Here is a 121,896-nt window from a genome sequence, read left to right on the forward strand (position 1 = left end):
GTAAAATTTTTGTCTAAGTGTAAAAGGCATCTTCGATACAAGATTATAGAACGGTGAATAAGCAATAACAGACACTTCTAAAAAGCACCACCTCTTAAGATAATTAAAACGGTCAAATTTTTACGTGCTCATCCGTTTTTATATTTATTTCCATTATGCCAACTGATGGTACTCCACTATTCTTTTACTGCTGCCTTCACTGCTAGAGACATCTTTTAATTTGCATGGTTTTTTTCGTTATGAGCATCCTCGTCATATTTTATTGACCTATGTCACCTTCTCCCAAATATATTTTCTTTGAAGATTGAATATCGCAACGTAGAAGGAGAGAAGAATAATGTATTTAGACAGAATGAGTTAGTCTAAGTGTGCATTACTGTTGTAATGGTGAAGTTTTTACTTGCTATATTATCCTGAACTTTCAGATATATTTCATGAAAACGATGGCCAACTTACATTTTTCAGTAAATTGGGTTAAAATTGGAATTGGTCGAAATTACTATAAGGGCTTCTATATTTTATGTGTTTCGTGCATGTCCTTTGGTATGTCTATTTTGAAGGAATAATAGCACCTGTTTCTAGTTGGAAAAAATCCATTTATCTCTTTACCAGGCCAACTAACTCACCAGAAGTTGAAACTCCAAGATTCTTCTTGTCCCAGAAAAGTTTCAAAAACAGTTTAGAAATGTATGTAACAAGTTTTCTCGCTTGGAAAAAAGAGAATTATACTCGACAAAAATTATATTCTTGTCTTTACCCGCTACCTAAACATGAACAAACAGAAGGTGTAGATGAAGAAATTTCTTGATTAAGCTACTTGTATATGAAGGTAGATGATTTCGCATCAAGTGCCTTCCTATCGCATAATGCATACATCCTTTCGAACATCTATATTGTCATGTGTTATAGGATAAGTCACTGCCTAAACTAGCTTTGACCGTTACAAAGATCTGTTATCAGTGGTAGCTAGATCTATGGAAATACTTCTCGTAATGCATAGCAATATATACGTGTTCGAAAAGATATATTCTGTGCATTATAGGCAATTTGGTGTGAAGTTAAATGCCTCCGTAGAAGAAGTAGCCTAGCAGTGAAATCCCTTCACATACTAACCTTTATTTGTTCATGCTTGAGATAAAGAACAATTCACTTTCCTGTCAAGTATAATTTATTTAAGTTCGAATTAAATTTTTCATTTATTATGGAATTATACATTAAATTTTCGAAATTTTCTGTAAAATATATTGCTAAATAGCGCCGTTTCGTACTAAATGGCACATATCCAACTAGAATCTAAAAGTTGCTTCAAATGCTTCACTTTAGAAGAATGCTGCACAGCTTAAAAAAAATAATTATGTTTCTTTGTTTGATGATGATGACGATATCGACCAGTTGCCTCCCGCTGTCGGGCAAAGGCCAGTTCCAAGAGTTTCCACTCCTCTCACCGGCCATCTTTACCTAGCTAATTTTTTTCTGCTATTCCTATGATCTCATCTCTCCACCACATTCTCCTCCGTCTTCCTCTGAATCTATTGCTCTCTCTCTCTCTCTCTCTCTCTCTCTCTCTCTCTCTCTCTCTGAAAATCGAAATTGTAGTATCGGTACTCTTCTCGCCTGTTTTGGGAGTCGAAACTTCGAGCTTCTTTGAGGGAAAACCTTTCTACATCAGCATCAGACCAGCTAACTGACCTTCATTTAAAAAGCCTGCTAAAGTTTCTTCATGGCTTTCATGGGATTCGAAACTTGCTCTTTCCAACCAAAAGGCTTTGTCAATACCGACTGAACTACGAAAGTTGTTGATAGTGATCTTACTAAAATATATTTTAAAAATACGTAATGTACATACCTTCATTCTGTTTTTCGGACGCTTGTTAATGTCACTCGCAGTAACACATAAACATTCACCGTTGGCCCCAAATGAAACGATAAAGTGAAATGTGATATGTATCAGCAGTATGGTCACATTTTCTATGTCTAGACCCATCACTGAGCCTCGTGGCAGTGCGAATTAGCTGAAAACAAAGTGAGACACAATATTTTTAAATAAAATATATCGTTTCTCACTTTGTTTTCTTTTTTCTCTCTGTTGAATAAGCAAGTAAAATTTTGGATGCGAATATCGTCAAAGCACCTCAAAAGCTTTTTAGTGGATTAATCGTAATTAACGGAGACAGCTAATTTATGTTATTTTATTTTGTTTTCTGGGAACTACTCCAATTTCTTTTTACACAATTTTCATTGTAATTTTCCATTAATAAAATTATTAATAATTATAATTACTAGCATTAATAAAAACTAAACTGTAAATTAATATAATTTAATGTTCTGTTCAGTAAAACTTCTCTATTGGATACTTGGCAAGAGTTGATCACTCTGTAACAGAAGATTTTTGAAGAGAAAGTTATGAGGATTAATTCAGTGGATTGTGAACATCTTCTAGCGATATATATCTTGAAAGCGAGAAATCGAATCTTAAATCAGGACAATGCTATCCAGTCATGCGTCGGAATTCAATGATTGCATTCTGTGAATCAGTCTTGAAGTCATCCTGGACCAAAAAAAAAAAAACGTCACTGTCACTCAGGTCGTAAAATTCTGCAATCAGCCTGAAATGGAAAGACAATGTTCGTTAGGGCTAAAAAAATCTTATATGGATTAGTAAGAATTTTCATTCTTCAATTTGATTTTCATCAATTTTCATTCTTCAATCGATGATGATGAGGAGGAGGAGGAATTCGGAATTGGTGGAATGTGCAGTCCCCATTGAGATGATTTCTTCTATGATCATTAAGTTATAAAACTGCCCACTATTGTTGATTGCTTTAATAACGAAACTAAATACGCTTTTACTGAGGATACCCACCCAGTAAGAAGCGTTTCTTAATTCATATTATAGCTGGGCAGCCCTAGCACGTCCCACATTCCTTGGCTATTCATAATTAGCCAGAATTCAGAAAAGTGCAGATAGGGGATGAACCCCCCCCCCCGTATTAGACCGGTCACTCAACCTTGACTAAAATATATGTTTTCTTATAAAAATAAGAGAGAAAATCCTCAAATTACCGACGAGTACTGAACTTAAGTCGTTTCTAATAAAAGGAGGTAGGTTGTATCATCTCCAAGTAGCTAGAGACATTAAAAGAAAAATTTGTTTTATTTTTGGATTAATAAAGCCTGAATTGCATTACTTACAAATTTTCTTTTGTATGATAGCAAGCGAAAAAATATGTAAAACAAACAAAAAAAAAAAAGTTGAGATATTCGACATAGAGCAGAAACAATGTTTGTGAATCAACGGAAACATTTAAATTAGATGTATATAAAACAATAATTTTAAGAAATAAAGTGAGAAACGATTAGTTGTGTGTGCTATTTCCTTTCAACAAATTAAGAATACTATTTATTTTATATACTTCATAAACACTTAAACTGTAAACCTCGATTTCGCTGCTGTGAGCATTTCTCGGCAAACAAATTAAGCAAAAACAAATTAATGAAAAGAAAAGAAAAGCGTAGTGAGCCATTAACTTAAAAATAAAAGCCAATAAAAACACGAAAATAAAAGAATTTAAACATTATGATTAATCGTTCGACAACTTACTAACAAACATCATTTAAAGCCATTGTAAAGCAGAATCAGTGGAATCAAAGCTAGTTTTTTCTTTTTATTGGAAACCACAGGTTATGTCATTTGTAAAAATAAAAGAAGACATTTTAAAATTTTAATTGGATAGATTGGTTTTTTTCAGAAAGTTTTTTGAAAAAACTTTCTCTAAGTCCAGTTTCCAAGCGTATAGTACTTTGGAAACTGGACACTTGATATGGAAAGCCAGTTCTTTGAATCCAGGGAAAATGTTTCAAAGGATTCAAGAATGACGCGATAAACGAATACACAATCGTAGTTGAATGAGTGGCTCGTATTATAAGCTATTTTGATGATCCAAGATATCAAAACATAGGAATGTGGCATAATTCTAAAGACTGTGATTCTCTCAATCATCATTCAGTACTACCGTATAAATGGCAATGTGCTGGCCTGGTTGACCGAATCTTTAGAATATCTGCTCTCCAATCAACAGGCTGCAGTTTAAATCCCACGGTGAACATGGATGTTTGTGATTGCCTTTAAGTGAGAAATGAATTTTATTGTCTATTGTGACAATACTTTCTCCCCTACTGGAGGCCTCAAGTGGCTTAAAAAAAAGTGTCCATATTTGGTCTAGATTTACGTAGCCTGCCTATGGTACTGATGTACAATAGGTTCACAACCTTTTCTGGAGGCAGATACATAAAAAAAGTCATCAAAAAATTAAATCTAATTATGCTTCTTGTTATCACACGATGTCTTCAGGTCTACTTTGATAGGACCAGACACTGAGGTTAGCGATAGGCAACAGAACTGAGTGACAAGACATGTAGCAAAGTCTCTCAATAACCTAAGACTAAATTCTTCCTGAGATGACATTACTCCTACAAAATGACGTCATGCAGACTAAATAAACAAATGGCATCATGTATCAGTGACGTCATTTGTTCAATACAATTTTTTTCTTTCATTCAGTTGCACAGAATCCGTTCCCATTTCGATACTGTTGTACAACATTTCCCTTAACCATTTTAGCTAAAATTACATACACCGAATTTCAAAACTTCTCCAGTCAAATATAGCTCTGACGCATGCCAAAAAAAAGCAACACTAACTTGTGAAATGCACTAAACACTTATTCATCTTTTTCGCCAACCGGTATTAGTATGTGAATCTCTTGAATAAGTCATATTCACCAAGTCAAGAATTTTCACAGACCGTTCTCTTAGCATACTCTTTCCAAAATTGGTTATTTTAAACGGTCTAGATTTAAAATAACCGTAATTTCGTTTTGAGGGTTTTATGTGTGAAGATTTATGGCTTTAGCTCAGTTTTTATCAATGAATGTTCAGAAATATTTTAAGAATATCATTTACTTTAATACTAATCTGGAGATTGTTTTGTGTTATGATTACCAGTATGGCAGTAAGCGATTTATTCTGTTGTCCACACACACACACAGATACAAAGAAAAACCCTTAGAGAACATACACGATTATCACTTACAATACATTAGCCTAATTAACTACAAAACAAAAACCCAACTAAGGCTGCATACCATTCACTCAAACGAAATATCAGATATGTTTCCTTTGATTTTTTACTTGACGTAAGAGGATTTTATATCCGTATTAATTTACGTGTGATTATTAATAAGTTTTTTTGGCAATTTTTCGATAATAACAATTCACAAGTCATTGTTTTTATTGAGGATGGGCTTATTTCTTCCAGGTGATATTTCTTTATTTTGGTGCTGGGAACACTTCTGTTGTCCTTTATAAAAGTCATTCATCCAACTATTTCAAGACAAAAAAAAAATTTAAGTATGTTTAAAGTAAAGGTTTTTATGTGCTCCCAGCTCTTTAAAGAACCGATAATCAGTTTTTTTTTCTATTAACGATATCAAAAGGAAAAAAAAAGAAAATAAAGAAAGAAAAAAAAAATTAATTTTTTCAAGAGGTAAGGAAAAAAGAAACTGTCTTTTATCTTTTCGAGGAACAGCAAAAAATCCGTAGGAAATATCTAAAACACGTAATTAATTTATGATGAACCTCGATTTAAAAATACAGTATGCTGTTTGACGGCAGAAAAGAGAGAATCTTAAAGGAACGTGGACGTTTTGAGTACTATATGTGTATATTATAACATAGTCTAAAATTAATTGCCTAATAGAAACTCTATGTGAGAAATAAAGAGCTGGATTAATAGCTGTTTGTAACTTTTGGCTTTCTCTCACAAAAATAAAGGACTTGGAATGATAAAAATTCTGTTTTATACCACACCTTAAAGTCCTTAAAAGGACTGGCTTAAAGGGGCGAAGCAAGAATGCTTTTAATATTCCCCGTTATCTGTAGATCTGTAGAAGACAGTGTAAGGATAAGGTGTTATTGAACTATGAGCTCTGATCATGGCAGGAGGGTAACGGCAATAGCCGAGTCTCAGTTAGAACTTCATTGACTACAGCATTGCCATTCATTACCCTTCCAGGATCCCAGGATTTTTCCCACTCTGGCTCTTATACCATACCAATCCAAACGTCAGACATTTTCAATTAATTATAACTGATCTTTTGTTAGGTGCATAATCAAATACTAAAATATAAAGCAAAAACAATTATTTGGCAAAAAATTATTCAATTATTTTCAAGTATATTATGGATTTATCTATATTTCATAACGAAATAGAGATTTTTTTTTAATTTACGAAAGCCTTTCTTCTCTATACTTTAGTATTCAAGAATTGCATATTTATATATAAATAGTTCTTAGCTATATCGATTCATACGATAAATAGCTCTGCTTCATACCAGGCTACATAGGCGCATTTGATTTAAAAGATTTAATAGCTGATCACCTTTTTCGACGTATAATCCAAAGCCAAAAACTTATGGTCATGTTATTTTTTCATTCTTATTTTTGCATATTTTTGTTATGTTACATTTTCATTACTCATACAAAGTCTGTTTGTTATCTTTCTATATTACATATCTGTGTGCATATAAGAAAATTATTTCTGATATGAATAATAGAAAGAAGAAACCAGAGTAATATTGATATGACCAGTAATAATTACCTCTTTCGCTCATTGGACTTTTCTAGGACGCCTTTGACCGGAACCACTTCCACTCCAAAAATTAGGACAAGGACACAGAACAATAGTGAACAACGCCCCCTTTAAACGGATAACATCCTACTTTGGAAAAAAAAAAGGTGTATTTCCAAACAATCCTATTTGCATTTAAATTATAATGAGACAATTTAACTTCTAGGCAATTCTTCATCGGAAAAAGAGTACTAAATGATTTATGTTGAGATGGTTGATTTTTTTGCTTTTCGCTGATCATTGTTGACCAACGGCTACGTCTCAGGTGCACACCTACAAGATTTGTTTTCTTAATTTAGAATCCAATGGAATACTCATTACATGATGTACTCAATTGCTAACCACATTTGTTTTGTTATAGTATTGTTGGAGTACTAAAAACCGAATATTTTTTATTTATGTTAGTTTTGTTAGATGAAGTGTCGTAAACTGCATATTTTTATTATGTGACAAATCTAAATACGAATATTTAATTCTCAATTCTGTAAATAAGTTTTTGGAGTACAAGGATTCGTTTCATGTATCTTAGATTCTGTTTGTATTATATACAGTTGCTAGTAAATATATTTCAACTGCATGTGAGCTCTAAAACCTCTCGGTTCAATACTTCCAATCCCTTTTAATGAACATCAATGTGCTTTTAATTAAAATTCTCTGATGACTATCATATATTTCTTTTCTTTCATAAAAAGAAAGCTTAGTAAGATGTATCGTTGATGCTAACTAAATCCTTCTGGAATTCGTATCGTGTTTAATTACCCTATTGGCTACAGTTAAAAAAAGAAAGAAAGAAAGAAAGAAAGTCGAATAGACCCTGTTGACATAAATCTATTTAACTGATAAGGAGACTACACCTAATTGAGTTTTTTTCAACTTTATATAAATTTCTTTTTGCAATCGCAAGTAAATAAGAATGTCTTGAATATCTTTAAGATAATTAACTTATATATTCTCTAGAAAGATGTAAAAACTATTTCAATTCGCTTCTCATTATAAAGAAATTGAAATAGAAAAGTGGAGAAAACCAAAAATTTTAAACAATATATCAGAAATTTAAAAGTGAAAAAGACTTGTTACTTTTTTTAATTTTTTTAGGAATAAATGCGCTTGGGGGCGCTACTCAACTAACAGTTAAACACTTGCTGTTGACAGTTACGAGATGGTGTGTGTTGGCTCTTGTTGATCACTTTTGGCATACGCCCAACCACAAAATGAGGGCTTGGCAAAGGACCAGAGAAGGTTAAAAGCTTTTAGTATAAACTACTGAGGTGAACTGGTGATGTTCGAAACATTAATTAGTTTGATGGCTGAAAAGCACGATAGGTTTGAAAGTAATTTTCGAATCGCAACTAAACGTTGACTCTCAACTATGTTGGGATTGTGGATAACACAAATCAGACATTTAGTTGATGATTGTGAAGCGTGCAAACTAGGACGATAATAACCTCCAGTTTTAAATAAGCTTCGGTTAGTTATGGTTGTTTAAACGGATCTAGTTAGTTATCAAAGGAAGTATATATATCGGACAACGATTTTGGCTCAACATTTTTGGGATAACATTGTTTACGGGTGCCAATATCGTTCCTCTTTGTGACGTCGCCGCATCTGTGTTCAGCAGGCGACATGCAATTATGATAGGGAACAGCTAGTCATCCACTTCACATCGGCAGCTGGCTCTTTTCTTGAGATCGTTCGGAGTGATAGCCTCGACCGCGAATATCTTATAATAAAACAAATACTTCGTATAAGTATTGAGTTTGTGTCAGGAAAATAACATTTTTGCCGACAAGTAAGGTCAGATAAAGGAGATGAAACTGTTGGATTTGAGAACGTAAATGATTAACGGTCTGTATAGATTTCCTATGGCGAGGATGCCCCTTGGAAATGTTGTCATTACCTGTGAAAATATATATCCATGCTTATTTTAAGGATTCGCAATTTACCAATGGAAACCTAGGTGATCAACACGCTATTATCGATTGGAAGAAATGGTAATGTCGGAATATATCATTTTGAAACAAACAAAAAAAATCAGAGAAATTGTGTAGCTTCGAAGAGGGAAGGAGGATTTGCTAAAATGAAATAAAGGAAAATCAGTAGGCGCTTCAGAATCTCTCTCTCTCTCACACACACACACTTAATCCCTGTCGTACACACGATGTCCGTAGAATATAATAACTTGTTTCAATCAAAACGTATTTTGTTACTGTTCGTTATTTCATCGTACAATATGTTCCTGAGTTTGTTTGTTTTTTCCATATGATGGCTATGCCTAATTAAAGTATTTAAAAAGAGTTGACAAACTGGATATTTTATTTATAGTTAAGAGTTAAAATAATAAATTTTACTTAATACTATTTTTAAATAATTCATAACCCCTTTACATTATTCCTAAAAATAAAAACTGTTGTAAATAAAAATATTGAAAGATTAAGATACAGTAGCAACAATATTGGAAATAACAGTAGAGTATTGAGGGCAAAGATTTTTTACTACGTTTAGGATCATGACGATCAACGTAAATTCCATGCAGATGATCGAATATCTAACTGATTTTGTACTACACTGTTCTTAGAATAATTCACATCCTCTCTGACTTTAAGTTTTAACTCTCATCGGGAAGATACTTTTGATATATACACTTTATATAATCAATAAAAAAAAAAACAATTTACGAATGGCTGGATTCATTGAATAAGTCATTTTCTACCCGAACACATATTCAGAACAAGCACATCCAAGGTTCTTGGGAGTCGGATGAGCACGCATGCATACAAACTCTTGGTAAGAGGAGGGTGATCTTGGGTTAGGAGATTATGAGCAATTTGGTTAAAAAAAAATCTTTGGATTTAAAATACCAACATTTTTGCGAAAACTGTGTTCATAAATGTAAAATTTATGAACTTTATGTAAAATTCATGTAAAAAAAAGTTTTTGCATACAACCTAATCTTAAATTCACTCTGTACCCAGTTTATAGCACACGATTATATTTCCTTTGGCACAAATTGTAGCAGTTCAGTCGGTTGCGATAATGTGCTTCAGTTGGAAAAACCTATTTCAAATTAGTTCGCATCTTGTCTAGGGCGAGAAGAATCTTTATCAAGGCTTTTCAAATGAAGATGAGTTAGTAGGTCTAATGCGAAGGTGTATAGGATTTTTTTCTCCCGACTCGGCTTTTTTCATCCCGCATATAGGTCAGGATTGCATACGCAATTTAGATAATGTCATTAGGAAGAGAAAATTCCCAGTTTGAGAGTGTCTTGGCATAAGTCGAACGCTGAACACATGGAAGTAGCAGCAATCATCTTACAAGTTGACTACTAAAAGTGAAAACATCGTTGTCATAGAAACATTACGTTATCTTTATCTGATTTCAAACAAATTTTTATTATATATACGAAAAAGAGTATTCAATATCTATTTTTTATAATTCTAAAATATTTTCCTTTAAAAAATGAAAGCGAAGCAGCAATATTGTCGCTCCATATCTTCGCAGTCGGTGGAAATGTGTTCAAATTTTCCAGCACAAACACATTACCAATATCTTTTATTGAGAAACTGTATACTAGTGCCGTCAAACACGAAAATACTGCTCTTTTTTACCCTTATGATGCCATCCTTATATGCCATCGATCATCTTGCTAATATCCCAACTGTAATGGGATCGCATCATGTTTAAAAATGGTACACTTGGGTGCGTCAATTTTAAAGCCATTAGAGCTAGCTGAAAACTTGAATAATATTGTTACAACAACATATCATCTACAACCGCGAGTGAGTTGAAGGATAAGGGAAAATATATTCGACAATAGCAAACAATCATTAAAAATGGAGGTAATATGATATGAGCTAGGGTTGGCATGTATCCAAATGGGAAAATCGTGTATGCGTCAAGGATATGCCAGTTTCTCAGAATCACATTTTATAACTAATTTTTATATTTCGGTTTTAACACCGTTAAAATTAAAAACTGGTTAATCTTGCATTACTACTATGCCTGTAGGTCAACCGTCTGTTTTTTTTTTAACTTAATTAAAATGTATTACGCCTCATACTTTGCTGTACACCAAATCTTGTATTATATTTTATTCTATCAGATAAACACAAATAAAAGCATCGTTTATTTAAAACGAAAATGAGTGCTTACCTGGTTCGGTTTGCCTTAAATAAAAAAATGAAAAAGAAAGGTATTTATCTCTTAATAGGATTATGTTTTCCTAGATAATCACTTAAGCGTATATTTAGTTAACATAGTGTATTTTTGCATCACTTAAATGTAGATTTAAAACCACATTAATTCAATTACAAATTATTCTTTCCGAATATTTTTAAAAGATAATTATGTTGACGATTCCAAGCCTCATCCTCTAATAATCTACAATAACATAGCTTCATCACATACGCGCAACATTCCTTGTTTGTTCAGCAGATGTATACACATTGCATGCGTACTCCAGGTATCAAGAAAGCTACACTTACACAAACAAGGGCATTCCATATGTTTGTAGTATGACCTTGCTTAGAATGCAAGCTTAAATACTAATTTAAACTATTTTGGGTAATCCTATTTTGTGGATAATCGAAGATACTAAGTTTGTTTGTTAATTATTTTAGGATAATGTTTAAATTAAGTGCTCATCTGTTTCGGATTTTTAGACACGATAATTATTCTACATTTAATTTACGTAAGCGATATGAGTAGTAAATTTCTTTAAAATTATTTCATTAAATAAAAACCTTTCGAAATGATTTCAATATCTTTATTTTATAATTCTAATATTTTGTTATGTTATAAGCAAATGACAACTCATCGATATTTTTTTCTATATTTATTTGATGATCAGCTTTGTTGGGTCACGATTTAAAAAAAAAATAGTATAAAATTTATTTATATAAATTAACACGAAATGTTATTACGATTTATGGAGAAACAAATACCTTTCCTCTTCAACTGATTGTTCTGAATTGAAGATATTATGTTTATCTAAAAATGCTCCCATAATGTTTCTGTTTATTTATTTACAGAGAGAGAGAAAGACAACAAAATATTCGTATATTTGTTTCCATGATTATGTTTATTCTTTTCATATGCATTTCGAGTCCATTAAGTTATACCATACATTAAGTTATATACCATATATAATATGGTACAATATATATTGTACTTAAAACAAAAATATGAGTACATACAGAAAAACATTCAGATCAGGTAATAACCAGTGTCTCAGTATCTCAAAATCAATGCAAGATTAAATCTAATTTATTTATGAATATGTAATTAAACTCTGTTTCATAAAAAAAAAAGGTTCGGCAATATTTTATATGAAATTTAAAAAATAAATCTGTGAAATGATTAAGAAGCAAAAATATATATAATTTTATAAAGAAATCAATAATATCTAGAAAAAGAATTAGCCACATACTGAGATACTGCGCAAAATCTCAAAATATTTCAAACCACTTAACTTCCCGTAATAATTTTCATAATGGAATCCCATCGAGAATATGTAGTAGCTAAATAACTGCTGCATAAATAATGTTGCTGCATGGTAAAAGTGCGCATGCCCAGCACTCAGTATCCCAGGGTAATATGCGAGAAGATCATAATATAATTCAGATGGAATAATTATATCGCATGCAGCGGAAAGAAAGTGCACATTTTCAAAGATTTTTTCCTCATTTATCAGTTTGAAAATACAAAGAAGAAATTTACTGATATTCAGTATCGGATTAGGAATAGCGGAGAAAAATATTTACAGTGTTGTTGGTTGAAATGACTTAAATATGAGTTCTTTTTAAGAAAATTATTTAAGTCATTATTTTAAGTTCAGTTTTTCTTTGTGAGTTTGTGGATAATGTAATCGAAGGAATTCTGAATGTCAATACTTTTGTGACTTTAGTCTGATTTTTAGAATCAGATCGAAAAAGAATATGCATATTACAGAAATCCTCTATAAATAAAAGTTATCTACTTATCACCTAAAATAAATAGAAATAAACTAAATTTATATGAATGATAAAAAAAAAATCTATTTAAAGGATGAAAGGAATTATTAGTACTCTTTATATGTTTAAAAGCTTAATTCTGACTTGAAATACGAAAATAAAGATTCTCCAATTTCTGAATTACTAAGGTAAGTGAAAAGAACAATTTTCCCTTCATTTGATTCGTTAATTCTAAGCATTGTTAACTAGAGAACAGCGTTTAATCATTAACGGTATAGACTTATATAACTTTTAGGAACGGTAAATCAACACTTAAAAGTTGGTCTGTTTTAACAAACGTTCATTATAATATTCCTCAGAATTAACTTTAATTCTGAGGAATAATTCTAAATCAGTTCTGTATACGAAAGAGTAGAACAAATAAATTCTTTTACTTTTAAGTAGCTATTATATAGTATGCAAATTACTGCTTCTATCTACGTTTTAAGATTAGATTAAAAAAAAATAAAAAATTAAACGCTTTGATGATCTGAAATCAGAATTTTTTTTCCCTGATTAGCTTGCATATCTTTTAATACCCCATTCTGTATGTTTGCCGTCTACTTTCCCTATAACATTCTAGCGTTATTATAATCAGATTGTTTCAATACTGCGCTAGTGTTTAAAATGGTGGTTTAACTCGAGAAATCGAAATTTCTAGCGAAATTAAAATTAAACATGTGAATGTCATTCTAGCCATTGAAGTTGTTTTATGGATTGGGGTTTCTTAAGTGATTTATGCATTAAAAAAAGAAAGCTGCATTTCTTTCTTGAAAATAATTTTAGTTAGAACCTTCTCCGTCTTCTTCATACATTTTCGATTTATTGAGAAGGGTCCACAGGACTTTTTTTCCCCAAAACGGAACCATAATTACCTGCTGAAAAATACCATCTGATCGCACAGACCAGTAATTTAAAAATCAAACGATTGACTATTATAGCATAAATAATGCTTAGCGCTGAATTCATTACTTAGGTCATTTTATCTGTCCAATCGAAAATGAAAATATTTGTGGCAATTTCCTTATTCTTCAATTTTTTTTTCTTTTCTCCTCAATTTTTACTTCTTAACAAGAAAGTACTCAAAGATCCGTAGATTGCATTGGCGGAAACAATTCAGACTATTGCCACTAATGCCATTCGATATTATGTAAAATGTAATTTAAAAAAAAAAGCCTGTGAAATGGATAGGTCGTGATACGTGATATATGCATTAATTTTAAGGTACTTATCGGTTACAACAAGTACACCGTTTAAAGTTCATTGACATTAATCGATGAATATCAGATTTATTAATAGGCGATTGTTTATGCTAACAGCTACGGCACTGTTTTAACAAAGTGGTTGGTAGATGGTGAATTACGTAATCTACAATGGATTCAGGGATGAGTCCTCTGATTAATCATGTACTACTACTACTACTACTACTAATAATAATAATAATAATAATGATAATAATAATAGTTCTAAAATGTATTAATTTAATAAAAATATTAATGTCACTCAAAAATCTTTCTGACTGGATAAGGCAGCTTCATAAATTTTATATTAATTTTATGTTAATTAAAAGTATGTCTGGCATCGTAATAATAGCATTATCATTAGTAACATTTATCCGATATATTAATTACGTTATTATTATTATTATTATTATTATTATTATTATTATTATTATTATTATTATTATTATTATTATTATATTCATTTACTTATTATTAGTTTTATACTTTCTCTGTCTTCCAGTTTCATAATAATATTCGTAATTCAATTAAGCATCTATATCATTTATTTTGAGGACGATTAGGAATCCTGGTTTTTGTTATGCAAAAACTAGGATTTTTATTTTAGCAGTATAATACAAAATGATAATGGAAAAAAAATCACTAAGTTAAAAACCTCTTGGCATATATTTTCTAACTGAGTTTATTTAATATTTGTTTATGTTAACGGCACGTTAATGCAAGAGATAATCTATATTTATAATATAGTAGGTGTTACGTATTCAAATGTATATTGTTTTATGTAGTAAGTATTATGTATTTAAATATATATTCAGTGAAACACTCAGAAAATTTGTATTCTTCGTATAATAAACTACTGTAATTCATTTTTTTAGATTTCTTAAATAACAATAACTTTAATATTTTAAGAAATTCTAGCAGAATTTTTTACAAAATTATGCAAACCATTCTATTTCTTTCATAATAAAAGAGTAATATAAGTGAAGTATTTATTTTAATCGACAAATTGTATGGTTGTTATTTGTTGTTAATTGATAGACAGATTTGCTTCGTTACATGGGATAAAAATATATATATGTGTATGTATAAATAATTTATTGATTACGGTTTCTTTTGAAATAGAGAGTTAATACCGATAAATACGTTAAATTAAACTACTGAAATCAATCTTTTCCAACAATGATGATTTTTACATGAATTATTAAACATTGCCTGCCTGGTTGACGAAGTGTACCTACTAGCTAATCAACAGGCTGCGGGTTCGAATGCCGCTGTGGACATGGTTGTTTTTGAATGTCGTTAAGTGGGAGATGAATTTCATCGCCCTCTATGAGACCACTGATCCACTTATTGGAGGCCAGAAGCGATATGAAAAAGTTCCATGTTTGGTCTCTAGAGCAAGATTTAAGGATCTGGTAAAAAAAATAAAGAAAAATATCCATATAAAAAATTCCTAAACCCATCTACGGTATGAGTGTACTATAAGTTCGCAAATAAACACTTCGTGGTTGGGAGCCGCATAAAAAAGAAATGTCTAAATATATTTACCTATACAATGCATGGATGGCTTCAGATGTAATTACTTATTTTGAAAATGATAATAAATAAATAAATAATATATAATATTTGGAGGTTTATAATAACAATAATTTTATATCAAATAGATAATATTACTTTATTTAGTATAATTGGTTTGATCTGTGCACAGAATGACCAAAAATACATTTTACTGGGAAATTAGCATCTGAGAATACTTCATTCATTCATCAAAGCAAGAAGCCTAACCCCTGGAAGTTGTGCATTTTCATTTCCTTTGAGAGGAATCATTAACATATTTTTTTCACTTCTTTTTTACAGCAATGAAACATGCAGGTTTAATTTCTAGGAAGTGACTATAGAAAAACGAGCTGTATTTAGTTAGCCGATCAATTTTCTGAAGTATAACTTGCAAGTGTTTCGTTTTCTTTGTGTTTATTGTTGTTTCTTTATCGAACTTATATATTCCTCTCTCCCCCCTTTTTTTTTTATTTCGTTACCGTTTTAGACTAAGGACATCATTAAACTGTTGATCGTAAAAAGATCTAAACATATTAACTTTAAATACAATTTTACGACAAATTTCACTAAAAGCTAGTGAAGATCTAGTCTAGTCTAGATCTAGACTAATAGATGAGTCGCGAAGCAATAATCATTCGTCTAATAATATTTTTAATCCATTCTCAAACAGACTAGATTGCTTATTGCCCCTTTCACAATTCATGTCTCATGATGATATTTAGGATGTGAGAAATGTTTTCTAAAAAAAGAATTTTATGTTAGGTAACACACACACATTTCTTCCTAGCGTTAACTAATTTATGGAAAATCAGTAGTCGTTTATTTATTGAGATTCGATATTTCATCGAAACCGTTTTCCTTGTAAAAAGTTCAAGCAATCACTTGAACCAAAGCACATTTAGTTGCCACTGTTTTATATACGATCCATTCTAACCCAAACGGCTGTTCCTGCCTCTCCCCAGTATTTCACCACCACCTTGAACACTGCTTCTCTACACTGTCGTTTATTTGTTCTATGATAGTGTAGGAAATAAAAAAACCCAGTTTATTTATGGTCTAGGCTAATGAAGCAGATGTAATTCAAAACTTCTTTAGCAAGGCAAGGTTGAAATTGCACGCTGACATAGCTGTTGTTTGTGTACACTTTCTTAAAGTTTGATACAGTGTCCTAATATGCTGCATAAAATCTATCACCGCTATAAAGGAGAGAGGTGCAGTTAACTTGATCGCTTATTTAAGATTCTGGGAGCTCAGGTTTCATAATCGTGCTAATCTGATCAGTTTACAAGAATATCTAGCAACATTTTTAATATTTAATATTTTTAACCTAATGCTTCATAATATCAGTTATCATGATCATCACTCTCAATTTATTTATAAACTTTCTAATTTGTATCGGTTAAATGAATGTCGTTAGTGTTAAAGAGAGTGATAAATAATTAACATTATAAGCCATAAAATAGCAAAGAATTTCAGTCCAAATAATGATTTTCTTTTCATATTAAGGGATGAGTTAAAAAAGTTAAAAATAAATTATTTTTTAAAAAGTAATTTATTGGAAAATAAATAAATAATTGCGTAATGTTTGTAAGAAAGCTAGATAAGATTAGCTTTGCAGCTAAGCTTAATAAAACTTATTTCCTATTAGGATTATCTGCTGGAAAATAATGAATTTTAAGAAACAAGGTTATATAGCGATGCGAAGTAACACTGAGTTCATTTAATAGACTTTGCACTTAGGCGTGAAATTTTACAGTTCTAATACTGGAGGTCTCTGAATTCTAATTAGCGAAATTGAAACAGCGTGAAGATATGATATCAGTGCTGATGGTGTGTGTGTGTGTGTGTGACAACTGTGTTTGTGCCTACAGAATACTTGCCCTCGAATTAATTTCGGTGATAGAAAGCTACTGGGTTTGCTTTTGATTCGGAAGCATGAGATTTGTATAGAATAGTATCACAGACATTCTCCATACTGAAAGAAGTCCCCATCAACTGTACACGCTGTTTACAAAGTTATGCTCACTTATTTTTGAGACGTAGCGTATTTGGAATTCAAGCTCTCTAGATTGCAACCTGATGTTGAACAAAAACTGAAAGTACAGATTACAAGTTATATAGATTTCAATACTTGTTAGAAGGAAAGAATTAGCTTTTCTTTATCTTCCTTTCTCCTTTTGAAAAGCACTAGATATTTTCTTTCAGCATGACAGTAAACCTAATGCAATTCATCGTTTTTCTTTTTCACTGTCTTGAAAAGAGATCTCTATCTTTACCTGAAACAAAGAACATATGCGAGGACATCACTTAGTGTCACATGGTGAAGTAAAGACAACACTGAACCTACAGTTCTTTCAACAAAAATACTCAGATCCATCGTCATGATGAACTCATGAAAACTATCTGAATGTTGTTGAAGTGTGTGTTAATTGGAGAAATTAGTGAACTTCAAAAATAGTTGACTTAAAGTTGAAGAACAAAATTTTAAAAGTTTCTCTTTTTTTGTTTCAATGTACAGTCGCAAATATCACGAAATTTAAGTTTGGTTGAAAAGGCCTGTGTTTGACTTTTGCCGGACTTTCAGGAACCTTTATAAGGGCATTTTCAACCAAAAGGTACATGGTTTTTTTTTCCTGCAATCCAGTCCGAGAACACGGGAACACACGCCACAGATATAATACGCTAACCTCTTAGTCTTAAGTTGCTTCCATAGTAATAAAAATCGATTTTATCACGCTCTTCTTTTAGATAACTTCTTAAAACCACTTTTTATTTTTAATAATAGAAATGTTTTTCTATTTCATTATTCATTTTTGAGAAAGTACAAAGCTTAGAGGATTTAATTCAACCGTCAAAATTATTCATTTTCTTCAGGCAGTTCATTATTTTTTATTAAAAAATAAAATAACATTTCATCCAAATTATTATTTACAAAGAACATAATCTCAGTGGATATGAAGGATGATAAAGGATGGATACCGATTTCACGCTTAAAATGCACTTTAAAAATAAACGATAAATATTATTTTTTATGTATACTTGAGCTAGGAAATATTACATTTTTCAATAGTTCCAGATAGTATAGTGATGTAAAGAAGATTAATATCAGTTAAATAAAATATCATTTAAACATTTTTAATATATATATTGCATATGGATTTATAGTTTCATAATTTATCGTATCTGATCAAAAATATCCGGACGCCTGCTCATCCCAGATCTCACTCTAATGTGAAAGATTACTATAGAATTGGTCCACCCATTCTTCTTATTACAACCTTCAGTCTTCTGGTAAGGTTTCCATAGATTTTGGTTATGCTTCTGCGGTAATTGTCGTCCAGAGGAACATTGGTTAGATCGGTCACTGGTGTCTCAGCCTGGCTTGCAATCGGAATTCCGCTTCACTCCACAGCTGTTCAAAGGAATTGAGATCAGAGCTCTACGCAGGCAAGAGTCGTTCTCCAACCACCTCATCAAACCATTCCTACACAGACTTCACTTTGTGGACAAAGGCATTGTCGTGTTGACACAGGAAATGACGTTCGCCGAACTGTTGCCATAAAATTAGAAGCACAAAATTGTTTAGATTGTCATTATAGGCCGCCATGCTAAGATTCCTCGTCTGGCTAGAGGGTCTAGCCAGAACAATGAACAAAGATGCATCCTACCAAGACCATGATGCTTCTTCCTCGAATGTGTTGCGCAATACATTCTCGCAGATGGCGTTCTTTTGAAGTTTCCCTTGCTGATGTTAATCTTATGTGCGGTTGCGCCACCATGAAATCCATGTTCTTCAGCTTCCGAATAACAGTTGTGGTGCTGAAGTTGCTTACAGAAGCATTTCGGAAGTCGATAGTGAGTGTTTCAACTAACGATAGGCGATTTTTTTTTTTTTTGCGCCTTCAGAACTAGGTGGTCCCGCTCACTGATTTTATGTATCCTACCAGGTCGCCATTGTGTTGTGTTGCTCCTAAGAGTTTTCGCATCACAATAACATTACTTACAATTGATTTGGGTAACTGCAGCAGAACAGAAATTCCTCAAACTGAGTTGATGCAAGGGTGGCAACCTGTGATAGTGCATTGTCAAAACGTGTGTTGAGCTCTTCAGTACGATCCATCTTTCTGCTAATGTTTGTCTATGAAGATTTCGAGATAGCGTACTTCCTTTTATACATATTATGAGCCATGATATACACTCACTAATTTTGATTAGCAAGTGTATATCATTGTTCAAATAATCATTTAAAACTGTTACGGTTTATAAGAGTAACAAAACAAATAAAAACTAGAGATATATCTTATTACTATTTTGAGTTGAAATTTGCTGAAAGAGGATATTGCTTTATCTGAGAAGATTGGAGGATCATCGACCCCAAAATGAAAGCGATTGAAAATTCTAGTTTGAATTCATAAATATGTCTTTTCAGAGAATTGTGTTACTTTTACAATCCCTATTTTCAAATAAATGTTTATCAGATTGAGGATTTCAGAATTATAATGTACACATCATTGGTAGATAGGTTGAATAATAATAGCAAATATCATGAGAATAATTTTTAAAAAAATTTATACTCATACAGATAGATGGTTACAAATTAATATATAGGACATGTATCTCATGCTTTGAACTTTGTGTTGTTTTATTATTCTTTCAAATGTAAATTAATTCTTTTGCAAACTATAATGTTAAAATGGCATTGCGTTTCTTGCACGAAATTAAAACATTAATACTAAACCATCACATAAAAACATTACATTTCGTGCCACTGAGCTTATCTAAAATTACTAATTCAAAAGTGTTCCAAGTATCACTTTCTGACCATCTCTGAGTCAAAAGGACTTTTTGAACATACGAAACTTGTTTTTCAAAGCGAGGTATGTGCATCTGAAAATATGCACGTGAAAGTCAAACTGCCATTATCTCTATTTGTTTGTTTTATTAACGTCTAAAACATGTTTTTATTTAAAATAATAACGCATATTATTCTAATTCTTATGTGGATTGATAAGAATAATATTGGATATAATGAAACTGTCTTGAAACGTATGTAAAGAGATATAAATACAAATCTAAAAAAGGAAAATATGACTCGAAAAAAAATAATAAAAAACAATCAACTGTGATTACCATTTATTTCGGTAAAAGACAAAATACAACTGTGGAAATTTATATTTTTTTTGTTTTTATTATAAATTTTAATATTTTTGTCTTTCAACTGAATATCAAGAATGTTACATAAGCATTGTAATAATTACCTAAACGATAATCAGAACAGAGAGTATACGATATTTAAGTAAAGAGAAATACTGAAAAAAGATAAAGATATACAAATACCAAGGATACGAAGAAATAATGAACAAAATTAGATATGCAGTTCAGATGCGACGCCATATACATACAAGGTATGTGTATAGGGTCGCATGCCTATTTCGGTTGGGTGTGTTGTCGTGTGGCTTATACAACCCGCGCTACAAAATTCAAGTCAATTTGACAGCATGATTGCATTTTTATCGCTGTGGGAAAGTTTTAAAGTGCATAGCAATCAGCGCTTGTCTTAATTGGCGTCCAATACAATTAATTGTATGATAACTTTGAATAGTTTTATCATTTAACTGTAACCAAATTTATCAATTTATCAATTGTTCATTTATCAATTAATTGTAACTAAATCTGCGTAGAGTGTAGGACAATCTTTTTGTTTTAAGATATATTAAAATACTCAAAGGTGAAAATATAATAGTAGATTAGGAAGAGGAGGGCTGAGACTTACCTCCTTCGACTACAATCATACAATCCGCGAAAGCTCTGGTAGGAAAACGGGACATTGAGTAGATCGTCAACACTGTTTCCTATTGTAAATATGGGGGGGGGGGAGTTATAAATTATTTATAAAAAATTATATATTTAAACCTTGCCTATATCGATCCTAAACACGTCAATTCACACTTCACACACACAAAACAGATGCTTTCAGAAAACAAAAACAGCAAATTATGACAAATGACAACGTTCAAATGGATTGGTTGACACAATAACCAATCACAGCCGCTGATTTCTGGGAGCTATTGTCTAAGCGCACACCATGCCTCGCTTTCTGGGTAGTTTAGAACCGCTGGAACACTAAGAATTTGATCCGCTGCCCTATCTATACATCTGCTCAAGGGACTCGAAGTTCTCTGTATTTGTGACTAGTAGACAAAACAGTAAAGATTAACAGAGGTGACAACTATTATGCAGTTATAGAATAGTCTGATGTTATTTTAAAAATATTTCTAATTGTTCAGAACGTTGTGTGTTTTGACGTTCACGAGAACGTGTTTGGATAATGAAGGCTAGAATGCACTCAGAAAGTTGATACTTGGATTAATATTTAGATGTTTAGAATATAATAATATTTCTGAAGATCAAGAATATATATTTAAATATAGAAATATTGTATTCAAATTCAAATATATTTAAATAGAGAACCACAGTATCCAAATGCATATCATTGTAGCATATGGAACGAAACAGACGCAGAACGTTATTGGTTTGATGGGTGAATCATTAAATGCTTTTCATATTCCCCATTGTAGTCTGAAGGTTTGCTTGATCAGTGGGTTTGTGTGATTGCTTGTCTTGGTGAAGAACTTTTCTGCTAGATCATAAAGGAGGGATGCGATGTAGGGAATGTTGACTTCTCTGTGAATCTCTGAGTTTCTAATGAACCATGGAACGTCCAGAATCATTCTCAGGTATTTATTCTGTATCCTCTGCAGTTTTTGAATGTTTGTATCCGAGGTATGGCTCCACGCAGGAGATGTGTAAGTGATGACTGGGCGTATTACCATCCTATATATGAGTAGTTTGTTCCGAGTATCTAGTTTGCTTCTTCTGTTAATCATAGGGTAGAGTTGCGTGATTACTTTGGGCATCTTCGAGCTTATGTGTTTTATATGACTGGTGATTTGGAGTTTTTTGTCCAGCACCACGTTGAGATATTTGACTTCAGTCTGCAATGGAATCTTGATTCCTAGCAGGTGTATTTCCTCCTTAGTCTGGACCTTCTTTTTGGAGAACAGTATGGCTGAACTCTTCTGGGGGTTTGCTTGGATCCTCTAGTCCATCAGCCACTTCTCCAGTATATGAATACTGCTTTGGAGTCTCCTGATAGCCAGTTTGGGGCTGAGAGATCTTGCCATTAAAGGAGTATCATATAACTGAATATAACGCAGTGATTGCTGAACTTGGGTTTTGAGGGATATTCTATGTAGATAGAATATCCCTGCTGGATCTTGCGTCTGGTTGATACAGTTTCATTTATTTTGACCTGCATGTATCTGTCTTTGAGGTATGTGTCAACTATTTTTATTGGATTACTTGGTATATTGAATTTGATGAGTGTGTAGAGAAGACCCTGATGCCACACCTTATCAAAAGCCTTCGCAGCATCTATAAAGACCGCAGCTGTGTGGAGATTCCAGTTGAAACCTTTCGTGATATATTCGACCAGTCGGTGTATTTGTTGTACAGTGCTATGTTTTTTTCCGAATCTGAACTGCTCATTTGGAATAATATCTAATTTATCCGTTGCTGATTGAAGCCTTGTATGGACGACTTTTTCCACAACCTTTCCAAGGCTGGATAGAAAACTGATAGGTCTGTAGCTTTCGGGGAATTGAGAGTTCTTTCCAATCTTTTTGATTGGCGTGATATATGCCATTTTCCAAGTTATTGGAAAATGTTTGAATCTGAGGATGGCATTAATAATGTTGACTAGATGTGCAATGGCTTTTCTAGGGAGTAGTTTGATTATTCTGTTTGTGATTTCATCTGGACCTGGAGCCTTGTTGTTCGGATGCGTTATGATATTTGTAACTTCTGCTGGAGAAGTGGATGTGGTAGTTTCTGAGTTATCCTTTTGTTGTCTTAAGACCTGCTTGATTCGGCGGTGAATTTTGTAGATAAAATTGATGTTCAGATTTTCATAAGAGAGGTTACATTGTTTTTACAAGCTGTCAATTGGAGCCTCGGCTTTTTCTTTATCTGTGTGAGCAATTCCTTTCTTGTCTGTATTAGGGGTATACGTTGGCATTTAGTGCAGAGGGTTCTCAAAAATTTCCAGATGGAGTTGTCCTCTGGGTTTGGATTAGTCAGTTTGGTTTCCCATCTTGGTTTCGATGTTTTTCAGAGCTTCACGGACTTGTCTATTTAAATTATTCAGAGATGTTTTACTTGTGGGGCTCTTGTATTATGGTACCTCTTTCTGGATTTGTTTTTTAATCTAATTAGGTCCATGATTTCCTTGGGGATCCGACCTCTATGGTGAAAGATTGTGGTTTGTGTAACTGATACTATTGCTTTTTTAATTTGGCTGGTAAGGTTGTTTACGGCTATGTCTATTTCCTCTTTTTTGTGGATAATAGGTAGTGGGCCGATGTAATCTGAGATAGTTCTGGAGAGCTTGTCTCAAGATATACAGGAGTGTGGAGGAGAGAATTGCTCTTGTGTACCGAGCTTAAGCAGAATTGGGTTGCGATCAGAAGATAACTTGTTTAACGTTTCCAGTCGATATTGGTATCCGATGTTTCTGAGAATCGCGATGTCGAGTACATCTTAGCTTCCAACTGGGCTGTGATGGGTGGGCTCTGTGGGTCCGGCTATAGCAATACAGTTTTGCGTTGAGTAATGATTTAGAATACGACCTTTGTCACTGATTGTGGAGCTGAACCAAGTTGTATGCTTGGCATTCAAGTCTCCAGCCATGATGATGGAGCCTGTGGAGCCGAGAAGTCAGATACCGGTAATGGAATGCTGGGTGGATTGTATACAGCATAGATTCTGATACTGCCAGCATTGTTTGTATGAACTTCAATACCTGCTATGTCTAGGTCCTTGGTGTGCGGATTAGTCAAAACGTTGTGGCTTAGATAGTTTTTAATGTATACTGCTGTATCACCTCCACTAGTGGTGAGTCTGTCTGTTTTGTACAATATGTAGCTCCGTAATTTAGGGTTATTAACTGGCCTGAGATGTGTTTCATTTACTAAGATTATATCAGGATTGTATCTGTGAGTGAACTCTTGCAGTTCCAGGATTTTGTTGCTCAGTCAATTTGCGTTCCACGCAGTTATGATAAGGGAGTTAGGCTTATATTTCCTTTCATTCATGATTGAGGGCTGTCAGAATTGAATGAGTACCTTGCAGGTATTTCTTCGGGGAGGATGGCGTAGGATTTGTTTTGCTAAACTCCTGAAGCATGGTAGCTAGTGAGGCAGTTAGTACTGATGTTAGGATGGAGCTTATGAGTTCATTGGAGGAAGAATACTTGGCTCGTACAGCCTTGGCGTATGTTTTGGTCCTGGTTTCAGGTTGTTTTCCTTCCTGAGTTGTCAAAGTGGAGGTTGTTTGGACTGGATGGAATGGCCATCTGCACAATTGCTCGGAGTGTCACTACTGGGGGTGGATGGGCGACTTTTGCTGACCCGCAATTCTTTGAGTGTGCCACGCACCCCTTATAGTTGGCTGGATGGGGACATCCGCAGTTTGCGCACTTAGCCGGCGTAGATCTTGGCTTGGTTCATGTGATGGTCTGGTGGTCTTCGCAGCATTTTAAGCACCTGAAGTTGGCCCGGCATAGTTTTTGGGCGTGCCCAAACCACTGACATCTGTGGCACTGTCCTGTTGACGCGCTCTTTCTTAGAGGTTCTGTAGTAATTCTGAGGCCGCATATAGTATTCAGTTCATATATCTTCTTCTGAGTGTTATCAATCTCTACAAGTACTAAAGGCATTGGCCTTTTATGAGACCTGAGCATCCTGCTCACTTTGATTGGGGTCAGGCTCTGGTTATTTGGATCAGCGGAGATTTCTTCGGGGTGATTCCTTCTGTGACACCGCGTATCACCACCTTTAGGGTCTTTTCGTTTGGTAAAGCGAAGGTATGGTAGGAAAGATTTTTGTTGGACATTAGCTTGCCATCTGCCTGTAGTCAGTGAGAGTAGCTGGTTGGATTTTAACTCCCTCATTTCAGTTTTTACCCCAGGAGTATGTGATGTGCTCCCTGAGGGCTGATGTGATAGAAGTCCATTTCTTCTAATACCGTAATATGACTGGGGACCTTCTCCGTGTTTTTGGGATCCTCCTGTGTGGTGTCCTCCTCCATAAAATCTTCTATTGTTCTTCGCCGTTTGTTTGAATGATTCCCTTGAGTTGTTATGGCAGGGGGGGGTTAGGTTGCTGAACAGTAATGAATTCCCCTCGAGATTCCTCATCCTCTCCTTCTGGATCGTTTGTTTGGACGTATCAGTTTAAATAACCGGGCCAGTCATTCTCAATCTTTGTCATGATGAACTTTAGCACTTCTAGTGACTCCTCCTTGTTTAGAATCCGGATCTGTTCCTTGATGCCCTCCATGCCAATGGGTTATTTGAGGGCTGTGAAAGACTTGGTAATAAAGTAGGACGGTGAGCCTACGATTATATTCCCACAGGCCTAAGGATCTGCCAACACAATCCTGTTGGCTGAAACAGTCAACTAGCAATGATCGAGAAGCGGTGTTGTGTTGTAGTGTTATGGGAATAGTGCGTGAAACTGCTTGGCTCAGCTCGGATTTCCTACCTCCCTAAAACCATACATCCACCACTGGTCATCAATTGCGGGTGGTGCCTACGCGGCCATTGACCTCATACACATATTTCGTGTATAGAGGGAGATACAGTAGTAGGAATTCGGGAAGGGTTAGAGCCAGTGCAATGCAATGGAACGCAAGATTCACGGAATACCTCTGTAAATTGTGTAGTACAGACTAAAAGAGTGCGGTTTTCAAGCACAGTAAGTAAAACCCGTCTATTCGCATCAACGAAATAGACCCCTCATTTTTTTTGGCTAGATGGGTGAAGCAAGAATGCTTTTCATATTCCCCGCTATCTGTAAAGAAACTGTATGAGTAGGGTAATATAGTGCTATAAGCTCTGATCATAACAGGAGGGTAACAGTAATCATCAAGTCTCAGTTTAAACCATTGGCTACAGCAATGCCATCCATTACCCTCCCCTGGGTACCCATTATAGTCGCCTCGTACGACATGCATGGGCTACAGTGGGGTTATTCTTATCCCGGCCATCACACGGGGTATCGAAATAGACAATTTAAAGTGATTTTCTTAAGATGAAAGATAGATGGTCTGAGAACATCGCCAAAGTTATTGAAGGTCTTAATTGGATTGAAAAAGTTTTATGATTGGTTTGTATAGAAGAGTTTCTGGATTATGTAAAAATTAGATAAAAATAATATATATATAGAAAAAATCCTTGGCTCAAAAAATAATTAAAAATTGTATTGTATTTTATAAAAAATACAATTGTCTTGATAATTATCAAGATAATTATCTTGACAATTGTCAAGACAATTTTTTCAAAAATATTTGCAAAACAAACTGCTAATCTATCGACATTTTTTCTCTGAATCAAATTCTTTGAGTAATTTAAAGAATATAGCTGGTTAATGTTTAATAATTTAAGAATTTTGTGATTTTTTTTATTTCTTATTTCCAAATTCAGAACATCCTTCTCATGTTATGTTCTGATCTCCCCGCAAAGGTGGCACTGTTCGCTGTTCCTAAACACTAAATATTTTATGAAAAATATTCCGTAGGCAATATATATATATATATATACGTGACAGGAGACTCTTCTATAGAAAATTTCATCGTTATTTAATCTATGTCTATTAATGATTGCAAGTGCCTTGACTTCGAATCAGTGCATTCTTCCAGCTATCATGTATATTATAAAAGGGAATATTCAACTAAGTTGACTCTCAAACAAATCAGTCAAAAGTCAGTATGCATCTAGCTGTTCAGTAGATGCATACTGACTGCCTACCATAATGGTCATTGCTCCACAACCCGAACCCTGATTATTAGATACCACCCCTCTATTATGGATACTGTATAGATGTGTTTGTCTTCTTATTGATAAGATTGCATATTGCACGGTATATTAAAACAATTTCGTGCGTTTGTGGTCAACTAAGACAGTTATTACCAGTCATGCTTTTATGAATTACACAATTAAATGAAACATGTAAGTAAGTTGCGTAATCTGGAGGCTATGGAATTTTCTCAACAACCTATTCAACTTTTTTTCTTAATAATGTATGAAATTTTGTGATAATTTGTTTAATGTGTGCTGAAGGTTAAGTTTGAGGACAATATGTTGAAGAAATTCACTCCAAAATACCCCCAAACACTCTTAATTTCTATTCTCTGTCAGCTCCTCGACAGTATTTAAGTGATGTTGTGAACGAGGAGAGTAATAGGTGTTTTTAAACAACTCTAATTTCCTACAACAAGCAGCAAAACCGAGCGTGTTTCAACCATCATGTCACACTACCAAGTATAGCTGAGGTTACGTAGAGGAAGCCCGTGCTTCGAAGAATTGATTGGTCTTATCTTTTTTCGGACTTCGTAGAGATAACTGACAGGAATATTTGGAAGAGACAAGCTTCAGGAAACAAGTCATTTTTCATGGGACAGCAGTTCAACCCGGACATATGATCTGACGGTGGTAATTCGCTGCCACTTGTTCTCAGTGTGTTATTCTAAATGACTGAAGGCAAAATTCGCCAGTCCGTTATCAGTAACCAGAAAAAAAAAATCGTAGCAAACAACATTATTTATATTAATGTATAAGTAGATTGCTTTATTTTGTTTGGTCTGCGAATAGCTAAGCAGAGGAATTGATTCATTCTTTGTAGGTTGTCCTCCGATTTCACAGGTCGGAAAACAGAATATATTGAGCGTTACCAGAGAATATAGTAAAGCTAAAGGCTAGTACTGCGAATAATAGTAAAAAAAATCCACTATTAATTCACAAAAAATTTTAAACACACACACACACACTAATAAATTGGCAATGTAAATTTATTACCACATAGTTTTAGCACCTTTTTTTCTATTTCATTTTTGTATTAGAGACGGTAGATGTCAGACTCAATGAATATTGCAGTTCTTTCCAAGAGTATTCAGGGTGTATCCCCCACTCTCTTAAAGGATCCGATAGCTCGAAATTTGTACAAGTAGTAGGACTTGTAACTTGATCCCTGGTTTGAAATGATTAGAAAGAGAAGAGATCCACCAAGAACAAAAATTAAGGTTTTAATTTTGTTGTTGGATCCGGAATCGAACAGATACAGAGAGAAACTAATGGAATTATAGAAATGCCCATTAATCTGAACGATGTTTATGAAAAGAAATATACGCTTTTATTTAAATTTAATCAACCCATCTGAAAAGGAAACTTAAGCTTATGGCTCCAAATATTGAACAGTTTTCTATAATAAGAGACTGTGGGATTTAAGATACAGTCAATAAGAAGTTAGGCCTGAATTAGTAGTGCTTTGTATTCTGAGGTAGATATAAAATACAATATTTTTAGGACAACAAACGCTGTTGTTTAAACCTTTTTCAAGAAGTGTTATTCTTCGAAAGATAATAAATGCAATTGTTCACTTTACGCAACACTTCATAAAATCATTTTATTCACTGATTTAAGTAAGAGAAGATGATTTCATACTAAGACAAAAAAAGACTACTATGCGAGCGTAGATTTACTATAGGTTTAGTTCAGTTTGCTCCTACTGTAAAAAACAATATACAGGGTGTTCGGGATAAATTTGACATATTTATAATTAATTATATTTTTCCGTAAGTTACATGTATTAACACACACTTCTCTTCATTTAAAAGTTTGGACCCTTCTTCATTCATATACAAGATGTCAGAAAGGATGGATAGCTGGAACCCACCTGAATCATGGAAGAGAATAACTTGTATCATGATGATTCGTGCCCGCCATCAAAATAAGGATATTACGACTGCTGCCCAATGCTCCTTGAATACAGTAAAAACAATCAGGCATGAACTAGAGACTTGCAATGGTGACTACGAGGATGTAGCAAGAAGAAAGATCCCTAGCAGACGATCTGATTGCGTTCGTACAGCAGAATTCCTCGCAAATCTGCAGGAACAGGTGTTGAAGAACCCTGGCATTGGAATTCGGGCTTTGTTCGTGGAGTTGCTAACTGTAGTCAAGCCCTGGATAACAAGGGTAGCCAATGGTAGGCCGTATGTATGGCAGCAGGATTCGGCCCCTTGCCACACCTCTGGGAAAAGTCAAAAATGGTTGTCTGAAAATTTCTACGACTTCACCAGTCCAAATGTTTGGCCTCCAAACTCCCCAGACCTTAACCCCATGGATTATTTTGTATGGGGCGCAGTTGAAAAAGACACCAATCGCACTTCCAGTAATACAAAAGCCCAGTTAATGGATAAAATTAAAACAGTTTTTGCGGCCCTTCCCAGGGAGACTGTAGCATCAGCTTGTTCGAGGTTCCGAAGCAGAATTGAAGCTGTGATCGATGCTAATGGTGGTTATTTTGAGTAAATCTTGTTGATAGTATTGTAATTAACTCTGCCTGTAATGTTTTTTTGTCAATTCATTAAATTTAATAGATACAAAGAAGATTTTCTTTTTCCTTACGAAACTGTCAAATTTATCCCGAACACCCTGTATATATATATATATATATATACAGGGTGTTCGGAGACTGTAGCATCAGCTTGTTCGAGGTTCCGAAGCAGAATTGAAGCTGTGATTTAATTTAATGAATTGACAAAAAAACATTACAGGCAGAGTTAATTACAATACTATCAACAAGATTTACTCAAAATAACCACCATTAGCATCGATCACAGCTTCAATTCTGCTTCGGAACCTCGAACAAGCTGATGCTACAGTCTCCCTGGGAAGGGCCGCAAAAACTGTTTTAATTTTATCCATTAACTGGGCTTTTGTATTACTGGAAGTGCGATTGGTGTCTTTTTCAACTGCGCCCCATACAAAATAATCCATGGGGTTAAGGTCTGGGGAGTTTGGAGGCCAAACATTTGGACTGGTGAAGTCGTAGAAATTTTCAGACAACCATTTTTGACTTTTCCCAGAGGTGTGGCAAGGGGCCGAATCCTGCTGCCATACATACGGCCTACCATTGGCTACCCTTGTTATCCAGGGCTTGACTACAGTTAGCAACTCCACGAACAAAGCCCGAATTCCAATGCCAGGGTTCTTCAACACCTGTTCCTGCAGATTTGCGAGGAATTCTGCTGTACGAACGCAATCAGATCGTCTGCTAGGGATCTTTCTTCTTGCTACATCCTCGTAGTCACCATTGCAAGTCTCTAGTTCATGCCTGATTGTTTTTACTGTATTCAGGGAGCATTGGGCAGCAGTCGTAATATCCTTATTTTGATGGCGGGCACGAATCATCATGATACAAGTTATTCTCTTCCATGATTCAGGTGGGTTCCAGCTATCCATCCTTTCTGACATCTTGTATATGAATGAAGAAGGGTCCAAACTTTTAAATGAAGAGAAGTGTGTGTTAATACATGTAACTTACGGAAAAATATAATTAATTATAAATATGTCAAATTTATCCCGAACACCCTGTATATGGATATTGAGTGATAAAGCCAATTTGAGTACAAGTAACGTGGCTATTTACTTATTGTTAAGATATAATTGGCATCTCTAAAATATAATTAACATCTTTGGAATAATATTTTTTCCTTTTCTCCATACCACAATATTCCATTATCATCCTCCTCATCACCGTAGTTTATTTATAACTTGCAGATAAGTGAAATATGCATAGATATATGGATAAGGCAACAACTCTTAGCGAAAAAGTCTATTAACCAAAGGTAAGCCAAATTACACCATCCTGTGCAAAATGGTAAATGTTGATGTATCGGTCTCATCTTCAAAAAAGAACTTTGCTTATGTATTATCAAAATTGCTTTCCTACCTCGATCTTCTTCCTCTTTTCAATTTGTTAGTCAGCGAGAACACTGAATGTTGGTGAAGGTATATGTATAGTGGTGTCCTAAACATCCTACTTCAATGAATTGCTTCTATTAGCGGTCTTTTCTGACTTTCTTCATAGATGACAATATTGGGGATACGATCTTGGTACATATATATACTGATGGAAGCTATGCATGCTGTCCCAAGCAACTGATGATATAACTACACCTTGAGTAGTGATGTTCCATGTCTGAAGACCATAGTGATATCCAAACTTATCATTATGATGAGTTTGATGAAATTGAAGATTTTTTTTCCACGAAGGATTAAGAAATTAAAAGTCTTCTAGATGTTCAAAAATGCTATCATTTAACTTGTTGTTTTCTTCTGTTTAGTTTTCTTAAAACTGTTTTTATTGCTGTTGAATATTAACTCAATTAACGCTGAGCTGTTGCAGAGATTATGTAGGTGGGTTTAGAAAATCTGAATAGTTGAATCGATTAACTGTTTGTATGACTGTGAAGAAAGCTGTTTATATGGATTTGTCTGGCCATTTATGTAGGAAATTAATAACTATTGAATCTTCGAGAGTTATTCACACGAAAGGATGAAAGAAGTTAAACATACGAAAAGATGACAATGGAGAATCTCCCTGAAGAACATCAGAGAAAGCGAGAAATCTTTCAATGCTGTCTAAATTTTTAATTACCCTTGAGCGGTAGTTAGACGAATCTGCTATAGCCTTATTGTCTAACTGCCATAATAGATAACCTCTTTTGTCTATTGTGGAAAATTCCTTTGGAGATTTATGAAATTAAAGTTTTACGAAAGATTTTTATCTTTTGCTTCTTCTTGACACTCTTTAGGCAGTGAATGTATTTGTTAGTATTCTTTTGTACAGAGAAACCTTGATATTTGGAAGAGGTTCAATTCGATATGTGGTTCGATTCAATTCGATTCAAAAACATTATGATAAATGATTTTCATTACAGTTGAAAGTAATGCAATTTTTATGTTGTTTTGGGATATATTTCGCTATAATCTCGATTAATTATCCAGGTTCCTTAGAGATTTCAGCCTTTAGTGATCAAAACTGTTTATAATAATAATAACAATAATAATAATAATAATAATTGTTGTTGTTGTTGTTATTGTTATTGTTTTCAACAATTTACTCCTCCCATTTGAAAATGGTCTGGTGGTTCGCATTTAAAATGTTTTCTTAAATTCCTTTCTGATATCCTACATGTTAATGTTATATGCAAACATTTTTATATTTAAATCAGTGGTTTTTTTTTTAGAATAAGGGAAGGATGTTTCATTTAATTCTTATTTGATTATACCTGTGTCATATCCATCCTTTCACATCCTTTAAACCACTGTTCCGATTGTTCAGTGAATTTAACTCTCTCTCTCTCTCTCTCTCTCTCTCTATCATTTAAAGTGGGGTGTTCGTGTCGTGTTAAGGATAGAAAGACACAATTATCGAAAATAAACTATCCAGATCCCACTAGATAGAACTGATTATGCAGAAATGGAATACATGAAATGAATTTATCGACGCTTTGCTGTGCCGTGCACTTGTGCATAATCCTTGGAGTTTCCGCGATGAACCTATTGGCTTACCTAAGCCTAACGAACATCCCTTTGCTCTAGCAGAACCTCACAATGCTTCTAACGCACAGTTAGATTGCAATTCATTGGTTAAGTCTGCATATTTCGCTTAATTCGCATCAGATTATATTTAAACTAAAAGCTAGGATTGCCTTTTAATAGATAATTAACAACGAGCCTAATTCAAAACTATTTGAGAATAACTGCACGACCAAAGTACTGTACTACTAAGATACATTTCAGTCTTAGTGATAGTCATTATTCATGACGTGCCACAAGTATCGTTGTGATACTGGTAGTATGTCATGAATTTAGAATTAAAACAATTCGCTAGCGATTGATTATACATATTTTAAAAGGAGATTAACCAAAATTTTCATTAATAATGAAACATTTCCCTTTTTATTTCAATATAAGTCCAAATTTTTAATTTTTAAATTTGAAATTTATAGCTGTCATGAGAAATGAATATCAAAAGGAATTAGAGTTTTAATTAGTATTAAAGTTAAAGTCACATAAAATTAAATAAAATTATATTTTTTAATTTATATATACACAATGAAGATGCAAAGTTTTCATACACCATATTTTTAAATAAATCTTGCTCGTTAACAGTGGGATGCAATGCGTCGTTAACAACCAGGAATGTTTATTTTAGTTCATATGTTATTATTATTATTATTATTATTATTATTATTATTATTATTATTATTATTATTATTATTATTATTATTAGCAGTAGTAGTAGTAGTAGCAACAGTTTACGTATTAGATTAGAGTAATCTTTCGATTAATGCGCCTCCGATTAGTGCTCATTTTTATTCTATACCCAAATTCGATTAGTGCGGCTGTATACTCGTACATCTTAAAAATAAATGTTACAGATTTTAAAATTTTTCTATCTATACACTTTTGTGGCTAACTGTTTTAAAAAATTACTCGCCAGGATGAAATAATTTAGTTACCGATTTAAAACATTTTACAAAGTTATTTTTAATGGCATACAATACTACAGTATTTTCATGTACCTATGTTCCAAATTTATCTCCAAAATTTATGTAGTTCTGGTGATTACATAGCATTTTGATGATCATATCTCGTGCCTCCTTTGCAAATGTTTTTTATTGTTTTTTTTTTCGTTTTTTTTTTCATTTTAAAATATTTTCCCAATCTTTAATCATGAGTAAAAGAATTAGTGAGCAAAAAAGTGGAAATGTGAAAATGATTAGAAAAGTGATCTCATTGGAAGAAAAACTTGAAATAATAAAGAAAAATGAACTCGGCGAATCCATAGGAAAAGAACACAAAAATTGGTGAATCAACTATAAGACTAATTTTAAGCAAAGTTGCTAACTACAAAGAGAAAGATAAGGCTGCTTCAAGTTCATCATGCATGCACTAGAAATCAAAGTATTATAATGAGTGAATTAAAGAGACTTCTTTCTACATGGATCGAATATCGTAACCAAAAACGGATCCCGCTAAGCACTATCCTTATTAAATAAAAAGCATTAAGCAACCTTGAAAGAAAGGGCTATGAATGACGGAAAAGAAGAAGAATTCCACGCTAGTGCTGGGTGGTTGGATCATTTCAAAAAGAGCAATAGCCTACATAATGTTCTAATCACAGGCGAAGCTGCAAGTGCAGATAAGTAGGTGGCCGCAAATTATCCAGATATTTTGAAGAAAATTGTGGAAGAAGGGCGCTGTTGTGACAATGACCAACAAATATTTAATATCGAAAAAACCGACCTTTCTTGGAAGCGAATGCCTTCCAAAACTTTTCTGGCCAAATCAGAAAACTCTCAGCCTGGTTATAAAGTCGCAGTATGAAATTACTGCTAGCAATAAGCGAGCCGTTTGGAAGCACATTGTGCAAATGATTTTAGAGGCTTTTCAAATTAATCTAAGTTAATTCAATCTCATTCTGAGAAATTGAGCGATTCCGACCTGCTAAATTTAGATGCACAGCGCGAATATCCTGAAGAATATGAATAAAATTTAATCACTGACAAGCCCAAAGAGATTCCACAGAAACAGTTTTTGAAAATATTTTTTGTACAATCAGAGTTTTTAATCAGCAATGCTTAGAGGCTGACCCTGATGAAGAGAAAAGCAGTAAAATTTGCAGAAGTAGTAGAAGAGCCAATAAGGTCATACCGTCAGTTGTATGAAAAAACAGAAACAGAATGCCCGCCAAACTACGTTAGCTCAATTCTTTGTTAAGAAGTAGAATAATAAATTTATATTCTGAATATGTTTTATTGTCTTTCAGCTTCATGGTTTTCCTTTAACTAGGTCCCGAGATACACCCTAATTATTTTATTTAAAAAAAATTAGGGATCAAAAAAGAAATTTGAGGGATTGCTGTTTATGTATACATATTATTATAATTTTTTTTATATTTTTGTTATATGTTTATTTTATATTTTATATAAAATTTCAAATATATCCGAATCAATTGTCTAATGGTGAGATGCGTAGGAACTTAAATGACTGCGTGCAATATTCACTTTTTTGGAAGAGCGCAGACTGTAGTTAGAAGTGAATAGAAGCAATGGCCATTGTTATGGCACTTCTTGAATCCCGAAACATCAACTTTTGTCCAATGCTCTACCTATTATTAACATTTCTATTCAATGAAGATAACCATTGCCCATCCATAAAATATTTCAAGCAATATCTTGTTCCCCCCCCACCCCACCCTCACTTTCCGTGTAAGCAACTCCAATACGTGTATCACTACATTTGTGACATTACGAGCGGATCTTTATTTGGAAAGACCCCCACTTTATCTCCAAAACTAACGAATACTACATCGTTATCAATGTAAGATTCAGCGAATATATCTGTTAGTTGTAAGGGTATGGACATTTATTTCCGTATTCGCCATCGGGATTCAGTACAACGTCTGTCATTCTAACAAGCAAACATTAAAGTAACATCATACAGCGGGCTATCAATATATTCCTGAATATGCAACTTCCTATTCAAAACCGCTCTACATTGCCTTTAAGATATTGCGGATCTCATGGAACAATTTATTTCTCCGTCCGTGCAAACATACTTACCGAAGAAATGCTGCCAGGAAAATAATTTTCTGAGGTGAATATTTCTACGCAACGTACCAACAGATATCTCAACTTTCTTAGTATGTTTTTATCATGGCAGAAATTGAAGTATTAACATATTGTATTAATTATTTAAACGATATTGATAGCTCGCTCTTGCAATGGATACATAACTATTTGCTAAAATAAATATAAATAAAAATGAAATTAAAAACAAAATAAAAACTAAATAAAAACGAATGAGTAAACAAAAACTCTTTAATTAAAAATTCCTGATAAACTTTTTCAAGTCCTAGACTGGATTCAAACCTAGGACTTTCAAATCGGCTGAGCTACAGAGGCTCTGCATTATTCTTAATATTCTTCTTTATTGTAATTAAGAGAAAATCTTTCAACCATGAATATCACTGCAATATTACTTATAAATCTGTAGTTTTGATTCTTTATATGCTTGATGAAATATGCCAATGAGTTTTGATGTAATTCTTTTATCATTATATACTTCTGTCTCCTGACAAACAGTACTCCTGAATGAATTATTATTCAGATATGCTGCTTGTTTCTCTTTTTTAGCTTTTTCAATTTTTTATTCTTTTCCGAATTTAAACCATTCTTCTTGATGTTTGATTTTTCGTTGATAAAGTCATTAGTAGCTGCTTCAGTAGATGTTTTGTTAACAACGTTGTTTTTTTTTTCGTATTTTTCCTTTATCTTGAAAAGTATGTTTATTAGTTATCTCGACTATATTTTTTTTTCATCTCATAGTAATAATCCAGTGACTAGATGAAATATGTATACTAATTTTGTATACTTGTGCGTATTCACATAAATGTACAAAAAAATAACTCGTTTTCTGTAGTGTTTTGGTGTTAATTTCTTTCATCTTGTCCATGTTTTTTTCTTTAAAGTCTACTCATCTTAGCAGAGATGAGTATAAGAAATACCTGAAAGTGTGTGTCCTCCAAACACAATTAAATACATATCCTAACATATTTCTTTCTAAAATAAATTCCAATAAAACTGTATTTGAAAATATCGGTCTCTGCGAGAGAGAATTACAAGCATTACGTAATTAAAATTTAACTGTATAATTTAACAACATCAGTAAGATAATAAATTTGCAAGAAAACTGGATAAATGAACATCGCTAAAAGCCAGACATCTATTTAACCAACTTTGAAAAGAAATGCACGCATAATTAAGAATAGGAGACGCGTCGTTTATTACCAGCACCCTTTTTGTTACCTAGTTTCCTTGTAGCAATCGATGTGGGGGGGTCGAAAATGTATTTCCATTGTGATAAGAAAAACCCAAAGAATAAAGAGAATTATTGTCTAGAAATTTTCCATCATATCCGGTCAGCCCTTACAACAACACATTTAATAAAATGTCTTAATAATACAGAGCAAAATAATTACATACTTACCAGACACTGGATGCGAAAACACAATATATCAATTAGTAACTTACCTCATACAAGATCAAGGAATAAAAGATTAAAAGAAATGCACGTCTAATTTAAAAACGTATCCGTTGTAATGGAAAAGACAGATTGAATATTAATAATGTGGGAGGAAATAAAAAAAGAGTCAGCGCAATAAAGTAAGAGCAATAGTATCATATTATACTACTTTAATTGAGAAAACTCGTTATATTATTACAACTGTGGCGAATTTTCTTCGTTAATATCTTTTATTTTTCCTCAATTTTGTCTGATACTTTAAAAAAAGTCTTATTCGTCAAAGTACAATTCTTACGTGTTGCAAAACATTCTGAGATATATATTTTCCGGAAAAGATAATGTTTTTCATTGTGGGATGGGGCATAGGGGATTTCTTAATCTTCAGATATCAGATGTGGAAGTACGTGATTCTGTTACCTTTAATGATAACTGAATATCAGTATAACTCGCATGTTTCTAAGATGCGAAAAACAAAGTAACGCAACTCCCGCACGCGAGTACATCAAAATAACAACAACAGTATGCTATAGCAAATGAGCATCTAAATGAACTGATTAATATTTACCTTATTCGTTTTCTAAAATAACAAACACTACTGTGAGCGTTTTTGTAAAAATATTAACTATAAATATTAATAGTAAACAATTCCAAATCAGAATGATACTAAAATAATTAGGAGCTAATTTAACGAAACTATATGCTAATTCAGTGAATAAGACGAATTAGTGGTTCGATGCAATTTCGAGGTGGGTGAGTTCGTTTCTTGTGTTCTTAATGTAAGGAGCATATTCATGACAGTGTGAAGCCTTAGCATGTTATTTTTGTTAAGGTAAACGTATTATTATTATTAAGCAGAGAGTAAAAGAGCTTTCTAAATTACATTATATTTTTACATTGTTTGTCTCATTATTAGTTGAATAATAATTATGTTAAATTAACTATTATTATTTTAGAAAATGGCTTCAACTCTCTCTCTCTCTCTCTCTCTCTCTCTCTGTACATGTACATCACACAAGGCGGCCATGTTCTGTCCCCTAAAATGCCAATGTGAATCCTGCTGTGTCATTCACATTAAGTAACACAATATTCCGGACCATATTTTCGATTCCTGTGGATTGCTGGGACAATATATATCGACTGTCCTATAATACAGTGGTAACCAATGTTTATTTTATAGTATTACTTTGACACGCAATCAATCAGCGCTGCAAATAAACAAAATTATCATATTAATTATATAAGAAACCATACAAGAATATCTAACGCTGTTAACAAAAAAATAAAAACGATTATTTGTTACACAACATTTTGATAACTCGAATGAGAAAAAAATTCATAAATTACAACCAAAATAACTTTTGATACAGCAAAAAAAAAAAAAACACTGTGAGTATACGCAGAACATTTCTGCCTATAAGGGTGAAGCATAATGCTTTTATAAGCCCTGCTATCTGATATGGTTACTGTGTTGGGAAAGTTTATGAGCTAAGTGCTCTGCCGGAGTAGGTGCAAGTTATATGTCGTTGGATGGCCTTTGTTCTCCTATATTTAAAGAAATCCGATTCATCGTAGCTTGCTGCTTGTTGAACTAGTTCATTAATGTGAAAACGATGTTGAGAAGAATTTTACTGCTAAAAATTGCAGGATAGAGTATATATATATATATATATATATATATATATATATATGGGATATTTGTGTCTAGATGAAGTTGAACACCTCTGATATACCTGGCTCATTTAGAATCATGAGTAAGCATTTGTTTTGCATTTGCTATAGTTTAAGGATATTTGTGCTTGAAGTGTGGCTCCAGCGGGAGACGGATAAGTAATAATAGGACGAATCATCAACTGGTAGAGAAGCAATTTGATTTTAGTACCTAGTTTACTATTCCGATTGATAAGAGGGTAGAGCTGTGCGATGAATTTGATGCCTTTTCACATGAGGCTTTTGTATGTGGGCTGAAGGTTAGTTTTCTGTCCAGCAGTACCCCAAGATATTTGACTTCTGCTTTCTAGGAATTTTTGATAATAAACAGGAAGATGTCTTATTTAGGAGATATTGAATTTTTAGTGAAAAGCATGGCAGTGCTCTTTTGAGGGTTTACTTGCAATCTCCACTTGGAGAACCAGTGCTCTAATTTAAGCAGGTTTTCTTGCAGTTTCTTGGTGACAAGATGTCGTTTAAGAGATCTATCTAGTATTGCTGTGTCGTCAGCGTAGAGGGCTATGACAATGACAGTGGATTGTGCTGGATGGCCGCCATGTAAATAGAGAAAAGTATCGGTGCCAGGAGGGACCCCTAAAGGCACTCCTGCCAAGATCCGTCGCTGGGTAGATAATGCGCCCTTTAATTTGACTTGCATTCATCTGCCACAAAGAAATGACTTTATAAGGTGGACCAGATCCAATGGAATGCCGGCTAAAATCAGCTTGTATAGTAGTCCAAAGTGCCATAGTTTGTCGAATGCCTTTTCTAAGTCAAGAAAACCTGCTCCAGTGTATTGATGCCAATTGTAGCTGGTGGTAATAAACCCGATCAGTCTATGGATTTGTTGAGTAGTGCTATGAAACTGACGAAAGCCAAACTGTTCTTTTGGAAGGATATTTGACTTGTTTACAGAGACTTAAATTCTGGAAAGGATAACGTTTTCTGCAATTTTTCCCAAATTAGAAATCAGACTGATGGGACGATAACTTTGAGGTATTTGTGGATCCTTTCCAGGCTTATAAATATGGACCATGTCTGTCAACTTCCATGGGGAGGGAAAGTATTTGAATCTGAACATGGCATTTATTATTGTAGTAAGATGAACGCTAGTCTTTCGGGGCAGCAGGGTAATAACTTTATCAGATATGCCCTCAGGCCCAGGAGTTTTTTTATTCTTTAAATTATGTATAATGTCATAAATTTCAACTGGAGAAGTAGGTTTGAGTTGGCTGGTACATGTATCACACCATTGTAACACGTATCTGACGTGGCGGGAAATTTTATAAATATGATTGAAGTTTAGGTTATCATATGAAGGGCTGCACTGCTTTTCTTAATTTTTACTATAGTTTCGGCTTTTTAAGCATCTGAATGAACAATACCTAGATCAGATTTGAGGGGGGGGGGGATATTTTTGCTTTTGATATTTCTTAACAGTTTCCAGGTGGTTTGGTCACCGGGTGATATGGACGTTAATTTGTCTTCCCATAATTTGTTTCTGTGGATTTTAAGTGCATCTCTCACTGCACTATTCAGTTTGTTCAGTAACCTTTTGTCTTGGGGTGCCCTTGTGTTATGGTATCGTTTTCTTGCCTTATTTTTTCCCTGATTAAGTTCATGATATCATCTGGTAGTCGGCTTGGCTTAGAAGGTTGTATTTGAGGTGATAGATGATAAGGCTGTGTTGATTTGTTGAGTAAGTTTATTGACTGCAGATTCGACGTCTTCCTTGGAGTAATTATGAGGAACAGGGCCAATGCGGTCTGGAAGCATTTTGGATAATTTTTCCCAAAGTATGAAGGTGTGAAGCGGAGGGGGAAGTCCCTTCTGAATACCCAGTTGGAGCAGAATAGGGTTGTGATCAGAGGTTAAGTCATTTAGTGTTTCCAGGCTGTACTGAAATTTAATATTCTAGAGGACAACTATATCCAGGACGTCGGAGGAGCCAATCGGACTGTGATGAGTTGGTACTGAGGGGCCAGCCACAGCTGCACAGTAGTTAAACAGGATGCAGCCATTCTTGTTAATAGATTTACTGCTCCAGGCAGGATGTTTTGCATTTAAGTCTCCCGCAATAATGACCGGCCCTTTAAATCCTAGGATTTCATCCAAAGCTGAGGTTAGCAATGTTTTTGATGGCGATTCTAGGCTGTGTAGATTTTCAGGTTTCCGACTGAGTTTGTGATGACATTAATTCCTGTGATTTCGAGGTTAGCTACAGAATGATGGTTGATGTAGTTTTTGATAAGGATGGCTGTACCACCACCACCTCTATATTCAAGTCTGTCATTTCTGTAAATCTGGTACCCTCTGATTTTGGGGTTGTCAGCAGCCCTCAAGTGCGTTTCATTAATTAATAATATATCTGGGTTATATCTATCATTGAATTCTTGGATTTCTAGTATTTTGTTTTTGAGCGTTTGCGTTCCAAGCAACAATCTTTAGAGAATCTGAGGTGAGTTTTTTCCTATACATCAGAGAGTGCAGATAAAATGGACCGGGTTTTCTGTAAAAATCTTTTCAGAACAACAACAACAACAACAAAAAGTACTTTGTGATAGATTTGAGTTGCTGAAATCCTACAGCATATTTGCAAGAGAAGAGGTCATGATAGCTGTATATTTGAATGTGGATTAGGCAGATTCTGTGGACCACGTCAGCATATATCCTTGTTTGATGTTGAAGGTTCATCTTCTTCAGGGCTCAGTTAATGGTAGGTGAGCACCTGTCGCCCTGTTCGAACTAGTGGGGAACAGAGGAGCTTGAGTTTCAGGAGCTCTCGTTTTAGATAACGAGGTAGATTGACTGTTCGGTCTCAGTCCGTCTGTTTTTTGGGGATGGTAAATACACCCTCTGTAGTTAGCAGGTGAGGGCCGCCGCAGTTATCACACTTAACCGGGGTGGGTTTTGGCTTGGTACAAATATTTGTGGGGTAGATCTCGCCACATTTTAAGCAACTGTGCTGAGTTTTGCACAACTTCTGGACATGGCGAAACTTTTGGGCACCTGTGGCACTGCCCAGAAGGAGCTCTTTTCCTCAGGGGTTCTGGCGTGATTTTAAGCCCACAGATCGACTTTAAATTGTATATGTTTTTATAAATATTATGGATCTCCACAAGAACTAGCGGCATGTGGGTCTTGTTTGATCTATACATTGTGCTGACCTTTATAGGAGGTTTATAAAGATTTTATTCGCTTAGTATTGGTGTATTTAATTATATTTTGTTGTTGCTGTTTTTTTCAAAAACTGTCTATTTTTCTTTAATTAATTTTAAATACATCTACGTTATTAAGAGTATATATTTTAGCTTAAAACATTATTTATGTTATACCTAATATATTGCTTAGATATAAATGAATAGTTGCTTGCAAGTATTTAAAATTCGAGGTCAGATGCTGAACAACGCATAAAATCTCAGCGGAACTTAGCAAATAATGCCAAAAGGACATTCTACGAAAAATCGAAGTTTGTGGCATATCATTACGTTAATATCTTCCATTGTTGGCTACCAGTCCATTTAGTGACGCACCTCACGTCCTAAAAATTTGGGTCATTTTCCGTATGTTACTGTGTCACAAGTACGTAATGGGTTTGGCGCGTTGCCATGTATGTGAAGGATCATCCGGTTGTCGATTTTTTCTTATTTTTCGTAGCATTGTCATTTAGCGCAACTTCTTTGCGAACAGTTTCTCAAGGACAAAGGAATGCTAATAATAAGGGGGGAAAAAAGCTGGAATTCAAGTTAAAATTCCGTTCTCTCTCTCTCTCTCTCTCTCTCTCTCTTTTTTTGAGTATATTAGAAAATTCACCAAAGAGCTTTTTGATTGCGATCTTTGTTCGCCAAGTCCATCAATACTCGTTTAACTCTAGAGTAGGTGCTGTAAATCTGCTTTATATCCGCTACTAGACTCTTCTCAACCAGTGAAGAAAACTCGAACTTTTAATAATGTATTTTCTTGCTTATGTTAATATGTAATGTAATTTGAAATATGTACACAGGTTGTCAAAAGAATTATTCCCTTTAATTTATATAACGGTGAAAGATTAAATTGATAAACAAGGGTTTATACGAGCTAACATGCACGCGCTCACGCGCAGGCACGCACACACACACACACACACACACACACACACACACACACACACACACACACACACACACACACACACACACACACACACACACACACACACACCGAGGTTATTGTGTTAATAGGCTCAAAGATTGCCATTTTCAATAATTATTCAGCCCAATATTTTCCACTAGGTGATATAGTGGTCTGTCTGTTTATAAATCATAGCGAAGGACCTGTAACACGGAGAATTGCTGTAAGAATATTGCATATTAGATGCATACAAAACAATCATTAGAGCAGGGCTATGCCTAAATTTGAAAGAGTTAAATGTAGAAAACTCGCCTCTATGCAATAGTATTTGGGGCTCCTGGTCATTTGCAAAAGCTGCCAGGGGAAATTTCTGTCCATCTCTGCTTCCGCCTGTCCGTAATCCACATGGTACAATTGCAACAACACCTAAAGAAAAAGTTGATTTTATATATATTTCTTGGAGAAGGTTAAGGGGAACATGAGTCCCAATGCTCCGGGTAGAGATGGAGATGATTTTCCTTGTTCGTATATGTACGAGGCGGATGAGAATAATGATTCCTTGCATACATCACCCACATCTGGACATGGAAATGTTTGGAGAAACGTGTGCTGTTGTAATCGACATTTCCAAGGATTGATAGCGAGGGCTTCTCAGCAAATTATCATCTTATTGTCAGCCTTCCTCCCTTTGTAACAGAATTCTCAGTCTTGAGAGAGCAATAGACTGTTGCTCTCTCAAGTCATTCACTGCAATAGTGGAGGGAGTTCACTCTTCAGATTTCTGTATTAATGAAGATGTTCTACAGGGCTCTGTTATTTTGTCCACCTTCTTCCTCATTTATATATACGCCCTTCGCTCATTGACATCAAATCCTAGGTACAGTTTTTCTTTTCACGATAACACTCTCCATTACTTCTATTTATACGACAAACTCTGTGACACTCAAACATGTCGAACTTTAAGATCATCTGCAATCCGTCCGTTAAACTTTCTGATCTTTATATATTCTTAAATGGAGATGATGACAATTTAGTTACTTTCTATGCTTCCAAAACACAGTTTTGTCTTTTTCTCACAAACGACCTTATTTCTTTTCCCGCTTACTTATGATAATACTCAGATTAAAAATACAGACTTCTTTTCTCTATACACCCATTAACGCTATAGAAATTTGAAATCTTCACAAACCCTCCAAAAATTCTTCCTGCGGTCCAGAAGACAGCATGTTAATTAGGTATTTCGTCTAATTAACAACTCCTTCCCTCTCTCTATCTCTCTCTCTTTCACATACACACACAAACTCCCTCCGGCCACTGTCTCACAGATGGTCACTTTCCACAATACGACTCTTTCTATAAATATTTCTATAGGCACTGTTGTGTAGAACAGTGCCTACAGAAAAACTAACGTCTAGCATGTCCCCTATTTCTATCAAATCTAAATAACACCAAACATCCTTTTATAGTTAAACTGCTGACTCACCATGCCTGTTACTCTCATTCATCTTTCATTTCATCTATCTCACTTGTGTAGAATAGTCTTTTCCTGGAAATACTCATCCAAGACCACAACCTCCAGCTCTTCAAGTGAAATATCAACAGACTGCTGCTCTCTTGATCCCATCCCAATCCACACACGCCATTGATTTGCTATAAGCTTTGTGCCCTCTCGTGTGTGGGAATGATAAATTGATATCATATAAATACCTCACGCCATCAAATAATGTTAAGTAAAATCACATAAAAATGCTATCCGGTAGATTTTAATTATAAATGCACAGCAGTATGAAACTATAAACACTAAAACTCATATTGCTACTCGAAAGTATAAGCCATTGCCATAAAGTATGATTTTGCTCGGCTCTCCTCAGCCTGCAGTAGAAAGCATGATCTCTCAAATAAAAAAGTCAAATACCTGATAGGTTGAAATATGTGTTAACAGGTTTAGTGAAGCTTCTGGTGTACATAAAAAATCGATAGTACGACATAGAGCTTATTTATGAGTAGTTTAGATCATTGCTATGTATAGGGATTTAAACCTAGAGGATTTGTAAGTGTAGAAATGAATCACTACAGGGTGCATCTCACTATAGCAATATTCCGTTCTTCTTTGTTTTTCCTTTTTAATGTAAAATTATATTAAGAAGAGTTTTCCATTTTAATTATTATCAAAATGCAAATGCAAACATATAATCTGATTATATAAACCACTGTATTTTTTTTTTAAATTCAGGGATTAAAAATGCCTGTAATGATAATTTGGATTTTCAAACTTTATTTTAAAGAAAACATATTATATCAGTTAAATGGTTCAAAATATAGTCGTTTGATGAATGCTGTTAAATACTGTTAGCAGCAATGCAAAATGGTTTCTATTCTCTTTGACATAAGTCTCCTTCTCTTGACCTAATTGTAATAGTACATTTCTCTAATTAATCGATTTCTCTAATTTCTCTAATTAATCGATTCAGTTGTCATTAAAAATTAGATAACAAAATAAAGTAGTTGAATAAGTGGAACTGGGAATAGTCAGCTGCTGAAATTTTCTGTATTCTAATTTATCTGTGCACAAAACAATAATAATAATTTTAATAATAATATTTTTATTAAGAGTATGATTACATATTGTGATTGCATATTTAAATTACATGTGATACATACATACATACATTTCATTACATTTGATTACAATAAATGCATACATTACATTTCATGCATTTGAATCCATATGATATATGAAATCAAATGCATGAAATACGTTGATTACATTTTTTAATTCAATCCTTTTTTATTATTAAAATTATGATTACATATTTACAACTGGTTTAATTCTTTTTTTTAGTAACATTGAAATTCGTACAGATTTTCTTCTTTTTAAGTATAATTTATTGATAATAGTTACTGTAGTTGGTAATTTATTGTCTCTGCAGTTGAATAATATTGCTTTTTTACAGCATTTATACACTTAACAATGAGTTATGTGTATTTACAGTTTTCATTTTAATATATTTAAGCGCTGGAACTATAGCACTTAAATGTGATATATGGATTTTTTCCCTTTTTTTTTGATGATCTTGGTTAAGATGTAATTTCTCAGCTTTCATCCCCGAAGCTTATTTGTTAAGCTTATCTGAGAATGACACCTGTTAGTTATTATTTATTGTTTTGTTCGCTGTGTTGGGAAGTAGGCTAATGTTTGATTAGGTCTGATTTCCACCACAGCCGTAGGTTGAGAAATACACACACACACACATACTCACACGGTAATTTGGAATGTCTTGACGCGTCGCTGAACTGGAAAGCCTGAACTAATATATTGTGTTTCATTAAGAAGTTTGTATGATATTTAGGGTGCGTATTTCTTGTTCATAGTATGTCCATAAGGCTCTTTTTAGGCTACTGTAGTTTGTAAGGTTCTTATATTCAAAAGCTAATTTATTTAGCATGTCTGGGATGTAGACGCTTCGTGTGGCCTATCCGTAGTGATTGCTGTATTTATATGTGATATAATTAGTTGTCTGAGGTCTTGTTATATGGTATGTATTTCTGACTGTCCTGTAGTTGGCATCGAAATAACGTTTTAACAAAGCTGCATAGTGACATAAGTGTTTTGCTGTCAATATTTTGTGTTCTGACACTGCAGTGTATATAAAGTCGCTATAGTCACTTTGTTCCCAAAAGGTCAGTTTCATCATTTTATACGGTAACAATATATTAAAAAGCTTATATTCAAAAGAATCTATTTAGTTTGTAGGGTGCACAGAAAGCATACGTTGTTATAGTGTATCTTAGTATATTTTGGCACAGTGCTTTGTATATTAGTGTTTTTAGGCGTATGGGAACTATGTCTTTTGACCTGTAGAGTTTACGAGTTATTGTTCAGAGTTTGTTGTGTAGATGGTTTATGTGGCTATTCCAATTCATATCTGCATCGAAGTAAATTCCAAGGTATAGTATTGTTTCAACCTGAGTGATTGTAGTAGTTTTACTGTTCTCTGTGGTTTTTTTTTATGTTGGAAAGTGGATGTTGGATGGTTATATATTTGTCATCAACTGGTCGAGTCAGTGGATTTCTGATTATCATTAATTTTGTCTTTTTTGAGTTTAGGTGTATGGAGTTTTTCGTGAGCCAGTCTGTGATCAGATTTATGTCATGTTGCGTATTTGTTTGGGCTATGCTATTGCTATGGATGGATATTATAGGTGTGTCATCTGCATATTGGAAGATCTTGCCTTTGAGAGGCAGCTGATTAATATCGTGCATATAAATGTTGAATAGAGTTGGAGAGAGTACAGCACTCTGTAGCACTCCACGGGTTAATGGTAGCTCTCTACTTCGGTTTGACTCGATACGTGTGATATACTTTCTATTTTGGAGGTAGTTTGTAAACCACCTGTGCAGAGAGCCGTCTATTACAACATGTTTCAGCTTTTCTAATAAGGTTTGATGTGTGAGTCAAATGCTTTAGTTAAGTCGATAAAGACTACCATGGCAATTTTGTACTTGTGTAAGGCGGTATTAATTACGTCCGAAAAATCTTCGTAAATAATAATAATAATACGTTCATTGAAATATATCCATGCTTAATTAATAATTATCAAATGTTTATTTAACTACCTAACTAAAATCAGAGGGTTGTAATCCATATATTTCGAAGGACCGATTGATCAAATGAAAATGCTCACGATTCCACAGGCCACGAAACCTTGTTGCTGTTGGGCACGAAAATCGAGCGCCTTGGTATCACTGTGAGAAGGAACTTTTATAAGTCCTTTCAGATGAAGAAGAGTTAACTAATCTCACGAAAATGGAAGGGCTGTTTCCCCAGGAAACTTCGTCATCTCGCAAAAAATAGGCAAACTGTTGGGTAAATGCACTAGATCTAATTGATTTGTTAATAATTACAGGTAAACAAAATTTAACACCCGTAGTTAACTCCTAAACATAACATTCTCACTATACTTATGGGTAGTTTTACAGGAAATAGGTTTTTAACATTGCTGATATTTCGATTGTTTCATTACTATCAAGTTTTTATTATAAATGAATAAATACCAAGCATTTAAAAAAAAATCCATAAAGTGAGAATTAGTTCATTTCTAAATATGCAAATATAAAAATAGAAGTTTTTCCCTCCATACCTCACAATTTAAAAAAAAAAACAAAAAATACAGAATTTCTGGTAATACTAGCTCAGTTCTAGTATTGAATTGTTTCTATCATTTTATGCAATGAAAATTTCGTGTTTATATATTAAGTGGCAATTTATTGAATTAAGTTCTCAAACTACATGCATTATTTCTAAATGTTTTGATGAAAAATCCACAGCGATTTTTCGTCTAAAAATTTCTCCCATTAAGATTTGTTTATTTATCTGTTATTTGAATTAACTTTACATCAAAACATTAAAAACTATATATAATCAGATAAATTAGATGGAATCTTTTTTCTAACAGTTGAAAAGTGATGGCAATACACCATTTTGTTTTTTGCATATGATAACTAAAAATGACATTACTAGTATTTTGTTGTGTTATCCTATCGTGTTTAGTTACATTATTTCTTATTTAATATATTTAATATAAATATATATATTTATTAGTATATATTTAATATATAATATATATTAATATATATATTTATTATTATATTATATATTTAAAATATATAAAATATATATATATTTATTTATATATTTTATATTTAATATATATATATATTTATTATTATATTTACTATATATATTTATATATTTATTATTAATATTTAATATATATATATATTTATTATTATATTATATATTTAAAATATATATATATTTATTTATATATTTTATATTTAATATATATATTTATTATTATATTTACTATATATATTTATATATTTATTATTAATATTTAATATATATATATTTATTATTAATATATATATATATATTCATGCATATTATTCATTTAAAAACATATTAAAATCACGTTATTTATATTTATATAAGAAAGAAAATTTGTTTACTAAATAAATGCTTGTTAGCGTTAAATAAATGATTATACTCGAAGGTATTTCTTCAGAAGTCTCTATTGGTGCTAATAAAGAATAAATAACTAGTCTTACACCATATAGGTAAGAGTAATCTATATCCACGTGCGAAACAAACATTGCAACAACAGGTCATATGCTAATATTGCCACTTTGTATCTTCGAAAGATTGTCACTTCATCGCCTTCACTGTCTCTTAGGTATACTCATGAACCACGGCATCGCGTAACAGCAACAGTTTCCAATCTTCGGGTTGAGTTAGATGAATATTTCGAAACTCTGCGCTGAATAATTCATAATTCTACTGGCATAAACAAGGCACAAGAACGTGGCATGAAAATGTATTATTGATTTCAATTTGCGTAATGAAGGCAGCAGATCTATGAGAAGTCAGGCACGGTGCTTATTTGCCGGTGATAATTTATTTAAGCCCGAATGCGAAAGGAACAAGGAAAAATTTTCTAACTATGTACTTAGGCACGTTCGCTGCGGAACGTTTTAGCAGACGCTGAATACCCCTTTCACTTTGTGGGAAGAGAGAGAGAGAGATAGAGTAGATTTTAATTCGGAACGACAGCATGACATCAGGTCGACTGCTGCTGACGAGAGACCTACGGAACACCCACTCATTGAGATTTGTGCTGCAAGATTATAAACAATTTCAGACATAAAAACTAGCAGTTTGAGCTTAACAAAATAAGTCTTTGTTCTTAAATGTAAACTTGGTTCTTGTAGATATTTGTCAACGAATATGGCTTGATGTAAGTATTGCTATTGGTATTTATGAAATAGGATTAGTTAAGACTTCAAGTTTACAAATTTACAGTTAAACAAGGATATCGTTGTGTATAATCTTGAATTAGACAGTAATGCTGAGTACCTAGTATAAGTTTTTCTTTGAGTATTACTTGATAATATATCGTAGATAATATTAGAACTGATCTCTCTTTCTTTAGGTTTTTTATGTATACTAAGAAAAAGTTAATACGATCTCTAAAATTTGATGTATATTTCTGTTATCAAAGTTAAATATTGCTAAAATATTCATACTGAACTCAGATAGTACAGTAGTCTTTATCTTTTCAATATTATTATCATCATCATACTTTACAAGGATTTAGGCCTAGTGTGGCCTGCCTTAGAAGTCATTGTTGAATCTCTTTAGAGAATGTCCTGGTTTTCTTTTTCCTGAGGGTTTGTAATTTAAGGCCTGTTTTGGTAATCTTTCTGTTTTCATTCTTTCAACGTGTTCCATCCATTTATGTTTATATTTTTTAATTTTTTCTATTACTGATTTCTTACTGAATCTTTGCAATAAACCTCTACTTATACAGTATACTTGGATGGAATTTAGTATGTTAAACTAGCTGGAACTACGGAATCCTACATATTTGATTTTCGGAGACCCCACTATGAAAGTTTTCATAAAAAAATATAGGAAAAGAAATTATGACAAGAAACGTTTTTTACGTGCAGAATATTTTAATCAAGAAAATATATGATATATAATATTACATTTGTAATATTACATTACTAAATATAATATCACTAAATAAATGCACAAATTGCAATGAGGAATATGAGCTTATATCTAATGACAAATTTTCTTTGTCTGTTAGAGAGAGTCTTAAAGTAGGCATTGAATTCAATCTATTTCGATGTTTCATTAAGGCTGCAGTGACTGTTGAGGATTCGCTTTCTCTTAAATACAATGAAGAAAAACGAAGAAAGATCCTAAATACTGTTTCCCTTAAAGACCTGTATTCTCTATGAATTCTTACCCAAATTTTATCAAGTGATCACTGCTTAAATATCACAATGTTTTATCTGAGGATCTACCAGCATATTTTATTCATTCTTAGAACATTTGTTGTACTACTGATCCTGGACCGATCCAAAACCGCTGAATACTTTCTCTTTTCGTCCTAGCTTCAAGGAAAAACAGTCCTTATATCTAATAACAGTATTTTCAAATAACAGTATTTGTATCATTATACTATATATAGAGAGCATGCAAGGCACATCTAAATCTTCTTCCATGGTTTTATATATATATATATAACTTAAACTATTTATTCTTACTGATTAATAAATAAAGAATTTATTAGCTGTTTTAGCGATCAATGCTATGATTCTTACATTACTCGCCATTAATAAAAAATGTAATTAATTAATTATATTACCGAATAAACAACAACCATTTGTCCCAGACATTGTTAGCAACTAGTGATTTGGTGACATAACTTAATTGGATATATTTTTTCAATCATTTCGTAGGCAGTAAAATCCTATAATAATTTGTCAAGCAGCTTCTAATTAGAACAGTACAAGGTGCATGCTACCATTAACAATGTATTCCTGTTTGAAAAATGAAAACATAACTACAATAGATTATAAATAGATGTTTTTTTATTAAATTTTATACTAAAACATTGATATTTATAAATTACATTCTAATTTGATTTTTTATTTTGTTATTTAAATAAATAGGATTTATATATTGTGAAGTTATTTTACACCAAATTTATAAAAATATATTCGAAATATTAAATAAAATCCTTTTTAACATATATAATAATGAATACCTGCAATGTTATTCGAGCTAACAAAAGTAAAGTTTTATTATCCGCATACGTTTTATCAAGCCAGGTAAACTTCAAAAATCTAATTATTAAAAATTAATTTGATAATGTCTATCCTAGAATGAGTTGTGCTCGTTCATACTATCAACACTTATCAAGAAAACGAATAATCGAGAGCGTCTCTAGTCAATATCTTTTGTGTGATTCGAACTCCATTTATACACCACCTAACAATTATATAATGTTGCTTCGGCTACGCTATCGGTTCTTCAATAATAGAAAAAGCGACGAATTTTGGTTTATCCAGCTTTTGTAATCGGCGAACTTTAGTGACTTAATCCCTGTTGGGATTCAACCACTTATTTCGAGATTCGCCAGACTGGTCTCAATCGATTTGGCAGGACACAATTCAGTTTGGAACGAAGTTTCTCGATTTATCGCTATTAATTGATGATTTTTTCCTTCATTCTCTCTTTTTCTGAGCAAGAAGTCTTGGGGGAAAAAGTGAACTGATAAAGCACTCAAAGACTGAAACAAGTGACAGTTGATTATTTTTGCTTTATGGGTGATTTCAGATCCACGTGATAATTGAAGAACTACTTCATCTTATTTATAACTTGATATGCTTTGAATATTGTATCTAATGCTTGATTCTGTGCAGTAGTTGGTAGATTAATAATAATAATAATAATAATCTGCGCTACTTAACAGACCTGCAACTTTCCCAGATTGGCTTTAGAGACCATGCTGACCCTACGTGTATTCTTTTGGCCTGTTTGGAGATGAAGACCCTGAATTTCTGGGAAGGAAACCCTTTCACTTCCTTGATGAGACTATGTTTTTTTTTTCGTTTTAGACGGGATTCGACTGACTTGGGAGGAGAGGCTGTGGCTCTGTAGTTAGTACGTTGTAATTATTTCAAGAACTTAAACGAATTAAATAACTTAAAAATGTTCGAAGAATTTCTTAGTGCTCCAAGTATTTGAATACTTATTACTATCCTGAATAATATACATCATATATATCCCAATTATTGATTTGTCTGGATATTGAAAAGTATTTTCTCAGAAGATTAAGATTAAGAAGATTACGACTCCTTAATCTTCTCTTAACGGATATTGAGATAGTAATATTTTCTTACTGTATATTATAGAATATAATTTATAGACATAAAATAAATAAGATGGCATTATTTTATCAGTTTTCAAAATTATGCATTTATATACTGTCTTAAATAGGGTTTTAATCTCTAAGGAATCAAATAACTATAATTTCATGGTTCTAAAATATGATCAAGGTCCGAATATTTGTTGGGAAATATTATCTCCAGACGCTGTACTATGTATTGACAGATCTAAGAAGTAATAAATAAATAAACAATATAATGCAACAGTATCTACAAAATACATGTACTTATTTCATTTAATGTTTTATAAAATGAGTAGTTTAATATGTTTATTAATATATTCATTGTTTTGCTTCTGAATAACTGAACTTTTTATACAGTTATCATTAATCACGTAATTATTCAAATTAAACATTAAGAATGAAATGCAGTAAAAAATTAACCTCTCCGAAATGCAAATCAGCTTTGTACAGGCATGTTGTGAATTTTGCTTCACTTTATCACGTGATCTTTCTCCAGGTGAAGCGCCATCTCGTAATCAGTTGATGAACTTTCTTAACGGATTTTCCTTTTTAATAAATATTGCCCAACACATATAAATATAATTAAGTATCCTTGCCACCTTGTACTTAATTATATTTTAAAAAAACGCGAAACTGTAGTCTCACAAATCAGAGTAGACGCAGTTTTCATACAATTCATTTGTCATACTCTCGAACTTTCAGCTTTAAAAGTTCGAGACGTTTAGAATTTAAAAGTTCAATAAAGTATCGTAGACAGAGACAGCATTTGTTACCAAAATGCTTAGTCTCTGTCTACGATACTTTATAAAATATACAGGCAAATCGGCGAAGAGAACACAATGTACAAACAAAAATGCTATTGGCGGGCGGTAGATGGCACTACGTGTAGATGGTGGATAGTGCTAACGTGTGTAGATAGAGGATTAAGTGGTGGAAGCCGTGTGGTTTGTGCAGAGTGTGGAGTACCCTCCCACGATGAGTCCTTAGAATCCTTGGAGGAGTGTCATATAATAATAATAATAATAATAATAATAATAATAATAATAATAATAATAATGTAGCAAATTAATATAGTTTCATTATAATTGGTATCTTTTAATGTGTCTATGGTGTTGCTTTTGAGGTAAATATTATGATAATAAAATAAATTATTATTACTATTACTATTTCTCTAACCAGTCAGATGTGTTTCATATGTACACTGTTCATGAAATTGTTATGAGTGGTAGATTTAAGCAGTTTACATATAGACTCAGTGATGGCATAAAGATCTTTATTTGAAAAAAAAAATTAGTCTGAATGTTCACAGTTTTTAAATATTTCTTGATTATCAGAACATAATCTTTGCTTTTCAACTTTAGATATACTTGATATTTTAGTTGTTTAATTTAAGTATTTCCTAGCTGTTATTGAATATGAAATAACCGATAAAAGAAGACACGCAATAAGACATCTAAAGAGAGAATACTTTATATCAGGAAATATTCCGACACACAACCTCGTAGTTTTGATGATAAATTCGTACTCTGCGATTCCCAGTTTCTCACTTACTGATTACAAGAAAACCGTTCATACTTCAAAGTAGGTTACAAAACTTTCATCTGATTCTGAGTAAGGTCTCATTATTAGGACCGTACACAACTGTGTGCTTCTCGGATATGGGGCATCTTCAGTCATCTACACGCTCGACCAGAGAATGGACCCATTGAATGGATCTCCAGACGGATATAATGTATTTTCCAATAATATCTGCTTTCGCATTTCTGGAATTCCATTTGGCGTACATTATCGAATATATCACTTAGTGTTTGATAAATATCTTAAGGCGTGACCTGATTCCAACTTCAAAAATTCTCTTCCTAATACATGATGCAGTGCACACTTTTTTTCTTCTGTAAAAAAAACAACAACAACAAGTCTTTGGACTTGCGTTTTGCCGATTGTGTCGAAATTCCACAAAATTTTCCTGCTCCTATTGTTGAGTTTCGTTTGCATTCATCAGAATTATACATCAGAGAACATTACGCTGTTCCAAGAGATTGAAAATCTTCAATTATTCATCCTATAACGAGGAGACTTGCAGATATTTAAATAATTTTATCTGCATCTTTGAATTGGTTTTAATCGTCTTATTAAATAAAATACAGGCAAACAGATTAGATTCACGCGGAAAGCAAACCGGCCAGGGAAGCACGGACGCACACACCCATATACACAGTGTAAATTTTCTTCTCCTGAGTAAAGATAATGTGCCATTAATTAATAATAATTAATTGTAATTAAAAATAAATAAATATATATATATATATAACATTAAATCTTATAAACTCCACTCAACAAGCTGTGGATTCGTATCTTGCTGTTGTCCCATGGATATTTGTGAATTTCATTTTGTTGCTGATGATTTTCATCGTCCGATACGAAACCGCCGTCCTACTTACCGGAGGCCAGAAATGTAACCCTTAGCCCACTAACGCTACTGAAGAACTGGCACCTGCTTCTCTTCGCACATGGTATTGATTAAAACTGGCATTCCTGTCAGCAGTCCGTTTTTATTGATATTGAATAAGTCAAATCACTTTAAAAGAAACCTCATCAATACTAGAGGAAAACCTTTCCCGCAGAGTTGTTCTTTTAGCTTAGTGAACAGATCAAAGTCTGGAACACTGATCTCTGGACTGTACGGAGGGGAGGGTTGGCGTGAAGAAGTGCTTGCCCTTCATGCTTTTTCATAGGATATAATTTTTACAAAGCATATGACTTCGCATTATCATGCAAAATAAGGACTCCTGCTCCATCAGGATATTGTTGCAATTTAATTTTCCAGCACTTCACCATCACTACATTCTCATTGTAAATCATGATCATCATAAAAAGTCCACTCCGATAATTGTTTTTTCAATTCTAGTTCAAAGTTCCCATACTCATATTTCATTTACTGCAATCAAGACTACTGAATACAGAAAAAATAAAAAATAAAATAAAATAAAATAAAATAAAAAAATATATATATCAAGTTTTTCTTTTCGCAAGTTCGAAAACTCCAGAGACGATATTACAAATCAGTAAATAGCCAATCTCTATGAAAAGGATAAAAACAAAGCGGCAAACCATCATCAAAGGTCCTTGGAAAAGATGGCGGAAGGAAATGATAGAAGAAATACAAAAAATAAGAACTGTTAAAGAAGTCTAAAGGAGGAAAAACTAAATGGAAAGCGTATTTCAAAGTAATCGCATTAAAAATAAAATGCGAAAGGTATAAACACGATAAACAGACTACAGTGAGGCATCGTGTATAGAATTAGGAAAAGGATACAGAGGAGAGAGAGAGAGAGAGATTCTCGTTATTCTAATACACTTTACTATGAAGGAAAATATTTCGATAGACATAATAGTAATGATAACTCACTTACAAGACTGTAATTGCGGTGCTGCGATCACAGTTGTAACTTAAATCTCTTAGCAGAATTAAGAAAAAAAACTTAGCTGAATATAAATATAGAAAGAAGACAGATTTATGTACCAAACTAATATTTCCTTTTGATTTACTTATAAATTTCTTTCCTTAATCCTCCTCTATGTTTGTAAGTATATATATATTCCTCCTTGCAGCGTTGCTATGGTAAAATATGTATGATATAATATTTTAATGTGCATATTATGTATTTATAAAATAGAGTTTAAATTAAAAGAGTGGAAGAATAACAAAACAATTTAATTAAAGGCTTTGAGAATAATTACGTTAATACTGAACGATACACATTTACAAGACAGAAAATCGGTTTGGGGAAAAGATATTGAGACGCAGTGTAATCCACTCGACTACCAGATCGTCAGTTAGTCATATAAATTAATTGATGATTTATTAGTAATTATGATTTCTTCTTTTATTTGATAAATGGAATCTATATTTGAGATCTGTTGTCATTTAGTATTACGACAGGAATATCAGAAACTAAGGCTTCAAGGGTAGTATGTTATGTCTATATAGTTGACTGTATTGTTTGAATGATTGAATGGCAGTTCCGAATGAAAACTGCGAGCCTTAAAAATCATTTTTGAAAGATCCTTTGTAACCAGCATAGAAATAATTAAGCCTCTTTTCAAACAGAGACCATTGTCGTTACCAGTTTTGAAGCATGTCAACTGCACCGTTGGCATGCTTCAAAAATTTACATTCTTCATTTAGTTTTATTTTTCAATAATTTATCGTTGATCACATTGGAGATATTCGGCTCGTTATTTCGATGATGTTCTCTACAGATAGATGGATAAGAATACAAATGTAATTTCACGTACAATGTTGATATATTTTTCGATTAAGTATATAAAATACGAACCTTCCACTGATAAAGAATTCAGTTAGAGAATGATCAGATGTCATTTGGCTTTTTTTATTTTATGTTATTTTTCCTTCCAAAATTATATAATTTCATCTAGACTTGGTAAATAATTTTGAATTTAAATTTTGAATTTAAATATTGATGGAGTGGATAACAATATTGTAAAAGTTCGGAAAAATTGAATTTATACTAAACTAGATATTACAAAATGATAATTAAAAAAGATTTAATTCTGTGAATAATAAAAAAGACGTTATTTTTCTAAGGGATGAATACCATTACTCAGTATTACGCTATTTATATACAGCATAAGTTAACAAAATGTTTAATTTATAAATTTAAATATTGTTATTATGGTTTATTATATCTTAAATATTAAAAAAAAAAAAAAAAAAAAAAAAACAGCCAAAGAAATATAAACACTCACCGTGGAGATTGATCCCCACAGACTGCTTGCGGAATAATTAGTGTTTACGACAATTAATTTATTAGTGTATAAAACTTAAAATATTATTTTTTCGGGCATAACTGGTTAATATTTATATAACTGATTTAGTTGTATTTGTGTAAAAACAGTCTAAATCTCATGTTTACACTTAATTTTAAAGATGAGTTTGTCAACCAATTTCATATTTGTGTAGGCATTTTTCATCCCGGTTTGTTATCCCGCATACAGATCGGCCAGAAAATACTATCATTCATCAGAAAACATCCTATTAGTGGGCTGTAGACAGTAGATGACGTTGTGTATAGATAGTGGCCTAATGTCAAGAGGGAGGATTAAGTAATGTAGAAGGTGAATGCTGTGGTGTAGGATGCTCTCCCGCTAAGAGGCCTTGGACTCCTTCAAGGTGTCACGTAATAAGAAATAATTTTAGTGCAATTATTCTGTAAAAACACACAAAAACAAAACAGTATGATTACAGAGTCTGTGTTCTATAGATACTCTCAGAAAATCAACTCATTTATTTCTCGGGTCAGTGCGATTTGATAAATTGCCACTGCAACGACTTCAAATCTTTACCTAGTTTGGTTATTTATCAGAGCAGTAAACAATAAAATAAACGGTTATCTTACACGTATATCTTACCTTGGAGAAGTCTTTCTGTCTGTTAGATTCTGATGTAGAAATCGTAAATTTAAATCATGCATTCAGTTCAAAATATGACGTAAAGAAATTTCAACTTTAAATATTAAACCATAAAATGATTAAATTTTTAGCCATTTGGAAGAGAATGGCATATGGGAAAATTTTAGGCCGTTTGAATACGAACATTCTTTTATACTCATTCTCTGCAATTTTTTTAAAATATTGATATCATATATGTATATAAATATATTGCCCGCCGGTAGTTTTATGAGTTGCACATGCTATTTCGTAGCTAGCACGCAAGAGGGAGAATGTAATCGGCTTCAAGCATGCTTGTAGCTAAATGCTAAAAGTACCATCCCAAACGTTGCTGAACAAAGCAGTAGTAATTTATTTATGAAAACGTCACGGTGAACAGGAAAAATATTTCCTTTTCTCGCAATTTCCGGGCAAAATCTCATCTCCGTGATTTCCTGTAGGGAACTGTAGCAAACACGTTAATTAGAACCGAGGGTACGTCTATACAGTTTATTCTCTATTCGTTTGCACTGCATACCTGGCTAACAAATGTTATAAATCTTTGACGAGTTTTCGTCAGTAAAAGCAATGGAAAGAACAGGAACATTATTATACCTCGTCAAAAATCTTTGCCGTGTAGCTGAAATAAAATTAACGAAATTTAAAACCAAATCATGATCTTATCTTTGATAAACAACTTATAATTTCGACTACCATATCTGCATTTTTTATTTATAAATACAAATTCAGTATTCCAGCGCCCTCTAACGGCAGCAGCACTATGAAATAATGCATAACTTTTATTATTCTATACGCTTTATTTATGTTTAATTATTGGTGTCTTATAGAATGAAGAGAAACTAAACCTCATAATTATTAATGACTGTAGAAAAGGAGATAAGATCGGGTAAAAACCCTGGAGAACATCACCGTCTTTCTTCTGTTACACTCAATTCTCTAGAAGTAAGGTGCTGAATCCAATTATTACTAAATTCAAAAGAAACTACGTTCTGAAGATTGTCGCTAGAGGAATGAGCTGAAAACGAATTCAGTTTAAGATCAATTAATTACAAATTAGCTGTATTAATATATTTTATTTATTTTATTATTCAGTAAACTAATTTAAATAAAATAATATTATTTAACAATTTTATTTAATATATTTTAAATACTCTACTAAAATCTCGCAAACCAGTTATTAATAAATATAAATATCATATGTAAATCTGAACCCAGTTAACTTTATATTCAGGGGGGTAAGGGGGGGGGGGAGAAAAGGTAGTTGAATCGACCGTGAGATGCGGTGATTAATACCCTTGGAGGGTAATGGATGCAATGCTGTAGCCAATGAAATTCTAACTGAGGCTCGGATATTGCTGTTATCCTCCTGCCATGATCAGAGCTTTAATAGCTCAATAACACCTTATCCCTACACTGGCCTCTACAGATAACGGGGAAAATGAAAAGCATTCTTGTTTCGCCCCTTTGAGCCAGTCCTTATAAGGACTTTATATTCAGATATTCTTGTTAAGCTACTGATGTTAAATTAAACATTTTTTTCATCAATAATTACATTTCTTTATGGTATATGGTATAGTAAGGTATATATAGCTGATGTTGGATTGTGTTCCACGATCGATCGTAGAATAATATTATGTTATTTAAGACTTTTTTTTTTTTTAATTTTGTAAATTCAATAATGTTTTTATCCCGGAATATAATATTATTTTATTTAAGACTTTTGTTTTTAATTCTTTAAATTCAATAATGTTTTTATCCCGGAATACTCTGATGTTTAATCTTCAAACCCTCTCAGGGCGAGCAATTGGCTCATAAATTTTTCCACTCAACGTTTCCCTATCAGATAGCGGGGAATATGAAAAGCATCTTGCTTCACCCTTTATATCAGAAATGTTAGTCTTTATATTCATCCCTGTGTGGTGGCCGGGATAAGAATAACACTGCAGTCCATGCATGTCGTACGAGGCGACTAAAATGGGTACCCAGGGGGGGGGGGGGGTAATGGATGGCAATGCTGTAGCCAGTGAAGTTCTAATTGAGGCTCGGCTATTGCTGTTATCCCCTGCCATGATCAGAGCTCATAGCTCAGTAACACCCTATCCTTACATTGTCCTCTACAGATAACGGGGAATATGAAAAGCATTCTTGCTTCGCCCATCTACCAAAAAAAATCTTTATGTTCATATCCCGTGTAGTAACCGGGATAAGAATAGCCTCACTGTAGCTCATGTCGTACGAGGCGACTAAAATGGGTACCCATGGAGGGTAATGGATGGCAATGCTGTAGCTAATGAAGTTTTAACTGAGGCTCGGCTATTGCTGTTACCCTCTTGCCATGATCAGAGCTTATAGCCCTATATTACCCCATCCATACGTTTTCTTCTATAGATAACTGGGAATATGAAAAGCATTCTTGCTTCACCTACCTAGCCAAAAAAAAAAACTTTATATTCATGGTACAATACCCGGATGTACAATATTATTAACAATAAAATTTATGGTTCTTCCGTTCGAAGAGTATATATATATATATATATATATATATATATATATAGAAACTACAGTTACGTGTGGTGAATAGTAACTCATGATCATTGTTGAAAAATATGTAAATAAAAGTGTTTGACCATTGCACTCCGTCAACTACAGCAATAGTATTGAATTATGAGTGGCATTAACTATGAAGGCCATTTGCTCTGCATTTGATCCTGAAAAAAAATACTTTTCCCAGAGTTGTTGTTTTCAAGATAAATACTCTCATGGTTAAAGAAGCTCGTCTTACTGCATTATTCACAAGAAAATCCTAAGAAGTAAACTTATAGTTAGAAAGAGTAATTTTTGATGCATATCAATCAGGTCGCTTTGTATGAATTTTTCAATGTGCTTTAAATATTTATGAAGTTTGTATCAATATATCAATTTCTCTCTCTCTCTCTCTCTCTCTCTCTCTCTCTCTCTTGTTATGGGAGTGAGTTACTTCTTTGTTGTCAGACTGGGTGATATACCAATCGGATAGAACTCAGTTATTTAAAAAAAAAGAAAAGAAGAAGAAAATACAGTGCTAAGACACAAAAGAAAAGATTGCGATGAAACAAAAAGTATGACGACATAAAAGAACTGGCGATTGATATCTTCTTCACACAGCGTAAAGCAAAAGTAAATATTTAGAATAATCAATTTTGCTCTTATTTCTTACTGTTCTTTTATAGCTAAACAATGCTATTGGTGGTAATTTTTACATGAAAGCAGGAATAAAACTGCCAGCCTGCCGAGATTAATTTTTATCTGTCATTCCAACGTTAATTTCTTTACAAGATTTCATTTTGTTTGTTTGTTTTTTTCTCAAAAATTTCCTAGCTGCTACATTGCATGTGTTCTGTTTCTTTTCCGCCGTGTATTATCGATTAAATAAGATTTTAGTCCAAGATTAAGTGCAGTAATCAGTTAACTGTCTTTGAGACATTTAACTGATTACACGATTTTTGCTTATCCTTACTTATCACGATTATAACCTAGGCATTTACCAAGTTTTGTATCCTTTAATTTGCTTATCAGAAAAAGGAGATTATTAACAATCAGATGGCATTCTTTTTCTTTAGTATGCATTTCATCTCTCCATTATTTCTCAATTTTGACTTCGAAAATAAAATCGCAAAAATAGAAATGGCGCATTTTTAGTCCGGCTGTATTTACCATTATGTTACAAGAAACAGTTCATCTCCTAGAAAGTTTGAAATGAAAATAGCCAGAAGGGATAGAAAATTTTTAAAAAACAATAATAAATAAATAATAAAGATACTGCGTAATTATTCTTGAATAAACAGATATTGTGGTTTTGCTGTTTATTATTCCGAATATTTAATTGATATTTATTTCATGTTTTATCATACCAAACATCATTGTTATGTTCCGCCCTAGTGTTGTTTGGTAATTATTATTTTATAATAAATTTTCTATATATATATTATAAATAATTATGTAGCTGAAATTTATTTCTGCTTTGATAAGAAAAAATGTTAATTTTCAAATTATTTTTATCTTTTAGTTAACACACCTGATAGATATTCAAATAAGCTTTTTATAAAATTTATTGAGTTCGTATGTTCGTAACAAATGGCAATGCTGTAGCCAATGAAGCTTTAACTGAGGCTCGGCTATTGCCGTTACCCAGCCATGACTAGAGCTTTTAGCTTATTAGCACCCCATCCACACAGATTTTCTTCATTCAGATGACGGGATAAAGAGTCAAGGACTGAGTCCATCGCCCAGTTCTTTTAAGAACTTAAGATGCTTGTTAGGGAGGGCAATGCTGAAGCCAATGAAGTTCAAACTGAGGCTCGGCTATTGCTGTTTCCCTCTTGCCATGATCAGAGCTTTAATAGCTCAATAACACCTTATCCCTACACTTCCTCTACAGATTTAATAGCTCAATAACACCTTATCCCTACACTGTCCTCTACAGATAACAGGGAAGATGAAAAGCATTCTTGCTTCGCCCCTTAAGCCAGTCCTTATAATCTTGGATGCCCTTGCATCCAAGAGAAAAAAAAAACAATAATATATCAGTTATGGTTTAAGGGTACGATATGTCGGCATTTGTTAGCTGTACTGTCGCACAGATATCCCAAAATCGTCGGTAGTCCCAAACAGCTACTGTCGACATCTAAGGAAGAAAACCGGCTCCTTTCGCATTTCTGAAAACTTAGAACAAAAAGAGTTCTTCTATCTCCCTTTTTGGGAATAAAAAGCGTCAGTGCGCTTAATTATTTTATAGTTTAGTATGTAATATTTACTTTAATATGATACATGATTTAATTAATTATAATACTTCACCAAAAGTAATTTTTAGTAATTTAATTTTAAAAAAAGTATAATTAATTAACCCTAGTGTGATTCATGGCCGGTGTGAGACCACCGCCTTGCATATTAGAGGCCTGAAGTGTCTTTCGGACTATGTAAAAAATAAATAAAAATATAAAAAAGTAATAACAAACAGAATAAAAATCCTTAGACCTTATAATTTAAGATTTTCGTAAAGAATATCTAATCACGTTATATACTAAAGACATTTTCTTGCTGATTAACAAAAGTAGCAAGGGAAAAAAAACGAAAGCATATTTTTAATACCAATATGACTTTGAAATAAATATAAATTAAAAATTATTATATCACAATATGATATTGTGATATTATTATATCATAATATTATTTTAAATATTAAATATCAATATTAAATATTATTAAAATAATAAAGAAATCAATATTGATATAATATGATGTTATCTATATCATATATTAAGTTATAAGCCTAAAATAATGTTATGACAGTTTTCAGGATAATTAAGCAGTAAAATATTTATAGGACCGGAAGTACTGACCTCGAGCATATCCGATAGTTTATTTATATTTACGATACCTGTAAAAGGATAAATTTTAGTAATTCTTGAGTTTATTCCGAAAGAAGTAGATAATAATAATAATAATAATAATAATAATAATAATAATAATAATAATAATAATAATAATAATACACTTGTAGTCTTCAGAAGAGGATATTAAACTAATTAAACTCAGAGCCTGATTTTGCGTTATTTGTAGCCATTCTCTCTATTTTCACTAGAATTTTTCTGCTATTTATGATTCGGCAGTTGAAATTTCAATTAGATAATTACAAAGGTAGACGATTGTTAGTTTGAGCTGGAGGATGTCTGCTTGAGGAGGAAGATAAATATTTTAAGCTCTGTAGATTTCTCTTGCTGCTTTTAGCTTATAAATTATTTACTGGTTTATTGACATTTAATCCCTCTACACTAAATTTTGGTTTCTTTTAAACCTGCTTTTGAAAATTCCAGAAAATATTTTAGAGTAAAAAGGATTAACTCACCGGAAAATATTGTGGACAAAATAGGCTTACCTCATTCTTTGTAAACCGATATTTTTCTATCTTCCTATTTATAAACATCAGACGAAATTCGCAAAGTATATTTCAATTTACTCAAACATTTCATGTAAATATTTTTAAATGGCATTGGATTCTATCGAAATTTCATTTGAAAGAAAGTTTAATGATTAGTATCCGTCCGTTGTTTTTCTTGTATGATTAGGTCTGTAAAATTTCCGACGCAAGTGCTTACTTATATCAAATGTTTCACTAGAACGCTTAAAATGAGCACGTAAATGCCACATCCTTTTACTTTAAAGGCACGCACGCAGAACCACGAAGAGAAGCTTACAAAATGATATCGACTCGAGGTGGATCTACCGATATTACGGACCTCACACAGGGAGAAGCTTATAAAAGCAATAGTGAAGTAGGGAAGCTGAATGGTAAGGTGGATTTCTACTCCCATGTTATACACGAACGAAAGTCAAAAAAAGGGGAAATAAAACTTAAAGGAAGAGGTGAACTTCATGCCTCGAGAATTATTCAGAAGGTTGCACAAAGACTTAAACTTAAGGGATCCTCCAAGAGGTTTTATGGTGCTGCTTTTTATGTTTTTATATTTTACGAAATAGATCTCTATTGGTTTTCGACTTAGAAAGTAGACAGTAAAATATTGAAAACTTTACGAAGTACAAACACAGTAGTGGAATAAAGATTCGGGTCCAAGATCCAAATTTCAGCTTGATGGGATGAAAAAAGAAATAGGGAACACACTCTCTCTCTCTCTCTCTCTGAAGACGTTCTTAACGTGCTTCTCAATTTCGGTAAGTCTCTCCAATATCTATAATAACCTAACAACCTGGATACTCATAAACAGGATTGAAACTAAACTCTTTTCGTACGTTGGCTATTTTTCCATTCTGAATGGCGGTTGTTTGGGAGTCTTAAATTTTTGATTAGCGAATTCCTCAGGACTTATATTTCAATATCCCGAAATAAATACTTGATTTAAAATAAAGAAGTACTAGGGAATGTATTATGTATGTCTTTGTTTCAGTCTCCAACCGCCAATCCATTTCTTGTAGGCAGAGAGGATAAGAGGATAGCGGTCCATCTAATCTCCCCCCCCCCTTTTTTTTTATTTCTAGACTATTTCAAGTAGTGGAGATCTTATTATGAATTTGGCTTCTAACTAACCATGATACTAATGAACTTCTATCCTAACTTTGTGCTTATTCTTTCACTATAGGAAGAATTATTGGACTCTTCTTATTGGATCGGAGTTTTCAAGAAACAAGACCATTGCAGTAATTCCGCTTATTTTATTTCGTTATTCCCATCGTTACCAGCGTAATCTTCAATTCTTCAAGAAAACAGAGACCATGGCTTTTTTGAAGATTGACCACTGCGTGTGCTGAAGGAGATTTGTACCGATTCATGGCTAGGTTTACTCCAAACTACTTTGAGTCGGTACGAATCATCTTCACCACGTCTTCCATCGTTGGATAGCATGACTGATCAAAGGTCCAAGAAGGTGTCAAATTTGACTTGTTTTATCCTTTCGCATACATATTCGAATTTTTTTTTTTCGTTTAAGAGTTTCTTCTCTATTATTTAAAAATTTGTGGAATATCAAGAGTATTATATAGTTCAGAAAGTTGGATAGAGAGAGAGAAGATGAAAATAGAATGCAACAAGCAACTGAAATAAAATTTCTTAGAGCAGCTAAAGGATGTAAACCACTGGATAGAATAAATGATTTAAAAAATAAGAATTGGAAAGAACGTACACAACAACTGGAAGAGCGATGACGACCAAAGGAAGTGATTAAATATGAACCTGAATGTAAAAGCGAATGAAGAGATACTGAAACAGCTTAGATTTTCGATAAGCAAGACGAAGAAGAAAAAGAAGAAGAAGAAATTTTCGTCTCAAGAAACAGATCAGAGTCCATTTAGGAAAAAAAAATAAATATGTATAAATACTAGTGATTGATATGGACACTTTGTTGATCATAGGTATCATGAATTATTATACTGCGGATAAAATATTCTAACATAACACTAGTATTATTATAGATTTGGTTTAAAATATCACAGTTAACCAAATTTAAATTTAAAAAATGCATAATTTATTTAAATAAAAATTTTTAATTTAATAAATGGTGTATATATTTCCTTGTAGATAATTCACTGTAATTGTTTTAAAAAAATTAAAATATTTTAAACTATGAAATTTACATTTCATGTTGCTAATAATCCTTCTAATCAGTTTACATTATACTTAGATTATATTTGGTTATTGATTTCCTAAAACATGTTATTAACGCTTGTGTATAAGGAGGTTCAAGTGATGGTCTGCTACTGCACGTGCAGTTCGTAGCACGATTTCATTCAGTTTTCGATTAGGGAATCGACGGTACAAGCCCTTCAATCAGTAAATGCAGCCACTTTCCCCAATTAATAATTACCAACTTAGTTGAAACACTGTTAATATTTATCGGGTTCATAATAAGCGCGGATGTAAAAGAATATATATTTCTATTAGGTGGTTATTTTACTAACATAAAAATGCATTGTTTAATACTTGGAGGGGAAGGGAGTGACAAAAAAATATAATAAATTGCCACTGGGTTTAAAAAGATTCCCATTTAAATTAAGAATATTTGTTTAAAATTCATTTTGTGTGTATGTGTATGTGTAACCATTTGTAATACATCCTTCGGTTTATTAAAAGTAATTTTTATAATTACTTTTAATAAAGTAAACTGCATATAATAAAATATTATAGTTTACTTAGAATCCAAGGTACTGCTTAACTTCATTTAATCTGTAACTGGATTTCTATTTTAATAGCTTGGTTGCAGGCTTTGTGAAATGTTTCCATTGACATTTACAAAATTGATATTTCATTTTCATTATCATGCATCGCTCCTGTTACAAATCTTAAGTCTTTGAATAATTCTTATTTAACTTTATTTTGTATTATACCAGTCAGGTTCAATTTTAATGAATGAAGTAAATCTGAAAACTTGTATATTTCTAACTGTGCCACGTGGACTTTGGAACACTCGGCCAACAGGCGGTTTTATTTATTTATTTCTTTTTCAAAGTATTTCGGGCCTCTAGTAAGAGGCGTTAGTCTCCCATCGGGAGAAGCGACGCAAATCGTCTACCGTTTTAGATGTGGACGAAATTTCATACGTTCTGATATATATACAAAACCGTAACCCGTAACATAGTGACACTCGAACCCACAGCCTGTTTGTTAACGGAAGTACTATGCTCTCGGCTAACCAGGCGTGCAAATATAAAAGTGACTACCCCCATCTTGGGGTGGGGGGAAATAATCTCGTCTGTTTTTAATGACCGTACGTTTCAACAGATACCACATATACGGAGTGCATAGGTTATTAGAAATACCTCCCTAATATCGTACTGAAGTCTTCAGAATAGTCTCAAAATACAAAGGCATCAACTGTACACATTCTGGAAAAAATTCCGAGACCAACGAGGCTGATCTCTTGAAGATGAACTTCTGCACTTTATTCACATAAAGGTAAGATAGACCCTGTGACGAACCTTTCATTTTACCTCATTCCAATGGTTGCTCAATACAATTAAGATCCAGGAAATGATTGGGACAATATATTAAGGTTATTGGAAAGGGTCTTTACTGTCACTTGGTAATGACCTTTTAACTGGCGAGTTTTCCTATTAAAAGAGTTCATCACTTGTAAGGTGACTACTTATTACAAACGAATGTATTTGATCCGAAATAATGTTCATATAAGCCGTTCTATTCAATCCTTGTTTTACCTAGATCAAGGAATACATGGGATGCCAAGAAAATATTCCCCTGACTACCCTCCGCATTGTAGTAACCAAATTTGTCATTGTAACCAAACACGATCCTGATGTTATCGCAAAAGAAATTTTTTCTGTCATCAGGTAACAAAAACTATCCGGGAGTTATCACCCCATTTAATTTCTTTCTTTCTTTCTATTTGTGTCCAATACTGATGTTGCATACCTTGTATGAATGCACCATGCATTGGACAATGCATGCACCATGCATTGGACAATGCATGGTGCATTAAAATTACATACTTTACAATCTCTAGTACTGTCCCGACCACAGAAACGAGAGCCGTCGTTGGCAGATTGCCAAGAAGAGTCAATTCATGTCGAAGGAGAGAAAGAAATAAAGCGATGTACGAATTCGTTACCAACACGCGAAATCACGTGTTGAAAATTTTCCAACTGTTGTACAAGCAAAATAGTTACCACTTTAAAAACTAGAATTTTCACAAGAGAAAAGCTAATTTTCCGACCCATAATAATAAACACTCGTCCCACAAAATGTATTCATTACTCTATTATCAGAATGGATTCGCTTTCTTCTGCCATGCGTAGAAGTGTCGAGGGGGGTCTCGCATCTGTGGTCGCACAATATGCATGCACAAATATGACCAATTGTAGTAGAACTCTCTCTTTCTCTCTCTCTCTCTCTCTCTCTCTGCTATGTGTCTCTGTCCGGTACAAGATTCGAATTCAGACCTTTTCAACGAATGGGCACATCGCTGCTATCTACATTAAAGACCTATGCTTCTTTTGTGAATAATTAATAATTTTTCACTGTAAATTAATTCAGAATAATTAAATCATATAACGCTTCTTTAATTTCATTACTATTGTTGTTTTTTTTATTAAAATTGAGCATAACTGTCAACCACCAATGGACCCAACTGGTGTTTTCTTTCCTTTGGCGCATTTGTTGTTGCTTCTTTTATGGTCCTTCGGCCCTAAGATAAGAACTATTATCTAATATATTAATATTCAGACCTATTTACGCCTGATAATTAATTAATTAAATAGCTAATAAAAAACTAATTGAATAAATAATTAATTAATCACTGATATAAATCATTTAGAATGTTAGAATTATACAAATAATTACTTATTTTTCACTTTAAATACAGAAATTAGTGTAGCAATTTTATTAAACTTTAGAATTTTAAATTAATAAGGAAGTTCTTTAATTAAAGCATGTCAATGTTAATGATGATTTAATACTGGCTTAATTATAACCCTATTCTAATCTGGTGGATTCTTATATTAAGATGTGTACCGAATAGTATATATGCTAAGGTGTTTACTAATTTCTGCAATTTAAAACAGTGTATGCATATGTCGACTGTACCTTCATTACAAGATTTCTCTCGAATCTAAATAAGAATAAACATATAACACTAGAGCAATTATATTCTGTGCATTCAACCGAATAGCTGTCAACAGTTGTTGGGTTGATAATCTATCAAATATGTGCTTTGCCAGACGGAAATGAGAAGGTATGAAAATTAGTTTGGTTAGATTTCGTGTTACAGAAGCCTATATGTAAATAAGGGAAATTTGTAGTGGATTTTGAAGCCAAAGTCAAGCAGCTCGACAAGGGAAACTTGAAATATGTGTATACGATACAAATGTAACAAAACATTTAATTGCATTCACAGAAAATCGCATTGCTGTCCTATATAATGTTTTTTATTGCATCACAGAAAACAACATAAAAATAACAAAAAAATAGAATAGCAATTTTAGTATTAGTACAATTCAACGAAGTAATCTAAGATTATTTTGTTAGCGCTTATAACCTATTTCTTTTAGTGTCGGTGCTTATTTTTATACTTATTTAAAAGTAATCTGGACTTGTAAATAATTTTTAAATATTATTGTTTTTAATAAAATATTTTATTTAATTTTATTAATAATTGTATCACTATTTGTGTATATCATCATCATCATCATCATCATCATCATACGTATCAAGGATTTAGGCGTAGCATGGCCTGTTCCGGCCTTAGAAGTCATCGTTGAATCGTTTAAGAGGACATCCTGGTTTTCTTTTTCCTAATGGTTTGTACTTTAAGGCTTGTTTTGGTAATCTTTCTGTTTCATTCTTTGAACGTGTTCCATCCATTTATGTTTATATTTTTTAATTTTTTCTATTACTGGTTCTTGGTTTAATTCTTTCATAATATCTTCGTTTCTTTTGTGATCAAATAGGGTATACTTTGCAGTTTTTCTCATAAATTTCATTTCTGCTGTTGTTAATCTTTGTCTTTTTGTTTTATTGTCCAGATTTCGCTTCCATACATTAAGACCGATAAGGCTAATGTATTGTATACTTTTAGCCTGGTTTGTTTTTGAACTAGGTTTGGTTTAAATATAGAGTTAATTACACCTGTTATTTTTAAATATTTTGCAATTTTTACGTTTATATCTTTTTCATTTTCATATGTGATCATACATCCTAGGTAATTAAATGAATTCACCTGTTCTAAGATCTTGTTATCTATTACTATTTTAGTTCTTGCTGGATCTTGTCCTTTAAAGGCCATAGTTTTTGATTTTTCAGTTGATATTATCATACCATAATCTTTGGATATCTCATTTAGATCTAAAATAGCTTTCTGTAAGTTATCTTCAGAATTTGTAATTATTATTTGGTCGTCTGCAAAGAGGAGAGTGTTTAAGTTAACTGTAGGTGAAAGTTTAATTCCTTGGTGTAAATTTTTACTCCATTTTATTATTATTTCATTTAAGTAGATATTAAAAAGAGTTGCTGAGAGGGGACATCCCTGTCGGACCCCTTGGTTTATCTCTCTTGTATATGATAGCTCGTGATTTAATCTTATTTGTATTTGATGATTTTCATATATACTTGTGATAGCTTTTAGGATATTATTTGGTATTTGTCTTTCTTTTAATATGTTAAATAATATGTGTATATTTATTCTACATTTTCTATTACTAGTTCTATAAGAGAACGAATGAAATTTATAAAATCTTAAAGGGGGAGGGGGGGAGCAAAGTATAAAAGTTTAGACTGAGTAAAGATGAGTTTGTTTACCATACTGTATTCAATCTAATGTTATAAGGGAAATTCCTATGAATAGTTGATGTTTTGCGTTAGTAAAACCTTACAACAAGAACAGAGCATTTTGTTTTACGGTTGCCATCTAAGATGATTGGATCGGTTCAGAAAATCTGTTTATTATTTTTTACTGCTATTTAGAGGTGTTTCGCTTCATTTCATATCATTCTCAAACAAACACGTGATCATTACTTATTCCATTTCGATAGTGCCACAGTCATAAACAGTGACAGTATATCCATCCAAACGGCTGAAAAATTACTTGTAATCCCTCTCACTCTTTCTTTTACTTCTCTTTTAATAATCCTGGATCGTTGGCGTCGCTTGCTAATCCTATACAACCCAGTTTCGTTGAGTTTTATGGAACGAAAAGTAAAGAAAAAAAAAGAAATTTGAAAATTGCCTTCTGTAGCATCTTTTCAAGAATAATTAAAATTTATAGAGAGACTTGATTATTTAAGAAAATCCTTTAATCTCTCATGCACGAACTTCTCGATGGAGTATGTAACTAGATACATAAATTCTCATATTTTAATTGTCTATTTACTTCGAGTGTAATCACGGTGAGACTAGTATTACTTTCACTGGTTTAATGGATAGAAAACACTATGAAATATTCTTTAGAATGAAATCCTGGCTCTACTAAATCCATTTTCCTCAATCTTGTGTCGAATGGAGAATGAGAAATTATTTTATCATAAAATATTACTAAACTTTTTAATCACGTATGAAAAAACAAAAGAAAAGTATGCAATAAAATACTAGAGTCAAAAGGCATTAAACAATAAATCAATGTATATGAGCTGGTGGATTTTTAAAAAAAAATGACTGTATTATGAACTCATTAAAAAAGAAATGACAGCTTCAAGCTTCGCATTTAATAATAATAATAATAATAATAATAATAATAATAATAATAATAATAATAAAAAGAAGATTTTCTTGTGTTTCACTCTTTACCTAAATGTTAATTTCGTCAGTTATTTACATAAATTAGTGAAAGCTTATCAGATTTTTCTCATTTCTTTCTTAAAGTAAAAGTTAAATTGCTTTTTTTTGTTGTTTTTGATTAAGTGAATATTTGGAAAGATGAAAGTGATATACATTCTCCCTGCCATCCACCCACCCGCCTTCTGCCATTATCATACTACTTCATTTTGGTGAAGTAGAGGGGAGAAAGGTTGGAGGAGGAATCAAACTGGTTGCTATGGATATTAGAGATCGCAAAAACTACATATAAATAAAAAATAAACTGAATATTCAAAGATTTTGTCATATGAGTTAGTATTTAAGAAACCTTCTTGTACCAAGTCTAGGAGAAATAATACACTTTTTAGCTGGAAGAACTGGAATCAAATCCCATCAAAGAAGCAAAGACAATTTTCTAATTCCTTTAAAAAAAAAAAAAAAAAAAAAAGAATAGTATTTATAAACTCGAGGAACTATACAAACTCCTCCAAAGCGTGCTTTTGCAAACACCTTGGTGATGCGAGAGCAAATATGCCATCCACTCTGCCAATCTGCGATAAAACGCACTCATCTCGCTTCCTTAGTTGCCTACACATTAACTCGCCCAAACCAATCTATCGATCTTTTCTTGAAAGTTTTGGCCAGAGTTTAAGTGCTATGACATCTTCGAGAAATGTCTCAAATCGCTGCTAGTTATTCGAAATTCGCATCAATCCATAGATTTCAGTTATCTAATCATATTCAATTATGATGTCCTCATGTGTTCTTTTAAACGATAAGCGAGATAAATACATTTTATAAATATTAACTGGATTAATGTTCTAGTTGTTTTCATGATGACGAGACGTTTGCGCCCTCTTTGTTAAACATACAGAGAGGGCGCAAACGATTCTTCTAAACTAGTAAACCATTTGATCTACCCACAATAAATACAATGAAATTGGATAAACTTAAGTTAATAAAACAAAAGAAACTATATAAAGTTTTTAAAAAATAAGAATTAAGGAACATTATCTAAAATATTTGAAAAAAAAAAATTCTATTTAATTCACACCCATTTTTTACTAATTTGAGCTTATCATTAATTTTATTCCAGTTATTATTTCATTATGGTGAAAATTTTGAGATTGGAAATTTACCATCTTTATTCTAGCAATTAGACATTCGCATTTATCTAAAGAACAATTTTTGCATTTGTTGAGAAAAAAAAAGACGAATGGATTTATACCAAATGTTGCGGTTAGATTAAAAACTTATTACTTAACTAGCAAAATCTGTGTTCTGCAGATGAAAAATCTCTTTTTATTCAGATGTATTTCTGTACTCATTAATCAGCAAATAATGGTAGGCCAGGCTCGGTTTTCACGTTCTTCTAGCACGTAATTAAGTTAGGTGTAATGAGAAATCGGCTGAAGCAATTAACGCCTTAATGAATATATATTATCCAAAAATAACTTTCTGCTATTACAGGAGAACTGTTTTGCGTTATCTGACTATAAACATTACAACTTGCACAAACAGCGACTCCAAACGGTCACTATGTGAACGAAGTTAGATAAAAGTGTCTATAACCAAACATCATTACTGTCTCTTTCGATGACCATCAAGTAAAACAATTGTTTCCTGTTTGTAGCACATCGCACGACTTTCCATACTTCAACGGGTTCTGTTAATGTATTACCTCATCCAATCTTAACAACGGCTACTGACTAGCGTATTCGGCAAACTACTTGATTTTGTTGCTTTGTCTGGCAGAGTACATACCATTCAGCGTACTCACAGCCTACTAATGTCCTTCACTTGGATATCTATTGCAGTCAAACAACTATTTGTTTTTCTTTCTACTTCTCCCCTTTATTTGATCACTATCTGTACCACTATGTCACGCGCCTCTAAACGACACTATAAACTGCTCCTACTTCTGCTAATTCTATCTTCTAAGCGATATATTGTACGGAAACAGTTCCATGGCATTTTTGTGAGCAACTTTAAAGTTGTGTTTAGCTATTCGGAGGTTTCGTATGTTGGTTCGTTTGTATAAATACGCAGTTTCAGTCTCGTTACTAAAACTTTTGTTATCTTTGTTGAATATCACGTTAAAGATATTTTACCAATTCCGTTTTCTATGTCGATAAGTGCTCTATAAATTGTATTACTTCTTTGGGATTATGCTGAATGTTGAAATAGCGATATTCTTCAATCCAACAACTTTTTTTTTGGGGGGGGGATGTTTAACCTTTTTCAATCTTCACTTGAGCTTCTTGCTGTTTTGTTTTATTTATCCAGTTATGTTGGAGTATCAGGTATGCATGAATATTGAGAAAGCATTTCACTACGATCCACAAGAAGTCGATAAATTTTCAATAGAAAATTCCCAGCTGTACGTTTTCTCACGGTATTCTTCCAAACAACTACGTGTATAGAAAATTACGATCTTTTATTTGACAATTCTCCAAAGGAAATCATTCTTTTTTATGAAACATTCCAATAAAATGGCTTACGTTGCATTTATTTGTGTTATCTAGCGGGTTTTTAAAATAGCTTCCTATTTATTATAAGAAAAAAAAAAGTTTTCTTCGTAACAATTCCATTCACAGTTTAATGCGTATAGGTTCTTAGTAGTTGAATTCCATTTTTTTTGTAGTTTTCTACAATAAAATAACTTACACAAAACTAATATGTCCAACAGACAATAGTATGCGCCTGTTTTTTGCGACACGTAAGGTAATGTAAGGTAATGTAAACAATATTTCTCAAGAAATTTGTTTCTGAGAAAAAACAATGTATAAATTAAAATAAATTTATCGCTCCTGAGAGACCTCTATCTTTTTCTTTCTCACGAATTTCTATATGACACAAGCATCATATTTCTTAGATGTAAACTAATTTAATAATTAAAACAAGTAAAAGATTTATTAAAAACGTTTTGCTATTAAAAGTCAATTTCAAAATTTTAATTTATCTTAATTTTTTAAATAATTTTTTAATAAAAAGTAAAATTCTTAGTACACCTTTTATTATTTCACTTGAATAAAATATACATAGATAACTTGAAGATTTTTTATTATAAATGAGGGATCAATCGACCGTGAGATGCAGTGATTGATTCAATCAATCCAAAATCCAATACCCTTGGAGGGTAATGGATGGCAATGCTGTAGCTAATGAAGTTCTAACTGAGGCTTGGCTATTGCTGTTACCCTCCTGCCATGATCAGAGCTTTAATTTAATAGCTCAATAACACCTTATCCCTACACTGTCCTATACAGATAACGGGGAAGATGAAAAGCATTCTTGCTTCGCCCCTTTAAGCCAGTCCTTATAAGGACTTTTATTATAAATTTTTACTTGGAGATAGAAGTTTCATTTGCAGTCTTAAAAACGGCTTCATTCTTGACCATATTAATAATATAATATTAATAATATACGATGTTAGGAGACATTAATTAAGAAAAATCATAACATAATAAGCTATTTTTATTCTGTTTTAAAGGATTTTAACATGACTTTCTACGACCAGTACTAAGGATCTTTAAAATATGGTGAGAATTATAAATCACATTACATTAGTCTAAGGCCTGATTTGTCTTATGATCTGAAACGAATGCTGCTATGTATAAATTTTAACACTGCTATATGCTTATTAAGGAAACGTCGATTATTTTCAAATATCATTGGCTAAATGCATCATTAATCCCAAAAATAGTACTTTATTATTATTATTATTATATGAGACACTTCCAGAGAATCACGGACTCATCGAGGGAGAGCCCCTTTAAGATGTAATTCCTGGGTAACCTATCCTATCTCTCCTTGAAAACATTCACCGAAGACGAAAGCATAATATCCACTGGTAGCTTACCTAATTCACTCACATTTCACGCTACGAAAACACCCTTGACCACCATCCTATTGTAAAATGTGAGTAGATGGGTAAAACAAGATCGACATCGAAGAAAATTGTGTTATCCTCTGTAAAAGAGGACCAGCCTTTCGAGTACCTGCATAGTAATCCAGAAACTCAGACTGATGTGTAATTAGCTCCATCTGTTCTAGCTAATTCCTTTTATAAATCAGATCATTGATCAACCAGATTAAGAGCATAACTTATTCTCTAGAGCATTTACAATCACATTGACATCGTAGAAAATTCAGATTTAGTTCAATCTGTTAATGCTGTTCGTTCCTGTAAACCAATATTAAACATCGCAGCCGATTTTAGTGTTACAGTTAAAGAATTTTATTAAATATTTACGTGTGTTTCACTTGCATGAAACAAATGTCACTTAATAGCAAATTACATCAGATAGCATTTCTTATTATATTTCTAATCTTTTTATACGACTAATATTTGTTTCTAATAGTTTATTTATATTTAATAAAATATTAGAAACTAAATAAACTAATATTTTGTACGACTAATTTAAAGAAATTTAATGACTAAAAAATAAAATGGGCGTTCAAATAATAATTAGTTTTCCTATTTTGTTATTCCTCGGCTTTTATTAATTCAATTATATAATAATGAAATGTCTTAAAAAAATTGAAAATGTGACAGTGTCAGTGTAGCATTGCAAAAAAACATTTTAAAATTCCAGTTTTGAAAATTTACTCATTTTGGGTCCATGTGATATTTACATTAATTCGTTAAAATAACTTTAGTACAAATGTTAACACTGCTTTATTGCAAGAAAACATATATTTATGTTTTCAAAATCAAATTTTGTGATTTACGTTATCTCCTGCTTAATACAAAACTCATAAACAATGGCTATCTCTACATTGGTCATGATATAATTTTTCATAATTGCAAATTATGAAAATATAATTGTAGCAGTCCGGATCAGTTGTTGTTTAAAAATAAAAATAAATAAATAAATAAAAATAAATTTAAAAAAAATATATATATATATATATGTGTTATCAAAATTATTATTTATAACTGAAATATTTCAAATTTTCAAAAATTGTTTTGAATTATGGGAATACACCTTTTAGTAATTTAACCATCTTAACTATTTTAATAGAGGTTTAGTCACATTTCTTTGTTTACATTTTGGCAAACTTTACATATTTCTTTGTTTACCGTATAAGTTGATATTGGACATCAGACGTCTAACACGGTAGTTTTGACATTTTTGGTTGTTTTTTTTTATTATGTACTGGCAGAGGTAAGGTAGTACTAGTTTCTCTTGTACGCTATTTTTTTTTTAACTTTTGCTAGTAGACCTTTCGGTCTGCAGTATTTTTTTCTGGTAAGTCTTCGGACATACGGGATTTTGCTAGTAGCCGTTCGGGTCTACAGGATTATTGGTTCCTAGGGGATACAGTATAGTGGTTTTTAACCATTTTATTTACTTTATACCTCTTTTTTCTTTCTCTTATAACAGATTAAAATTAGTTATGGCTTCGCTCTTGTCTAGGGTAAGAACATTGGGGTTTGAAACAGACTCTAAGATAAAAAAACGAGTAGTATGCCAAGTTTTATGCGAGGCAGCAGGATCTAACAATAGTTATGGCTTCACCCCATATGGTGGAGGAAGATTTCAGATAGTAGTCAAGAATGTAAAAACGAGAGACAAGTTACTGCAAGGGTTTTAAATGCGCTGGGACCAAAGTAACTCCGGTTACGATCGAAAGCCTGCTTAGAACAATCAAAATACGCAGATTTCCTTTAGAAGACATCAAGAAAGGTATCGACAACGATAAACCAGAGTGGAAATCTGGCGAGATTAGTTTACTATGGAAATGAAGTGTCCTGTTCTCAATTTCGTACTAATTAGTTCTGCGAGGGTTATGGTTAGTTACCTGGGTGTCAGGAGGCAGTGCTTTAGGTGTGGCTCCAATGACCATCTTATAAGAACCAAATGTCGTAATTATAACGAATCTGGACACACCCTAGCGCACCGTAATAGCCCTTGCAGAAAATGCCAGCAACAAGATCAACACGTGTCCGTATCGAACAGCCGCAGAATGGCTAGGGGGGGGTGCTATCGAGCTACCCACAACTCCCCCATCGGTTAATTCAGATAGCACGGACACGTCAGAGCACGCAAACAGAGCTCCTAAATTTCCATCGCGACATTTGGTTTAGAGGAGGTGAAACGGGCAGAATTTATGAAGACGTCGCTTGAAAAACCAAGAAGAAAAAGCAAAACCGTAAAATTGAATCCGAGACTTCCTTCACAAGAACTGACACAGCAGTTGAAGAACCGGCAACATTATCAACATCATCTGCCCAATGAAGATGATCAAGAAGAAGAAAATATAAAATCAAAACAACATCCAGCCAAGAAAGAATCTACCTGCAAGGAAGAGCTGTCTCCCTCTTCCGCAGTTTTACATCGTCGGTCGAAGAAAAGTGTGATAATTTACAAAATCCGTCAATCCCCTCCAATGCAGCAAAAGAAAGAAACATCCCTTTAGCTCCGAGTACAATCAAGAAGGGAAGCAATCATAATCCGCTCCTTCCGGGGAACATCTGGTGCAACGGAAAGGCTCCTTGCAGCAATCAACAGGTTCAGTGAACTAGTATTTTAAATATTCGACAGTGAAGGTTCGGTGGACCCCTTTGTCAACTTGGAATGGTCCATTCCCTCCGTAACCAATATATTAACTGTTTCATCAGACTCATTTAAGAACTGTATCTCAGCTTTAAACACGGGTCTTCATGAAGAGGATATAACAAACTTACATGAGATATCAATTGAAATAGTAAAATTGGGAGGTTTTACAATACCAAAATTTATTAACATGACTAACAATTCTCCTTTTCGCGTTGCCACTCTTCATTGGTTTGCGTTCCATCTCCGCACATTGCTCTGTTTGCAGACTGTTTTTACTTCATCAGGTTCATGTACCATTTCTGCAGGTGACGCACTTTTATCAGTTCTGAGATATTGAAAACTTTACCAGAAGCTCCTTTTACAAAGCTTTGGGTGTTTTGGAGAGCGTTTCGCGAGGACGGTAGAAATTCTTGTTCGTCAGTCTATTCTAGGTGCGTTTGTACAAAAAGATGTTGCAGGAGACTGAAAGTTTGGGGTTAGAATCATCCGCTTCCTCACTGTCTATGATCCTAATAATACCCACCAGTGACGTAGGTTCTTTATGTCCCTAAACCCTATTTTTACGAGGTTAAGTATATCATCGTGGGAGGGGGGAGGTATCGCAGACACACGATATGACAAAGGAGGTAACAACAATTTTGGTACCCGTGGTTCTAGGGAACTGCAAATCCTTCTTCTTTCACTACGCGTTATTCCCCCTTCCCATGCAGGGTCTGCGTGTTACTTAGATGCGACTTCTTGTTAGTACTACTCCCAACCGACCTGTTGCCTAGTCTGCCGCTGAGGTGGGGGGGGGGGATATTTTTGACTGTAGCGCGTATGATCACGGGGGTGGTTTGTCTGCTGGCGAGATGAAAAACGCCAGATAAACTGGCGGAAAAAACCGTACTGCCCGTGTCCAAGACTGGCTAACTTGGCTATGCCTGAGGAAGATCCTCAAATTTCCCACGTCTACGACGGGAATCGAACCTGGGACACTCCTTCCCCAGGCATATGGTTGCGAAGCGCAAAGCCACTAGGCTAACCGCGCGGACTCTAGGGAACTGCAACTCTGTTGTGATAATGTCGCTCTCATTGACATCTAGAGGGAGGATAATCCAGGTAGTGTTGGTACCACATGGTCGCGAGAAGGATTTTCAACGAGACTCGACAGCGTTTACATTTCCAGCAATCAGAGCCACATGGCGGTTGGCAGTTCCGTGACTGACCATAAAATGGTTCTGTTAACTATCGAACTATCCAAGGTCGTGGACAAATCCAAAGGACCTTCGAAACTTCTTTCAGCCTTCACGAAAATGTACAGCGGGTATTTAGAACTATTATACGACAAATGGAAGAACATTCACTGGGACGCATGCGCCACCTTTAAAAACGAGGTAAAAACAGCTCTTCCAGAATTGCCGCGAGAAAGGTCTTATGTGTAAAGGAAAACGATGAGAGATCTGTACAGAGAATTAGGATGGTACCGTGCGAACCAGAGAAACGGTATTCCCAGTGATTCCCTTATTAAAGACTTGAAATCGAGCTAGAGGCATATCGACGAAAAAAAGTCGCCGAGTCCGATTTCCGTGCCCGGTTGTTCCTCCGTTATGCGGAAACACCTTCGACCGTGTTTTACAATCGGCAGCGCATACCAGCCTATGACGATAAAACAATTCGAAAAATCCAACTCAACGGTTAAACTTTCAAGACCACGGGAGGATAGGCGACTCTAATGCCTGGAACAAGTATGTCTGAACACCTGTGTGCACTTCCAGGTAGACCGATAACATCGGAAGAGGTTACTCAGGCTTACAAAGAAGTAAAACTCGGGAAAATTCTCGACTAAAGGTGAGTTAGCCGGTCTCATACGGTGGTGGTGGAGTTTTTTCACCCGGAAACTCTGGATTTTCCTACCCCAGAATAGCCAATCCGGTCCAATGAACACATGCACTTGCAGACATAGGACACACCTGAAGACATTGGGCTAATCATCTTATCCTCGAGGAGGTCCCGATTTCGAATCATAATAGTCCATGGCTAATACGAATGTAACGGGTCCCTAGGCCTAATTTACGTATAAGGAGGAGGAGATGAACTAGGTGTCGAGTTTTATGGGTCTGTCTGGAATTTCATCATGAACCGGAAACGCGCCTGCTGACTTTGCTAGGGAGTACATGATTTTTATCTCCAGAAATGGGAGTGACCTGAATAGCGTGGGTAGCTGGAGACCCATTTCCTTGACCAATACGGATTACAAACTATTCACAAAAGTGGTGTGCAATCGTCTTAAATTGCGTATGGGAAATGTGCTTACCAACACTCAAGAGTTCCGGGTTAAGTCGATGGGACTCAGCCTATTTCTGATATGAGCTCTTACTCGCCTCGTGACGAGCAAAGAACTGCCACTTGTGTCAATGGATTCGGAAAAATAAAGCTTTCGATGGTGCAAAGCATGTCCTAGAGAAAGTGGGTGAGGCTTTTTTGCATAAAGGAAATTATTTAAAACATCTACAATAGAACAACATATATCGCAATAAATAGGTTCCGGGGTTCTGCAAAGCTGGTCCCTTCTTTTTCTCTCTAGTACTAGAACCTTTTTTTTTTTAATAAAATTGACGACTCTCACGCAGTGAGAGGAATAGCGCTGCCCATTGGCTCTAAACGGAGCAAGACTGTCGTGTATGCTGATGATATTGTTTGAACTCTTCGGGATTCCAATTCTATTTACAGTTTCTTCGGCATACTATGGTATAGTTGCATTGCGCAAACCCAGACAAAACCAAATTAAAACCTTTGGAGAATTCGGCCCTGCCAATCTTCCGTGTGATTTGGCACCATTAACCGGACCAGTAACAATATTAGGAATTCCCTTCCTTGCGAGTCCTGTGTTACCAATACAAAAACTGCTCATTTCCTATCATGACAAACTCGCTCCCTTTTAAACCAAATTATTTCTCTTTCAATGGTAAAGCAACAGTCATCAAAACTATCATAATACCAATGCTGTTGCATACAATCAACTTAACAAACATCACAGAAGCACGAAGTAATTTACAAACAGCTCATCGACTTATTCCGGAGCCTCAGGAAATACAAAGGTACGCAGAGCTTTTATCCATCCCCCCCTTACGCAAGGAGGGGTTTGCCCTGCGATCTTGAAATATTCCTATTTCACTGACACTGTTAGAATCACACGGAAAGCAGTGGCATCAAATCACCCATCTGGCAATCTGATTAAATAATTTATTGGATATTTGCTATCCTGTTTTGGAACCCTGGCCATTCTGAACTATGTGCGGAGATGGATTGTAAAGTGCCAGAGTGGTACTATACAATAATATGTAAAACACCAAAAAGATTTGTTACCGATGGGATTCGTGTACTTCAGCTTAGTCCAAAGCAACTGTACTGCAAAAGTTTCGATTTCTTTGGTTTCGAGGCGCCTGATCTACGCACGAAACGAAGAGATGCTCTTTACCAATATCAAACACAGCGGGGGACAACCTTTTCACCCGGGATTTGTCTGGGAGAATCGCTTACGGCCGACTCCCGGTGAAATCATCGCATCGTCTCCCACCATGTGACCCTCTTTTGCAAAGTATGCCATGCAATTGAAACTGTAGGCTTTTGAAACTTCTACCAGTCTTCTTCTACCTTTGGCTGAAGTGCTTAGGATCCCGTTGCCCACTTTCTCTGAGGTGGTACGGTACTATTAGATTTTATTAATTTTATCATTTTAGTTTAATTTCTTTTCATTCGAAAAGGGAGAGTTGGCCCAGGATTCGAAGGCCATCATCGAGGTGGTCTTGAGCCCTTTTAGGGCGGGATCTCCGGGACAGGTCTCTTCAATTTCTTCACTTGTTTTTATCCGTTTATTAGGCTTTACAGTCTTTTGTACTTCGTGTACTGGATTTTATAGTATTTTAATGTTATTTTTACCTGTTTGCTCTTGATGGGTTTTTAGTGTATTTATATTTCCTTTTGGAGATTTTTCATTTAAGGAGTGAAAAGTTTCTTCAAAACGACTAATCATTCGTCGCAGAGCACATGGAGATGATGGGTCTCGTCGACATTTGTTCGAGTGACGAAATTTGTGGAGTGTAGCAACAGCATGCAATTGTTTAGGTAGTACAGTTTCACTAACAAAGCACGTTGAGGCAAGGACAACCAGAATGAAGGGGGGGGGGGGGAAATCCCATGTCAATGTTTTTAAACACTCCCAGCATCTTCTGAGTTGCGTGATATGCAAATTCCTTGCATTCGATGTTTACAATACCCCTAGTGGGGAATTTTGGAAATGTCGAAGTTCTGCTTTTAAAGATATTTCTAAAAATCCTCAATCATATCCATGTTAATACTAATCTTAGCTATAACCTATCTGATTGTCACTCCTTCAGCTATCCAGCTTTGACTTTCAAGATCATGACCGCGTCAACGTGCCCCACAATAGTATGATTTCCAGAACGCCTTCAAATGCCAATAATACATTTGCAATTTAATTTATAGCTGTTGTTTCTTTTGTAATGTATATTTTTGAATTTATCTTTTCATGTTATGCACCCGATAAAGTCTTCTAAGATGAAACCCGTTTTGCGATCAATTAATAAATAGTTTTTTTTATATATTTTGTTATCTCTTGGCTTCCAGTCATTAAAGTGCATGAATTATGTCACTTTAGCCGAGTGGCTACGTGTTTCGCAACCATATGCCTGGGAAAGGAGTGTCCTGGGTTCGATTCTCGTCGCCGAGGTGAGGAGCTTAAGGATCTTTCTCAGACATAGCCAAGTTAGCCTGTCTTGGACGCGGACGGTAGGGTTTTTCTCCCTAGTTTATCTGGGGTTTTTTCGTCCCGAGAACGGGCAAACTGACCCCATGAACACACACGGATTACAGTCAGGAATACTTAAGTCACAGCCATAGGCCTGATTCGTCAGCTATGCCGGTCCCGAGCCCGGATAAAATTTGGGGGATTGGGATGGTGCCGTACTTCCTAGTAAAAGGGGGCTCCCAGCGTTATATCATCATACGCTATAAAATATGTACATATAATGTTTTAATGTTTCTCATTTGGCAAAATTGAATCTTTAAAAAACAAAATCGTTTAAAATTTAAATATATTTCAGTTTTAAATTAATTTAGATTGAGGATTTCTCTGTTTGCCAGCGTATCGTTTCACACGACTAACACTAATCAAATCACATATAAACGATGTTGTCTTGTTTATTGGCGCCTCAGATGAAAGGGACGCTGGTGTAATGGAATAAGCGAAGTCCCTTAATTCGTACTGGAGTCGAATTTAAGAACTGCAGAAGAAATCTTGAGAAATATACGCGGGATTGTTCCAAGCATTGGAGTAATGACATTAAGTGAAGTTAATTAGATTAGTTCAAATAAGAGTTGAGATCTAGTACTTGCAACACTTTTCAGAGAAAAGTACACAATAAAGAAGCGACTCCTTGCTTTTGCTGAAGACAGGCTTAATCTAAAACACTGTTCTAATAAGATTGTTGAAGAATATTTCTGTTTACAGTACAGTTGTAATCCACTTAGCATCTTTTGTGCCTGAAATTCTTTGTTCTTAAATTCTCACTCTTCGCATTATCAAAATGTCCCAAAAGTGATTCCAGCTTTAAAATGTACTCGTTTGCATTGTTAACATATTTCTTGTTCTTTTTTTCTTATCCTTCTCCAGGGTAAACCGTGACTATTTCTCATACTGCATTGCCTTACTATTTAAGTTTCGTAATTATATTACAAAGACTTCACGCACAAAACTAAATCGTATTTTCTGCAAATTTAAAAGCAGCCTTTTAAACATTAAATATTTGTTGTGAAAAAGTAATTCATGTTACTCCAAAAATTCCAGTTAAAGAATTCGCTTTTTTTTTTAAATGTATTGTTGTAATTTTTAAGCTCTTTAATGTTTTGAATTATGATACTTAATAAAAAATAAAAAAGAGAAAAAAGATCAGAAATACCGTTTATATTAAAAATATTTATTAAAATAAAATGATAAAGTAAATTATGTATTAATTTTAAATTATTTTAAGTTCGATTTCTAAAATTTTAAACATTTATTATCATAATCATAAATACACCTTTTTTTTATAAATTTAAGTTATCTACTAAGTAAAAAATTCATAGGTGAATGTAAATCTGGTTTTATTGCTAAGAGTCCTTTTAGGACTTTCAGGTAACAATTAGCAATGCTGAACCAAGGAAGTAAACTGAGGTTCGGATGTTGCTGTTATCCTGGGTGTGAGTTTTTGAGTTCGCTCCCTTAGGGTTTTTGCCTTAAGGGAGCACCTTGAGTCTCCGGGGAAGGTGTTCTCCGGCAGGGCCCGCTGAGGGGTTCTTGTCGGTGAATTATTTTCCTCGGAATTTGAGCGGTTCTGCTCAGGAGTCGGGGAGCCCAACGGGGTGCTAGGATGGGGCGGCCGACACTGAGTGGAACCAACGCTGAGCGGTTCTGCTTAAACGGGGTGCTTGGACGGGGCGGCCGTCAATGAGTGGAACCAACGCTGAGATATGGACGGTCTTTCGCCCACTAAGAAGTGGCCTAGAGATCGTCCGATTTTTTGAGATTTTACCCTTTACTTACTAATCAGGTAACAATTAGCAATGCTGAACCGAGGAAGTAAACTGAGGTCCGGCTGTTGCTGTTATCCTGGGTGATGAGTTTTTGAGTTTGATCCCTTAGGGTTTTTGCCTTAAGGGAGCACCTTGAGTCTCCGGGGAAGGTGTTCTCCGGCAGGGCCCGCTGAGGGGTTCTTGTCGGTGAATTATTTTCCTCGGAATTTGAGCGGTTCTGCTCAGGAGTCGGGGAGCCCGTTGGGGTGCTTGAACGGGGCGGCCGACACTGAGTGGAACCAATGCTGAGCGGTTCTGCTTAAACGGGGAGCCCGTCGGGGTGCTTGGACGGGGCGGCCGTCAATGAGTGGAACCAACGCTGAGACATGGACGGTCTTTCGCCCACTATGGAGTGGCCTAGAGATCGTCCGATTTTTTGAGATTTTACCCTTTACTTACTAATCAGGTAACAATTAGCAATGCTGAACCAAGGAAGTAAACTGAGGTTCGGCTGTTGCTGTTATCCTGGGTGTGAGTTTTTGAGTTAGCTCCCTTAGGGTTTTTGCCTTAAGGGAGCACCTTGAGTCTCCGGGGAAGGTGTTCTCCGGCAGGGCCCGCTGAGGGGTTCTTGTCGGTGAATTATGAATTATTTTCCTCGGAATTTGAGCGGTTCTGCTCAGGAGTCGGGGAGCCCATCGGGGTGCTAGGATGGGGCGGCCGACACTGAGTGGAACCAACGCTGAGCGGTTCTGCTTAAACGGGGAGCCCGTCGGGGTGCTTGGACGGGGCGGCCGTCAATGAGTGGAACCAACGCTGAGACATGGACGGTCTTTCGCCCACTATGGAGTGGCCTAGAGATCGTCCGATTTTTTGAGATTTTACCCTTTACTTACTAATCAGGGTAACAATAACTGAGGTTCGGCTGTTGCTGTTATCCTGCTGAGTTTCGAGAGTTCGCTCTCTTAGGGTTTTTGCCTTAAGGGAGCAATTTTGATTCTCCGGGGAAAGTGTTCTCCGTCACGGCCCGCTGAGTGATTCTGGTCGGTGAATTAAATTATTTTCTTCGGAATGAGCGGTTCCGCTCGGTGGTCGAGTTTCACTGAGTGGAACCAACGCGGAGATTTAGACGGTCTTTCGCCCACGAATGAGTGGCCTAGAGATCGTCTGTTTTTTTTGAGATTTTACCCTTTACTTAAAAATCCAGGTAACGAATGGCAATGCTGAACCAAGGAAGTTAACTGAGGTTCGGCTGTTGCTGTTATCCTGGGTGATGAGTTTTTGAGTTCACTCTCTTAAGTTCACTTTGAGTCTCCGTGGAAGGTGTTCTCCGGCACGGCCTGCTGAGGGGTTCTTGCCGGTGAATTATTTTCCTCGGAATTTGAGCGGTTCTGCTCAGTGGTCGGGGAGCCCGTCACTGAGTGGAACCAACGCTGAGTTATGGACGGTCTTTCGCCCACTATGGAGTGGCCTAGAGATCGTCCGATTTTTTGAGATTTTACCCTTTACTTACTAATCAGGGTAACAAATGGCAATGCTGTAGCCAATGAAGTTTTAACTGAGGCTCGGCTATTACCTTTATCCAGCCATGACTAGAGCTTTTTAGCTCGATAACATCCAATCCACACAGATTTTCTTCATTCAGATGACGGGATAAAGAGTCAAGGACTCAGTCCATCGCCCAGTTCTTTTAAGAACTTAAGAATGTAAATCTATATCTATGAAAGTACAAAGTTATAGATTACTGGTTTAACATTTCTTTTCTCTTAATTCTCTTCTCGTATTCAGACGTAAGAAAAACATTACTTCGAGTACTTTGCGTCAATCTCTGCAACAGGACAAAAAAAAAAAAAAAAGCTTTCTCTTCAACATAGTTTCCAAACACAGAGCTATCTCTCACTTGGCTTTTTTGCTGATCACTAGGAAGTTAACATTACTTTCGGGAATGAATCTCCAAGTTTCTACAGTTGTAAATGTTTCACAATTTTGTGCTGCCGTGAAGGTCAAAGAAAAAGAATCAACCACCACCAAACTCCTATTTAAATCGTGTGGCCTGACTTTTGAATTAAATACGAACTTTTTTTTTATATATAAACCTTGAAACTAACGATCCTCCAGCCGTTACGGCATTATCGGAAACGAAGGACGACTCAATGTACAGAAAACAACGATGTAAAGACCACTAGAAGCGGATAATTACTTTTCGAGTGTGTCTTGGTCCCAAGTGGCTAAGACAGTCCTGCACACGGAAGCGATTAACCGGAAATTAACAACTGTACGAAGCACGCAGTCGTTTGTTTATTAATTACTACAGAAAATTATTTTTCCTTCCTTATCTTCCATTACTGGCTGTTTCGTCATCGGCTTACTTCTTTCATCAAAGGCTCTTATACTGGAAACATTAACTGTGGAAGAATGGGTGGAGATTCACATCAAAAGGATCCACAACTTCTCCAAAAAGCATATCGATCCTTGTTCGCTTTATTTCTTCAGAAGTACGATAGTTCGACACTTGATTGTTTGCTGATTCCTTAAATCGTGCATTATGATGGCGACCGTGATAATTTTTGTAAGGATGAAGTAGAAACTTCGTTGTTGTTTTACTTCATGAGTAGTTTCCTTGTAAAGTTTGAGAATAATCTTTTTTTTTTTTTAATTTCTCACGATGTTTATCTCTTTCTTTCTTTCATTTTTCTTTCTTTCCGTCTTACTCTTTCTCTGTCTTTATTTCTCACAATATTTTCCTTTTTTCCGTTATTTTTCTTTTTTCCCCTCTCTTTTGATTTCTCTTATTGTTCCTGTTCTCTCTCTCTCTCTCTCTCTCTCTCTCTCTCGATTTCAAAATATGGGTGTGTTTATCTGTCTGAACAGAGTTACAATCGCACCATCTTCTTACACGTCACATCGAAATCTTTGCTGTTTGCGATGTGACATTTAATATAAATTAAAAAAGGAAAATCGTGACTAGCGTTTAATTAAACATTAGAAACTAAAAGAAATACGCGTAGAAATATAGAAGATAGTTTTTTTGTAAGGACACAGATTCCTTTTGTGTGTGTGTGTGTGTGTTCAGTTTTCTATTGCCGGTAAAAAGAAAATTGATGTTTCCAAGATTAATAAACTTCGGAAGTCATCTATTCTTCGACATTTCTGTCGGAGAAGAGATGACTGAACTTTAATTTCAGAAACAAATTTATAAAAAAATCTTTTTATCTTGATGGAGTCGATAAAAAAAAGCCACTGTTTTCGTCACAAATACTTGCTTCATTTCAAAATACTTATATTCCAACAATTGAATAAAACTACTGTAAAATTATCCATTTCCCAATTTGATTTTGCTGACTTTCGTCTACCTTATCTTAACTTTTTTTAAAGCAATATCTCATTCTTGGATATTAATGAAGACAGTCGAAAAATTATCATAATATTGTTCAGAGTCATAATGATCGAGAGAGGATCATTAATTATATGATTTGTTATTCAATGACAAATATTATACGATTTTTAAAGAAAGTTTGGACAATTTGCTAGTCGGATAATTTATCTAATGAAAGTTTTTTTCTTTCAAAATACGGAAACTCATTTGTTTTAAAAAGGAAAAATAATCATTCTTGATTTTTTTTTTCGAAACATTTAAATATTTCTTCTACTAGATGGCAGTGCTAAACAACATCAGTTGACGTCGGTAGTAAAATGACTTACATTTCTCCTCAAGTTTTTTAAACATAAACAAAATACTTTCCCCTTATTATTATTATTATTATTATTATTATTACGTGACACTTCCAAGGACTCACGCGGGAGACCAATCCGCTACACACATTCTCCCTCATTATACTGCACTAATATTCGACACTCCTTTAGATCTTATCATTAATATTAATTTTAAAATATTAATAACAATCACCCGGAAATTAATTATAAATATTTTATTGCAATAGTGCTATATCATTGATTAATATTACATCTCTCAAAATACAATAATTTTATTTGCCTATTGATGCAGAGGGTCTAAACTCCTAAATTTCTCTTAGTTGCACACACACACACACACACACACACACACACACACGCGCAATCATGGTTCCATAACTGAAACATTTATAAAGAAAATTGTGAATGCTTTAATGATATAAACAATTACAGAGATTTTCATTAGTCAGAAATTCGTCTAGAATTTTAATTCTGTATCCGGATTGATGAACGATTGTATTGTTCTTTGTAACTAGACGTGCAGATGTGTGTGTGTGTGGTTGTTCTCCATCTTTAGGAAATACGTAAATTAATTACTAACTTGAACAAATGACATTAATCCGATCAGAATCTTCTGTGCATGTTGATGAGAAGTAAATTGGAATGATCACCGAGAATTGAAATAAATGGAAAGACCGCTTCGTGGCAAAACTCGATTTATATGCTCAAGGAATGCATAGGAAATTTCACTTTACGAGAAGTTCGACTCGAACTTGTGTCTGATATAATGGAAAATTCGAATAAGATTTGCAATTATGTTCGTGGCGTATTGTGCTCGCAAATTCTGATTAGCTGAAAGTATCATTTATTCATTTTTATTATTATTTAAACTCAGTTATTTTATTATTCGAATTCAGTTATTTTTAGTATTTAATGTTCGCAAGAATCGCTTAGAGGTACTATAGTTTTATATTCAATTTTCTGATATTAACACCTTATATAATTTTCATACACCTTTATTTTTATTTTATGTCTCTCTCTTATAATAAATTACAGTTATAAATAAAATATAATATATATATAATATATAAAATATAATATAATGTGAGATTATATAATATAATATTAGATTAGATGGTTGGCTTTTATCGACCGTGCGATGCAGTGATTAATACCCTTGGAGGGTAATGGATGGCAATGCTGTAGCCAATGAAGTTCTAACTGAGGCTCGGTTAATGCTGTTACCCCTATTGCCATGATCAGAGCTTTAATAGCTCAATAACACCTTATCCCTACACTGTCCTCTACAGATAACGGGGATGATGAAAACCATTCTTGCTTCGCCCCTTTAAGCCAGTCCTTATAAGGACTATAATATAATATTACGTGAAATTGCGTTAAAGAGAATATGCAGAACAAAAGAAATAATATTAAGCTAAATAGAATATGCAGAACTAAAGAAATAATATTACCTGAAATTGCGTTAAAGAGAATATGCAAAACTAAAGGAACGACTGTGGTGCCATCTCAGGGCTAAACTCAACATCTCACGTAGTTCAACCCTAAATTTTTCAAGTTTCTTTTCAAATATGCGTAACTTAATATCATATTATATTATACTTGTTAATTTTATCTTTACTCAGGAAATACTATTAACTAGTAAAATATGATTATCTAGAAAAGTAATAAATATTTTTCTTTTATGCAGTAACAGGTCCTTTGAGAAAACTGGGGAACATACGTTTTAATAGCAATTCCATTGTTGTTTGTTTGTTTGTGTATTCTGATATTAACAGGTATACTTTCTTATAAAATGAATTAATCCGTAAAGTGGTGTGTAATTTGATTTATAAACCTTGTATGCTAATGAATTAAATAAAACAAATAAGGAAAGGCACTATACCATCCTGAATGGCTGACAGATTAAATAAATATTCATCTACTATAATGATTTTTGTCGCTAGATGGCAGCACATATTATGTTATAATTAATTGACACTGGAATGCAATGAAAATTTCAGTAACAGTAGCGATTTGATTAGAAAAAGAAAGATAAACTATATAAAACCAGCGTTTTGAAATTATCTTTTATAACATTATTATATCATTAATAAATTATTAATAGAAGTTTGTATTATTAATATTTGGAAACAAAAACAAAAAAAAAAAACAGGTTTAATTCTATGTTACTTTTATCTATAATTCGGTATAGGTAAAGGTGAACGGGGATATTTTTCAGTTCCGATCTAAGGTGGCTATGCTCATTAATAACAGCATTAATGATATCCGAACAGATGGTGATGATGAAGAGAATTACAAATATTTAGTATAATTATTATGGTAGATTATGAACTTTAATGACCCACAAAATATATTTGTCATTATAAAGTTTTTCTCTCAATAATGCTAAAGATCTGGGAGCGTTATGGAAAACATATTAGCTATATTTGAAATATCAGCATTAAGCGTAAATTTTCTGCAGGATTTAGGGACTCTCAAAAATCAACAACGTACAAATCAAGACCAAGAGAAATCATGTAACATCTCAAAAATAAATTACACTGATTAAGTTGTGCAAAAAGATATCTTACATCTATAAGCACGATTTGATATATATATATCTTTGGTTATTCGATACTAATACAAATACAATCCTTATAATCCTTATAAGGACTTGCTTAAAGGGGCGAAGCAGGAATGCTTTTCATCTTCCCCGTTATCTGTAGAAGACAGTGTAGAGATAAGGTGTTATTGAGCTATTAAAGCTCTGATCATGGCAGGAGGGTAACAGCAAGAGCCTCAGTTAGAACTTCATTAGCTACAGCATTGCCATCCATTACCCTCCAAGAATATTGGATTGAATGAATCCTCTCCTACAAATACAAATAACAATGAATGCAATTTAATAACTTCTTCATTTAATCATTTTATGGTGTGTTTATTGTTATGAGAAATATATTTTAGATAACTGTCAAAATGGCATAATCAATTAAAATGTTTAATAATAATTTTATTTACAATATTATGTATTGCATTTTTTTCGCAAATATAAAATAAAAATATTCATCGCTTTCAGTTTTTAACAGTAATAATTGATCATTTTTGAACAGTTTATACATAGTTAGTTTAGGATGCTATTGTGATCATATCATTTTGCATATTATGGCATTATAATTCCATCATCTTCTTAGAAAGAATACACTGTTATAAAGAGTGCGCGGTTAGCTCTTATTGTTTATATTTGGTGTGTGTGTGTGTGTGTGTGTGTGTGTGTGTGTGTGTGTGTGTGTGTGTGTGTGTGTGTGTGTGTGTGTGTGTGTGTGTGTGTGTGTGTGTGTGTGTGTGTGATGGGAGGGGGGGATATCCTCATCCTGATGTTTAACCAGAACCCGTATTTGGGACTATTTAAACACCATAATTAGGCAATTTTTGGTGTTTATCGGTGTCCTATCTTTGGATTAGTTTGGCGGCAATAATGCAAAGATTGTTATGAAAGTATTCAATGTATGTCCATTTAAGACATACATTGAATTTTAATTTGAATTGGACATTAGCAGTTGTTATCATTATTAATAAAATTATATGTATGAATATATAGTACAACTTGTGCAGGATGTGATGTTGAGGTCTGTTTGGACTGTTACTAAAATGTCGTCTACATATTGATGTATCTGGTTCTGCATGGAACGGTCGCAAATATCGTTGAGAAGAGTGGTCGATGATATTTTATCTTGAGATATTACGTGTTCGGTTGGTGCTTATTTTTGCCATGGACTTTGCGTGACCGATAATTCCTAAAGTAGTTGAGTAACAGGGGCGTCAGTTTGAACCAGATCAAGATCAAGATAAGATAAGCAATTGTGATGTGATTGCTTATTAATTTGATGGCGTCATTGTGGCGTGATGTCATCAGGTTGGAATGTTAGGAATTTCCCTGGGGGCATATGTGTCAGTGACGTGAGTTCTTGTATTTTGGTTTGCGTATGGAATTATGGGTAGTAGAGATATGTCTTCGTGTTGTGATTGGTGGGGCACTTTGAACCAGATCAAAATCAAGATAAGATAAGGAATTGTGAGGTGAATGTTTGTTGTTATTGAGTTTGGAATGTTGGGAATTTCGCTGGGGTCCCTCGTCTGTGCAGGACATCACGTGGTGTGTTTGGTTCATTTAAAGCATTGTGGGTGGTATTTAGAGATAAGAATCTTGACGTTATGTGTTTGGAAATTTCGGGGGAACATATGTCTCTCTGTGATATCACAGGGTGTTTTGGTTTGCCTCTGGAATTGTGGGTGATGTTTTTGAGATAAGATATCTTGAAATTTTCCCAGAGTGACACACACATCCATCATGGTCATCATGTTTTGTGTTTGGGTTGTCGATAGATGGGTGTACTAATTTTCCAATACATTTAGGGGTTTTTCTTTCCTGTTAAAGGATGGGAATTCTTAAGAGTAGAGTCATGATTGCAGCTGTCATTAGGTTTTTCTGAATAATTTAATTATATACTGGTGTCCCTCAAACACACACTTTTTTTTCCATAGCTCATCCGTATTTTCTTCTATATTCATATTCTAATTCTAATTCATATTTTATTCATAATTCATCCGAATATTTTGATTTGTCTAAAATTAAGATTTTAAAGTTCAAAAAATAAATAAATAAACAAATCGTGCGTGAATTCACGGCAATTTCGAAAGTTATCTTACTTAAACATACATAACACATCAACGACACTGTTTGTTCTTTTAAGTTTACACATTTATTGCACAGATGTTATTTTCAATATAATATGCAAAAGTAGGACTTTACAGGCATCACCACTGTCTGTGAATGGAACTATGAGCAATGTTTTTGAGATAAGATATCTTGGAATTTTCCCAGGGTGACACACACATTCGTCGTTGTGGATTTAAATATCAAGTTCTAATCGGAATAACAGTAAAAAATCACTGTGGAAAAACACAACAACAAAAGCTCACATCTTTGTTCATTTAAGTTTACAATTGCATATTTTATTTTGCTGAAATACTGTTTACAGGTATATTCACTGAGAAAAATTCGAAACATGTAATTACCTAAAAATATTTCACAATATTTAGTTAACAGTTTCCAAAGAGTTCAATGAATAAAATTTTTGTTACTCACTGTTTCTTGGTTACATTACATCAAAATAGCTGGTCATACAAAAGAGTTTTTAAATTAGTTACCATGGTAACCACACTTCCATACATTTGATATTGTGTCAGTCTGGAAATGACACCATGCCTCCCTAAACATTCCATGTTTTCTTTTGTCACCAAATAAACACAAACAGTTTACATAATATGTTCGTAAATGTCCCAAAATAAAGAATCTTTTTCCAATTGGATAAAATCTTGAAAGTCTAATTTTATCATTGATGAATTTAAATGATTAGCGATAATTTTCCCCATGATACAAGTAGCTGGTAATTCGGTTTCCAGAAATAGTAAATGATTATCAATGTCATACATTTTTGGTGAAAATCTCTGCTTCTTCACAACTAATAGAAAAAACTTTACTTCCATCAGCTCCTGTATCATCAAGAATTAGTTCCCTATCTTGGCATTTCAGAATATGACACTCACCGAGGTTCATTTCGTAGTCAACTCTTCTTTGCAAGTAGCTGAGGATATCAGACCACTTCTTGCTTAACTTTTCCCAAGTGATCCTGGATAAATACATCACAATGTATGTGTCATCTAAAATAATAATCGGTTTCCATCATTTTAGAGCTATGTGAAGAGTTTTGTCTCATGCTATTTTCCTGAAGAAAGATAATTTCAATGGCTTTTGTTGCTCACCCATTATTTTACTTTACTTTCCTGGATACAAAATACCACAACACAATATGATCGCTGCACAGGATGAATGAATTGCTGTAACTGCAAAGACACTTCACTCGTTTGTTTTTCCATATAGTATGGTTTACCTGACCCTTAACCCTGACCGTTCCTTCCAAAATGAAACTTTCTCACAGATGATTCACGGACATGTTTCTACATGCTGTTGAATATGATGTTGATGTGAGATTATCTTATTTTGAGACATCATGGGGCAAATCTTATCTCTGTGGCTTGAAGGGTATTCTATATTATTTGTCCTTATTATGTTAAGTATTTTATCCTCAAAAGTGTTTTTGATGTTAGACCATGTGACTATTTCTCTAACTCATATGTCCAAAATTGTTGGGATGGGAAAAAAAGCATTAGGTGGTGGAAGTGAAAAGGTCATCAAGAGGGGAACAGGGGTCTTCCCTGCAATGCTCCCCCACCCCACCTCCTAAACCCATCATCCCCCTATTCTCCACACTCTCCTCCAGAAGATATCTGCTCAGGCTAGTGGAGATGAGGGAGCTCATCATTTGTGGATATCTTTTAGTGATGTCACCTCCAACTGATACTGATAACTTTGGAGGAAAAAAAATAGCATTAGGTGGTGGAAGTGAAAGGGTTGTCAAGAGGGTGACAGAGGTCTTCCCTGCAATACTCACTCCCTCTCTTCCAGAAGATGTCTGCTCAGGCTAGCAGAGATGAGCAAGCTCATCATTTGCAGATATCTTTTACTGATGCCACCTCCAAATGATACTGATAACTTTTGGAGGAAAAAAAATAAAATAACGCTTTTTTTATTTATTTTTTCTGATTTAAAAACTCTATTGAATGACCAGCTATTTTCACATAATGTAACCAAGAAACGGTGAGTAACAAAAATTTTATTCATTGAACTCTTTGGAAAATGTTAAGAGTCTAAAATAAATATTGTGAAATATTTTCAGGTAATTACATGTTTCGAATTTTTCTCAGTGAATATACTTGTAAATAGTAATTCAGCAAAATAAAATATGCATTTGTAAACTTAAATGAACAAAGATGTGTGCTTTTGTTGTTGTGTTTTTCCACAGTGAATATTTTACTGTTATTCTGATTAGAACTTGATATTTAAATCCACAACTTTATACCTTAATGCAATTCTGTTTAATTATTTTTTTTAAAAAAATCACAACTGTGAAATTAATGCAAGGAATGGGGAAAAAGTGTTGAAAACTGAAATCCATGTATTGATTATTTTAGAAATTGTCTAATGCTACCTATTTACATTGTTTCAGTTATCTGAAAACAATTCATTCACATAATCAAAAATCCGAACTGTTAGAATTTGGTTGTTTTACAGAGATAGAGCAGATAATTAACCCAGAAATGTGACTTAAACTCTTAAAGTTTGGTATAGAAAAATATTTGTACTCTCCAGATAACACATATACAAATTTTACCTTTTCCCACACAAAGTAAGATAAAAACACACCAACAGTATATCCAGCAGCATGTGAAAACATGTTCTTGAGTCATCTGCACAAAAGGTTCATTTTTGAAGGAACTGTCAGGGGAGGGCATGGTAAGTGTAAACAGTACTATAAGAAAATACCATAGAGTCGAGTGAATTTGGACTTAAGGTAATCGTTCATCCACTGCAGCTGGTGTTTTGTGTTGTAGTGTTTTGTGTTTGGTAATGTAAAAATAATGGGTGAGCCACAAAATTCTTTGAAAGTTTCTTTGTGAAAGGTTCTAATTGTTTAGAATTTTGTAACAGAAAGTTAACATAAAATATATGATCAGAGCTAATAATAATAATAATAATAATAATAATAATAATAATAATAATAATAATAATAAATAATAAATAATTATTTATTTGTGGTGCCATATGAAGTAATCTAAGAAGAAGAATGAAGGAAAACGATTTTGAAAAATCGACAGTGGGTGAAAAATACGAATTTTCAGTTATCATTGGGATAATTGATTGCCAATTTTTTTAAATAAGAGTTCAAATTTATTTCCTAAAGAAATTTGTATTTCTGAAGGAATTTGTGTAAGATATGCATTGACAAAATCACCTTGTAGTTGGAAGGAATTACCTGAAAGAGTTAAAAAACAGAATTCTTGGTTAATAAAATATCACCATCAGCTGAAGTGGGAAATTATTCACTATCTCTGGGCAAACTAAGAAATTGGATGGCAGAATCAACATGCAAATATCAAATATTACTTGCCAAAGGAAGAGAAAAATCAAAAACATTAACGAGGTTAATAGGGAGGCCTGTTCTTGATTTAAATGAAATTGGATGCCCAAAACGTGAAAACATAACGTGTACTTTTAAATGCTTTTGGAAACATAACGAAAGATTCTGTGCTTTTAATAATTCTCAGAAGTATAGGTATTGGATTCAAAGAAATAAATATACAACCCTTAATTTTACTAGAGTAATAAATTCCCAACGATCACCAAATGAAAACTTAACTTTCAGGTGAGAGCCACATTCTCAAAAACCACATGATGGCTAATTCCACAAGCATGGGAAGAACCTTGTATTCTTCCCTTTATTTATTTTCTGTTAGATTCAGTAAATATAATTTGTAAATAATATTTCATTCAAATAAAATGTGTAAATTTAAATGAACAAATTGGGTGCCGTTGATGTGTTATACAAATTTAAGTAAGACCATAACATTTTTTTCTCCTTGTAAAATTTCATACCACAAACTAACCAGAGAATTTTTTTTTCAAAATCCACTCAGTGAAACTGTGTCAACTCTTGGAAGCAAAAGGAAATGGGTATTAAATTAATAGGGAGAATTTTAGTGGAGAATATTTCACCTGAAAAGTGACAATTTATTTATTATATATGTGGATACCTGTGTTTTTCACTTTATTTAATTTCTGTATTAGTAAATACAATTTGTTAATAATATTACAGTCAAATAAAAGGTAACATAGAAATTTACAAAGTATATATTACAGACCTAATATTCATTTGAAATAATAAAATATAACAATTTATTTTTTGTGCTGACAAAAGAAATTTCTAAAAGAAAATGCTACGCAAGTTTAAAACCTTGTTTGTCACATATCCGTTATTTAAAATTACTAATTCTTAAGAAAGAAATAAATAAATTTCAGTTACAGAAATAGTTTAAGAGCACAAAGAATTGCAGGTAAAATTAATACTCAATATTGGTTTTAAAAAAAATAAATGTAAGCATTAATTTATTACAGCAATAATTTCCCCTGGGAACGAAGAATGAATAATTTTCGGAAATTATTCATTCTTCGTGTAAATCCTAATCACTTAGTCATACGTAAATATTTGAGAAACATCCAAACTTGGGAAAATGATACCTTTTGAACAATACTGCAATTTACGGATGTGACTCATGTCATCTTCATGAAAAAACCCATTTGAAGAAAACCGCAATTTGAAGTAACCGTTAGCTGGGGATATTACTCATGAAAATAACACAGCATGATCCTACGGGGTAAAATCTAAAGGAAGAAGTACTCAACTATTTCATGTTACAGTATTTACAGAAATTTCGTTCTTTCTGGTTTTTGTGTTTGTGTTGTGATGTGGATATAAAATTCAACTATTTTGAAATATTCGCATTTAGAACAGCCATTCTGGAAAGATATTAAGTAATTTAAATTATCATTAGAATTTCTAGAATACATACAAAAGGTTTTGTTATCCATTTAACTGTCCGTTTATTTTAATTTATTTTTAAATACTGTAGAGACACCAGCATATAATTAAATTATTCAGAAAAGCTCGAAACACAACTGCCACTAGACTCTACTCTACTCTAATAATTCCCATCCTTTAACAGGAAAGAAATACCCCTAAATGAACTGAAAATTAGTACACCCATCTATAGACAACCACACACAAAACATGATGACCATGACGGATGTGTGTCACCTCGCACATAACACATCAACAAACAGTGTCATTGATGTGTTATGTATGTTTAATAAGATCACTTTCGAAATCGCTGTGAATTCACACACGATTTGTTTATTTATTTATTTATTGAACTTTAATATCTTAATTTTAGACAAACCAAAATATTTGGATGAATTATGAATAAAATATGAATTTGAATTAGAATATGAATATAGAAGAAAATACGGATGAGCTATGGAAAAAAAAGTGTGTGTTTGAAGGACACCAGTATATAATTAAATTATTCAGAAAAACCTAATGACAGCTGCCATCATGACTCTACTCTAAGAATGCCCACCCTTTAACAGGAAAGAAAAACGCCTAAATGTATTGTAAAATTAGTACACCCATCTATAGACAACCAAACACAAAACATGACAACTTAAACGGATGTGTGTGTCATCCTGGGAAAATTTCAAGATATCTTATCTCAAAAACATCACCCACAATTCCACAGGCAAACCAAAACACCATGTGATATCACAGAGAGACATATGTTCCCCAGAGATTTCCAAACACATAACGTCAAGATTCTTATCTCTAAATATCGCCCACAATTCAATAAATGAACCAAACACACCACATGATGTCCTGGACAGACGGGAGCCCCAGCAAAATTCCAAACATTCCAAACTCAATAACAATAAATATTCACCTCACAATTCCTTATCTTATCTTGATCTTGATCTGGTCAAAAGTGTCCCACCAATCACGACACGATTCCTTATACACTAATATATCTCTCTTTCCATTCAAAACAACAACATCACTTATTTACAACTAACAAATGATGTCACTTATTTACAACTAACAAATGACATCACTGATATTCATCTGATAACAACAAACATTCACATCACGAACCTTATCTTGATCTTGATCTGGTTCAAAGTGTCTCACCAATCACAACACGAATCCATATCTCTACTACCCATAATTCCATACGCGAACCAAAATACAAGAACTCACATCACTGACACATATGCCCCCAGGGAAATTCCTAACATTCCAACCTCATGACATCACGCCACAATGACGCCATCAAATTAATAAGCAATCACATCACAATTGCTTATCTTATCTTGATCTTGATCTGGTTCAAAGTGACACCCCTACTACTTAGATATCTTTCAAGATATCTAAGTAGTAGGCTGGTATTCTGCGAATTGCAAAGAAGTATAATTTGCTAAGCAATGTTTAATGGTTCAGAATATTTTGGTTAGATTTAACAGTATAAATATGAAGTTTTACAGAGCACTGCATTATGGTATCAGTAATATCTTCTAATTATGAGATGGTGCGTTTTATTTTATATTATTTTATTTTCATTTATTTATTTATTTTTGAATACACATTGCTTTTCAGAAGTTATGCTGTATTTTAGTACCCTGTTCTGAAATCTAGTTTTTGTGTGCGTGTGTTTTCTAGAGAATTGTTGAGTTAATAGGTAAATTTGTAATCGCTTAGTGGCCCAATTTCGTTGCACCTGCTATGGCTGTTCAGTAGTGTATTGTGCAGTTATGTGTTTATATACACTATCTACCAAAAATTGTAACTAGAGTTTAGCAATTTACAATTGATACCAGCAGGCGAACCCTAATATCGGGTATGTCCACCTTTGGCTTTGATCAACTCCTGCACCCTTTGAGGGAGACTTTCCACCAAGGTGCGAAATACATTAGGTGGAATTTGTCTCCATTCCTGCATCAAAGCAGCACTGAGTTCAGCGACAGATCGAGTACGTGCTATTCTGGACCTCAATCGCCGTTCAAATTCCTCTCAGAGGTGTTCGATGGGGTTGAGGTAAGGACTCTGTGCAGGCCAGGGCAGTCAATTAACACTCACCTCTTCACACCATTCCATAACAGCTGCTGCTTTGTGGAATGGGACAGTGGCATCTTGATAGTAACATGGGTGTGTTCCATTAATCCTCCACAGCATAGGCAACACCTGAATATCTAGGATATCAAGGTACTGAGCTTCCTTCGAGGAACCATGTATAACGACCGGTGGTCCCACTCCAAACTAGTTGAGTGCACCCTACACCATTATTCCTCAACCACCACCAAACTTTACTATGGGTACAATACACTGTGGTAACAAGCGTTCACCAGGCTGCCTCCACACCCACATCAGACTGGAAACAGTTGAACGTTGATTCATCGCTCCAGAGTACCGTTTTCCATTGGTCATTTTTGTTCGTTGTTGTGACGTTCAGCTTATGTGCCGTCCGCTGCTCTTCCGTGGAAACCTAGTTAATGGAGTTCTTTTCGTACAGGATCAGTTCACACCATAGTGTTACTGGGGTTCTGGAACTCATCACGGATGATCTGTGACGATTGTAGCTGGTTTCTTCGTACCACCCGTTTTAATACCGTCCTGTTGTTGTAAGCCATTTTTGACCGCCGCCATGGGTGTTTTCCTACACTAGTGATGCCAGAACGTCTCCATTTGTCGATCATATCGCTAACCGTAGATTTTGAATGTTCCAGTTGAGCGGAAATGGCACGTATGGACATACCACCAATGTAGCAGCCCAAGATGACACTTCTCTCGAAGTCACTGAGTTCACGTCGTGTTGCGATACCACCTGTATTCAACTGCCACAATAAAATACTGCTACCTACTATCTGTAAACCGATTTTTATGTTATTAACAAACCTGGAATATTCCGTAACTTCAAATAACAGGGGCGTCCGAACATTATTGGTAGATAGTGTATGGATGTTGTTGGTAAATATTTCTTTAAAATCTTTACATGGGTTTAATTGTCTTGAGGACAATTCTGTTTAATTAATAACATATCCAATAAATAAAATAAATAGAAATAAATAAATAATAATGAATAAGAGAATGCAAAATAAACGATATGAAATCTTTCAAACGGCTTGTTGGTTGAGTTTTGGTAATAAATTAGTTTTCTCCATATCATAGTTGTCTTTGAGACACTTGCTTTCAGCATTCGTGCATTTTACAAGGAAGACGGAAATTAGAAGCCACGTGTTAAAACATTCTCTCGAATGACCTCAATTGTAGCTGCCTTGACTTTTCCAATGACGATGAAAATCGTCAATCTGTTAATATCTCTTGATATTTACGAAGAATTAGAAGGTGCAGAGAGTGAAACCAAATGAGTAGTTGATATTGAAAGAATTTAACATACTGTAATTCACACGCCATCTTCTTGATCTGTGCTGATACAAACTTGCAATATATTACACGTAAATTAAAGCTTGAAATAGTTTTAAAAAGATGTTTAAGATTCGTGTAAATAGTAGCCTCTAATATCATAAATTGTAACAAACATCCAACTTAGTTATAAAATATTAAAATTCATAACCGGCCTTATTCTTACTCCGAGAGATCTTTAGATCAAAAGAGAAGCAGATAATAGCTTCACGTTTGATTCCAATAGTGGCGCCATCTATTGGAATCAAAAGTGAAGCTATTATCTGCTTTTCTTTTCCAACTTTAGAATCAGCAAGGGATGACGATAGAATTCCATGAGATATAAAGTAACTATTTTTATATCAGTTTTATAACTTTTTATGTATCTTATGGAATATTTTTTCAATAATTTAAGTGTCTAATAGTACTTCTGAAAGTATTTTTTTCTATTTCTGTTTATTTTTTTCATTAAATTCAAACTCATATACCGATTTTGTAATTTTTAATATCATTTTTTCCCCTTCATTTTCGCCTAGTAATTTTCTATTGTAATGATCTCTACTATAATAGTATTAATGCATTTTCATGCATTCTTAACATTTCTTTTTTTTCTTTCTCTCTAAAAAAATATACAGTTCATGGTGTGATTTTCTTTCTTGACTACTATGTATAATAACTACAACACTTTTTTTGAATGTTAGTCAAGTGACATTTAATTTATCGTCCTACATGTTTCACCGATTCTGCTATCGGCATCTTCAGGGATACAATTGGTAAGCATATATGAAGGTAACAGACTAGGTTTTAACTGACAGTTCTAATTCATACAAAATTAGTATTGTGCGAGACAATGCGCGTGTCTTGGGAAAAAGATTTATTTGTTACGAGACATGATTAATGCGTGAAAGTTCATTTCTTTGACGTTTAGTAATCTAATTAAAGCTTTCCAAATTTTCGGTAGGATTAGGCCTTGATTCTTATTTAGGTTTCCTGTTGAACGGGCGACCGTAGCAGCTTCCTTGAAGGTTCTGGAATGGTAGTTATCTTCTATATAGGGCATATGACTCTTATCCCACTCAATGATATGGTTGGTAGATGCAAAATGGCAAGAAAGGCCTGAAATGTCTTGACTGTTGTTTCTGACATACCCTGTGTTCCTTCAGTCTCGTTTCGAAGCTTCTAGAGGTCTGACCAACGTAACTAACACCACAGGAGCAAGGTATATTATATACTCCAGAGTACTTGTGGAAAGGATGATGGCCTTTCGGTGATCTTAAAAATTTCCGAATAGTATTGACCGGCTTTAATGCTACTCTAATATTATGTGATTTAGAAGGATAGCCAATTTTTGGAAATGCTGCTGACAAATGGAATAGTTATAGTACAGATGTATTGGGTGTCATCACGTTGTCTTTGTGGTGCACCTGAAAAGAGAATCTTGTTGCAGAGTCTTTTTGGATAACCATTTAAGGATAGCTCTCTGCATATTGTTGTTAATTCTTTTTGTAATTCATCTTAGTATGTTGTGCAATGTATAGCTCTTTTCTTAAGCATATGGATAATGCTACGTTTCTGGGATATATGATGTGACGAGTTGAAATGGAGGTAACGTCCAGTATTCGTAAGTTTTCTATACACAGACAGGTTGATACTGTTATTGGTTATTAAGATGTCTAGGAATAGAAGTTTTTTATCTTTTTCTATTTCTAATGTGAATTTGATGGTATGGTGGAAACTATTGATTTGGTTGAAGTAATCCATTAGTTCTTCTTTAGTACGATTCCAAATGATAAAGATATCATCAACATATCTGTACCAAGTTTTTGGTTTTGGGATAATTTGGGATAGGATTTTATCTTCTAGGTCTTCCATGAATAAGTCCGCACAAGAAGGAGAGAGGGGACTACCCATGGCTAATCCGGTAAGTTGTTTGTATACTGTTTTTTGCCAAATGAAATAGTTCGAAGTTAAACAATGATTGAACAAAGTAGTGATGTTTCTTGGGAACAAGTTGTCTAAGATGTTGATGACTTCCACAACTGGGATATTTGTAAACAGAGATGTGACGTCAAATCTTGCTAGTGCTGACTTATTGTGCTGACTTGTTCCTTCTTGTGCTGACTTATTCATGGAAGATCTAGAAGATAAAATCTTATCCCAAATTACCCCAAAACCGAAAACTTGGTACAGATATGTTGATGACATCTTTATCATTTGGAATCATACGAAAGAAGAACTATTGGATTACCTCAACCAAATCAATAGTTTCCACCATACCATCAAATTCACATTAGAAATAGAAAAAGATGAAAAACTTCCATTCCTAGACATCCTAATAAAGAAACAAACCCACAACAGTATCAACCTGTCTGTGTATAGAAAACCTACGAATACTGGACGTTACCTCCATTTCAACTCGTCTCATCATATATCCCAGAAACTTAGCATTATCCATATGCTCAAGAAAAGAGCTATACATTACACAACAGACCAAGAGATGACTTACAAAAAGAATTAACTACAACATGCAAAGAGCTATCCTTAAATGGTTATCCAAAAAGACTCTGCAACAAGCGTCTCTTTTCAGATGTACCACAAAGACAACGTGATGACACCCAATACATCTGTACTATAACTATTCCATTTGTCAGCAGCATTTCCAAAAAATTGGCTATCCTTCTAAATCACATAATATTAGAGTAGCATTCAAGCCGGTCAATACTATTCGGAAATTTTTAAGATCACCGAAAGGCCATCATCCTTTCCACAAGTACTCTGGAGTATATAATATACCTTGCTCCTGTGGTGTTAGTTACGTTGGTCAGACCTCTAGAAGCTTCGAAACGAGACTGAAGGAACACATAGGGTATGTCAGAAACAACAGTCAAGACATTTCAGGCCTTTCTTGCCATTTTGCATCTACCAACCATATCATTGAGTGGGATAAGAGTCATATGCCCTATATAGAAGATAACTACCATTCCAGAACCTTCAAGGAAGCTGCTACGGTCGCCCGTTCAACAGGAAACCTAAATAAGAATCAAGGCCTAATCCTACCGAAAATTTGGAAAGCTTTAATTAGATTACTAAACCTCAAAGAAATGAACTTTTACGCCAATTACATCATGTCTCGTAACAAATAAATCTTGTTCCCGAGACACGCGCATTGTCTCGCACAATACTAATTTTGTATGAATTAGAACTGTCAGTTGAAAACCTAGTCTGTTACCTTCATATATGCTTACCAATTGTATCCCTGAAGATGCCGATAGCAGAATCGCTGAAACATGTAGGACGATAAATTAAAAGTCACTTGACTAACATTCAAAAAAGTGTTGTAGTTATGAAAATATACAGTCATTTCAATACGAGTTTATTGTTTCTGAAGTGATATTTATCACTGTCCCTGTATGGACGCCTCTTCTCAAAGAAACTAATGAACGACTGATGATGAATAGCAAAATTATATCCTTCTGAACTATATAATTTAGTATTCGACTAGTTTAACTATGTGTTTATTATTTATGTTGCTGAGGTGACTCGAATTACCCCTAAAATAATTAACTATGAGACCAGTGTATTATGTGTTCCCTGGTCACTTTCTTTGTTTTTCTGGACGAAATACACAAATTTTCAGGAGGCAAAAAAATAGAATAGACACGTCACGATAAGAATGAAGGAGAATTTATTGAAGCGTTGCGTAACAACTTTCTCAAGCAGCATGTGAAAGAAGGAACATAAGGTCAAAGAATGTCATAGCTTCAAGAAAGTGTCTCAATTAATAATATCACTATTTTACAACCAGTATGTGACAATGATCATGCCGTGCTTTCTTAGGAAGTATCTAATTATATTGGCGTTAAAATTAGCACACAGATGATATATGCTAGAAATTTTGACCAACTCAGAAGAATACTATCTTTGGTCACATGTTATCTGTTGCTGAATGGAAAGATATCGGGAATGCGTGGGTGGGAATGATTGAAAACTTGGAAATAATGTTGGATTCAATATCCACTTAATTTGTGTAATTGAAAAGTTGCTTAAATGGATGTGCAACTTTATTAAGCAAGAGATTCATAAAGAGAAGATAATGTGGAAGGAATATCGTTAGAATAACAGCGAGAGAAGTTATGAATATATAAACTCAGGCCAGAAAAGTTACGAATATTGTGCAGAAAGATATCGAAAGTATAATTTATTATATAAAAATCACATCCTGCGCAATTAATATCATTTTGCAAAAGCAGCATATTGCTTTTATTATGATGACTGCTTATTCTTTCGTAAGCTTAGATAACAACCTGTTTGTTCCGTGAAAATTATTAAACACAAGGTTATTACATTCTTTCAAAAATCTGGCTTAGTTTTCATGCGAACTACTTTTTCTGAGAAGTTTTGTAAGACTAAAAGCGAACATTCGTTCTTCTCCTTACGTAAGAATTTCTGAATTCTGGATATTTATAAGATTTGGGTATACCTTTACGCAATTTCATTTTTATAGATTATTTTATAAACCATTTTTACAAAGTTAAGAAAATACTTCTCTACGTGCTATGTACAGCCAGCCAGGATAAATCTTAATTTTAAATTCGTAATGATTATTTATAAGTCTTGAGTGCAATAAAATGAAAGAAGGATAACTAATCGACGTAAGGAATCTGGAAACAACAAATTGCCTTTTAAGATACTCTGGAAATATATTAATAAATTTAGCTCCTTCCTCACTTCGGAAAAATAAGAAAAGATGGTTGATATTTGCTATAATTACTATTATTGAGTTTAGAATTGTACTTCTTGACTTCTGTACTAAGATATAAATAAATAAAACTCGCTAAGAAATTATATTCTTGTTTAGTCCTTTATAGTTTAAGAAAGCAAAGTTTGTACTTGAAGGATCTTCATGCCTAGGCTACTTCTATATAGAAACTGATGACTGCATATCAGTGTCCTGGTATACCATAATGCAAAGCACACATCCTTTCGAGTGTGTATAATCCCATGTATTATGGGAATAGCTCTACCCAGACGTTTTGATCCTTATTGAGGTCTTATCATGGGAGTCGGACTCAGAAAAATTTGGATAACTGGTTAAAAAGAATATAATCTCTTGCCATTCTTCATTTAATTTATAACCAACTGAAAAAGAAAAAAACTTTCTATAAGGTCTAAAATGAATGTTTAATATGTGAGACGGTTTCTTCATTTTTTCCTTAACTTCATCGTTTTATACTTCTCTTTAAAATTAAAATCAGTTTAATTAAAGAATCATAACTTACAGGGTGTTCGGGATAAATTTGACAGTTTCGTAAGGAAAAAGAAAATCTTCTTTGTATCTATTAAATTTAATGAATTGACAAAAAAACATTACAGGCAGAGTTAATTACAATACTATCAACAAGATTTACTCAAAATAACCACCATTAGCATCGATCACAGCTTCAATTCTGCTTCGGAACCTCGAACAAGCTGATGCTACAGTCTCCCTGGGAAGGGCCGCAAAAACTGTTTTAATTTTATAAATTAACTGGGCTTTTGTATTACTGGAAGTGCGATTGGTGTCTTTTTCAACTGCGCCCCATACAAAATAATCCATGGGGTTAAGGTCTGGGGAGTTTGGAGGCCAAACATTTGGACTGGTGAAGTCGTAGAAATTTTCAGACAACCATTTTTGATTTTTCCCAGAGGTGTGGCAAGGGGCCGAATCCTGCTGCCATACATACGGCCTACCATTGGCTACCCTTGTTATCCAGGGCTTGACTACAGTTAGCAACTCCACGAACAAAGCCCGAATTCCAATGCCAGGGTTCTTCAACACCTGTTCCTGCAGATTTGCGAGGAATTCTGCTGTACGAACGCAATCAGATCGTCTGCTAGGGATCTTTCTTCTTGCTACATCCTCGTAGTCACCATTGCAAGTCTCTAGTTCATGCCTGATTGTTTTTACTGTATTCAGGGAGCATTGGGCAGCAGTCGTAATATCCTTATTTTGATGGCGGGCACGAATCATCATGATACAAGTTATTCTCTTCCATGATTCAGGTGGGTTCCAGCTATCCATCCTTTCTGACATCTTGTATGTGAATGAAGAAGGGTCCACACTTTTAAATGAAGAGAAGTGTGTGTTAATACATGTAACTTACGGAAAAATATAATTAATTATAAATATGTCAAATTTATCCCGAACACCCTGTATCTTTCTGGAAGAAAACCACTAATATACATTTCATTGTAAACAAAGCGTTTAAAACGCTTTGTTTTTAAACTGTATATATAATAAAGAAGAAAACAAGGTGTTTTAAGGTACGATAATTTTGTACATATTAACGTTATTATCTTTATTAAGATAATAACAATAATAAGTACAAAATGAGCAAGTCATGTTACTGCTATAAATGATAGGTATTAGTGCAGATAAATTTGGATGTTTTGTAAGTTCAATATTTTGATTATACTCGATAATCCTAATTAATAATAAGAAGAAAGTCATCTAATACAAGAATGTGATACAGTAGTGAACAAATTAATCTGAACACTCACATTTTAAATAAAAAGTTTCATTTCGCAAGAAAATCAGTACCAAAATTAAAATCCAACTTTACCTGATGATTTATATGTGCTCTTTTGTTCCGGATAAGTTTATTAATTCCCTTAGGCATAGACTCTACCAATGTAGAATACATTTTTCTTATTTCTGCATCTCGAAACTATACTTTTATATGGATTGTATTAAGTTATCCTTTGTATCACAATTTAATTTTCCAAGTCTCTTGTTTACTATGGCCCACCAATTTTTTATTGAGTTAATGTCAAGAGAGTTACCTGGCCACTAAAGCAACTGGATGTTGTAATTTTTAAGGTTTTAAGGAAAATTGTTTTCGCTTTTTTTTAAAGTGTGGCATGGAGCGAGATCCTGTTGGAAGATGAGTTCTTTGTCTTTCTGCATCTGTTGGACCAGTCTTTTCTCCAATATTTTTATGTATCGGTTACTTTTCATCAAACGGTTAACAGGCACAAGTGATCCTGAACCGTCATATGTAAAACAACCCCAGAACATCTTTTTAGTTGGGTGTTTAGGAGCCTGTTGAAGGTGAACGGTAGAAGTCCTCAGCTGGTGATTTGAGAACTTTGTACTCGCTCTCGTTGGAAGAGGTTCTCATCTGAAAATATGACTTTCTTCCACTTCTCAATCTCTGCACACTATTGACCACTGGAACCTCTCTTCTACTTTCGTCAACATACGAACAGAACGTCTTTTTCTACCTTTTTTGGTCTGTGTAGACAGTCCTCCCTGTTTCCAACAATCTTCGACGTACTGTCATGTCAGAAACACTGAACCCACTAGCTACAAAGTCTCTATTTAAGTCATCTTGGATTCAATTTGCTTTTCCTAACCTGTAAACTATCTTGAGCAAGTGTAGTTTTCCTTTTTCGCGACACTTTCCTTTCTGTTCAGCGAAAAGGTGCCTTCCCTAAATCTCTTTAAAATCGCACTAACAATACGCAAATCAACACCACACGCACATTGGCAATTTGTCTTTGAGTCATGGATGTGTGGTGAAAAAGAGTACATACTTTTGAACGCTTTTTGGAGATGTATCCATATCCATTTATAGCTACACAAAATGAATAAAGCACTACAAATGTCAACTTGTTTACGGTATTAATTAATCGTAAAGACAGTGAAAACACACAGAACAATTTTTTGAAACTGAAACCAAAACCAAAAATGGTAAACTGAAACCAAAAAACCAAAAATATTGTGAACTGAAACATTCGTATTCATTTGTTCGCTACTGTACTGTTCCGAAACTGATAATTCTTGATTAGCAGAAAATGTTATTAGCACTTTTGGATGCTTGCATGTTTCAGCTGCTCTGAAAATATTGCTGGAGAATATTCCACAGGAGAGAACCATTGCAGGATCAGCAGTTCACAGCTGTATGTAGTCGCTGAGTAGTCACAAAGTGAACTAAACATGCATCGTTGATTGCTGTGGAGTATCAACAAGTTCGAAGACCACTTAAATTACTATGACGGAATCCAAAGTATTTTATTTATTTACTTTAAATGTTTGAATGAAACTGATGTGCCACATGAAGATCCCTTATTACCATTCTTCATTATTGGAAATTAACAAAAAGTGTATTTAAGGGTTTGGGTATTTGAGACATCCCGGAAATCAGAAATACTAACAGGAATTCATTTATATGGTAAAAGAAAATATAATTCAGAGAATGAATTTTTTTTTTATTCTGTCGCTAGTAACCAATTTTCTATTCAAGATCGCCATAGGTTAGGTGTATTCAATGGATACAAGACAACGGGTTTCTTTTTTTTCATTATTGTATCGACAGCAGGAAAAAAAACTCTTGTAACACTAGTTTAATAAATTCTGCTGAAGATGTGATATTTTCCAGAGCTAGAGCACCCTCTCAGAGAACTTATGATGAATGGGTTTCTTAGTATTTTCTCTGATAAATGATCTTTCTTAGCCGAAAGTGAAATCATCCCTCTCCAATTTATCTTATGTAATGTACTTGCAACTACTCCATCTTCTGACATTTATTTTTAATAGCGGTGATGTCAGTAAGATACCAATAACTGGATACTCAAAAAATATGTAGCAGTCAGAGGCGATGTTGTTCAGGTCTAACGATGAAGCACTGAATATTGTCTTTATTGTGCTGATTTTTTTGCACTTTTAAAAATGAACTATGGTGTCTCTGTTTCAAAATTGATTCTTTTATTATGTTCTTACCTTCCCAATTCCTCCTTCTCTGTCATTAAATGAAAAAGTCAGAAATTTCAACCTCCAGGCTGGTGTAAAGATAGGTTGCCATGGTTTCCATTTGACGGATGTCCACTTTAACGACTCTATCACGGATTTTTATATATGTATCTTGTACTCCGAAAGCGTATCTCATTTGACAAATATAAACGATTATTTTAAAGCGTCTTAACTACTTAAAATAAACTACTTATAAACGATACACGATTATCAAATGATTTATGCACTGAGTTTTCGACGAAATATATTTACGATATGAAATCTGAGGCGCTGTGACAACACATCTCGCTTTCGACAATTAACTAGACTCGATCTTTCTACACAAGGATTTGTCTAGACACGTTAGTGCACTTATCATAACAGGTAATGTGACTTATCGGATAAATGATCACCCTCTTTTTTTTTATTATTTTATTAAAACTTTCATAAAGTTGTTTATGAAAATGGTCTCGTTCAAGTTGCCAATTACTTGTTTGTAAAACCTTAAGACTGACACTCTGACATCCATAATAATTTAATTAATACATAATAAAAAAGCTAGCATATTTTTTTCGGTTTCTGATTTATTAACTTGTTGCTGGTATCTTGAGAAAATATTTATGATTCAGACCTAATTCAGAATTCAACTTTGACAACTAAATTAGATGGCTTTTTACTCTTTAGATCAGGTGTCAGTTGTAGGCGGTCGTAGCAGAATTTATGCCAAGTTGTTGTTTAACAATAATGAATTGTAATCACCCCTTTTCTGTTTAAATGTAACACACACTGCTTTTTTTTTAAACTTTGACTTTTAATTCTTTTCTCCTACAATCTGTAGGAGAAAATAATTTGTTTATCTACGAAATATATATTTTTTTCAAGTCATTTCAGCGCGATCTTTTTTTATTATTCTTCATGCGTTTCGCAAGAAGAATTTAAGTATTCATTGTCTTGTTTATAATTAAATGTATTTTTTAGTTATATTTTTATTTTTGGTGTTTTTGAAAATTAAAATGTTTTTTCTTTTGAAAAGAAAATTTAAGGGAAATTAATTATAATATATTTCTTTCTTTTTATTTCATTTTTTTGTTTATTTATTCTTAAAAAAATTGAGAAATAGTGATAATATATATATATATAAACTTATAATTATCTTGGACTGTTTCAGCAACAATACTCAAGTGGGGAAAATTAGTACTGTGTTTTTATATTGTTAAATAAAATATATTTTAAATTAATTAAATGTTTTGTTTGGTTTTAAGAAAACAAAAAATGTTATAAATCGCGTAAAACATTCAATATTATGGGACCATTTCCTAACTTAAGAAAAAATAACAAATAATCGCTAGATCAGAATGTAATTACATACAATGTAAGCAAATGAAGCATGACACAATAGGATAATGTTACATTGATTCAGCTTTAGAGTCAATTGCGATATGATCTTAGTTTAGAAAATTTGCACAGATTGCTCATTCATTTGGGTGTCAAGAATGATGCCACATTAAGTATTAACAGATCTTCTGTAAAAATAATCTCAGGATGATTATGCATGACTACCTCTTAGTGATTTTGGTGTGGTTCAATAAGCATACATGACAGAGCTATATCTTAATGAGAAAACATAGTTGAGTAACACTAATAGTTGACTTTATCCTCTTCTAGAAAGGTCATCTTCGGAAGACATACATTTAACGATGTTACTTCGCTGTTCAAAACTTCTATTGAACTCTTTTTAGTGATATTTTTGCATAGTTCTCTATCAAAATAAATGAATAATTGCTAAATTCCTGTGGCTTTTTTAATTTTTTTTTAATCTGAACTTGTGTTCGTATATAGCCATTGCTAGCGTTTTTGTCTTCTTTTAACTTTGCCTATCATTCCAAAAATCGTTATTAATAAAACGGGATGAAGTGACTAATAACTTCTGTGTATACCATTAGGTTTTGGGTTAGTGGAGGAGGGCGCTGGTGCGTAATGGCGGTTGCCAAGTGTTTATATATGTGATCGGTGATTTAAATAGTTGTTATGAATAATACGGAGTGTTGATTCAAATTTTTGATATAAGCGGAAAGCGAAGATAAACAAGTAGCTGATGATTGTGTTGTTAATTAGTGATTGCGGTCTCGCGATAGTCCTTTAGTGTGTTATATTTTGTGTTTATACGCTATACGGAAATCCTTGAGATCCAGCTCAGGTAAGCATATATTTGAATATTTCAAACATGACCAGTTTAAGTCCCGATGACTTTATCCAATCGTTGGATAAGAAGCTAGCGCTCGACCTCCTCAAAAAACTGTTGAAGAAATTTGAGGTAGAGTGGCCAGGGTTTCTAAACCTATATTCAGCGACAGACGACTCCACAGAAGGGGACAACTCAACATCAGGGGAAGAAGGGAAGATGAACTTGATAATCTCTGCTCCCATTCCAAAACATGATACAGAAACCCATGCACGGAAAAAACGTAAAACATCGGAGACTCAGATAAACGAGGGGATGCAAGAAGATACCCCTAACACTGACCTCCCCACACCCAACAACGAAAAAGTTCCCTCAATTGTTCTACGGGAAAAAGAACGTTGGACGGCCCTCAGGCCTATTATGCAAAACCACCAAATTGCCTATTCATGGGCAAAAAACGTAGACGACGGAGTTAAAATCCAGCCTACCACAGTAGGCGACTACAGACTCCTCACAAAAACCATGGACGAGTCAAATATTAAATATCATACTTACTCACTGAAGTCGGAGAAAAACCTAAAAGTTGTACTCAGGGGAGTAACAGAAAACATCTGCACAGATGAAACTACTGAAGACCACTGCCTCCACGATCACACACCTGTCAAAGTCAGCAGAATGTTACGGGCCGACAAGAGTCCAATGCCCCTAGTACTCGTTGAGATACCTAACACACACAAGAACATATACAACTTAACAACGATCTGTGGTCTGAAAATCACAACAGAACCATTAAGAAAAAGAGCCTCGTCAGGCCAGTGTCACAGATGTCAGAAGTACGGACACGCACAGAAACTCTGCAGAGCAGACTACAAATGCCTCAAATGTGGGCAAAACCACCCCACAGCAACCTGCTCAAAACCCAGGACCTCACCAGCCAAATGCGCGAACTACGGGGGGGGCCCCCACCCGGAAAACTGCAGAGGCTGCAGTCACTACCCTAAGAATAAAACAGACAACAAAAGGAAACAGATCTCTGAACCCTGCCCACAGGCACATGAGTTGACTGCTCCCCAGTTGCCTGACACCCAACAAAAGACAACAAAATACCAGCTCTCACAAGTGGAAAATACCAACAGTCTGGAAAGCCACCGTCGAAGCAGGTGGTACGCCGAAGTAGCCCGCTCATCCAAATATATCTAACAGGACCAAATTCTTCCAAACATGACAACAGTCATCACAGCCTCATTGGCAAACATGCTTCAAGACTTTAGTAAGTCAAACCCTTCACCAAACTCCACAAAAAGATTTCTAAAAGAAACTCAAACCACATTATCAATGCTTGTTAATGAATAAAACTAGATTACTGCCAGACTCACTACAGATCACCGCTTGGAACGCCAATGGCCTAAAAAACAAGACTCTGGAACTTCAAGAATTCTCTCACAGATACAACCTTGACGTCATCCTAATTAATGAAACTCATCTAAGACCTGCAGACAATCCAAAACTGAGAGGCTACACACTATATAGAAACGACCGACTGGACTACAGAGTGGTGGTACAGCCATATTTATCAGGAACTGCATCAGGCACAATGGAATACTCACCCCCCCCCCCAACCTCCAACCTAGAACTCACCGGTGTCGAAGTCCACACAAATTCAACTGGAAGACTTAAAATCTACGCCGCCTACAACTCCCCTGCTAAGACCCTGCTATTTTCTGACTTGGATGCTGTACTCGGCACAAATGAATCCATCATCGTCGCTGGGAACTTAAACTCCAAACATCCCTCCTGGAACAGCAGAACCACAAATAAAAATGGCCGTACTCTTCAGCTACACAGTATTAAACAACGCTGTCGTAACAGGACCCACTGAACCAACCCACCACCGCCCAACTGGCACAGCCGACATCCTAGACATCGCCATTCTACACAACATCAAATTCCAGCACAGCATTCAAGCACTGAATGAATTATCATCAGACCACAACCCAATCCTACTTCACTTAGGGAACAAAGATCTCTCCCCCAAACCTCCATCATCTGGGAGAAACTCAAGAAAGTGCTACCAGAACACATTGGTCCAGTTCCCCATATAAAAGCCAAGGAAGAAATAGACACGGCAATAAAGAACCTCACCAATCAAATCAATAAAGCCATAACAGCAGCCACAATATCCACGATTACCCACAAACAAAATCGTCTCCCGGAAGAAATCGTGGACTTAATAAGGGAAAAAAACAGACAAAGAAAAAGATATCACAACACTCGTGCTCCCCAGGACAAAACAGCCCTCAACAGATTAAACAAATCTGTCCGAGAAGCTCTCCAGAACCACAGGAACCAACAATGGGACAACAAGCTCACCTCCATCTCCACAGCAGATCATTCTATATGGAAATTCCTAAACAACCTCATGATCAAGCGCAAATCCCTACCACCTCTGCAAGCAGAACAACACCTTGCATACACAGATGCTGACAAAGCCGAAGCCCTAGCAAGAAACCTAGAGAAACAATGCAGTCCTGCATATGATAACCTAAACATCAGCCACGTATACAAGATCCATCATAAAGTCAGGTTCACAGTAAATCGTCCCGATGTCAATCCAAGTCCTATAATGCCTACCTCACCTACCGAAATAATCGGCATCATCAACCATCTCAAGATCAAAAAAGCCCCAGGTCCGGATGGCATCACTAACCAAGTCATCAAGGCACTACCACGCAAAGCCATAGCACATCTGGCAAACATCATAAACTCCATCCTCAAATGGCAGCACTTCCCCCAGTCATAGAAAATAGCTGACATCATCCCAATTCACAAACCAGGCAAAGACCCACACCTACCTGAAAATTACCGTCCCATCAGCCTGCTATCCAATTTAGGGAAAATAGCTGAGAAAATCATCCTCATCAGACTCCAAGATCATGTCAACCAATTAAATATCATTCCAGAAGAACAATTCGGCTTCCGTCAAAATCACAGCACCACCCATCAAATCCATAGACTTGTAGAATACATCACCACAGGATTCAATTGGAATCAACACACTTGAGCTGTCTTCCTAGACATCTCAAAGGCCTTCGATAAGATCTGGCACCAAGGCTTCCTCTACAAACTTATCATCGCTAACCGTCCACTAAACATGATACACCTGATCAAATCATACCTCTCCAACAGGAGGATGCAAGTCAAAATCAATGAAACAGTCTCAACCCAACGGAAAATCCTCGCTGGAGTTCCTCAAGGATCACTGCTAGCCCCGATCCTCTTCAATATCTATATGGCAGACATCCCTCAAAATCCTCTCACATCCACCATCGTCCTTTATGCTGATGACACGGCTATTCTAGCCAGATCTCGTCAACCACTTCTCGTAATCAAAATACTACAAGACATCCTGAATCTAAAAAAAATGGTTTACAGACTGGCGACTACAATTAAACCCCCAGAAAAGTACAACGATACTCTTCACAAGAAGACGAGCATCCCCCAAAGGAGACATCACCCTGTTCAACTCTAAAATTCCCTGGAAAACTGAAGCAAAATACCTAGGAATACTTCTCGATAAGCGATTATGCTTCAACAGCCACATCAAGAGCGCATGCACCAAAGCTTCAAAAGTTATCGCCCAGCTATACCCCTTGATCAACAGACACAGCAAACTAAGCTCAACAAATAAAATACTACTGTACAAGACAGTGATCCGTCCCACAGTCATATACGCCTCCCCAGCCTGGAGCCATACCTCCAAACAAACATCCTCAAGCTACAAAGACTACAGAACAAATGCCTGCGAATGATTCTGGACGCCCCGTGGTTCATTAGGAACGCCCAGATCCACCGGGACATAAAAATCCCCTACATCTCTCCACTACTACGCTCCCTAGCAGAAAAATTCTTTATGAAGACATCTATCCATCCAAACCAACTGATACAACAAGCCGGAAACTATGACGGTAATGACTACTGGAAACATAAAAGACCGAAAGCCATCCTAACACCCAACGACGAATAACCACTTCTGCCCACTCAGGGCGAGCTAAAATAGCTCACAAATCTCTCCCATCACTGCTCCCGAAACAGAACAACAGGGAATATGAAAAGCGTCAAGCTTCACCCTCTGCGCCATATATGTCCTGCGTCCTGTCCTGTATACCATTACTTATTCCTTATATGTTTATTTCAAATTTTTCAATCGTCCTCACTAAGTGCCTTCACCAACTTCATATAAACTTTAATTCCAGTCTTTTTTTCTATAAGCACGCATTATTTTGCTGAATATTAGTCCAATTTGCTGAAGATTGGTCCAATGAGTCGATTATTTCTCGTATTTTCCAAATATTTCGGAAAGTGTCGGCATCTCGTCCAGCTCATCGCGTATACGTCATCCAATAAAAATAAAATCAGTCTCATTATTTTATAGCTGCGCGCGCACACACACACACACACACAAGAAAGAAAGAAAATTAAAGTAATATGAAATTTAATCTCTTTAACAATTAGACGTCGATTTGTTAAGTGATCGTTTTTATTTTTCACCAGAGAAACATAACATTATCTGCTATTCATTTTCTGTCTATCTTCTACAAAGGTTTTGGTTGAGTGTATTCTCACTAAAATATAAATCTAGGATTCGCTTTTCGTCTACACAGAATAATTTAATCAGCAATTTTAAACATTTGTTTATAAGTATTTGTACTGTACATTGTCAGATAGTAAATTTGAGTTGAAGTGTTAATGTGACTTGTGCTGCTCCAATTAGAAGCTATGGGGGTTAAATCTTAAGTGTTTTACTGTACATTACCTTTGAGAATTTATTTTATAATTATAATAGAGTATAAATGGTATATTTTTATATAATATAGAATGAAGAAACAGACAAAGATGGTTTCACTTTTTTCAATTTCAAGCTTCAACCACAAAGGTCATTCCAAACAATATGGAACAGGACAGATAATTCTTCTTTGATGCCATCCAAATAAGTGAAAAACGAAAGCTTTGTTCTGCTGAAATAACCATTTCAATTACCGCTAATAAATCTGTTTAATTCGTGTAAACATTTGTTTTCAATTCACTTGGTTGGTGGAAAAAGATTTAGCATATTTTACCAAGCTATGGAATTAATTATATTTCGTTGAGCTCGTTAGTGAGCTAACTTCAATGTGAAAGAATATGTAATTCTACATACTCATACTATTTTAATTTAAAAGCAGAGATTTAAAAAAATAAACAAATAATAAATTTCAATGATCTATATTCATGAAGGATTATTAATCCCACATGAACACCATTTGGTACAATTTTATATCTCTTATAAACAAAATAAGGGTTCAAATAAAATTCTTCAAGACATGCATTAGACGAATTTTCCTATTATAACGTAATGGTATGGACAGACTGTATGTTTCCCATTCACTAGAAGTCGAAAACTTCATCGGCTATCAAATAGGTTAGGTATAATTCAGTTTTCCATATATTTAATTATTTTTTAAATTTGAAGTTATTTTGAAATGTAAATTTCAAAGAACTTAAAATTTGCAAATCGTTCTTCGTTTTCTTGATTCTTTAATTTTTCATCTGATGTTTTTTTAAGGGAAACAGAATAATTATAATCAGAAACTTCGCTGAACACATTCACTTAATCCAGACTGATGAAAAAAATTGTTTCTGTATTAGTCAGGAACTCTTTTATATAATTGTTTTATAAATAATATATATATAAATCCACTAACGCCATTTATTCCCCTCTAGAGAGTAGACGAGCCATTATAGTCCTGTCTAACTTATGGAGACAGGGGGTAGTTCAATCGGCACCGTGAACCAATCAGAGATAGTTGGCCCAAGACTATCACTAATTATACACGGCATCCGGTGAAGGCAGGCGATTGACAAGTTCCTCCGTCTCATGATCCCTAATCCTAACACTATATTTATTATTTTGAGATCTTCAAAAGGATTATTTGAAAATAATTAGATTATTACAATGAATCTGAGATTCCATTGCTCTCCTGGATAATAATAATAATAATAATAATAATATTAATAATAATAATAATAATAATAATAATAATAATAATAAAAGCAGAAATGAAACTTATTGTGCTTTCTTAAAAATTACATATGCGTTCCTAAAATATAATGACAGTGCATATAAACTATATACTAATTCCTAAGTGACTGTTAACTGAATTTAAAAGCTGATTTTCAGTTAGAAGCAAACAAAAATGCCATGAAAAAATGTGAAAGAATCTTACGAAATACGTATAGACATTGCAAAATAGCAAAAACTCGAAAGCCAGTTTGATTTTTCGATTAATTTGCATTAAGATTTGCTGTTACATACTGGGATAGAAAACTGTTAATTTTATAATTTTAAAGAGGTACCCGTTTACATGAAAACTGGTTTCCTTATGTTATAGTTAAAGCATTTACTGCATTTGTTTGTATTCAACCAACCGAATTATTTCGTCATATAAGGAGTGAGCAGCGAGACTTTATTTTACATCGTATAATGAGGAAAGAGAGCCTCTGTACCAAAGTCGGTAATTGGAGGGCGAAAGACACTTTAAAGGAATTTTTTAATCAACCTGAGTTAGTCGGTTTCGTATAGAGCTGGCAGAGTTTAGTTTCTTGTCCAAGGAACTCAGATGTTATGCGGTAAAACAAACTGTCCAGGAAACGTATGCATTAGCAAGTATAATATATCTTTCAGTACACAATTGTTACAGACATAATAATGGTGTTAAATAAGATAATCTATAAAATTAACTGAATAAATCTTGAACTTTGTGAATCATGAACTAACTAATACTTTTATAAATACACAAACTAGTGTATTAATTATATTGCACTCGATTGGCATCCATTTCATGTTGTTAAGGCAATATTATCATCATAAATATGTAGAGCTCTCTATTCCAAAATCATTTCTATATATTAAAAAATCATTTTTGCATATAACTGATTTTATATTTATACATTCCCTGATCTCTAAAATATTTTTATATAAAAACTTAATTCTGCTGTGCTGAGTATTGAACAAAAGGAATCAATTAAAAAAAGGGATTTTCACCTGTAGTCCTTATAAGGACTGGCTTAAAGGGGCGAAGCAAGAACGCTTTCATCTTCCCCGTTATCTGTAGAGGACAGTGTAGGAATAAGGTGTTGTTGACCTATTAAAGCTCTGATAATGGCAGGAGGGTAACAGCAATAGCCGAGCCTCAGTTAGAACTTCACTGGCTACAGCATTGCCATTACCCTCCAAGGGTATTGGATTGAATGAATCAATCACCGCATCTCACGGTCGATTGATCTTCCTACCCCCTTCTTCTTCATCTGTAAGAAATATCTGTTTCAATTAATCTTAAATAATTATAAAAAATAAATGGTGTCTTTAAAAACTCTTATAATAATATAAATAAAATTTTAAAAATTATTTTTTTTAAAATAAATTTAAATTAGATTAAGAAATAATATAAGTACTTAACATATTTTTATCTTAAATCGAATAAAAAGCACTATATTTAAAATATTCATGAAAATAGATTTTAAAGGAATTACTACTAAGGTAATTTTTAATATCTAACCCATCCATGAAATGTTGCGAAAGCTACAACACATTAGTGTCGTATTGACAACATGAAAACAGAAATCTGTTGAACCGACGTTTCATGAACAGCTGAACGCTATATCTTTGGAGAAAACAGGGCGAGGAGGAAAGCTGTTCCGAAGAACAGGGATATACGAAATGAAAGAGAAAGAGGAAGAAGAAAAGATCGTTGAATGAGTTTGCAACTGGATGGTAAATAGATGCTGACCTGCAGCTGCTTTGTTATTAGTCTTGAAAGAAAGAGGAAAAAATGGTGTTACCAGCCCAATATAAAATTTTCCATGACAACCGAAGGTAACATAACGAAAACTTCTCATAACGATAACGTCTATGACGAGAGAGACAGTCATTGGTGTGAGTCTGTGATAAAGGGGAGGAGGAATCATTAATTAGTCGAATTTCCCTCTTGTGATTAGCATCAAGCAATCTTAAAGACTTTTGGAAGCACTGTCCAAATGCGTGAATTTCCTTCCAAGGTCAGACGAATTTTGGACTTATACGATGTCAGCAGTTGTAGAGGTGAGAGGTAGAGTCTGGACAGGTAAAAAACGTCTAGTTTTTGGGAGGCTGCAGAAAGTGTTTGCGTCCAGAAAGGATGGAGGTATAAGTCAGTCCAAGAAGAGACACTGACTATATTTGGAGATCTAGGTGTTATCAGAAGTAAGGGTGTTATCTGGGTGTTATCTTTCTTGTAAGAAATTAAAGAGGTTGTGTTTTGGTGTCTTGAGGCTTCTAAAGATAGAGCAGAGCAAGGTTTGTCAAGTGAAGAAGAATGAAAGATAGATACTGTACTTAGAAATTCTATGAATAGAATGTGAAGACAGCGGAAGCAGGAGATTCATGCACTTATGTAGAGGAGTAAATATCTTGTCTCCACGATGGATAAGTCCGGCCAGTGTGCAGTGGACATAACGTTTTGAACAGGACAGGAACGAGCTACTATTAGAACTATGAATGGTATTTTATGGAGTCAGAAAAAAAACTAAGAATATGCTGTATCATGTGATTATAGAGCGTATAATGACCTGTGGATGTGAGTGTTGGACAACACTACACTCACTAAACAGCCAGAGGAGACAAGTAGAAGTCGTGGAAATGGATTACTTCAGACGAAGTATGAGAGCAACGCGTATGATCGTCTACGAAATGCATATATTCGAAAAGAGATGAAAATTAAACAGCGCATTACAGAGAAGACATGTGCTTTGAAATGGTATGGATACGTCCAGAATATGAC

The 121,896-nt window shown here is 34.0% G+C and overlaps 2 long non-coding RNA genes across 2 annotated transcripts in view; one reads left to right on the top strand and one right to left on the bottom strand.

Moving 5' to 3' along the window:
* Positions 1-11,098, bottom strand: part of LOC150104007 (uncharacterized) — a 15,502-nt gene extending 4,404 nt beyond the window's left edge. The window contains exons 1-2 of the long non-coding RNA XR_016548725.1: positions 10,838-11,098; positions 6,659-6,778 (exon numbers count right to left, since the gene is read on the bottom strand). This is a non-coding gene — a long non-coding RNA (uncharacterized LOC150104007). The remainder of the gene's footprint in view (positions 1-6,658; positions 6,779-10,837) is intronic.
* Positions 11,099-38,040: 26,942 nt separating this feature from the next.
* Positions 38,041-118,297, top strand: LOC150104008 (uncharacterized). The gene is made up of 2 exons (XR_016548726.1): positions 38,041-38,220; positions 117,916-118,297. It is a non-coding gene; the product is annotated as an uncharacterized LOC150104008 (long non-coding RNA).
* The last annotated feature ends 3,599 nt before the right edge of the window (positions 118,298-121,896 follow it).

The sequence above is a fragment of the Typopeltis vanoorti genome, chromosome 8 (assembly GCF_054136105.1).
Source record: "Typopeltis vanoorti isolate ZY-2024b chromosome 8, IOZ_Tvanoo_1.0, whole genome shotgun sequence".
NCBI lineage: Eukaryota > Metazoa > Arthropoda > Arachnida > Uropygi > Thelyphonidae > Typopeltis > Typopeltis vanoorti.